General features: G+C 41.7%; 2 protein-coding genes across 2 annotated transcripts; both read right to left on the minus strand.

Annotated features, from left to right (window-relative positions):
• Positions 1 to 25581: 25581 nt before the first annotated feature.
• Positions 25582 to 101596, minus strand: SCFD1 (sec1 family domain containing 1). Its single transcript, XM_054972061.1, has 25 exons — positions 101369 to 101596; positions 97425 to 97495; positions 94435 to 94523; positions 93107 to 93197; positions 91694 to 91816; positions 90943 to 91030; positions 89263 to 89352; positions 86160 to 86215; positions 84939 to 85024; positions 82792 to 82891; positions 76902 to 77041; positions 76625 to 76715; positions 73405 to 73478; positions 69783 to 69864; positions 62912 to 63008; positions 59151 to 59221; positions 55908 to 55987; positions 54403 to 54465; positions 53675 to 53750; positions 52453 to 52506; positions 42736 to 42788; positions 38104 to 38137; positions 29397 to 29462; positions 27256 to 27324; positions 25582 to 25811 (listed from the first exon to the last, which is right to left on the minus strand). Exons 1-25 carry the CDS (start codon positions 101397 to 101399, stop codon positions 25788 to 25790), a joined length of 1899 nt encoding a protein of 632 aa, XP_054828036.1. The 5' UTR covers positions 101400 to 101596; the 3' UTR covers positions 25582 to 25787.
• An 11489-nt stretch (positions 101597 to 113085) lies between these two features.
• Positions 113086 to 138657, minus strand: G2E3 (G2/M-phase specific E3 ubiquitin protein ligase). Its single transcript, XM_054972222.1, has 15 exons — positions 138621 to 138657; positions 136326 to 136423; positions 134446 to 134547; positions 133158 to 133282; positions 132436 to 132598; positions 127466 to 127572; positions 126681 to 126797; positions 125358 to 125485; positions 125126 to 125258; positions 124704 to 124832; positions 123840 to 124147; positions 116412 to 116593; positions 115956 to 116128; positions 114912 to 115111; positions 113086 to 113999 (listed from the first exon to the last, which is right to left on the minus strand). The coding sequence occupies exons 1-15, from the start codon at positions 138655 to 138657 to the stop codon at positions 113749 to 113751; spliced, it is 2253 nt and encodes a 750-aa protein (XP_054828197.1). The 3' UTR covers positions 113086 to 113748.
• Positions 138658 to 144179: the final 5522 nt, after the last annotated feature.

Consider the following 144179-nt stretch of genomic DNA (forward strand, 5'->3'; position numbering starts at 1 on the left):
ATGGTGATTCCCTTCTTCCTGCCCTCCAGCAAGGGCCGCTTCTCTCCAGCCATTCTATTGTTATTACGCACTTCCTGTCTCCCGACTTCCCACAGCAGATCTCGCGATGGTGTCTTTTTCTCACAGCTCCATAACCGCAAGTATTCAAAACAATAGTCCAATTTCTTTAATAACTTCTTTAAACTTAGTCTCTTTTCAAATACAACTCTTGCCGAATCTTCCCCTCCTTTTCATTAGCCTGTTGCAGTTTAAAAATCTACTTTTATTCCTCTCTGCTTTTATCAATCTGTCCCGTATCGGAAGATAGTGATCTTTACCTTCTCATTCACTTTTCTCGGGTTGTAATCGCTGTTTCGATTTTAGCTTCTCCTCTCCACTTCTTCCCCCAATCGAAGCTTGGGTATGTAGGTCTTATGCCAGCCGAATTGGCCCCAGAACTGCCGCAGAGATTGTAGCCGACCTGTCGCAGGGTGGGACCTCAAGGATCGGGAGGGGACCCGTTGTGTAGAGCCCCCCCTCGTCCGAGATCTAACTCACCCTAGGGTCTTGAGCATTCTTTGCCTGCTCTCCGCCTGAGAGCAGTCGGCCGCGGGCTATTTTCACCCCGCCGGCCGCTTAAAACGGCAGTCCGGTCAGCTCCGCAAATGGAGCTGCTTCAGACCTCCATAAATCCCAAACCGGAAGTCAGGCTATCAGATTCTCAACAGTCAGGGGGGTGGGGCACTGAACTTATTCCCCTTACTGGTTTCCAATTCTCTACTATGTATTCTAAAGGAGTCTGGCTCCTCTCAACTCCTTTACCAATTTTTTTCCTCATTTTTTTTTGTTTCCAAACAATTCAAATCAAATGCAAACAATACAAACCAACCCAAATGCACTCAAATTCAATATCACAGAACCAAAGATAAAAGGTAGGAGTGCCTTCACAGCACGCAAGTACCGTGGAGAGAAATCTCTGAGTAGACACCCAACCATTTGCCAAACAGCTAACTTTTATGCAATTATCAATAAACTTTGGCACATTAACAAAGACAGTCCTTTAGGCTGCAAAAGCAGTTTTTGACACTTTCACAAATTAGCTTTCCCTTTCTCAGCATTATCAGTGGACAGAGACAGACAAACACACTCGCTTCTCACTCATTCACAAAAACGAGTAACAATAAACATTCAACACTTAACATGTAACAATTACCAAGAAAACCAAGCAACCCACAATTCTTGAGACCAACTCACCAATGTCTCTAAAGCCGCCAAAACCATTAACAGATCATAACAGACAGTGTTTTCCAAGCCCAAAACAACTTCAGGCTTCTCTCTCTCTCTCTCTCTCTCTTTTATTTTTTTTACTTTTAACCACACCTATCAGGGGCGTCCCCCTGAAAATCCGGAGTCTGTTACAAAGACCCAGGGGGGAACACCACAGCTCCACTCTAGGAGGCTAACCATTTGGATTTACATCCCCCACCTTTTCCCAAGCGCTTTCCCCCCCCTTTTTCCGTTTGCCCCGGGGCACTCACCGTTTTGCTTCACTCTAAGAGCAATGCGTTAGCCGTTGGCTGTCTCTAGAGGGCTCTCACAGCGCCCCAGCCTGCCGCTTTACAGGCTAGCTGAGAGCCTCGCTACAAGTGACATCTTCCACGCGAACGGCACTTGATCATTTTCGCAAGTCTTTCTGGGTACTGAAGTCCCTCTCCCACACCCCTTTTCCTTCTGTTCCTTCCCCTCTCCGTTAGCACGGCTGCCTGAAGAGACGGAGAAAGCCTACGACAGCAGCTTTTGCAAATTTCCCCCCCTCCCAGAGCAAGACGATTAGCAAAGTTGCAGCGGGCAGCTCGGGGAGGGGGGGAATACTCTAGAGAAAGCTAAGAAAGTTGCAGCTGCCCACCCCCAAAGATCATTGAGAGCAGGCTTGCGACTAGAGAAACGATTTGCAAACGCAGGCTTTCTCTGACTTTTAAGGCAGCAATCCTAACAGTTCTAACAGAGAGGGGAGGACTTCACCGACATGTCAGCTTTCTCTAGAGCATTCCCCACCCCCCAGCAAGACAATTTGCAAAAGCTGCTGTCGTAGGCTTTCTCCGTCTCTTCAGGCAGCCGTGCTAACGGAGAGGGGAAGGAACAGAAGGAAAAGGGGTGTGGGAGAGGGACTTCAGTACCCAGAAAGACTTGCGAAAATGATCAAGTGCCGTTCGTGTGGAAGATGTCACTTCTAGCGAGGCTCTGAAAAGACCAGAGAAATCCCCAAAATGGGAAGGTGCGCACGTATTCTCAGGTCTTCAGCTGAGTCCTTACTCTGCAGCCAAGGCTAGAATGCGCTGGAGAGTCCCATCTGGGGTGCCAGAAATCTGTTGCACAAAAGTGTCTTCCCCCTTGCTCGTTCCAATTCGCCAAGCAAAAGAGAGATGAGACAGACAAGGGCTGATGTAAAGAACAACGTATATTTGCAAATAGGGTACAGGCTAAAAGTGAGCTCAGAGTGTACCAGAGAACAAAGGAGCACATGCTACTTTTAAGGGCTCATGACATCACCCCGGAGATATTGAGCTAGCAGGCTAGCCGCCTGCTAGCTCAATATCACAGCTATATGATTAATATAAATTTGCTAATCCCACACAGGGGGCTTATATTTTCACCACTTCCTTATTCAAAGCCATGTCTAATACAGGGTGCTTGGAGGGAGGCCACATTCGAGGACTTAGGTCCAGAACCAGAGATTGGATCAGCACCAGCACATGTCCTCTTGTAGGGGACCGTCTCTGGAGTTCAGGAGAGTGTGATTTGGGGTGATCCAAAGATTGTTTGGGGTTTCAGAGGGCTTAAATTTTCACCACTTCCTTATTCAAAGCCATGTCTAATACAGGGTGCTTGGAGAGAGGCCACATTTGAGGACTTAGGTCCAGAACCAGAGACTGGATCAGCACCAGCACATGTCCTCTTGTAGGGGACAGTCTCTGGAGTTCAGGGGTGTGTGATTTGGAGTGATCCAAAGATTGTTTTGGGTTTCAGAGGGCTTATATTTTCACCACTTCCTTATTCAAAGCCATGTCTAATACAGGGTGCTTGGAGACAAGCCACATTCGAGGACGTAGGTCCAGAACCAGAGACTGGATCAGCACCAGCACATGTCCTCTTGTAGGGGACAGTGTCTGGAGTTCAGGGGTGTGTGATTTGGGGTGATCCAAAGATTGTTTGGGGTTTCAGAGGGCTTACAGTTTCACCAATTCCTTACTCAAAGCCATGTCTAATACAGGGTGCTTAGAGACAGGCCACATTCGAGGACTTAGGTCCAGAACCAGAGGCTGGATCAGCACCAGCACATGTCCTCTTGTAGGGGACAGTGTCTGGAGTTCAGGGGTGTGTGATTTAGAGTGATCCAAAGATTATTTCGGGTTGCAGGGGGCTTATATTTTCACCACTTCCTTATTCAAAGCCATGTCTAATACAGGGTGCTTAGAGACAGGCCACATTCGAGGACTTAGGTCCAGAACCAGAGGCTGGATCAGCACCAGCACATGTCCTCTTGTAGGGGACAGTGTCTGGAGTTCAGGGGTGTGTGATTTAGAGTGATCCAAAGATTATTTCGGGTTGCAGGGGGCTTATATTTTCACCACTTCCTTATTCAAAGCCATGTCTAATACAGGGTGCTTGGAGGGAGGCCACATTCGAGGACATAGGTCCAGAACCAGAGACTGGATCAGCACCAGCACATGTCCTCTTGTAGGGGACAGTCTCTGGAGTTCAGGGGTGTGTGATTTGGGGTGATCCAAAGATTGTTTGGGGTTTCAGAGGGCTTATAGTTTCACCACTTCCTTATTCAAAGCCATGTCTAATACAGGGTGCTTGGAGGGAGGCCACATTCGAGGACTTAGGTCCAGAACCACAGACTGGATCAGCACCAGCACATGTCCTCTTGTAGGGGACAGTCTCTGGAGTTCAGGGGTGTGTGATTTGGGGGGATCCAAAGATTATTTCGGGTTGCAGGGGGCTTATATTTTCACCACTTCCTTATTCAAAGCCATGTCTAATACAGGGTGCTTAGAGACAGTCCACATTCGAGGACTTAGGTCCATAACCAGAGACTGGATCAGCACCAGCACATGCCCTCTTGTAGGGGACAGTCTCTGGAGTTCAGGGGTGTGTGATTTGGGGTGATCCAAAGAATGTTTGGGGTTTCAGAGGGCTTATATTTTCACCAGTTCCTTATTCAAAGCCATGTCTAATACAGGGTGCTTGGAGACAAGCCACATTCGAGGACGTAGGTCCAGAACCAGAAACTGGATCAGCACCAGCACTTGTCCTCTTGTAGGGGACAGTGTCTGGAGTTCAGGGGTGTGTGATTTGGGGTGATCCAAAGATTGTTTGGGGTTTCAGAGGGCTTACAGTTTCACCAATTCCTTATTCAAAGCCATGTCTAATACAGGGTGCTTAGAGACAGGCCACATTCGAGGACTTAGGTCCAGAACCAGAGGCTGGATCAGCACCAGCACATGTCCTCTTGTAGGGGACAGTGTCTGGAGTTCAGGGGTGTGTGATTTGGAGTGATCCAAAGATTATTTCGGGTTGCAGAGGGCTTATATTTTCACCACTTCCTTATTCAAAGCCATGTCTAATACAGGGTGCTTAGAGACAGGCCACATTCGAGGCCTTAGGTCCAGAACCAGAGACTGGATCAGCATCAGCACATGCTCTCTTGTAGGGGACAGTCTCTGGAGTTCAGGGGTGTGTGATTTGGAGTGATCCAAAGATTATTTCGGGTTGCAGAGGGCTTATATTTTCACCACTTCCTTATTCAAAGCCATGTCTAATACAGGGTGCTTGGAGGGAGGCCACATTCGAGGCCTTAGGTCCAGAACCAGAGACTGGATCAGCACCAGCACGTCCTCTTCTAGGGGACAGTCTCTGAAGTTCAAGGGTGTGTGATTTGGGGTGATCCAAAGATTATTTGGGTTTCAGAGGGCTTATATTTTCACCACTTCCTTATTCAAAGCCATGTCTAATACAGGGAGCTTGGAGAGAGGCCACATTCGAGGACTTAGGTCCAGAACCAGAGACTGGATCAGCACCAGCACATGTCCTCTTGTAGGGGACAGTCTCTGGAGTTCAGGGGTGTGTGATTTGGGGGGATCCAAAGATTATTTCGGGTTGCAGGGGGCTTATATTTTCACCACTTCCTTATTCAAAGCCATGTCTAATACAGGGTGCTTGGAGGGAGGCCACATTCGAGGACTTAGGTCCAGAACCAGAGACTGGATCAGCACCAACACATGCCCTCTTGTAGGGGACAGTCTCTGGAGTTCAGGGGTGTGTGATTTGGGGTGATCCAAAGAATGTTTGGGGTTTCAGAGGGCTTATATTTTCACCACTTCCTTATTCAAAGCCATGTCTAATACAGCGTGCTTGGAGACAAGCCACATTCGAGGCCTTAGGTCCAGAACCAGAGACTGGATCAGCACCAGCACATGTCCTCTTGTAGGGGACAGTCTCTGGAGTTCAGGGGTGTGTGATTTGGGGTGATCCAAAGATTGTTTTGCCTTTCAGAGGGCTTATAGTTCCCCACTTCCTTATTCACAGCAATGCCTAAAACAATTTTTTTCCAGGCAGGCCACATAGGAGGCCTTAGGTCCACAACCAGAGACTGGATCAGCACCAGCACATGTCCCCTTGTAGGGGACAGTCTCTGGAGTTCAGGGGTGTGTGATTTGTGGTGTTCCAAAGATTATTTGGGGTATCAGAGGGCTTATATTTTCACCACTTCCTTATTCAAAGCCATGTCTAATACAGGGTGCTTAGAGACAGTCCACATTCGAGGACTTAGGTCCAGAACCAGAGATTGGATCAGCATCAGCTCATGCTCTCTTGTAGGGGACAGTCTCTGGAGTTCAGGGGTGTGTGATTTGGAGTGATCCAAAGATTATTTCGGGTTGCAGAGGGCTTATATTTTCACCACTTCCTTATTCAAAGCCATGTCTAATACAGGGTGCTTGGAGGGAGGCCACATTCGAGGCCTTAGGTCCAGAACCAGAGACTGGATCAGCACCAGCACGTCCTCTTCTAGGGGACAGTCTCTGAAGTTCAAGGGTGTGTGATTTGGGGTGATCCAAAGATTATTTGGGTTTCAGAGGGCTTATATTTTCACCACTTCCTTATTCAAAGCCATGTCTAATACAGGGAGCTTGGAGAGAGGCCACATTCGAGGCCTTAGGTCCAGAACCAGAGACTGGATCAGCACCAGCACATGTCCTCTTGTAGGGGACAGTCTCTGGAGTTCAGGGGTGTGTGATTTGGGGGGATCCAAAGATTATTTCGGGTTGCAGGGGGCTTATATTTTCACCACTTCCTTATTCAAAGCCATGTCTAATACAGGGTGCTTGGAGGGAGGCCACATTCGAGGACTTAGGTCCAGAACCAGAGACTGGATCAGCACCAACACATGTCCTCTTGTAGGGGACAGTCTCTGGAGTTCAGGGGTGTGTGATTTGGGGTGATCCAAAGAATGTTTGGGGTTTCAGAGGGCTTATATTTTCACCACTTCCTTATTCAAAGCCATGTCTAATACAGCATGCTTGGAGACAAGCCACATTCGAGGCCTTAGGTCCAGAACCAGAGACTGGATCAGCACCAGCACATGTCCTCTTGTAGGGGACAGTCTCTGGAGATCAGGGTTGTGTGATTTGGGGTGATCCAAAGATTGTTTTGCCTTTCAGAGGGCTTATAGTTCCCCACTTCCTTATTCACAGCAATGCCTAAAACAATTTTTTTCCAGGCAGGCCACATAGGAGGCCTTAGGTCCACAACCAGAGACTGGATCAGCACCAGCACATGTCCCCTTGTAGGGGACAGTCTCTGGAGTTCAGGGGTGTGTGATTTGGGGTGTTCCAAAGATTATTTGGGGTTTCAGAGGGCTTATATTTTCACCACTTGCTTATTCAAAGCCATGTCTTATACAGGGTGCTTGGAGGGAGGCCACATAGGAGGCCTTAGGTCCAGAACCAGAGACTGGATCAGCAACAGCACATGTCCTCTTGTAGGGGACAATCTCTCGAGTTCAGATCTATGTGAATTGGGGGTGATCCAAAGTATTTTTCTGCTGCAGCTGCCACCCCTTTCTTCTTATTTTAATGTTCTGGGGGAATCCTATTTTGAAGCTGTTTACTCAAGATCTGGGTTTTGTAGGATGACCCAGTATAGGTCCCCTTAGAGTGCTGAGTCTTATGAATATGGAGGTGTATAATATGTGCCACTGCAAACTTTATTTTGGAGTTATAGCTTTTCAGTTTTCCCACAATATTTTTCTTTGGCTTTGCGAATAACTAATAAGGAATAAGGAACTGCGAATAATTTGCAAGTAAGCTATATGCCACAAAGGAGGCCTCAGCTCCAAAACTAGAGACTGGATCAGAACCAGCACATGTCCTCTTGTAGGGGACAGTTTCTGGAGTTCAGGGGTGTGTATTTGGGGTGATCCAAAGATTATTTCGGATTGCAGGGGGCTTATATTTTCACCACTTCCTTATTCAAAGCCATGTCTAATACAGGGTGCTTGGAGGGAGGCCACATTCGAGGACATAGGTCCAGAACCAGAGACTGGATCAGCACCAGCACATGTCCTCTTGTAGGGGACAGTCTCTGGAGTTCAGGGGTGTGTGATTTGGGGTGATCCAAAGATTGTTTGGGGTTTCAGAGGGCTTATATTTTCACCACTTCCTTATTCAAAGCCATGTCTAATACAGGGTGCTTAGAGACAGTCCACATTCGAGGAGTTAGGTCCAGAACCAGAGACTGGATCAGCACCAGCACATGTCCTCTTGTAGGGGACAGTCTCTGGAGTTCAGGGGTGTGTGATTTGGGGGGATCCAAAGATTATTTCGGGTTGCAGGGGGCTTATATTTTCACCACTTCCTTATTCAAAGCCATGTCTAATACAGGGTGCTTAGAGACAGTCCACATTTGAGGACTTAGGTCCAGAACCAGAGACTGGATCAGCACCAGCACATGCCCTCTTGTAGGGGACAGTCTCCGGAGTTCAGGGGTGTGTGATTTGGGGTGATCCAAAGAATGTTTGGGGTTTCAGAGGGCTTATATTTTCACCACTTCCGTATTCAAAGTCATGTCTACTACAGGGTGCTTGGAGGGAGGCCACATTCGAGGACATAGGTCCGGAACCAGAGACTGGATCAGCACCAGCACATGTCCTCTTGTAGGGGACAGTCTCTGGAGTTCAGGGGTGTGTGATTTGGGGTGACCCAAAGATTGTTTGGGGTTTCAGAGGGCTTATATTTTCACCACTTCCTTATTCAAAGCCATGTCTAATACAGGGTGCTTAGAGACAGCACATTCGAGGACTTAGGTCCAGAACCACAGACTGGATTAGCAACAGCACATGTCCTCTTGTAGGGGACAGTCTCTGGAGTTCAAGGGTGTGTAATTTGGAGTGATCCAAAGATTATTTGGGGTTTCAGAGGGCTTATATTTTCACCACTTCCTTATTCAAATCCATGTCTACTACAGGGAGCTTGGAGGGAGGCCACATTCGAGGCCTTAGGTCCAGAACCAGAGACTGGATCAGCACCAGCACATGTCCTCTTGTAGGGGACAATCTCTCGAGTTCAGATCTATGTGATTTGGGGTGATCCAAAGTATTTTTCTGCTGCAGCTGCCGCCCCTTTCCTCTTATTGTAATGTTCTGGGGGAATCCTATTTTGAAGCTGTTTACTCAAGATTTGGGTTTTGTAGGATGACCCAGTATAGGTCCCCTTAGAGTGCTGAGTCTTATGAATATGGAAGTGTATAATATGTGCCCCTGCAAACTTTATTTTGGAGTTATAGCTTTTCAGTTTTCCCACAATATTTTTCTTTGGCTTTGCGAATAAAGAATAAGGAATAAGGAACTGCAAATAAGGAACTGGGAACTGGGAACCAACTTCAGGTTCGTGTCTCTTTCTCACTTTAAACAAGTAATATGGCAGCGCCTCATTGTTTCAGCTATAACTAACAGTGCAATCCTGTGCAGGTTTACTCAGAAGTCCCACTGTATCTAATGAGGTTGACTCTCAGGAAAGTGTGACTCGGATGGCACCTTTATCTTTCATCTGTTGTTTGGTTTTGTAAATGTCTCATCAATATCTTGTGCATCAGCTTAAATACAGCAAATGCTTCTGGACTCTTGTACTATCTTGTACTATCAACTCTGCTCTGTTATTTTAGGATGAAACAAAGCCTAAGAGCCAAGGCACCATAGAGGAACTTGGGTTGCCACTGAACAACTACTTATCTTTATTAAGACCCACACGACGTATAGAAAATCTGATTCTAAACCACCAGCTTAACTCAAGTGAGAGGGAAATAATAATAAACCTTCAGAATCCTGTGACTTTAAAGATGAAGTTAATGTTCATGCCCTATAACAGAATGAGTGAATCATGAAGAACTTGAAAGTCTATTAGTATGGAATGAGAGAGTTTGGTTTTAGCCCTTGATATCTGTGAAGTACTTGCACCTAACCATTCATTTCCAATGGTGGAAGGCCCAATTCCCCCTCCTCCTGCAGCCCCCTCCTTCTACCCATTTCCTGCTCTCCTGACTCCCACGAACCAATTTTTAGGGGGCTTAGTAGGTTGCAGTGAGATAGGGAAGTGGTAAAGTGCTCTGGATTGAATTGGACACAAGTCATTTTATTTTGAAACATCCAATAATCCTTACTGGAGCAGTATCAAAGCCAGATTTCACTCAGGAAGGAAATAGAAAATAATGAAGAGACCATAAACAAGAGTTTTGAATGAAAAATGCCACTAAGAAAGCATTTTGGGAGGAAACTGCTCCCCCAAAGATACTCATAGTTTTCACCAATGCAGTAAATGGAAGTAAACTTATGCAAGCTTTTGAAAAAAAGTGAAAACAAAATAGCAAAATAATGACAAGTGAGAAATCCTTTTCTGGAAAATTTAATAGAGAGAAAACGGCCATTATTTCTTCAAATCTAGTTGAAAGAATGACTTTTATTCCTTGGAATTGTTTTAACTCTCAAAGTAGTAAGTTTATTAGAAACAGGAGAACAAATTCAGGAACCAAAGGATGGTCTTTCCCTTGGTACTGGCTTAATTTCTATGCCTGGCATTTCGTCCTTAGAAACTATGGACAACAAACACTTCTGTCAGTTTTGAAAGGTTGCTGGCTCATTTCTTTGCTCCATCACCAATGTGTGGCTGATTCCTCCTCCCTTCTGAGGCAGTGAAACAAAGTTACAATGTCCTTGCAGAATTTAGAGTTCATGCCAATGTAGATGAATAGATTGTAAAAACTGGCAGATTTGGCAAACAGATTGACAAGAAAACTAGAGAATGCAGGCATCTGAAATGCACATGGTGATCACATGGAGATGACAGCACAAGGTGAATATGCCCAGATGAAGACTGAACAAATTACCAATGACACCTAAAGGAATATAAAAGAGCTCGAGGACACCAAATTTGTAAACACCACATTTCATATAATGCGGTAACTGTAGAATTACTGCAACTTTTAGAAAAACTTTTTAGTTTTATAACTAACAAACCAAATGAAAGGCAGATTTGTCTTCTCTCAAACCAAGTCATATGAAAAAGAAGCAACATTTCATTTTTCTTATTTCAGTGCATTTGAATGTTGGTATTAATAAGTTGTCTGCTATTGAATAGGATAACAAAGCAAAGTTTGCATTGGTTTCCCCTCCCATTAGATGAAAAAAAGTTCTTCATATTTGCAATCTTTGTAGTTTCCCTTATCTAAGTGCCTCCAAAAGTGACACTCCTGTGATTCCCAGAAAATCACCCCATCTAGATAAATCCAGGGCCCATAACTGGTTGATGTTATACATGTAACTACATCAGCAGTCTTCAGATCAACTTCTGATAAAGTGGTGCCCTTGGATTCAAAACCATGCTCAGCTGGGCTGTCCTCTTCTGTCAGCCTCTGACTTCTACTTGTTTTGAGAACTGGAGCACAACTGAAACTCGGGTTTCAACATATGTTCTGAATGTGTACATCAAGTTTCAACCCTAAAGGCAGACATAGCACTGCATTTCATTTTCCACATTCCTCCCCCTTTAGTTGTGCCACAGGACTGGACTTGGAGGCAAAAATCCATGGCCTTGGCCACTGCGGCTCAGGAACCGCACCCCCAAATGCAGGCGCGTGGAGTAATGAAGAGGCAAGAAGCTTGCCTCTTCATTACTCCACTCCCTCTCCTCCAGTGCATCTGGGAACTGTAGTTTCCTGAACACCTGATACTAACCACCAGGCAGTCTGGGAAGTACAGTTTCCAGAATTCAAGAGGAAGAAAACTAAAGACAGACAGGAAGACAGAACTATGAGAATATCCCTCTTCTTTGCTACTTCCCACTGCCATCATATTGCTTCTAATCCACAGGACAAACTGCTGGGGGAAGGGTTCTTTTCTGGGTGAGATTTACCAAACCAAGCCACAGAGGAATTCAACAACTGGAAAGTTCCTCTGATATTACAGGCCTATGAACTTTATCAGAATCTCTCAAATTAGTCAGAACTTATGATGAAAGAATGGACACACAAGATCTTTTTTCAGAATTTTATTTGTACCACCAACTTTCTGTCCAGCTAAAGGCTCCCAAAGTAGTCGCAAAAAGATAAAAATCACATCAAATATAATTTTAACACATTCAAATCCCACAAACACAATTAACGTGCCTGTAAAAGCAGCAGTGTGTATAGTGGCAGCATATCAAACAGGAAAAAGGGAAAACATGAAAAGCATTCAACAAATAAAAGCTGAAAAATTCTAACCCCCCTAGAGCATTTTGGAATTCAGAGAGGTTCATGACCCACCAGAGGCAGACCATTTTAACAGGTCCCTCCATTTGCAGGATGTTGGAGCCATATCTACTCTTGCTTTCATAAGGGTCAGACCATGGTTCAGGCCGCATCTCTAATTCTGAAAGCAGACCTTCCTTCCAATAGTCTGTGAGCCAGGCCAGATATCAGTATAAGGGAAGGTGGCAAAACTTCTTTATGTTTTTCTGAAAGATGTATGTCTGTGTATTATGTTTTGATGTGATAACCTGTTTTGATTGGTAGCTCAAGCTTTTTATGATGACATCAATATAGCTGAAGCACATTTTTTTCTACCTTTTATAATTTGAGTTATCACTCATGAATCAAGTGCTAATGCCTCTATCCATTACCATTTGTGTGATACAAGCCATAAATCAAAGGTGCCGTGCAAAAGATTAAGTCGAAGGTGTGGCCTCTTTCATATAGGTCCTGTCACAATTTGAGAGAGGGCCAGCTATCCTCCATATGGGAATTATCTTGCTGGGTTCTGCCGGGCACAGGCACAATCCTGCCTCTCATATTATTCAACCTCTATATAAAGCGTTTGGAAGAAATAATTTGTAACTATGGAATTGGATGTTATCAATATGCGGATGACACCCAGCTCTATTTCTCACTATCCAAATCACCTGGTGATGCAGTAGAGAGAGATCACTGCCTAGCAGCTGTGGTCAAGTGACTGAAAGCAAAAAACTGAAACAAACCCAGACAAGACGGAAGTGATGCTGGTTGGGGAGGCAGAGTTATTGAAGGACATTGTGCTTTCTACTTTTGATCACCACCACCACCACCACCACCACTTTATATAGCACCCTTCAGGACAACCCACTCAGAGTGGTTTACAAAGTATGTCATTATTATCCCCATAACAAATACCCTGTGAGGTGGGTGGGGCCGAGAGAGCTCCTAGAAGCTGTGACTGACCCAAGGTCTCCGAGTTGGTTTCAAGCAGAGAAGTAGGGCATCAAATCCGGTTCTCCAGATTAGACTCCCACGCTCTTAACCACTACACCACCACTCTCTTGTAGCCCACCCGCCTTGTGCTGGGAATAGACAGGCTATCCTATATTGTTTCATCTCTCGATTGGATCTCTGCTTGTTTTCAAATCTCTGCAAATTTGCATTTTATACCCTATTGTATTGTATACTGAATATCCCAGCTGTTGATTGTATTGACTTACACTGTGTGTTTCACCTTGAGTCTCAGTGAGAAAGGCAGATTATAAATAATGTAAATAAAAATTTAAAAAATTAAAATAAAACTGAGAAACAATAACTGTAAATTATCTAACTGCATTGCTGGCCTACTTTTGAAAAGAGCAATGGAGGGATGAGCTGGACTTCCACCTTGAGATGGAGAGTTTTGGCCTGAATGTATGTACTAAATATCATAGACCAAATATAAAAACTCCAGACCAATAGTAACAATATTGCAATAGTAACATAGCAATTACTATAGCAATATTGCTATAGTAACAATAGCCATAGTAACCTTATTGCTATGTTTTCATGCTTTCATCCATCATTCTGAATAGCCCTGAAATGTACATCAGAGATACGTTGCTGGCAGACAGAGGGTATCATTGGCTAGCTGATTCAACAAAATTCCAAAAAGTCAAGATACAACTTGTAACTGGATGGAAACTGGAATAAATAAGCCAAATATAAACACTCACACAGAAATAGTAGATAAAAAAGTGAAACTGACTCAATTCCACATATTCCATATATATGATCTGGAAAATTAAGGGACAGTTGAAGCTATTCATGTGAACACACTTTGCAAATACTTGTAGAGAAACATACTTTGTTCATTCTCATGCCTGTATTTAAAGGACTTTTAATAAAATAAATGATTGCCCTTTGAAATCCTAGTAGTTGCTCTTTATCCAAGACAATCTCCATTCTTATGCCATGGCTAAGCCAGCGTGTTAGACCAGAAAAACATCAGGACCATCACTCCTGTGCATTGTATTTATTATTTTATGAGAAATCTTAGTTTAGTGGGCTTTTAAACATTTTAAGATGTAAAAACATGAATAAAACATATGGAGAGAGAAATCTACAAGATTTTTTAAAAATCCAATTAATATTTTCTAATGCTTGTATTTTCTTATCATGTCTTCATTTATTCAGTTCTTTTTTTGAAGAGACTTTTGCACTTGAACCTCACTGAGTGTTCACATACCTCTTCAATCCTGTAGCAGGCAGTGAATGGGACTACCTCTCAGGTAGCTGAAATTGTACTAGGGATATGAGCTTGTGATTCTTGCTTTGTGTCTACCATTTTGGAAGCCCCATTCCCATTCAGTCAGAATTTTCTAGGCAGAGCATTCCTTAGGATCTTTCATAGTTTTGGGGTTGGTTACCACCAATAGTCTAATGACACCCAGCGCTATATATCTTTATCCAGTTCTCCTGGGGATGTGGTAGAGGTGCTGAATTGCTGTCTGGCTGCTGTGGTTAATTGGCTAAGCGTGGACAAATGGAAACTAAACCATGAAAGACAGAGGTAATGCTAGCTGGGAAAGTAGAGATCCCGAAGGACATTGTGTCCTCCACTTTTGATGGAGCTCAGCTGACCCAAATATGTATATACAGCTAAAAGCCATATGCAAATAAATTTTTAAGCAGTATGAAACATGCTGCTGGACGAGATGGACCACTGGTCTGATCTAGCAGATCTCTTGGTATGTTTGTATCTCTTAACTCAAACTTATGTTCCACACACAAGGCTAGAAACAAAACACGTTAGGTCACCCATTGAAGGGACAGAACACCCAGAGTCCATAAAGAGGTGCTCACAAGCATCTTTGGATACTGCCAGCAAGACACATCAGAGATATCTTGTAGTTTAACCATCAGTAGACTAAGGTCATGCAAAAGGGGAAGGAAACTGTTGGTACCCTAATACACTTGCCTCCAATGTATTCTTAACACTTTCCCGTATTTAGAGCTCAATTTAGAGAAGTAGGAGGTTAAGTAAAGGTTTTGGGATTTGTGAAGTTGCATGGCCTGAATTCCAATTTAACCTGCGGTGGCCATTAAGGACATGGTCTACTGTACTGGAGCTGCTATAGTGTAGCGTAGTTGTTAAGTGGTTGGGTTGCAAGTCAAGCACTCTGCCGGTTTGAATCCTTCACTGCCAGAAGCTCAGCAGGTGGCCTTGGATAAGCCATTCCTCTCACTTCCAGCTCCTCAGCTGCATTGTGGGGGGGGGGTTGTTAAAAATAACACTACGTTCACCTCCCTGAATGGGCAGTAATCTGTCTAGAAGAGTGGTATATAAGCATTATTATTATTATTATTATTATTATTATTATTATTATTAATATTATTATTATTATTTAAAGAATTGTTATTGGATGGGTTCACAAACATACACATAGAAATCATTATCATTATTCACCCCATTGCATTTTCCCCATCCTTCCCCCCCCCCTTTTCTGGTGACTCCCAGCAGTTTTCCATACCCAACTTAATCTAAAAAGTATATCATATAAATTCTTAAAGTCTATAATAATAATGTAATAATGTAATATATATCTATATTATACCTATCAAATCTCTTTAATTATCTTAACAATCTACACTAACTATATTGCTTATCTTAGTTAAAAATATAAAAACTATATAAGTAATAATAGGTACATATACTAACTAAAAGAAAAAAAAACTACATATATATATGTAACATACTATTCCTTACATACCAATTAACTATATTATCTATATTTCACATATACTCCCTATAACCTTATTATTCATAATTATACTCCCCTGTGAATATACTATACTAATCCAATAAAATACAGTAAAATTATACCCCTTTTTAACCTTAAGTAAGTTTCTATCTCCCCTACTTCTCCAAAGACCACAGTTTCCCCTTCATGTCTCACTTTTTCTCCACATATTTCTTAAATTTTTCCCAGCTTAATGTATAGTCCAATTCTTCTTGTTCTTTCAATTTCCTTGTTAATTTGTCCATTTCTGCCATATTCAAGACTTTCAGAATCCAATCTTCCATAGATGGTATCTCTTGAGTCTTCCACATCAGTGCATAACACATTCTGGCCGCCGTAATCATATAAAACACCATAACTCTGTCCATTTTATCAAAGTCTTCTAGGTTCATATATAATAACAGCAATTCCGGGGTTTTATTTATATTCCTTTGTAAAATATCTGACATAACTTTAACTATATCCCCCCAGAACTGCTTAGCCTTATCACAAGTCCACCACATATGATAGAATGAACCTTCATGCTGTTTACATTTCCAACATTTATCAGACATCTGGCTATTACCATTGGCCAACTTCTTCGGTGTTAAATACCATCTATACAGCATTTTATATACATTTTCACGCACAATGGTACATGCTGAAATCTTAATTACATTTTTCCATACCTTTTCCCAAGCTTCCATTGAAATTTCCTTATTACAGTTTATTGCCCATTTGACCATCTGACCTTTAACAACTTCCTCCTCTGTAAACCATTTCAGTAGTATCTTATATATTTTAGAAATTATTTTCTTCCCCCGCTGAAGCAAACAATTCTCAATCTCAGAGTTATGTAATCTAAAACCATTTTTCCTTTTGTCTTTCTCATATAGGTCTTTTATCTGCATGTATTGAAACCATCCATATTGGAATGGCAATTCTTCATTACCTTTAAGCATATAATTATTCTGTTGTATCTCAAGAATTTCTTTATATGTCAACCAGTCTTCCCCTGCATATTCTGTTCTTGGATTTACTACTTCCGCAGGGATAATCCACATTGGTATAGTCTCTTCTATATATTTCTTGTATGTAGTCCATACAGCAAACAAGCTTCTTCTTACATAATGATGTAAAAACATAGAGTCTGCTTTTACTTTATCATACCATAGATATGCATGCCATCCAAATAGTTTATTATATTCTTCCAGTGCTAACAACTTCAAATTCTTCAATGTCATCCATTCCTTTATCCAGTCCAGATATATCGCTTCATGGTATAATTTAAAATTTGGTAATTGTAGTCCTCCTCTATCTTTCGCATCATAAAGTACTTTCATTTTAACTCTGGGTTTCTTTCCAGCCCAAACAAAGTTTAACATCGTTCTCTGCCACTTCTCAAATTGTTTACTGTCTTTAACAATAGGTATCGTCTGTAGTAGAAACATCATTCTTGGAAGAACATTCATCTTAATTACTGCAATACGACCTAACCATGACAAGTTCATTTTATTCCATCTAATCATATCCTTATCTATTTGCTGCCATAACTTGTCATAGTTATTCTTATATAAGTCAATATTCTTCACTGTCACTTCCACTCCCAAATACTTAACCTTGTTCACTACTTCACATTCCACCTTGTCCATCAACTCCTTTTGTTGTTGTTTAGTCATATTTTTGCTCAATATTTTGGACTTCACTTTATTAATTACAAAACCCGCTACGTCTCCAAAATCCTTCATTTTCTTCATCAATTTTGGCATGCACCCTATTGGATCTTCCACTATCACCATTATGTCATCAGCAAAAGCTTTTACTTTGTATTCAAATCCTTTAGTCCTCAATCCTCTTATTGAATTGTCTTCTCTTATTTGCCTAAGTAAAATCTCCAGTACCATTACAAACAGAAGTGGGGAAAGTGGACACCCTTGTCTTGTTCCTTTTCTTATTTCCAACTTTTTGGTTACATCCGAGTTAACAATTATATTTGCAGATTGGTTTTTATATATTGCCTTTATTGCTTGTATAAATTTCTCTCCCAAGTGCATCTTCTCCATTGTTGCAAACATAAAATCCCAGTTCAAATTGTCAAACGCTTTCTCCACATCCACAAAGAAGAAACCAACCTGCTTCCCTGGATTTTTATCATAATACTCAATAGCATTCAACAACACTCGTAGGTTATCTTTTATTTGTCTTTCCAGTAGAAAGCTGGCTTGATCTTCATCGATAAATTCCACTAGCCAAGTCTTAAGTCTTTCCACTAGTATCTTTGCAAATATTTTATAGTCATTATTAGTTAGAGATATTGGTCTATAATTCTTAACATTACTTAAGTCTAATGTCTCCTTCGGTATCAATGTAATATTAGCCTCATTCCATGTATCTGGCATCTCGACCCCTTCCAATATTCCATTCATCATTTTTTGCATCAGTTGTTTCAAGTCCTCTGCCATCACTTTGTAAAATTTTGCAGTAATTCCATCTGGTCCCGGAGCTTTACCAACTGTAGTAGCTTGTATTGCTTGTAACACTTCCATTATTGATATCTCAGCACTAAGCTTCTCTTTCAACTTCTCCGGTACCTTTGGTAAGTCAATCCTGTCAAAGTAGTCTCTTATCTTTTCATGATCCACTGTTTTTTTCTGATATAACTTGGCATAATATTTGTAGAATGCTCTCTCAATCAATCCTTGATCATATAATTCCTTTCCCTCTTTTGTAATCTTACTTATTACTCTTTTCTCTCTCTTTTTCTTTAATTGCCACGCCAAATATCTCCCTGGTTTATTAGCTCCTTCAAATGTTCTTTGCTTCATTTTCTTCAACTCCCACTCCAATTCTTTATTTTCCATGGCTCTAATCTGTTCTTGCAGTAACTTTATTTCATACAGCAATTTCTTTTTACCTGGTCTCTTTTTCAATTGCTGTTCAACTTGAATAGTTTTTTACTGTATCTCTTTTAATTTCGCTTCTTTTTTCCTCCTCTCTCTGCCATTTAAGTCCATCAAAACACCTCTAATTACAGCTTTGTATGTGTCCCAGACCATGTGCGTTGGCACCTCTTTATCCATGTTAGACTGAATAAAAAACTTCGTTTCTTTTCTCAACACCTCAACACATTCTGGGTCACTCAAAAGATCCTCATTAATTCTCCATCTCCGTTTCTTGTGTTTCATTCCAAATCTCCACATCACTGGATTATGATCCGAGCTAACTTTTGGTAATATATCAGTCTCTTTTGTAAACACTACCAGTTCTTTAGACGCCCAGATCATATCTATTCTCGAAAAAGATTGGTGACTAGACGAAAAAAAAGTATACTGCTTCAATTTAGGATTATATTTTCTCCAAACATCTTCTAAATTTTCTTGTTCCCGAATTTCAAAAAAAGACTTCGGTAATTTCCCCATCCTTACTTTACTTGTTGATAGACTTTTATCCAATTGCAAATCTACCACTCCGTTAAAGTCTCCAGCTATAATTACCTGGTCATAAGTCCACTGCTCCATTTGTTCTCGTAAATCCTTGAAAAATATATCTTTGGAGCCATTTGGCGCATATAGTCCAAGTACCATAGTTTTCTTTGCATTACATAAACACTCCACAGCCAGGTATCTTCTGTTTTTATCAGACACAATTAATTTAGGTTGTAGTTCTTCTTTTATATATATAACAATTCCCCTCTTTTTTTGCTTTGTTGCCGAAACAAATTGTTTTCCTAACTTTTTGTTAATCAATTATTTAACATCTTGATCCCTAATATGAGTTTCTTGTAAACAAATCAAATTGCTTCTTTGTTTAGCTAACCAATGTAACACAGCTTTACGTTTAGAGGGTGAATTAAGTCCATTAACATTCCATGAAATTAATTTGTACTCCATAGTTATAATCTGGATGAGCTAGGGAAGTCTTTTCCATTTTCCATCAGAAAGACATCCATTGCATATTTCGATTTAATCACTTGTCTCCCTGATTGAAATGCAAAGGTCACTCCTTCCGGTAGCTCCCATCTATATCTAATTTCCGCTGCCCTTAGCTTTTGTGTTAAGTCTCTGTACTTTTTCCGATCCTGGAGTACTTTACGTGGTACTTCTTTCATAATTCGAATCCGTGTCCCGGCTACCTCCAGTGGAGTTTCAAAGTGTCTTCTAATAATTTCCTCCTTCATTCTCCTTGTGGTTAATTGGACAATAATATCTCTTGGTAAGTTCTTTTGTTCCGCATATTTTGAATTGACTATACGCGATATCCAAATGAGTCATCATTTCCTCCTCTGTTTGCCCCCAAAATTTTGCCAATATTTCAGCTACTTGTTTAAGGGTATTATTATTATTATTATTGAAAATCATACATTTCAATCCTTGCCCAGGTTGGTGCTGCTTTATGGCCTAAAGCTTCAGAATACTTAGGAGGTAGATAGCTATATTTGTAAGCAACATTTGGACCTGTTACTGTTCTAACATCACCCATTATTTGTAGTGTGTATTGTTGAGTCTTCTACTAGACCGTTATAATGACAAAGTCACACCTTATGATAATTCCTCCTGATATTCAACTTTCCATTCCAAAAAAAATAATCAGGTTTTGTTTTTACTTGGTGGGGGTGGAAAATGCCATAGAAGACTTATCGTGACCTTCAGGGTTGCCAAGGCAAGAGACAAACAGAGGTTTGCCATGGCCTGCCTCTGAATAACAATCCTATGGTGGTCTCCCATCCAAATGCTAACTCTCTTCTGAGAGCTGATGAGATTTGGCTAGCCTGGGCCATCCATGTCAAAGTTTTTATTTAGCAGGGATATCTTGTCTGCTGACTATTGGAATCTTCCTTCATCTGTTCAAATATATTCAACTGGGGACTTTCATTTTACCTTTCGTTATAGTTTTATAGTAAACAAATGTGATGACCTAGGACATAAACCTGATTCAAGATAGAAGGGTGCACATGCCACATTACTATCTATCTATCTATCTATCTATCTATCTATCTATCTATCTATCTATCTATCTATCTATCTATCTATCTATCTATCTATCTATCTATCTATCTATCTATCTATCTATCTATCTATCTATCTATCTATCTATCATCTATCTATCTATCTATCTATCTATCTATCTATCTATCTATCTATCTATCTATCTATCTATCTATCTATCTATCAAAACATTTACATCACAGCTTTCCACTTGGTTCAAGGCAGCTTACAATAATAGTTTCAGTTAACACCAAAACAAAACAACAGATCTCACATTTTCCCCTGTCCACTTAAGAGAGTCCAACCATTGACACCTCCTCAAAAGCCTGGGAAAACCAGCAAGTCTTGAAGTGCCTCCTAAAGATCTCCTGGAGGGAGGAGCTTTACCTGATCAGGGAGCTCATTCCACAGAGCGGGAGTTATGATAGAGAAGGCCCAGGCTTTGGCCAATGCCAGACAAGCCACCTTAAGTCACCTAAGAACTGTAGTTGGTACACAGGGACATATGGAAGGAGATGGTCCTTCAAATATGTGGGTCCCAAGTCGTAACACTTGGATTGAACTTGGGAACAGACTGGCAACCAATGTAGTTGTTTCAAAATGGGCAACATATGTTACTAGGGGTTAACTCCCGACAATAGTTGGACTGCAACATTCTGGGTCAGTTGTAGTTGCTGAGTTGTCTTGGGGTAGCCCCACATAGAACATGGACTCTAGATGTTTGTACCAAACATTATCATAATCTTATGAAAATCAGTCATGTCAGAAAACATTGAACAATGTATTGCTTTCCAGAACTGTGTGCATAACAATGTAGTACTTCTCAAACTCTTCTCCAAACACCCATTTCTTCAAACCGGCTTGAATAAATTATGTGCAATACCACTTGAAACAGTATATGAAGCAGCTGGAAATGTCATGAATACATTATTTCATCCTTCTGAAATATCTGCAGTGATCGTTCTATTCTTAATCCTAAGAAAACAAAGACTAAACTTTTCAAAAACTGGAAACAGATGACTTGCTTTTAAAGGTTTCTTCAGGTCAAGGCTATCTAGAATTTGCCTCACACAACAAAGTTCACACCCGTTTTGTCCTTTTTGGCATTTTCTCCTCATTGCTCAGTTGTATGTTGTTTGGAAATGAGAATATATTTATATCTTAAACCAGGCACACAAAGAAGCCCGAACCATCATTCATAAATGTGTGATTTATTTAAACAGCAACCTCTTTGAGTGCTTACTGCTATTAGAAAGAAGGCTTTGATAGGAAGATCAAACTAAACTGACGCAATCCTTTCTTTTCAGAAAATTTAGGAAATTTTCAGTATTATACGTGGTTCTTAAGGTCCTTTTCAAATACCAGTGCTGCGCAGAACCCATCAGAATTGCCTCCACATTGCAGTTGATCCATCTGTACATTATTCAAAATATAATTGAATTACCTTAGCCCAGTCACTCTTTCTCTGCCTGACCTGCTTCACAGGGTTATAGCAAGGTTATAGCAAGGAAATGGGGAAAGTAGAAGCCTGTATGTAGTCCTGAGTTACTGTGGAGGAAAAACAGGTTAAAAGATCAATAAAACACCCCCATCCCAGAGACTGGTACCTACTTGTTTGTCTGTATATAACCATAAACCAGAACAGAAATACTTGGTGATAGCACAGGCAGTGAAGCATGGAAGTAACATGGAGAGAGCCTTGAGCTAAAAGGAAAGGCAACATAAAAATATTTTAATATATAACTTAATAATTAAGGGCTCAGTATTTAGGTCTGCTCTCATGTAGAAGCAAGCAGTCCCTGTATGTGAACCGTATCTTGTAAGGGCCTTTAGCTTCAGCTCAAAGAAGTAAAATAAAATCTTTTTTTTTTTTTACTAGAGCTGAGACTTATTAACAGTTGCATAAATTGTGTTCTAGAATTTTGTAAGACATTTTTTTCGTCTTGACTGAACTACATGGCAAAATGATCTAATACAAATTTCTTCAAGGTAATTTTTTTCATGAAAGAAAAAAGTGTATCACTTTTAAAGTAGGGGAAAATGTTTACTTTGTATAAAAATTGGTGAACACATCATTTAAACAATGACTGTTTATACTATCCTGAAGAATGAAAGGTGAAAACAGGTCATGTGACTCTTGTATACAGGATGGGAAATCATGGTGTTTTCTAGACCAGCATAACTAGATTTTCCCTTATAAGTCCTAAAGGCTTACAATTAAATATAGCTAGAGGATATGGGAGAAAACTGTATTTTTGTAATTTCACCTGAGAAGTCCCCTTCTACATCTATAAACGCCCTCTCCACCAATAAATAAAATCCTTGCTGATCCTACATACATTCAATGTTTGTAAGAAATGAACGGGCACACTGTTTAATATGGATTTTGTCTAGAAAAATCAACCATTTTAGCCCCTTTTTACAGAGCCTTTGTAAACTGTTCCGGCTGCTGGTTGCTAGTGGTTTTTTTGTGCTATTTCAGAGACAACTGGTTTGGCTGCTGGTTGCTAATAGATTTTTAAAAATCCTTTCAGACAAAACCACTTGTGTCCCATTTGCAATGCAGGGCTGAGCCGGTTTTTTGTTCTTCCTTATTTTTCTTCTAATGCCACACGTAACAGTTTGAATTACTTTCTTAGTTAGAAATTGTAGCATGTGAATTTATGGCTTTAAAACTTTGGGTCAGGACCTAAAAGAGAGTGTGACTCTCTTGGCTGGGTCACAAACCCAGGAGGGAAGAGACGGAACAATATAACCAGGAACAGAAAGCTCTTGGAGGCCCGATGGCAAATTTGGGCTTGCCTTTCCACAATGTTCACAACAACCAAGAAATACAGCCTGTTGCTCTGTAATGCTGTATATTTACAAACTATATGAAAAATAATCTTGCTCAGTATTAACCAGTGAGACATTCTTGGAGGCACTTTGCTGGTTTGACCCAAAAAGTAGAGTAAATTTTGAAAATCACTGGTCTAAATATTGGTATATTTTCCTTTACCTATATAATGGCAGGTTACAAATAAATGGTAGCACCATTCAGATGTTCCACAAATTTATTTCAGCAAAATAGAACATGCTTTTTGTGACTATTTCAGGAAAATATAATACCACAAATCAGCTATTCACTTACCTAAAGTGAGCAATCAAAGTTTTCTAGGGGTTACAGGCTGGAGCTGTCCATCAGCACTACTCACCAGGTTGGATCCAGTGCAAGATTCCTGCTTGAGCTAGGGCTCTTGTGCAAGTGGAAATGCAAGACTGCAGTAGCCACTTGTGCTAGGTCAAATTTACTGTATCTCCATTTGCATTTCTGTGTGAGCAATATATTGTGCAATCAATCCAGGGTTTTAGGAAGCTCTTCAGTCTTACAATGGCTCCCTGGGGCACAATACGTGAAAGGAAAGAGACTTTTGCTCAAGATTTTGTATGTCATGTATCTGAGCAAACTAGGGTGGGAGATGTTGCACCAGATCTTGCACAATCCCTTCCACAAGGACATCTATGTGAAGTGGATTTCTTTTTCCATTTTGCACTGCTGGATCTAACCCACTCTCTCCAATGCAAATATGTAGTTGCACATGTACAAGTGCGTAGATGAAATCTCTATGACAGTCCAAATGGAGTATCAACTGCCTGTCTGAGGTGATGGATTATGCAATGGCTTCTAACTATAACATAACTACTACTCCACATGAATCAGATTAATCAGCAGCCTCTCAAGCACATTTTGCTCATCCTAGCCTTTGCTGAATGGAGAAAAATATAATTATTGTATCATTTAATGTCTAGGACAATTCACCTGCACTAAAGCAGGCTTCTCTTTCATACCAGAACAATAACTAATATCCTTCAAGACATCAATGAAATCTTCCATATTAGAGTAAGTCTAGACTATTGTAATGTACTCTACATGGATTTGCCTTTGAAGTCAACTCGGAAAGTCCAGCTGGTACAGAATGCCACAGGTTGGTTAGTATGGGGAGCTAGGTGCAGTATACATATTACACCCATTCTGCAGTCACTCCATTGATTACCTGTCAGCTATCAGGTTCAATTTAGGGTACTAGTTATTATCTACAAAGCCCTTCATAGCTTTGAACTTGCATGTCTGCAGGACCTTCTCTCCCCCATGCTCTACCATGACAGCTTCGTTCATCTGAGCAAAAGCCTTCTGAAGATACCATTATGTAAATGGATAAAGTCAATAGCTGCCCTTATATATGCATTCTGTTATGGCTCCTACCCTTGTGGGATGGCCTACCTGAACAGGATGGGAAGGCTCTCACATTTTTCTATCGACTTCATAAAACAAAATTGTTCAGGAGGGCATTTTTATGAATAGAATAGGGTTGTAGTATAAAGGTATGGATCAGGAGGACAATTTTTATTAAAGAAACAGGACTGTTGTCTATTTCAATGTTTACTGTATGTATTATTCTGCTCTTACTGCATTATCTACTTTTTGTAATTCCATGTTCTGTGTTATGTCTGATGCCTTTTTCTTTTTGCATTATTTTTCTACCTTTGCAATTCTAGTCCTATTATATTATTTACTGGATGTCTTATGCTGCCTAATTACATTATTTTATATTATATGACCTTCCTTAACTCTTAGTGAGAAAGTTGCGCTATAAATAAATATAAATAAATATAAATAAATAAATAAAACAGAAAATTAGAATGAACAAGATTCCCATTTTCAGAGGTGCCTGCACAATGCAAAAATATCTTTGTAAAGCCACCCAGATAGCTCTCAACAAAGCCACCGATCTCACACGAGTCTCATATGTGTGTATATGCACATGAATATAGCAGATCACAGTTGCCAACCTCTCCTTACCCAATGGAAGTTCTAATACGATGGCAGAATGGCAAAAAAGGAACCAACCTTGTATTCTAACATCAAATAAAAAACATTAGTATATATTACATATTCGATTGAATGAAAATGCCAGATGAAATATCCTACTAAAATTATCATTTAACATCTGTTAAACACACAAGTCAAAGAAATATTGCAGCAGGTAGTATCCAAGCATTGTGAGTTTTTTTATTTTATTTGGAGTATGTGGTATGCATTATACAAGTACAGAACATCCTTTCATAAAAATTACAAATTTAAGGAATCAGCTGAAGTTTAAATACAGGTTAAGATGTTAGCTGTTAGCTGTTGCCATGATACTTTCTTCACACCTTGCCAAAATGTCCAAAATATCCATTTCTGTCAGATTATGGCTTATTTTAGTCCAAGTTGTGAAAGCTAAATACAAAGAAATAAGAAAAATATTAGATTGCTTATCTTCTAGTTTAAAAAGGAAACTTGACTGTAGTCCTAAACTGAGTTGATTAGATGTGACTGGATGAAACCAAATACAGAAAAATAATTTCTATTAAACAAAGCAATTGTTTACTAAGAATACTTAGGAGATGACCCTTTATTGTATTCTTACAGAAGGATTCCCACAGGGGTTTTTAACAGAGTCCTGTTTCCCCCTCTCTTCTCTTGGCAAGCGCACTGACAGTGCAATGGGCCCTTCAAAGGATGAGTGTCTGTGCATAGGCTTCCCATATCCTGATCTAGGGTGCTTGCAAACAGAAGGATTCCAGCCCTAGTGCTCAATCAATGTACCGAGTCTTTTCAGAAGTACATTTAGTTCCCCACATGATGTACTTAAATCATTTTATTGTTTGCTACTCCTATAAAAAGTTCAACTGCATATACAACAATTATATGACACACAAAACGGACAGACAAAATATGCTGCACAATGCTAAGCAGACTGAGTACCTATACTTTTTGTAGAATACACAACTATGGCTGAAAAGTTATCATTTAGTGCCAGCTGAGTTAAAATTACCCCTCTGGACACAGAGCTTTGATTTGGCCAGGGTCTTTCCTCCTTATATTAGATAAGAAGTCTGCTACAGAAGCAGCAAATACCAGCAAAGTAAGTATGAACAGACCCCAGAAGTATGAACAGACCCCACTGTGACACTGAGAGATCTCTGTCTTTTGGTGCTACACCTCTGAAGATGCCAGCCACAGCTGCTGGCGAAACGTCAGGAACTACAATGCCAAGACCACGGCAATACAGCCCGGAAAACCCACAACAACCATAGACCCCAGAGGCCTTTGTGATATATTCTTAGTTTACTTGGAAAACAGTTTGCCAGGACAGCAGAGGAAAACATGATCACTGGGAAAGTAAAGATGACCAAACCATAAGTGGCACCTGAGAAATATACATACCACTCTTTCCTCACTTAGCACCCCTGCTCACATGGCATGGAGTTAGCATTCATTGCATGTATCCTATTCTCTCACCCTGCCAGGTCTTGTTTCCTCTGCGCCCCCCCATCAACCTTTCACATTGAACACCACATGATTCCATTAAAATGCACTTAGTAAACACTAAATATGAGTTGAGTAAAATCTATAGTGGGAGGGAAGGCAGCATGGTATAGCCTGATCTCATCAGATCTCGTAAGCTAAGCAGGATCAGTACTTAGATGGGATACTACCTAGGGAGACTCTGCAGAGGAATGCAATGGTAAACCACCTCTGCTTCCCGTTTGCCTTGAAAGTCCCAGCATGGGTCACCGTAACTCAATTGTGACTTGACACACACGCATGCACACGCACACACACTCTATACCAAGTTGTTAGATCAATTTAAAAAAATTTAAAATGATTATGCCATTACCTGTTTTAAAAACTGTGCAGCATTAAAGAGTTCACTGCAGCCGTATAAGACATGTTTACCTTGTTTGCCCTTTTATGAGACAAAGATTTCATCAATATAATATTCAATTTAAAAAGGCATTCTATATTTAGTAGGACAATGCTACTAAACAAAGCTCATTTTAAAAATTGCAGTGCAAAATCAACACAATTTAATTGTTTCTACATTTTAGTTCACAATATGAGATTGCAGTACAATACTCAAAGCATGCACTGAGGCACTGGGTAGGTGCAGGACTTCACTGGGGAACAAGAATCAATGGGTTGGATTTCTTTTGCTGATAGATGTAGATCCCACCACCTTTTCTTTCCCCAAGCAATCTTTGGTAATCCCCTAAAAGAGTAAGGCTGGAGGTTGGCAGAAACTTGTGAAATAATGCCTGTGCTGTAATGTCTCTTTAAGTGAAACAGTTGCCCCAGCACAGCTGAAAGGTATTTAGCATTTTAGTGTTATCCTGTGTCTCTCAGGGCCAAGCTACAAGTGACGAATGACACTTGAACAGCAAGTGGATTGAGTGGAGCACAAGTGAACTGGGAGAAATACACTTGCCGTTCAAGTGTCATTCGTTACTTGTAGCTTCGCCCTCAGTTGTTGGCGTTCTTGGAGTTTGGGCATGGTAGTTTGTTTGAAACCTTTTTGTATGATGCCAATAAACTGACTTATCTACTATGTGGGACTTCTGAGTGACTTCAGGAGTATCTTGTGTGATCTGAGCTGATACAATGACGTTACATGGTGTCAGAAGTGATGGACATGGGTTTTTTTTACCTCCACCTGCACTTGTGTTGCAAGGTAACCTGGCTGAAAAGTGGAAGTACTGGGACTAAGCTTTTGTCTGCATTTTACAACAGTTGGTGTTGATAACGTTTTTAAATAGCGACAAGTAGCTATTTTGCTGAATTGTGTGGGAGAAAAGGCCCTATCAGTGTATAATACATTTGTTTTTCTTGATGCGGAGCCAAAAGATATTGAAGAAGTTCTTGAACAGTTCAAGAAATATTGCACTCCTTGGAAGAATGTGATATTTGAATGTTACTCTTTTTGGAATCATTTATGGTGACATGGTGGTACCATTGAACAGTTTGTGACTGAGCTTAAACTCAAAGCTAACAGCTGTGAGTTTGGATCTATAACTAATGACATAGAGATAAAATTGCGTTTAGTGCAAAGGACAAGGTAAAGGAAAGACTTTTAAAGGAACCTGACCTTACTATTGAGAAAGAAGTTGAGATATGTGGTATGAGGTGCTGCAGGAAGGAGAGGAAAAATTGCTGCCACCTTTCCAATGGCAGAGGAATTGGTGAAAGTTCTTCACCAGAGAAAAGTAGGGTGTATTTTGCCCAGTTTCACCTCTTTACTGCAGCCTACCCACTTCCATATGGAATTTTGTTCATGAGGGTCCTCTAATACCACTTTTGAGGGGTCAGAGGGCTGCTGAGTGAAGATCTGAGTAATCTGTAGGATCCAACCAATAGTACATACATTGTTCATATATAAATGTAATTTGCCTTGACTTGGATGCCCCAGGCTAATCCAGTTCTTGAAAGCTAAGCGGGGCTGGCCCTGGTTAGTACTTGGATGGGAGACCAAGGAAGTCCACAGTCACTATGCAGGGACAGGCAATGTCAAACTACCTTTGACTGTCTCTTGCCTTGAAAACTGTATGAGATGCCATAAGCTGGCTATGTCTTGATGGCACTTTACACACAAAAATGCAATTTAGAAATAAAATTGTCTAATTTTATTAGTCTGCACTATCTGACCTATCCATTAGTAAAGACAAATGCAGTTAGATAATGGGTTCTACATTTAATTAATCGAATTTATCCATTGATCATTGCAATAATAAGATAAAGATGGAATATATCTGACATTATATAAATCAGCTTAGGCTGTGTTCAAATTAACAAATACCCCACTGCCCATAAATAGGCACACATTTTTCATTTACTTAAATGGCGTGAGACAGCTCTGTACACACTTTATATCTTTACTAAAATGAATAAGAAAGCCCAATGAACTTCTGGATGGAAGGCAATATCTCAGAAAGTGAAAAAAAGATTTTTTATTACACATAATTAAAAAAAAAGGCAGAAGCATACCTTTATGTAATCAATAAGGTTTTGATATTCAATGTAATTGCCTCCTCCAACTACAAATACAATTGCCTGTAACAGAATTTTTCAAAAAATTAATACACTGTAGCTATTACTGTAGGTTGACTTTACAATAGAAGCAAAACTCCAAGGAACTAAAGAGTAAAAATGAAGCAATCTTATTGATAATAGCAATGACAGATAACCCATTACCAATAATCGAAATCCTGAAATTCTAGCCCTTTCAGATATTCCAAATGGGTACAAATGAATATGGGGGTGGGAGAAACAGGGTGGGACTGTGGTAGCAGTCTCTGTTCCAAGCTTATACACATTTATTGGAGTTTCCTAGAAGTACAAAGGAAGTCAAATGTACCTGCATCTCTATGCACATGCATACTTTCTATATTCTATAAAGGTGTGCTGTACTCTTCAGTTCTCTCCCCCTCACCCTGGATGTATTCATTGAGTATGCCCTCCGAATGTTTGTAAAGGGCTTCTGACTCACAGGTTATGAGAATCTTACTGATGTACTACTGTCAATGAGTATACTCTTGATAAATTATAAAATACAGGCAATAAGAAAATTACTTTGATACATTTATAAGATAGGAAAGTTTTAACTTTCATTTTCCATATTTTATTTTTCTAATTGTTTTAAGAAATTTCAAAAAACATATATTAATTTTTATTAAACTATGACACAGCCATGCATTTTGTCAAAATATGGTTAACTATCACTGGTCTATGTTTGTCAATATGTTCACAATTAGATTATTTATAGTCCACCTTTCTCACTGAGATCCAAGGTGGATTACACAGCATGAGTGAAAATACAGTATAATCGACAGCTAGGACATTCACTGAGCAAATTACAATAATGAACAACAGTTAGGACATTCCAAGAAACAGATACAACAGGGCATGGTAGCAGAAAAAAATTAAACAAGCATAAAGCCGAGCACAGAGACGAAATCTATCTGAAACAAAGCATACTAATTTCTATGGCAGTTTAGCAGCATAGAAACTCCCTAGCAGGTGCTTATCTACATCAGTACAGTACCCAATACTGTACTATCAAGGCATCTCACTGAACTGTCTTATGACACAGCCCTATAATCTGGGTAGAAAGCCCTTCTTAATAATTGCATAATTTGTAGAAAGCCAGGAGAGAGGGAATTTTCCTAATCACCTCAGGCAGGCCATTCCATAAGGTGGGGGCTAAATTACATTAAAGTAGATATAATATAATGTAAGTTCAACAAGCATGGTCTGTATCCCTACATCCGAGAGACTCAACCCTTGGCTTCTAAATGCAGTTATTTGTGAGGGACTTTACCACAGCTAATTAGTGTCACTGTCAATGCCTGCTACAGTTATGATGGTGTTACAGTTCTTCTCTCAAACTACATGGGTTATGTTCTAGAAATGTCTTCTCTTCCCTAGAACTTTACATGAAGCATGAAGAAAACAGGATAAAACTTTTATTCACGTCCTGGTATAGGGGAGTAACTACAGAAGTGCTAAAGTTTAAAGAGCCAATTTTTACTTTATGACATTGTCATAAAATCAAAGTGTTGAATGGGATTAGAGTTTATGCTTATTCAGCTCTTTTAAAAAACAATATATAACAATTTTAACATATAAATTATATTTTTTTCAACAAGTCTAACGTTTACAGTAAAACTTTTTTGCTGCCTAGGCCGAGTGGAGGGAGCAGGGGGGACCCGCAACAAACCGAGACCACACACAGATTTGGATAAAACATGGCCACAACTTTATTGACAGCAACGGAACAAGGAGTATTGGCGCCGCATGTGGGTCAGATCCGCAAAAGCATCGGCTGACCCACCTGACAGCCGATGAGCCTCAACCCCCCCCAGACCCAGGCTGGGGGAGGGAACCCAAGGAGTGACATTTAAGGGGAGATCACCTGGGTGTACACCCCTGGGTGATTCCCCTGCCACCTGGGAGTGAGGATGCCGTGGCAGCCCCCGAGCCGGGCATGCATCCCCATGCCTCACTCCCAAGACTCCTTATGGGAATCTCCTTACCGAGGAGCCTGGGGCCCGGAGGCCCCCAGCTCCCCCCAAAAGGGATCTGACCCAATGCCCACCGCTAAAGTTGTGACAGAATGAAAAACCTGAAGAAGAGGGAGAGGTGGGTGAGAGACCGCCGTCCGAGCCGAAGTGAGGAGGGCGGGGACAGCAGCCAGGTAAATACCCAGCTGCCAGACCTGGGTGAAAACCACGGCCCTGAGGTCCGTGGCCAATCCCCGCCCCTCCCGGGGCCGGCCTGGGCAGCCGGGATTGGCCGGCCCCAGGTTTGAATCTGACTGGGTGCCGGCCCGCCCGGGCGTCCCAGGCGAGCCGGCACCCAGTCGTTGCAGCTCCCCGTCTCCCTCCCGGCCCGCCGGCAGCAACCGGGCGCCAGGTAAGTCTGGTCGCCCCTGTTTGCTGCCTAGGCCGAGTGGAGGGAGCAGGGGGGACCCGCAACAAACCGAGACCACACACAGATTTGGATAAAACATGGCCACAACTTTATTGACAGCAACGAAACAAGGAGTATTGGCGCCGCATGTGGGTCAGATCCGCAAAAGCATCGGCTGACCCGCCTGACAGCCGCCTCAACCCCCCCCAGGCCCAGGATGGGGGAGGGAACCCAAGGAATGACATTTAAGGGGAGATCACCTGGGTGTACACCCCTGGGTGATTCCCCTGCCACCTCGGAGTGAGGATGCCGTGGCAGCCCCCGAGCTGGGCATGCATCCCCATGCCTCACTCCCAAGACTCCTTATGGGAATCTCCTTACCGAGGAGCCTGGGGCCCAGAGGCCCCCAGCTCCCCCCAAAAGGGATCTGACCCAATGCCCACCGCCACCAGAGCCACCTGTGGCTCCCGCCAACACTCCTACTGCTGGCACCAACTCAACAGGCCATCCCGAAGGTCTTGGAGCCAAATGTCCTGCCCCCAACTAGATAGGTGGACGCCATCAGGGGAGAAAAGGGGGCCGACGCGGTAAGAAATGTCCCAGTGTGCGATGAAGCGGCCGCCGACTTCCTCAATGTAGCGGCGCATGGCCCGAGCAACCCTCTGCCTGATGCCATCGACTTTCTTAGGGCACCGCGCCCCACGCCAGACCCGTCGCTGTAGTAAGTCCGACCAGATCAAGGCCGTCTGGGGGAAGAGTCCTCGCAGATGGACCAGATTGGTGCACATGGCCCGTTGCAGATCCGGCCCCTCACGCTTGCCCAAGTCGTTCTCCCCGAGTTGGATGATCAACACATCAGGAGGGCCCAGCCGCCGGGCCTGACGAACCAGCATCGGGAGGAGGGAGTCCCAGAGCATGCCCCGCTCGCCCATCCAGTGGATCCTCAGGCGATCTTCCAAGCCCAGGTAGCCGCCCCAGCCTGATGATGCCGCATACTTCCCGGCCCAGTGGACTATGCTGTGCCCGCAAATCCAGACCGACTTCCTTGGCCCTGTGAAACGAACAAACAAACAACCACCGCGTCAATGCCCACCTTCCCAGTGCGGGCGGATGTAGGAATGAAAAGCCCGTGACTGCCAGCGTCCGATGGCCATGATTGCCCTGTCCGGCAGCCCGAGGTCGGCAGCCTCCGTGGTGGCTCCAATTCGGAAGGAAGGCATGCCGAACTGGGAGGGGGGGAGCCCGGCCGACTCCAGGCAGGCCCGCAGGAGGGAAGCAAACTGATAGCGGGTGAGGGGAGAGAGATCCCTGTGGATGAGGAAGGGGCCCTGCCGGGGGAGACGGACGTGCAAATAAGCCCCCACCGCCCGCACTGGGCATACCGGCCCCCGCCGGGTGGCCCGTAGGCAAATGGCAGCCCCCTTGCCGCGTTGGTCCGTCTTGGAACGACGGATAGTAATGAGCACCTGCCGGGGGGACCAGGACACGTCCGTGAAGGCCAGGGCCCTGCTGTTGGTGTCAGCCCGGGAACCTGCCACCAGCTCGCTCACTCGGAGGGCCCCGAAAAAGGCCAGGGAGAAGGCCGTGTGAAATAGCTGCACCTCGAAGGAGGACCAGCAAAGGTCAGGTAGCACCCTTAAAATGCAACGCAGGATGGATAGGGAAATGGGCCGCCTCTTGTCTGGAAGGGGAGGGGCCAGCCTAGCCCAGCCCTCTATGGCCCTGCGAGGGATAAAGCCGCAGCATGGGTCAGGGAAACCTAGCACTTTGCAAAAGAAGGAGACTGCTGCTAAGTCATGCTGCATGGTGCGGGGAGCCCGCCCCAGGGCCCGCAGATGAGCCAGGTACCGGAGCACCTCCTCCTGAGAGGGGGGCCGTAAAGCCCCACCCCCAGCCCCCCAAGTGAAAGCCCCGAAACGCTCAACCGCAGCCGAGTAGGACTTGAGCGTGGTCGGGGCCACCGAACCAAGTACTCCCTGCATCACGATGTCTCTCCAGCCAGCCATAGCTCCTCCGGGAATGGATCGGGGGTGCGTTGAGCCTCTGGAGCCAGTGCAAAGAACCTCTCCATCTGGAATCGAGACAATGTGTCTGCAAGGCCATTGTCCACACCTGCTACATGACGGGCCGAGAAGGTAACGTTAGCTGCCAGACAGACCAAAACGAAACGGCGAACCAGCCGCATGACCCGCTCAGAGCGAGAGGACTGCTTATTGATGACTCGGACAGTAGCCTGGTTGTCGCACCAGAACACCACCCGCCTGTCCCGCAGGACCTCCCCTCAAATGGAGACCGCCACCAGGATGGGGAAAAACTCGAGGAATGTGAGGTCCCGAAGGACCCCCGACCCATCCCAAGAGGGTGGCCAACGCTGGGCGCACCAACGCTCCTTGAAGTAAACCCCAAAACCCAGACTGCCGGCCGAGTCAGAATGGACCTGGAGCGCGGAGCCCAAGTCAAGGGGGTCCTGCCAGAGGGAAACCCCATTGAAGGTGGACAAGAATCGAAGCCAGACCTCAAGATCCGCTTTGATCCCCTTGGTGAGGCGAATGTGGTGGGGGGGGCGACTACCCCCCGGCAAGCCCAAGCGAGCCGCGCACAGAAGGCCCGCCCCGGGGAAACGACCCTGCAGGCAAAATTGAGGTGGCCAATAATGGACTGTAGCTCCCTAAGGATACATTTCTCCCGGGCCAATGTCCCCGCAATTAGCTCCTGAAGGCGCCTGAGCTTGTCCGATGGAAGCCGGGACAGCCCAGCCACTGAATCCAGCTCGATGCCCAGGTAGGTAAGGCGAGATGCCGGGCCCTCTGTCTTTTCCGGGGCCAGGGGGACCCCCAACTCTGCAGCCAGTGCCTGAAAGATACGCAGGCGATCGGCACATGCCGAGCTGTCAGGTGGCGCCATGATCATAAAGTCATCGAGATAATGAGTGATAAAGGGGGCCCCCATGCGCTCTTTGGCAGCCCATTCCAGGAACGTGCTGAAAGTCTCGAAGGCTGAGCAGGCCACGGAACAGCCCATCGGCATGGCCTTGTCCACGTACCACATGCCCCGGAATTTGAACCCCAACAGGCACTGGTCACCGGGGTGAACAGGCAGCAAATGGAAAGCCGACTGGACGTCACATTTTGCCATAAGGGCATCCTGCCTGCAGGCTCTGACTAACCTGACCGCGTGGTCGAACGACGCATACCTAACCGAGCACAGCTCTGGCGGGATGGCCTCATTGACCGAGGAGCCCCGCGGGTAGGAGAGGTGGTGTATGAGGCGGTACTCGCCCGGGGTTTTCTTGGGAACTACCCCCAGCGGGGAAACCCTGAGGTTGGGCAAAGGAGGGCTGGGGAAAGGACCTGCCACCCGGCCCGCGGCGACCTCCTTGGCAATTTTAGCTGCCACCACCTGGGGCAGCTCCCTGGCGGATTTTAGGTTGCCCGCCGAGGTGGCCAACTGGGGGCCCGTGAAGGGGATGCGGAACCCAAGCGAAAAACCCTCCCTCAAGAAACTAGCGGCCTGCCTATTGGGATACCGCACCAGGAGGGAGATAATGGCCCACAGCCTGATGGGTGTGCGGGCAAGGCCAAGAAGCCCGCAAGAAGGGCTAGTTTCTGCCGCCGGCGGATTGGGAGGCTGTGGTGCCGGACCCTCCATCCTTGCGAGCGTTGTTGCTGGAGGGCCGGCCGCCTCGAAAGGGCTGGGATGCCACGGACCCGCGGGGGCAGGCGGGGCATGAATGGGCGCCCCCGCAGGCATCACAGTTGTGCTCAAAACGGCACCTGGGCCGCTGGCATCTCCCTTGGTTATATTCCCAGCATAGGCCCCTGCCCCTGTCCCTCCGAGGGGGCCAACGGCTGGAGCGGGATCCCTCCCCTTTGCCCTTCATGTGGGGACCCACCAACCAGAGCCATAACTTCTGATTGATGAGGTCCCACCGCGTCCGGGGGTTATGGGAGGCCTGTTTCCTAAAGGTCTCGTCATAATCCAGAGCCGCCATGTCCCCCGCCAGAGCCCGGGCCCTGAGAACGTTCCCCAAATGATTGGTGAGGTGCCAGCCCCTGTCAGGGTAGGCAGCCTGGACCACCCCTAGATAAACTGTAAAACCCTCCAGCCAGTTGGAGAAGGTGCGCTCTGCCGCCTCCTTTTTTGCCCCTTTTTTCTCCCGCTTTGACGAGGGGGCAGACCTGCCGTCCTCCGCCTCCGGCCTTAGCAGGGAAAGGACGTCTATGTAAAAGCCGTCCAATATGCGCTCCTGGACCTTGCGGGGAAGATGAATACCGGGGGGGGGGTCCTCATTGTCTATAAAGGACGAGGTGGGCGGGGGGGAGTCGTTAGGGCCCCAAACCTCCCGGGGGTCTCTCTCTCCATGACGGCCCCTGGCCCGCCGGTGCTGGGCCCACTCAGGGAGACCAGGAACGCCCGAGGCCACCTCCCAATAGCTCCCATTCTGATCCCCCTCATCCGAGGACGAAGACTCACCTCTGGTCCAGTCGCTGTCTGACTCCTCCTGCCGCCGCCGCTGGCCTCCCCTCCTGCGGGCCGTCCGCCTCCTCTTGGCCGACTGCTTGCGTCGTCTGCTGGTTCAGCGCTCGGGGCTGGACGAAGGGGAGCGCGAGTCGTGCTGCCTGGTTTGCGTCACACCTCTCTTCGACTTGCTGCTCCCCTTCCGCTGGGGGACCTCAACAGGCTGCGTGGCAGAGGAAGCTGCCCCGAGCCCGGAGTTCCCCAGGTTTTCCACCCTGGCTGTCAGGGCCTCCAGTGCCCGGCTGATGCTTTGCAGTGCAGAGGGGTTGGAGTCCCACTCAGAGCCCCCTTGCAGGGCACCGCTCCCGCTCCCCCCTTTGCCCTGCCTGCGATGCCTGGTTGCAGAAGGGGCTGGCTCACTGGTTGCTCCGGCCCCTTGCATGTGCCTTGGATCATGGCTAGGGTGCGCCACAGGCTGCCCCCCTGCTCTCCTGGTGGCCCGAGGCAGTGCGGGACTGCTGCCAGGAGCCTTGCCCCGAGTGGGCCTTGCCTTGCCAGCCCTGCTGCCCTTGGGGGCTGCAGCGGGGGGCCTAGGCTGGAGTGCCCCCCCTTGCGTCCTTGTTGCCCCCCCGGGACCCCTTATTCCCCCCAGCCTTCTTCCCTGCTGGGGCCATGTGTGCCGGAGGCGCGGCTGTCGCCCTGTGCCTGAGCGGGGGAAGAGAAGAGGAAGAGAAGGGGCACTTCCCCTGAAAAGGAGTGAGAGGGGAAAGCAGAGACAGCGAAAAAAAACGCCCCCCCCCTGCGAAGGAATGAGGGGGAGTGGAGGAGAAGGCAAGAGCCGCCCCCGGTTCCTGCAGGGCTGCTTCGCCGCTTCACAAGGCACGGGGGAGCGAGGCTCAGCTCGACCTCCCCCCACGTGCTCACGGCCTTCACCCGGCTGCTTCCTCCGATGCCCGCTGCTCCTCTGCTCCGGCGAAGCACGGGGGCTGAGGCTCAGCTAAACCTCGCCCTCGCGTGCTCTTCCAGCCGCTCCTCTTTGCTCTGCCGTCGCCTTCTCCGCTGCCGCCCAGTCGCCGCAGTTCATCGCCTCCTCCTTTGCTCGCTGCTGCTCTGACCGCCGTCCGAGCCGAAGTGAGGAGGGCGGGGACGGCAGCTGGGTAAATACCCAGCTGCCGGACCTGGGTGAAAACCGCGGCCCTGAGGTCCGCGGCCAATCCCCGCCCCTCCTGGGGCCGGCCTGGGCAGCCAGGATTGGCTGGCCCCAGGTTTGAATCTGATTGGGCGCAGGCCCGCCTGGGCGTCCCAGGTGAGCCGGCACCCAGCCGTTGCAGCTCCCCGTCTCCCTCCCGGCCCGCCGGCAGCAACCGGGCGCCAGGTAAGTCTGGTCGCCCCCGTTTGTGATTGCTTATTCATCTTTTTGAAAATGAAAGGAGCTTACATTATGTTAGATATCATTTAACAAAGCTGTAATCAGACTAATAATTTCAGATAATAGGATCAAATTTTCCTTAGAAAATCAAGTATCACCAAATATATATTATTGTTATATATAAGCTAGGGAGTTTCTATGCTGCTAAACATGCCATAGAAATTAGTATGCTTTGTTTCAGATAGATTTCGTCTCTGTGCTCGGCTTTATGCTTGTTTACATTTTTTCTGCTACCGTGCCCTGTTGTATTTGTTTCTTGGAATGTCCTAACTGTTGTTCATTATTGTAATTTGCTCAGTGAATGTCCTAGCTGCTATATATATATTGTTTTATATATATTATTGTTATATATAAGATCATACTGATCTTAGAAAAGTATGCTGTTTGTTATCTTACCTCCTGAAATGGATTTTTATTTCTTGGAATTGAGCTGTAATTAAAAAAGCAAAATCCTTAGCACACTGCTTTCAGTAATTTATAAACATCAAAAATACAGTGTACATCAATTTTAGCAAGGATAGGATAATATTTGAACATGTATGAACAACTGCAAAACCTATACTGAGTCATTGATTTGCCCTAGCAAAATCTATTATATGGCTATTGAAGACATCGGCTGCTTCCACGCGTCCTTAATGGGATGGCTTGCCAACGGAACTCTGGTGGGTTATCTCACTCATTACACACATCGTTGTTTCCCCATGTGCAAGCTGGTCATCATGATGATCCTGGTTTTTAAGCATTTTTTCTGAGACCTGTTTTGGTCCATGTTTATTTTTGATGCAGGTTTTCCGCGTGATTATCCTACCATATCAATGCATGTGGAGGCTTTTTTGCACTTCAGAAGGGCCCTCCCACAAGTCTCCAACCCCTCCTCTCGCCATTACCCCTCCTTTAAACATCACACATGCATCTGGCTGGCATTCGTGATCATATAATACCCCCCCCCTTTATTTTACTTTGTTTAACAGTCCTTACGCTATTATGATATCTACGTATACAAAGGAAATCATACTGTACTGCTTGCTACATTGGACCACTCAGCAATTGGACTATCAGTCTAGGAACGACATTGAGAATGGAATGCCATTTCTGATTTTATTTTAAACTAGCAATAAGGCCCATTGTTTGAGAAAATACAACAGGCCCTAGCAGCACTTCCCCCGTGCCTCCCCCCCCCGCATCAGTTGAGGGAGGGATCACGGAAGAGACTGGGGGGGGTCCCTCCTCCTCTGGCTCCTTGGCCGCCACTCGGCTTGTGCACGGATCTCCCAAGGCCCTGTGGAGGCAGCATGGAGCCCTGCCCCCACCACTGCAGGATCTTGGGAGGGCCTCACTGCTGCACGGAACCTTTCTGGGCTTCTGGAAGCCCTGATGAAGCCATGGGGAGGCAAACAGTTTTGCCCCCGACTCACTTCTTATCCCTGCGTACTGTGCCTGCATGGAGATAAGGAAAGTGGTCAGGAATGTGGTTTGCCTTTTATATAGTAGAATATGGAATCGTGCAATCGCGCTATTCTACTATTTGTATATTTATGAAACACTTTTGCATTTAAAACTTTGGTAGAGAATGGAGTACTATGCATGCCCAGTTTCTACAGAAGCTGAAAGACAGGACAATGGTATAGCATAATCCTGCATGTGCGCAAAACAAAAAAAGTTGGGTGGGAATGCGCCAATGTCATTTGTGTTGCGTTTTCTGTTTTGGGACCTTTTTTCATAACTAACACTCACAAAACAAGCATGAGGATGATGTATGTGAAAGGTGAGTTCTTGAAGTGGATTGGGAAGATGCGGCTTTGGGACAGGAAAAACCTGCAAAAATTGGAACATATGGAAGCAGCCATCACGGTGTTCATAAAGCTGTTTCATAAGACACACAAAAAGGCAGAACTAAACAGTCAGATCAAGCTTTTGGAATCAGAACATTTTTAGCAGTCCAGTGGACAATGTTTATCCTGAGACTGATAGGAAGAGTGTGCCCTGTTGACTCTTCTAGATTTGCATTTAATACTATCAATAACTAGGCCTTTCAGATCTGTTTTTGATGGTTAAAAGCACAGAGCAGTTCGGTTTTTAACAAATGGAGCGGTCTAGAGAAGGTGGGAATAGTTAACTACTGCTCCATTTCATGGAGGGTTTTATCTTGTTCTCAATTTTTGTATGGTCCGTCTTGTTTAAAATAATAAAAAGAAAAATGATACTGGAATAAAAAGTACTCCAGTAATGGCTGTATCCTACCACTTTCAACATTCATAAAAACCAGGGCCTGTCTCCTACATTAGAGGCTATAGGGCAGACAGAGCACATCACACTGAAGCTAGTTTGGCATGATCACCTATGAGTGAAATTAAGATGCTGTTTGCGAGTTTTAAAACCCTGCTCAGCATCAGCAAAAACTTGAAAGGAGCAGCTCAGTCGGGTCACAGGCATATTTACTTAGAAGTCCCACTGAATTTAATGGGGTATACTCCCATATAACTGCGTGTAGGACTGCACTGATGAACATATTGAACTGCTCTTGGGAGGGAAGGCTCTTGGGAGGGAAGGATGTGATGTTAAGGAACTGTGAGCGTTTCTTGGGTCTGCCATTGGTAGGGCCTTTGACTGAGAGGGCACTGCGTGTGTGTGTTATGTGCCAGCAAGTCAGTTCTAACTTATGGAGACCTCCAAAACATCCTGTCATTGTCTTGTAAATAGAAGGCTTGGGTTCCTGTACTGAATCAAGCCATCTCATTTTGGGTCCTCCTCTTTTCCTACTGCCTTCAATGTTTCCTAGCATTATTTTCTTTTCCAGTGAGTCTTGTCTTCTCATAATGTGATCAAAGCACAATTGTCAGTTTAGCCGTTTTAGCTTTTATGGAGAATTCAGGTTTGATTTAATCTGGAATTCCAACACCACATTTTGAAAGAATCAATTTTCTTCCTGTCAGCTTTCTTCATTGTCCAACTTCCACATTATAGCATGAATTAGTCACTAGTGACATTTTCTTTTTTAGTTCCTTCATAGCTGCCCTTCCAAGTCTCAATATCCTTCTGATTTCTTGGTTGCATTCTCTCTTTTGATTGATGATTGAACCAAATAATAGAATATCTTTAACAATTTCAGTTTCTTATCAACCTTAAAATTGTGTAATTTTTCAGTAGACGTTACTTTTGTCTTCCTAATGTTCAGCTGTAATCTTATTTTGGCACTTTCTCTTTTAACCTTCATCTGGAGTCATTTCAAGTCTTCACTGTTTTCTGCTGGTAATGTGGTCTCATCTCCATATCTCAGATTGTTAATGTTTCTTCCACCAAATTTCACTCCAGCTTCATTTAAATCTAATCCCGCTTTCCTTATGGTATGTTTTGCATATAGATTGAACTGACAGGGAGATAAAATACATCTGGTCCGAAACCTTTCTCAACTGGAAACCATTCTGTTTCCCCATATTCTGCCCTAAAAATAGCCTCTTATCCATAGCATAGATTGTGCATCGAAACAATCAGAAGTTGCTGCACACCCATTTGTTTTAAAACAGTCCATAGCTTTTCACGATCCATACAGACAAAGGCTTTGCTGCCATTCATAAAACACAAGCCAATTTTCTTCTGTAATTCTTTGATGTGCAACATTAACCACCATAAATTGCAATATGATCACTAGTGTATCTTCCTTTTCTGAATTCTGCTTGAACATCTGGCAGTTCTTGTTCCATATATGGTACAAGTCTTTGTAAAATTTTGAGCATCATTTTGCTTGTGTGGAAAATTAATGGTCCAATTGTTGCTACAATCTTTGACGTCTCCTTTCTTTGGAACTGGAATGTAGATTGAATATTTCTAGTCTGTGTAGGCCTTTGGTTTCCCCCATTTGCCAACATATTCTTGTTATGATTTTAATAGACTCGGTTTCTGTAACTTCTCCCAATTGCTTTGAGCGCAGCTTTTACTTCACATTCTAAAATTGCAAGTTCTTCATCATAAAATTCTTCTTTGAAGGAATCTGTCATCCTTTCATCTCTTCTGTATAGTTCTTCCATCTTTATTTTATTTTGATCAGATAATGTATTTCCATGGTGACCTTTTAGCATTCCTATCTGAGGTTTGAATTTCCCTTTGATTTCCTGGATCATGTGAAATAGATCTTTTTCTTTTTTGCGGGGGAGGGGTATTCACTTCTATTTCTTTGCACTGGTTATTATAATAGTTCTCTTTGTCTTTGTGTGCAAGGCCCATTATCTTTAAGAAATACATAACACATATTTATTTAGAACATTCATATGGTGCTTCTCCAGAGACCTGCCTGAGGTGGCTCACTCAGTAAACATAATATAATCACATCATAAAAATAACGAGCACTTTGAAACAGATGGGCTGCCAGTGCAGATCTTTTAAACTGGGGTGATTGTCCTGGGCAGCCACATTTCTGGGCAACTACATTTTGGACCAAAGTTTCTGGACAATTTTCAAATGCAGCTCCATGTAAAACAGATTAGAATAGTCTAACTTGGACAGCATGGATCACTGTAACCAGATCACACTTTGGGGAATGGCCAAAGTTATAAAAGTTATTACAATGGAAATCTGAGCATCCAGCCATAGGACAGAATCCAGCAGGAATCCCAAGCAACAAACTTGCTCCTGTTCCTTCAGGGAGAGTGCAACCCTCTCTAGCACAGGCTGCCTCCTCAGTCCTCAAGAAGTTTGTTACTGACCAACAGCAGTCTTGTTTGGACAGTTTCAGTTTATTGGCCTTCATCCATCCCAGGGATTTGTCCAGGACTTCCACAGGCCCACTGACTCAGCTATTAAGGACCAACAGAGCTTAGTATCATTTGAATATTGGTGGTACCATGCTCCAAATCCCTTGATCTCTTCCAGAGATTCCACATAGATGTTAAAATATGAAGTACTACCGATCTAGTGAAAAGATATGATCTTGGAACACAACATCTGAGGTAATATGCGACTTGACTGGTGGAGCAGGTGTCACACAGATTTCAAGCCACGGGTTTCCCCCCAAAATATTTATAGTAAACTCACCTATCACTGCCTCGCAGCATCTTAGGGTCAAAATATCTGTATTCATCTGTCTCCTATTTAGAAAGATAGAAGTTTGTAACAATATTTACTATCTTAAGTCCAAACACTCTCACTAGTGGCTTCATTAATCCATTTTCCAAATTACATTTTAGGTTACCTTGAATTATGCAATTAGAACTCCCATCACAGTACTTCCATAAAGATTACATTTCACTGAAATAGCTCTTTATGAGTATTCACTTTTGTACAGCACTGAAATAGCTGTGATAGGTGCCAATGAGGAGTAAGTAGCTCATCTGAAATCCACTGCTACCAAACTTCCAAAATATGCTAGTTGCACAGTATGTTCTAGTTATGAAGCAATATGGAAAAATCCCAAGGTATTACTAGTTTTAGAGCCTCACACCAGCTTTTATTTCCCATCTCCCCCAAAGGTACATTCTTTCTAGGAGTCACTAGCCCTCTATTTTCATTTCAAACACGTAATGGCAATGAATGGTAAGAAGATATACCAGTCAAAATCGTTATTCATCATTAAACACACTCTTATTATTCAATGGCATGATTTATGAGTACTATTAAAGCAAAATTAAGTCTGTTTACAAAATGTGTGGAATTACAAACTCCAATTTTTTTAATGTTGACATTATTATGATATGAAAGATTTCCCCCCCTCCTCAAAGACATGGTCAATATTTGCACTGGCAAGTATCATCATTTTTTCCGTCTATTTTGCAGCTACTTTAATCATGTAAGGAAAGCAAGAAAGACAGAAAATAGAAGTAATTTCAGTTCTGTTTTTCATCATTTTCAACATTATAATGGTAGTTATTCTACTATATAAAACTTACATGATCCAGAAAGAGAGATCTGTGTGTAAAAACACATTTCTGTACACCCCTACTATGGATGCAAATTTTGATTCATACCTGCATCTACACCAGGATGATTATCCAGTCTACAATGAATAAACTATATACCACTTTTGACGAGGATGTGTACCAGGAGCCACTAGTGGCTACATGGAAGCCACCCAACCTGTACCCTAGCCAAAATATACAGAAGAGAAACCCTGGAGGGTTTTTTTGAATATTCTTATTTTTTTGAATATATTTTTTGAATATTCTTCTTAGTCATCAGCTTTTTTCCTTTGTGAGACAGGAAGGCTACCCCCCCACCTCCCATGAATAACAGCCCAAATATATCCCAAACTTCAGACTTCCATTATTTACCTTCTCGATCCAATTTCCTAGAGCTTTTGTTATAGCAAAATGAGGGAAGTCACAGCCCTCAAAGAACCACTTTTCAACAAACTGCTGGTGACTCTCTTGAATATACTGGAAGTGCCATTTGCAGTCTTGCCTAAACATTCCAACTGCTTTGTGTTCAGCATATTAGGTCTCCCATATGAAAACCCAATGTCAAAGTCCTCCAAATGCCTTGACAAGCCTTGCAATTTATTTATTTATTTGCATTATCTATAGTTGGCCTTTTTTCACAGAGACTCAAGGTGGATTACACAGTGCAAATCAATATGGTCAGTGACTGGGGCATTCAATAAACAATACAATAGAATAAAGATAACAGATATTTGTAAACAAGCAGAAATCTGATACAGAGCTGGGGGCGGGGGTGTTAAAACAAAGCCTAAGATGATGACACAGGCAATACAGAACTATCCAATAGGATTACACTTGCAACACCAGACAGTACACAGTAATATATTACAAATGTCAGGTCCAGTGTATATCTAAACTGTACTGACTCCATTTTCTAATGCTTCTAGTGTTTAAGTGTTTTCTTCCCAGGTGCACCAGTTCCCAGGCAGCATTCCCACCGGAGGAGACTGTTTTGTCTAACATCGTTCCACCAAGCATTGGCCTTGAAGGAGAGCAGCTTCCCAGGACTGAGAGATGTTGTTTTGAGAACTGTGGGGGGAGGCTAATCCAGATGGGTATTGTTACTCTGTACCTTATGCTTTGCCCTTCATTGGTAACAATGATCATGTACCATCCTGAGTCTCCTATTCAGGACAGTGGACTATAATGGACCTTTTCTGCAGTAAAGTTTCCTTTTTCAAACAATGGACTTGTGTTTGCTTCTAAAGGGAATCCTGTAGTGAGAGCCTTATTTAGCCACAGTCTGACATTTTGTTACCAATCATGTCTGAGTCGGGCCCAGCGGAATCCAAGGTTGTCCCGGACAGGGATCCTTTGTTTGATCCGTATGCGTCTCCCGACAATCAACCAGTGCAAGCCCAAGACTCCCAGGAGCTGGGAGCAGCCGGGAACGGGACCGGAGCCTCCACTTCCACCCCGCCTCTCATCGACCTCGGTGCTCGGGACAAGACCGAAGGCGACCTCGGGGCAAGGCCGAAGGCGACCGCTCTCCCCTTGATCTCGGTACCCACCCCGTCGGAGTGGGGAGCCAGACCCCGAGAAACGAGAGAGCGCCGGGCTGGTGGACTCCATCCACGAGTTTCGATGGACGGGCGCCGAAGCCTAGAAACCGTCCCTGAGCTAGATAGCAGCCAACCATGGCGATATTGGAACAGGACGCTCGAGCAGACGGAGGGGAACACGTCCCACCGCGGCGCCCTGAGTTGGGATTATTCCGAACTTGCTCCGTGGAAAGAGCCAACGGAAGTTCCTGAACAAAGTTGGGAGCAGATACAAGGTCGCACCCATGCTGTAGATACCAGCATCTCGGCAGTGACGGGCCTGGCCAAGGGAATCCTAGCAGCGAGATCGCGAGTCGTTCAAGGGGACCCTCCGCCTTGGGGCCCCTTTTCCCCGGTGAGTGCAACGAATGGAAGTTCCATGAGGGAGCAACCGGGGCCAAGTCGAATGCAACAGTTAGAAGCTAAACTGATGGATATGGAAGAAAGTTTGGCTCATGCCATTCATCTAATCTCTGCAATGGGAGCAGGAGAGAGACTGTCCCCTGAAGAGATGGCGGTGCAGATAGCTACCCTCCAAAGTGTCATCTCCTATCCGGTGGAGGGAGTCCAGCAACGGTCGTCACCTACGGGAGAGGGGGACACCTGCCCTGGCGAATCGGGAGAACAACCCAAGGAATTTCCCAAACAGCACGAAATTCCACCGAGGGGGGATAACCCGGTTGAGCCACCCGGAGAGACTCCCACCGAACCTCCTAACTCGGGAGGGGATGTGCCGCCAGACGAGACTCCCGTTGAGCGGCCTACGGAAGGGGAAGAAAAGCCAAGTGAGACACCGGTGATACCCCCTCATACTTCTCCAATAACGGTCCGGCCGGACCAATCGGGAGCACACCCGGCTCCATCCGAGGAGGAAGCCCCTCGTCAACCGCGGGAAACTGTTCCCGTCGGGCAACCTTCAGGGGACGATCTACCAGCGCCACGAGGCCAGCCTTTGCTTCCCAGAATAACGACGCCTGGAGGGGCAAGCCCGCGCGGCCTTCCACCCATCCGGCCTTCGCCGCTGCGGCCCCTCCCGCCTCGACCGCAGCTCATACCGTTGCAGCAGCCACAGGACCAGCCCGCCTTACCACCCCCGAATCAACCGGGAAGGCCCGCACCACTACGACATCACCAACCCCCTCCTCCGCGGCCGATCCCCACTCAACCACACCAGCCTCCTCCACCTCGACAGCTACCGCCAACGCCTCCCGTGTTACCAGCCAGACCAAGACTGCCGCCACCTGCTCGCCCGCCACTGCAGCCTCCGGCCCAACCGAGACCACCCCCGGCAGCCCAACCACGGCAACCTCTGCCAGCACCGCCGGTACAACCGCCGCCAGTACAACCGCCACCGTTGCCCCAACCGGGGCCACAGTTACCTCCTCCCACGCCCCAGGCGCAATTAAGACTGCCGATGGACTTCTACCCAGCGCCTGCTCCGAGACAAGAACTCCCGATGGGCTGGGTGAAACTGGAAGCCACTTTCGATGGGGATCCCTCCAAACTAGGATTTTTCCTGGTGCAAGTGGTACAATTTTTCAACCGGTGGGGACACCTCTTCGGCAATGAGGCCAGTCAAATTGAACATCTTGGATCTCGCTTACAAGGCAAGGCAGCGGACTGGTATGTAGGACTATACAATGTTGGGGCCCCAGAACTCGATACTCTCCAGGGGTTGGTGGATGCTATCCGAGCGCAATATGAAGACCCCTTAGAAGAAACCAGGGCCCGAACAGAATTGCAAGCCATTAAACAAGGCAGCATGTCAGCAAGAGACTATGTCACAAAATTCCGGCAATTGGCAGCCAAGTGCCCTAGGTGTGAGGAGTCCACCAAGATTATCCTGTTTAAGCAAGGACTAAACCCGAGACTTTTGGACAGAGCCCTCATGCAGGACAATCCCCCTACGTTGTTAGGTTGGATCCAACTTGCTTGCGAAGTGGAGAATCGCATTTTGGAAGTCCGTTTGGTTGAACAACAACAACAAACGGGACAAAGAAGACCATTGACTTTACAGAAGGGAGGACGGGGAGCTGGCTACGCCACCCGTGGAGCGAGAGATGCTAGATGGCAACAAGGGCTGTGTTTGCAATGCGGACAAGCCGGTCACTTTGCAGCACAATGCCCCTACCGGCCTGTGCAAAGACCTCCGCTTCAACTACGGCGTCCAACCCTTGCTCCGTTTCCTACTCTTCAACGCCCGATTCCCGCGCCACGAGCGAATAGAGGCCGCGGCGCTTCCCAAAGGCCAGCCTCAGAGAGAGGGCTGGAAGCGGAAGAAGTTATGGAATACGACCCCGCTTCCCCAACCGCAGAAGACAATCCAGAAAGTCCCCAGTCGGGAAACGAGATGGATCTGTCGTAAAAGGGCCCAAACGACAGATCCGCCCCAAGCCAGTCCCTGCACGGAACCGGCCGCCTGGGTCCATTTTATTCATGCCAGTGACTCTAATCAACCCAGAGAGAAAAATGCACATTCGGGTGCAAGCCCTTATCGACTCGGGCTGTTCGAGAGACATCATTGCCCCAGCTCTAGTCAATGGACTGGTCTTACCAACTCGGGATTTACAAAATCCAGTAATCTTTGAACAAATGGATGGCACCAATATGAACCCTGTCACAACTGAGACCATCCCAGTGATCACAGGCATGGGACAACATTGGGAAAGGAGGTCCTTTGTCATCAGCTCTACTGCCAAGTACCCATTAATTCTAGGCAGCAAATGGCTATGTGATCACAATCCCTACATAGACTGGGCACAAGGATGTATCACCTTCAGTCATGCCAACTGTAAAAATCACCGTTGGAACCAAAACTGGGGCGATGATCCAACCCATACTGAAAAGGCCCTTCTCACTCAAGAAGAAGTCAACCAAATACCAGAACCGTATTGGCCTTTTCTAAATGCTTTTTCTGAGGAGGAAGCTGATACTCTACCCCCGCACCGACGAACGGACTGTGCGGTGGAAATTTTACCCGGAGCCTCACTGCCCAAAGGACGACTCTATCCCATGAGTCTCCATGAACGAGAAGAGCTCCGGAAATTCATCGACACCAACCTTCAACGAGGGTTCATCCGCCCAGCCAATAGTCCCCACGCCGCTCCAGTCCTCTTCGTGAAAAAGAAGGATGGGGGACTCCGACTGTGCACGGATTTTCGAGGACTGAATGCAGTGTCCACCAACAACGCCTATCCTATACCACTCATCCGAGACCTTCTCAACGTCGTGGCTCAAGGTAAGATCTTTACGAAATTAGATCTAAAAGATGCTTACTTCCACGTTCGTATCAAGGCAGGGGATGAGTGGAAAACCGCGTTTAATACGCCCCTCGGACAATATGAATACCTAGTTATGCCTTTTGGATTGACGGGAGCCCCGTCTGTATTCATGTCCATGATAAACGAAGTTCTACACGAATTTTTGTACAAAGGGGTGGTGGTGTACCTTGATGATGTTTTAATTTATTCAGACACCGAGGAAGAACATATTCAAATGGTACAAAAGGTCCTGGCCACCTTTATGAATAATAAACTGCCCATCAAGTTGTCCAAATGTGAATTCCATAAAACCGAACTCACTTACCTCGGATATTGTATCTCCCAAGAGGGTTTAAAAATGGATCCGGCCAAAATACAAGCGATCCAAGACTGGCAAACACCCACCACCCGTAAAGAACTGCAATCCTTCCTGGGTTTTGCCAACTTCTATAGAGACTTTATAGCAAATTTCGCCCAAATCACGCTCCCCTTAACAGAATTGCTGAAAACAAAAGATAAAGGGGACCAAGCTAAAAAACCCTCCTCCAAACTACAATGGACCTCCGATTGCCAAACTGCCTTCGAATGCCTAAAAAAGCAATTTGTAACGGAACCCATCCTCTCCCACCCTAACGAACAATCCCCTTTCATAGTGCAAGTCGACGCCAGCGATACGGCCATAGGGGGAGTTTTACTGCAGAAGGGGGAGGATGGAAAGTTGCGGCCTTGTGCATTCTTGTCTAGAAAATTTTCGGAGGCGGAAAGGAATTGGAATGTGTGGGAGAAGGAGGCTTTTGCAGTAAAAGCAGCCCTTACTAACTGGAGACATTGGCTGGAGGGGGCGCGATACCCCTTCGAGGTCTGGACAGATCATAAAAATCTGGAGGTCCTCCGAAGCCCACGCAGACTGAATGCCAAGCAATTGCGATGGGCGGAGTTCTTTTCCAAATTCAACTTCACTCTGAATTATCTCCCGGGCAAAACTAACTTTTTGGCGGACGCCCTATCGCGCATGCCCCAACACAAAAGCAAACGGGAGGAGACTGTCGACACGGTCTTCTCGCCTACGCAACTGGGGGGCGTGGTGACTACTCGCAGTCGGGCCAAGCAGCCCCTCCCGGCCAACCAGGAGTGGAAATCGAAACTTAAAACTGAAGTGGAAAAGGAGGGGGATAAAGCTCCGCGAGACAAACTGATCCAATCCCCACAAGGGGATTGGCTAGCTGGGAGCAAGTTTTATGTCCCAGACAGCCTCAGGCTGGAGGTCTTGCAGCGCTGTCATGATGCTCCCACTGCTGGTCATTATGGGTATCTGAAAACATTGCATCTAATCCAAAGACAATTCTGGTGGCCAGGCATGCGCAAAGACATTTCCCAATATGTTAGTTCCTGCCCTGTTTGCCTCAGCGCCAAAACCAGAAAAGGAAAACCTCCGGGTCTCCTGCAACCATTAGAAACACCGAACAGACCTTGGGAAATAATTTCTATGGACTTTATTACTGATCTACCTATTTCAAAAGGACATAATTGTATTTTAGTCGTGGTAGATCTGTTCTCCAAACAAGCTCATTTTATTCCCTGTACTGCTATACCCACCGCTCGAAAACTAGCCGATTTATTCTTAAAACACATCGTAAAATTACATTCTTTTCCGTCCAAGGTGATTTTGGATCGCGGCGGACAGTTCGTTGCCAACTTCTGGCGGGAGCTTTTGAAAATGTTGAATATTGAGCAAGGCATCAGCTCAAGCCACCACCCACAAACCGACGGACAATCCGAAAAAACAAACCAGATATTAGAACAGTTTCTTCGTTGCTACATTAATTTCCAACAAGATAATTGGGTGGACCTCCTCCCTCTAGCCGAGTTCTCATATAACAACAGTGTACACGCTTCAACCGGAGAGGCCCCTTTCAAGATTGTTTATGGAACTCACTTCAATCCCTTCCCGTTGGACGCTCCCCCTCTCCATTCCTCTAAATTGCCAGATGTATCTTCGTGGTGGGGGGAGGCGGCGCAACAATGGACTCTTATTAAGAAACACCTTGAAAAAGCCAAACTGGATTACAAAAAATACGCAGACCGCCATCGTGTGGCCGAATGGGATTTACAACCTGGAGATCATGTGTATATTTCCACAAAGAACCTGAAACTAGCTCAGACAAGCCGCAAACTCGCTCTAAAATTCCTGGGACCTTTTCCTGTGCGCAAAATAATAAATAAAGTGACTGTTGCTGTAACTTTGCCCAAAAACTTACGCCATGTGCATGATACATTCCATGTCAGTCTTTTAAAGAGAGCTCCTACCGATGACAAGTGGCACCTCAAAGCTCCACCCATTCCAACTTTAATTGACGACCAAATACACTATGAAGTACAACAAATTTTGGACTCTAAACTCAAGCGAAATCAGCTTTTTTACCTCATTAGATGGAAGGACTTTGATTCTGGATACGATGAGTGGGTGAATTCTGTACATGTTCATGCTCCTAGACTAACCAAAGCTTTCCATGCTCGCTACCCATATAAACCCGGGGGGGATCTGTTTTAGGGGGGGCAGAATGTCAGGTCCAGTGTATATCTAAACTGTACTGACTCCATTTTCTAATGCTTCTAGTGTTTAAGTGTTTTCTTCCCAGGTGCACCAGTTCCCAGGCAGCATTCCCACCGGAGGAGACTGTTTTGTCTAACATCGTTCCACCAAGCATTGGCCTTGAAGGAGAGCAGCTTCCCAGGACTGAGAGATGTTGTTTTGAGAACTGTGGGGGGAGGCTAATCCAGATGGGTATTGTTACTCTGTACCTTATGCTTTGCCCTTCATTGGTAACAATGATCATGTACCATCCTGAGTCTCCTATTCAGGACAGTGAACTATAATGGACCTTTTCTGCAGTAAAGTTTCCTTTTTCAAACAATGGACTTGTGTTTGCTTCTAAAGGGAATCCTGTAGTGAGAGCCTTATTTAGCCACAGTCTGACACATGTGTGTTATGTGCTGTTATGACTTATGGAAACTCATGAACAGAGTACACAGTAGTGTACTTATCCCTATACCAACGCAGCTCTTTGAACAATTTCTTACAGAACTCTCTGAACTATTTCCTTACTAAATCGTTTTCTTATAGCACAGCCCTATTTAAATATGATCCACTAAAATGTCCCTTGCTTGTTTAAATAATGTAGGAAATTATGGCTGTAAACAAGACTACAGGGCAACATAAAAATAGTATCACAACATCTTATAAATATAAACAGGGAATCCTTGTAAACCCAGAAACATACCTTGGGTAAAAATATTCACAGGCAATTGTTTCTAATTTTAAAAGAAATTTTAAATTCATCTGAAGAAAAGAGAATTTATTGTTGTACCTTGCTAAAACCTCAGAGTTAACTAATGTTTTGGGGACTTTTTGGTTTCATATTTGATTTCCCCCAAACAAGTGTCCTTCGATGGAGTTCCCAGCTGCTCAGCAGCTTTTTTTATATGGATGAGTGCAAATGACTCAATCACATTACCGGGGCATATGATGTGGTCCTTTCTCATGGAACTTACACTCCTGCGGTATGAATGTGCATATCCACACACACACAGAAAGATAAATGAAATTTTATGGGAGTGGAAATGGGCTGTTGAAAATTGTACAACACCTTTCACGCTTGTTGAAAGCCAACCATTCATCTGATTGGCAGAAGGGTGTGCATTGTTTTCTCCAAGCCACCCACTGCCACCATAGGCCAGCTAATGGGTGGACTCAGAGCAGAAAGCAAGTAGGACACCCTTCCTGCTCCTAGCTCACTCATCAGCTCCTCAGTGGCTGCACAGAAGGGCAGAGGTAAGGAAGATAGGATTTCCTCTTTCCAGTGCGTACTCATAGATCCTCTGAATATTATTCCTAAGATAGAAAATGCCCATAGTTCATTCCTAATGTGTTAAATGGTTAATACTTATGACTGGAAGCAAAAGTTTGTATATTTCAATTTTATAAACAATTCAGATTTTTGAGTGAGTTGTACTTACAGGATTTGACTTCATCTCCATAAGGTTGTCTAAAATACGAGTAACTGGTAGATTCTATGAAAGACAGCACAATTCAAGTCAAGTACAGAAATTGTTTAAACGTATCATGAAACAGGTACAGTCACATGACTAGTTTATTTTTCACATTGTTGGTGGAACATTTTCACTAACAAGTCTGCCTCCTTTTATTATCATTATTGCCCTGCCACATTTTCCTTGACTACATTAAAGCTTCTACCATCAGACTGTGACTTCCTGAGAACAAGGGCAAAAGAGACACTAGACATTTTAGAATATAAAGAGGAATCCACTAACAGGATCACTAAAAAAGCAATACATATCCTTTATATAACGTTGAAATGAGCCCTTGCACATCCCTAAGTTGTACACAGAGTGAGTACTAATTTTTTCTTTTGGTTGCAGCTCCCTGTACTGTATTGAATGCTGCTTGAGAAGGTCTTTTGAGCTTCAGGAATGGCTTTTTGTCATCCTCGTGTAACACTGTATGTGTGGCCAAAGTCCAAGATGCTGAGAAAGCCAGCATTAACTATCTGTTGTCCTCTCACGCCTCAGAGAAGCAAGATGACAACACTCTGTCTCACTTTTTCTCTAGTTGTACCTGAATGAGGCAGAAATTATAAAGCAAGCGCAACTCTAGGATTAATGACATTCACACTTGCTTATAGACTGCTGTCAGATTTCCTACTTGGAAAGAAGATGACAATTGTGGATATAACATTTGCTGATCCTTAGTTTCTTCATATCTTAGCTAAACAATGTTTAAAAGGATAAAACTTAGATGAAGTTGCAGGACATTTAATCATCTCCCCAATTTTAACAATATTTTTACAGGCAGAGAAATTATTCTTGATGTTATGGATGGTAAATGTGCAAGGCTTCATTGAGCTTTTGATGTAGGTGCACAGCAAGGGTTTCTTTTTTAAATTCTATTTCTGTTCACGTTCTTAAAACATGCTCAGAGCATCATAAACACATAGTAGGAGGAACACAAAGCTCAGGAGCAACATGGAATTTATAGTATGGCAATCCTTTGCATACTAATAAAGTTTTTAACAATCTATCTCTATAAGCTGAGTAATAAAAATTTATTTGGCAGTACTATGAAATATCATTTAGTTCAAAGACATGCCTTGTATGGTTCTTATTTCATGTTTATGGTAAAAGTCTATAAACATGCTTAATGTTCCACTGTCAAACATACCTGTTGTTTTAGTACTAGATTCTTGACTCCCTCCATCACAAACTGTGATCCTGTATTCATGACACGTGAAAAAAGGCTGAAACATAAAGAACATATAATGCATGATTAATGATGATCTTTGGTTTCATGTATTTAAGAAGAATGTTTGTTATGATGAACCGGTCCTCACTGTACTTCATGAGTTAAAACACTGAAACTGTACAACACAAAATATGAAGAAATGCTACCAATATTTGTTTTCTATTCTATATTTATTAATTATTAGTACATGTGAAAGATTAAAAAAATTACTCTATCCAGAACTGCAGTTAGCATTATTTCATGGAAATGACTGTGGGCTCCCACTTTGACCAAAATAATGCTTTGAAGGCCCTGTGTTAAAATGATCCACCTACTCAAAGAGTGAGGGCTGCTGCTGAGCAGATCTGAACATTTCTTCTCTGATGGATGCCAGTTTATTCATCTCGGTACTGTGATTTAAAACAATTATTAACCTGTTTAATACAGTTATTGCCTAACATCTATAAAACAATAATCTGATTCCTATGTACTGGACATGCCTCAGCATGAACAGCAGAATATGGAGGAATACCTTTTAATAATGTTTTGTCGAAGTGAACTATGTTCCATCAGTCAGCACTTAAGAAGTTAACAATAAAACAACAATAACAATAAAAAATTACCTCAGACTTTTAAGAAAGGATAACAAAATGCAGTTTGTAACTCACCCCAACGATTTGGCTGCACTGTTTCCATAGGTAGCTGGAGTTGAAGCCATTTTGGCAAATGCTCTGTGAGATAAATAGATATCTATATGCTTAATTTACTTTCATCAGTATGCTAACATATTAGTTCTTATCTCTTTCCATGAACAAAACATTCAGTTTTAACATTCAGCCTGTCTAGCAAGCCAAGGGCTCTTACTTTACATCAAAAGGCCAGTGCTGCAAACATAAGCAGACACACTCTGAACAACATTTGTCTCCCTTTACTGACAAAATAATGCTTCCACATTTCATTCTACCAAAGTAAACGATACAGAAAAAAAAATCTAACCAAGTTTCAGAATATAGCATTTGAAACAGAATGATCCATTTCAACTGAGTATTCAAAACAAAGGGGCCAAAGGGGATGGGATGGGGTAAGAAAAGATTTGAAAACAACATTATATTTCTCACACAAAGTAATTGAGCTAATCTAATCTGTAATCTTGTGTCACTCTGGTACCATAAGATAAACAGTTAGTGAATTTCCACTTGTTTCTATTTTGGATATTTAAAAGCCACAGAATATAATCCGTTTGGATCAGAAAGTTATACTCAAATAGTTTAATATGGGAAGACTCCAAATCTGGATGTTTGTAGAGATATGATCAATGAAAAATTGAGTATACAGTCAAAAACAATTTAACATAAACCTATGACACTTTTAAATCTTTAATGTCATTCATTTACTATTGTTTTTGTGTTTGTGTGTCATATTTTCTTGGACTGCAAGCCAATGACAATAGCTTATTTATTTTATTTATTTTTGACATTTACATGCTCCTTTTTCTATTCCTTTTTCAAGGCAGATACTAAGCAAAACCACTATTTTAAATTTGCACAGGACCAATATTAGGAATATTAATTATATTAATGTAAGGAATAACAGGAACAGATCCTAACTACTATGAGTTGAGTTCTGTGCATGGAGTGGGGGCTGTATGTAGCCCAAAAGGTGCTCTTGAGGGTTTGGGGATCATCTTGAACATTACAGAAATAGGGTGTGTGTGTGCACAAGGAGGAATCCCTTTTACTCAAACATGAGCACCTTGGGAATCAAGTCAATAATAATTAAAATAATAAATAGCAATTTTGCTAGATGATCTGAGAATGCCAAAACTTCATCGTGTTTAACTTGCTATATTTGCCATCTATCAAAAGAGGCATATATCTTCTTTGTTAGTCTTTATATGTCATTGTAAGGCAGGCTTATTCCAAAGCATATTTGCTGACTGATGTCATAGGTTTTTTGTGAAGATTTCTCTCTGGCAAGTAAAGACTTTGATGCACCCCAACAACTAGCATTTGTACACTGCTCCATTCTAGCACATTTATTTGTGAAGGATAGTTTGACATAAATCCACCTCTTCTCTCTGTACATCAGCTGTGTGTACTCCATAAGGACAAGAACAATTAAAATCATCTTAAGTGCTTGCAAGCTATTATTTTGAAGTTTAATGAAAACTTACTTCCATTGCTTAATGTAGTTTAAGGGGTTAAGATTACACCCTGCATCTGTCAGTGCTTTTTTGTATTGTTCCAAATCTGCCTGGAATCAAACAGGAGAATGCAATTTGTTACATGTCTTCTAAATTAAATAGGGAAATCAATCTAATATTTTGACTCCAGGCACAGAAATAAAGCAAAGGCTCATTATCTTCTAAACAAGCATGAGCATGAAAAGAAGACTGTACATGTAAATAAAATATATTATTGCTATGAAATGGCAAATCACAAAAACAAGTGTGGAAATAAGGGGAAAAATACATTCACTTTTATATAACTGTACAAGGTTTGAATTTGTACTACTAACCTTTAGTAGATAAATGTCTACCAGATAATACTAAAGTATGAAACAGAAAACCAATATGTAATCCTCTAACACAGATACTGCTTTAAAAGTTCTTTTAAAAAAACCTAAATGATTTATTATGTGTGAAGGCATTTATTGTGTGTGGTACTTCATACTGCATAAATTCAATGCAAGTTAAAGGGAAAAAAGATCTATTTACTGATGGAGATAAATCATCTTGCACAGTATCTTAAAAAGTTTACATTATTTCTCTATTTAGAAGATACATTAAAATACAAAATAATAGCCCAGTTTAGACATAAAAATGAATGCCTAGAAGACATACTATTTTTCAGTGCAGAGGTCTGTTTTTCTACATTTAAGAACATTCAGACCTGGGGTTTCCCACTTGCAGGTGGGACAGCCTGAGAAACATACGACGTTCCAAGGAATACTGTATTATATAGTTTGTCTGTCTGTGTAGATCTGCCTCAAGCAACTATGATATGCTATGGAAAAAGCTGGCCTACACAGGTGAAGCAAACAAGAGTTTTCTGGTACCTTAAAACTCGACAAAACTGTATTCAAGCAGGAACAAAAATAAAATTTTCATTAAATCTGTCTTATGTTGGAATAAAATTGTTCAACTTTACTGTGATGCAAGACTATTTTTGCACTAACAGATTAACATAACTTGACTACCCTTCTGGAATTACATACACGGGACAGGTTCCCAAAAGACTTGCCTAGACCCTGTGTTATTTCTCTCCTCTCTCAAACCAATAAGAGGTATTCAAAAGTAGTTTGTTACAAGGCTTAGGGGTTATTAGACAAAATCAAATCCGAAGCTTTTTTGGTTAGCGGAACTAAACCAAAGGCCTTTGGATTTGGGCTACGGCATACAGATAAAGATGGACAGAAGATGTATATTTTATTTATTTAGTGCATTTTATCTCATCTTTCCTCCAAGGAGCTCAGAGTAGTATACATGGCCCTCCTCTCTTCCATTTTATCCTCACTACAATCTTGTGAGATAGTTTAGGCTGAGAGAAATGACTAACCCAAGGTCACCCAGTAAGATTCATGGCAAATAGGGATTTAAACCTGGTGTCCCTGATCCTAGGCCACCATACTACACTGGCCTTGTGACTCAGAGCTTTTTACTGAACCATCTCCTATTATACATATTTATGTACAGATAACATTGAATATGAATATTTGTAAGCCATCTTGAAATGCTATGGAATGTATATATGTATTTTAAAAATACATATATCTCCAACATCTAGCACAGTTTAACTTACACAACCATAGGCTTACCAGTTCCCCTTACTCTCCTGGAGGGGGGTGGAGGTGAGGAACCTGCTGCTCACTTTCTCTTTGCTTCTTGAGTGCTCCTTGGGAGTGGCAGGCAATTCTCAGTGGGCCGATTTGGACCCCAAATGTTTGGGGCCAAAATCAACCTGTTGAGAAGCGCAAGAGTGCTCTCAGGAGAGCACAATGACTTCAGTCCCAGGAGTGACATCATCACGCTGCCCCAGGAGTGTGCCTGGGAGGCCTGTTCCCCTGCCTCCACCCCCTGCCGGCCAAGTGAGTGGGAGCAGGGGATCTCCCCCACCCCCACTGGGGGACCTGGGATCCCCACACTATCATCAACATCTCAAAGCTGCCAAACATGGCTTCCTTTAGTGAGAGACAGTGGATTTGTAACCTATGCCTCTGTTCGGCTAAAGGCAGTGCATTCCATTTGGTGCAAGATGCATCACATTGACACAAGAGGCTCCTCTATGAACTGAACATGTGGTTTTAACAGAGCAGAGTGGAAGCATACAAACCTATATACCCATGACTCCCAAAGCCTGTTTGGCTTGAGGTCTACTGTCACAATACTGGAAAGTACTGTAAGCCCTTGATCAGGGAGCAGGATATAAATGGAAAAATAATTACCTTCCCATTTCAAGGCAGTGACAGCCCTTTTATATGCCTGTATCCCGAAACTGCCTTGTCACTGTATAACTCAAACTGAGAACTAGCCACACAGCTGGGCACCATTACAGCTTGAAGCAGATGCAACATTTCCAGTTTTCTAACCCTAGTTAAGAGAGATGAGGGAAGTGCTGTGGGCTCCTCTTTTCTCCAGTGAATCCCTGCTTCTGTCCCATTCTGAAACTAGCTAAAGTCAGAGCAAAATATTCATCAACATTAATATGAACCATTAGTTGTTGTTGTTATGTGCCATCAAGTCACCTCTGACCTATGCAACCCTAATATGAACCATGGTTAAGATGAAATCAAGTGTTTGTAAAATGGTTACCTACAAAGCATGGTGCCTGTCAAGGCAACAAGGGGAAGACTGGGAACATCTTTGACAGCTGTATAACACATCACCTCAGCTTTTATTGTCCTTTCCTGTGACAGGTATAAAACCTGGGCTTGGTCAGAGATGCAGGCCCTTGGCATGAGCTGAAGAACAATAACAAGACTCCACTAGGCTCATAGCTTAAAGCCTGTGGCCTTGGATGAGGTGGTTCAATGAATCCAGGACCAGACCGAGTTATTATTTGTTTTATTGTTTAAATTTTGTTTTTGTAGTGCCGTTTTGGTCCCTACTTGGCTGAATAGCAGGGCATAAATACCTAAATAAAATGGAAGTTTTTCTGCATAGAAAATGTACCTACCCTACTCTTAGTTCTCATCACCTTCAAAATTTTGTATAGCTCCTCTCTAACAAAACATGCCAAACCACGAGGGAAAGAATTATAGAAAAAAATGACAACAATGTTTCATATGTTACCAGAAAAAGAATATTCAGCTTAAGAAATATTTGTTACAGACATGTAATTGTTTTGGGAAAACCCAATATGTCATGAAATAGAGCAAATACTTGTTTCACAAAAGGAAGAAAGAGAAGAAACCATACCTCAGAAGGCAACTGTACAGAACTTATGTAATAGATCAAAAACAGCCGCATCTTGTCTTCTGCGGTTCCCGCTGTGAGAAGAAAAGGTTTGCTTTTTATTTTCTCAAATTAAATTGTTAATTCAGGGGGTTTTAACATTGTCACAAAAAACAACATAGTTTAAGAGAAGAAAACAAATACAAAAAGGTGGGATATACATTTAAAAATAAATGACAGTATTAAGATACAAAAAGTGTACTGTATTACAGACCTTATACAATACAATCTCATACACTATTGATTTTTTAGTTTCAGAAAAATTGATATGTCAACATGAGCAGAAGAGCCATGACTGAAAGTACAAATGTCCAAATTGAAGTCGGTGGGAGCATGATTTGTCAAGAGTAGTTCTAAGATATCTGGAAGATGAAGGTAACAACTCAACTAATAGCATGAACAAACTCTATCTTTCTAAGTATAGCTTGCTCTCCACTAAAACATAGGCCAAGAACAAAAGAACAGTACAACTAGTTCTATGAACCTAACAAGGTTTGAAATTTGTTTGGGGAAAAAATCAGCACCCCTCATCCTACTCAGATAAACTGCTTCTGAGAGCAGTTTTTGATAAGATGTTTGATAGTGTAGATGAAGATGAGAAAATATTAACACAATAAATAATAGTAAACCACAATGTATAGTAATTCCCATCCAAATAACGGAATCATGTTATTATCTGACAGTAACAGTTAAACATTATGACAGTTGTGTTGAAAAACAGTTTTTAAAAACAAAGCATTTAGGAAAAAATCTTCAGATAAGTGTTACTGCTCAGAAAACTGATTGTTTTTTTGCCGTTCAGATCCATTTCCTTCCAACTTGTCTCAGCAAAGCAGAACTAGAACAATCTAAATTGTGGCAACACCATGATCTTGAATAGTTCAGTGGTGGTACAACTCAACCCTTTATCTTCTCACTTCATTTACCAAACAGTCTGAATGAAGGATGCCTTGATACTTTTTAATCTTTACAAGAAATAACAAAATTGTCCAGTTCTTGGGACCACACCGGTAAGGGAAAAACAATTTTGAATGCCAGAAGCAAAATGGATTAACTCTGAGCTCAAATAAAAAGGGAACTGGCACAGCTAAAATGTACGGCAATGGAGCCAGTTGAATTTCTCTCTCTCTTTTGAAGTTCCTGGGCTAGGGGAGCTGAATTTGTTTCCGGTCTTATTAAACCAGCATCTTAAATAACTGCATGAGAACGCTGATATTTAGTGTTTATTTTCAGTTAAAAAATGGGTTTAACAATATTCATCCTCCATAAAATTCAAAAAAGCAGAAATGAGTAAATACTAGAAACAAACAAAACAAACATTTTGTATACTGTATACTATTTCATAGCTTGAAAGCAAAGGAAGATACTGTCTCCGCTCAGAGACTAGTTCAGATGATTACTTTTTCAGAGGCACAGGAACAACGTTTGCTCTGCTCTTGCAATAGCACTGTAATAACATGATGATGATGTGGGAGAACTGCTGCCATGAATACAGCATTTTTATGAGGTAGGGGAAGCCTGTTCACTTTCTTCAAAATAAAATGAGAGCTGCAGGCTCCACTACTGAATTGGAAGCAACACCTAAGGTTGTTAAAAAATGAAATAACGGAAGGACCTTGAAATGGAAACCACTACTGCACAGGAAGGCAGATAGGTACCTTAGAGGGGTTTTTTCCCACAGTGGCATCTGGACATAATGTGCTGTACTAGATACACTGAGAGTTTTTAAGTGGAAACACAAAGTTATACTGCCTTTGTCACAGACTGTTGTCTGAAACAGGTATTGGTTGAACCAAAGAAGATGGTCTAACAATTGCTTTAGTTTTATATTTGCAAAACATGTTTTTCGGAGATATGTTCTCACTGTATATCCCTGAAAAATGTATGTTTCATGGTTGGATGGATGCCTAGAATAAATATCTCAGACTTGGGCTGAGCACGATTATCTAATCTTTCTGAAAGTGCTTGGTGAGATTCTTAAAATTGTGTTTTATCTTTTACATTTATGTTCAAAAGGATAAGGGATGATGACATGTATGCTTCTGATATCTTTGAATTACGGAACTGTCTTTTGTATCTTTGGGATCCTTGAGTATTTGATCCTTGAGTATTTGATTATTTCAAAACTGATTAGACGAATTTCTAATAAAAGTCTTAAAAGACAACATTAGGTGATTTTTGGCTAGGACCCATGGTTTTCACTTGATATCTGGGAAATAAATTTCCGACTTCTCTTCAATTAGAGAGCTGTTAGCCTGTAAGAAAGAGGCTGAGGAAAAGAACAGCCATTTCAATACAGCCCTATGTTTTAGTGGTCAGAATGTTGCTTTGAAATAGATAAAGAGACTCTTAGTTTCCACGTGTCTTATTTTAAAAGGAATGCATTCCCTGCAAGAGATAAAATGCTTAAACACCTTATTGCAATTTGTGCGTCCACTTAAAAACTGCGATTTCAGAGTCTACTAGGCTATAACAACTGTCAAGACATTTTTTAAAAGTTTAACTAGCCAATCGTCTTCAGAAACTGATACACAGCATACATTTCAGCAGTGCCACAGAAAGAGAGGTAGGTACACATGGTGTACATCAGGTGGTTGTGAACAAATAAAAAAATTGCAGTTAAGAAAAGCAGACACTGAAGCAGTACACGTTCAACTGACATTAGAAAAGCACAAGGCAGGCAACTGGAAGTGTTTCTTCCCAGCATGTATTCCAGGTCCAATCCTTGGTAAGCTGGGTCAACTTCCTTTCTGAGATTTCTATGGGATCTATTTTATTTTAAGGATAGTAAAGAGTCCAGTAGCACCTTTAAGACTAACCAGCTTTATTGTAGCATAAGCTTTTGAGAACTACAGCTCTCTTTGTCAGATGCGCGGAGGATATGAAGAAACTATATAGGTGGTGAGGGGAGTGGGGAGAGGGTGCAGGGAGTGAGGGTCATGTAAATGTAAATCAGTTACAAAAAGTCATGAAGTTCTTGAAAGCCTATGCTACAATAAAGTTGGTTAGTCTTAAAGGTGCTACTGGACTCTTTACTATTTTGCAACTGCAGACTAACACGGCTAACTCCTCTGATTTTATTTTAAGGAGTTTGTTATTCTAGCCTCATTGCGGTTTGAACTTGAAGATAGAGTAAAAAAAATCACTAGATGGTATCCTTCCATGTTGAATGGCAGGTTGTATTGCTAACGTGGTTGTTTGATCAATGCAGTGGAAGGGGTAACCTTGCAATGCTTCGTATCTTACCACAGTTTGCAGCAAAGCCTGAAGCCTTATTTCAGCATCAGGTGCCATCCTTTGACTCTTGCACCAGAAGAACATCTACTTCAGTCAGACAGCAGCTACTTAAAGCTGGAGGAAGGTTTGAAACCACCTTATATTTCTTATATAAGTAAATATATTTCTTATATAAGTTTCAGAGGGCTGCTGGGGGCAACAGGAATTGGGAAAGATGCGTGTCCACAAGTGCTGTGTGTAGTAACACCCAATCCATTGTTTATAAGAATAATAGTTTATGAACATTAAAACTATGCTACCCCAGCAAAATGTAAAGGTACATACAATTAAATAACATATGAAATTGAACCAGACCTTTGGCTCATCTACATGAAGTGGCAGCAGTTTGGCAAAAACTCAAGCAGAATTCTTTGAATAACTGAGCTTGCTTGTATAACAACATTCTTCAGACTGTTAGGTTTACAGTAAATCCAATTTACTACACTTACCATCAGGGTCAGAAATCATGTCCAAAAGTGATTTATCCAATGTGGACTTGCTCATGATTTTTTCTTCACATTCAAAATACACATCTAGTTTACGTGTCTGTTGGTGAAATCATAAAAACTATTTTAGCAACAAAATAGGGGGAATGAGAGGATAGAGGCATCTGAAGTAACTGTACTCTGGGCTTATAGCTGTCTACCCCCACACTCTCTGGTCCCTCCTTTTGTTTATTTAAGCCCCAGACAAATACAATCAGTAAAAAAAAGGGGTGGGTGGGTGGGAAGAGAAGCTTTGATTAACAGGCTGGTAGAGTATAAGCTTTGTGCTCCCTAATGTGATCTCATTTGGTATCCTACTATAATTATGTACTTAAGTGTGAGGAAAGCATAAACCCCTTTTCACAGCTATTTTGACTGGATAGACAGATGCTAATGAACAACAAAGATTTATTTACAGAAAATAAGGTGTATAACTTAAATGTTTTGTGTGGAATACTTCAGTATAGAATATACAACTGGCCCTCAACTTCACTTCCCAGAAATGATAAAATTTCCTAAGTTAACACGTTAACATGAGCGGCCTCAGTTAACATATGCAAACACTGAGAGATTTGATCTTCCTTTCTCCATGCAGGTTATCTTGAATAACAACAACAATATTCGATTTATATACTGCCCTTCAGGATGACTTAACACTCAGAAGGGTTTACAAAGCATGTCATTATTATCCCCACAACAAAATACCCTGTGAGGTGGGCGGGGCCGAGACAGCTCCTAGAAGCTGTGACTGACCCCAGGTCACCCAGCTGGCTTCAAGTGGAGGAGTGGGGAATCAAACCTGGTTCTCCAGATTAGAGTCCCGCACTCTTAACCACTACACCAAACTGGCTCTGGTTTTCTGAAATTGCCCATGTAGATCTAGTACTTCTGGCTTTAAGCAGGGTACTTATCACCTAATATAACCTTTCCTCCCTAAGCCTACCCCAAATCCTACCTAACCCCCCCCCCAAACCCCTGGCTAAATCCTGGCTTTTATCCAGAGCCACAATATCACCTGCCTGAGGGGAAAAGTTTCTCCTCCCCCTTCTTAAACTGAGGCTGGCTCACCCCCTCCCATTAAGTGGAATTCCATGGGCTAAGACTGGCTGACGATCACTAGGATTTGCATGAGTCCAAAATCACAAGGATTGGTTCGTAATTCTGTATGATACGCAGGGCTTTGGGATGATTTCCACATATAGTTAATTGTTTCACCTCATGAGCCCTGCTCTCTATGCCCGCCTTCAGGCAGGTGGCAAACAGAGACAAGGCATTTTCAGTACTGGCATGCACCTCTTATGGAATGCCCTTCCTCTGGAGGCTTGCCCAGTACCTATGTTGCTTTCTTTTAAGTTCCAGGTCAAAATGTTTCCATTTACCCTGTCTTTTAATTGAGGGGTTGGGTTTTTAGGACTATTTTGATCTGAAAACATTTTAAGCTGTCTATGGTCAGTTTTTATAGTCTACATTTTTATGCTGGGCTGGGTTTTCCCCCCCTAATGCTGGATTTTAATTAATATAATTTAATTTCTTAAAAAAATATTTTTACTTTGTAAAATGCCTTGGGCCGGTTCCTGGAGAGGGGGCATACATTTCCCCCTAAATAGATAAATATTGCTTTTTTTAATACATTAAAATAGGTAAAACAAATTGTAATGATAAATATGAGATTAAGAGCCTATTCAGATGTTACTTCTCCTTGACAATTCTTCTGGGAAAAGATTGAGAATAAATCTTGGGATCATGTTTATATGCTCTTTTCCTTGTTTCTCCCTGCACGGAGATTTTTCAAATGACTACAAGATCTCCCAGTTCAGCCAATTACTGGTATGTAGGGCAAGATTTAAAAGTAGTGTTCAACAGATCCTGAGGTCTTTCATATGAAAGCATTTTAATACTGTTATACTTATACATTTTAATACTATTATACTCACACACAAAGTAAATACAACAACAGTAAAATACATAAGCCTTTGCTAATGCCTTATTCTTCAGCGATGCTTGGTTATGAGGTACACTGAGAGGCTAGCACTGACCTAAGTGGCAACAGCAACCAGTCCAAGCTTTTAGTTTCTCAATGATGCCCACCTCAAATTTTCTTTCTAGTTCCCATGCAAGAAATGTTTTAGATTTTCTTTAAAAAGCTGTCAGTGAAATGAAAAGATCACTCTCTAGATTAAAATCAGACTAGATACCAAACATACAAAAGGGGAATTCTTCAAACTATACTATAAATATTTAAGTGCTCTACACTATTTTTAAAAATGCAGCAGTTTGAAGATTTAAAAAAGGGGAGAGCTTAAAAGAGGAAAAAATGCGCTATAACTGCGTAAAAGAGTAATTTATGTCGATTATCTCAAATAATAGTCGAAACAAGTTCCCAATGTAACAGAATAAATATAGTAAAATATAAACAATCCGTTTATACTCTGGGAATATTCCTAGCACTGACATCCTTACTTGCAGTAAAGCAACATTATAGAACTTTTAAGATTAGAATGAAATAAATAAGATCAGAATGGTGCTAAGGTGGACTCTGCCTTTCTTGAAATAAACTTGTAAAAAATAAGGACATGAATCAGCATTATTTGAGTCGAGTGGCAAGATTTTCAGGGTATAAGCTTTTGAGAATCAAAGCTCCCCTCTTCAGAATGTTATTTTTGAGTGTTTAATTATGGCTACTTTTTTTTTTTACTCTTAACAGCTTAAACAATTAACACAAGATTTCATTTTGGATAAACTTTATCAATAAACATTTGGTAATATATCTTGGGAAATATTAATGTGTTCTTTCCAGTATCAACGCAACACTCAAATATGCCAAAAAACTGCCAGGACCCGTGAGTTGGTGATTAATGTCAGATTTCCTCTTGCTGTGGCTTCAAAAATGATCCAAGACAATGTGGAAAGCAGCTGTAAATGGACACTATAAATATGGTATAAGGGAATGAAACAATATTATATACAAAGGAGGCATTGTTGTATTAGATATTGTCACAAAACAGGAAAAGAAAAGCCTGAAGCATTTTTAGTTATTCTTAAGGATGCAATTCTATACACATTTATTCTTGCCTAAATAATAACTGAAGTGGAATCAAACCATTAGTTCAGATTTAAGATAACCCATGTTCTAACAAAATAAACCATTTTTACTAAAGAAAGGTGGGACATAAAATGTAATACAATTATTTTTTGTTTTGATTTAATACAAAATTAACATCTATGAGCAGAGATACCAAAGATCCAGAAGCTGGGCTTGAAGATGGTGATGAAGACATCCTGCTAGCTACAATGTCACTGAATACAGAAAAATTGTTTTGTACACCCCAAACAATGAATTATCAACAGCCAAATCCTTGCTACATTTACCTTTGATTTACTTAAAGATGAACAACATTCTAATTTTCCTTTTCCTGCTCCAATATTTGAAAGCATAAGATAAATTTGAAAAATATGTTTACTCCCAGACATGCCTGGCCATCTGTTAAAATAATCTGAGGATGTCCTTCTACAAGCCCCCAGTCACAGAAACGACACAGATGGACATTAGGGAAAGGACTTCCCAGCAGTTGCACCCCACCTAATTAGCTTCAGGAACCAGGTGAAAATCTCTTTTCACTCATATATTTGGTAGGACTAGTTGACAAGAATTGTTTTGTCCCCAACAAAGGAATTAGGGGTATCTTCTGTCGGATTTTATTGTCAGCAATGAATAGTTTTACTTATATTGTGATTATAACTGGATGTATTGATTTAGTGACCTGCTGACCTTGAAAGATTCTGCTAAGTGTCCAGTATACCAAGTTTAAATGCACTCAAAATAAATAAAAGCAGATGACCCTAACGATTTATTCTGCCTCTGGAGTGTAAAAACCATCTAATTCAGCAATGACATCTGGCATCTGTGTCTTGAAAAGGGAAGGCAGTTAACCATACAAATATTTCACAACCACATCCTGCATTGGAATTTAATTGGTGACCAACTTTGGTCTGCCATCACTTTCCAAGAAAAGGGAAATGTCAAAGCATCAGGTAATGACTCAACATTACCAACTGGTATTAGTTTATATGGAAATACTGCACAATTATTCAGTTATCTAATAAAGTTGTCACAAACTGTTCCAAATCCAAACACTGCAGGAAAAATATGATATGGTTGTGAAGTGCAGGGAAAATTAGTGTCAATAGCCTGACAATTGCAACAAATGCTTTCAATTAAAGTTGAAAAGTGCCAAACAAATAACAACTTTAGTTGATTTAAGAATAGCAAACTTAATCCATGGTGGTGTTTCTGCTAACCTAGGTGGGGCTATTGGAGACAGAAGAAATCATTCATCACATTGTACTTACAAACAGATACACAATTATTCTAAGTGAAGTAAATCCTTTCAGCAAAAGTGGAAGAAAGATTACCCGTTTAGTTATTTCTGCTTTCATATTTGTTCTGCCCATACCAGTAGGAGATACTGGTCTCTTGCTTGAAAATTTTTTGCTGTTGTTCAAAATATCAGATTGATTTAACAGAGTATCAGCAGAAGAACAGTAAAATTTTTGGATTAGATAAAAATCACAATGAAGCTGCCTTCATTTTGAAGAAAATACAAGTTGCAACAGTTGCTTCTGCTACACTGTACACCCCAGAAGCATAGCACATAGTATGTATATTCCCACAGTAGTTGATGAGCAAGGAAGCTGATGTTTGTTCATTGTGTGGAATCTGAATTCTAAGATGAGATTCCTGCATCCCTCAAAGTCCTGAGAATGTCATCTTCATTAAAAAAAAAAATTCAGATTTTTAGCTGTAGTGCTTGAGAGCTAAATCAACAGCAGCTGGCAGGGGGCAGTGCAGACAATGCAAGAGCCCCTCTCCTTGCCAGTACATGGTGTCAAGCCCTGTAAGTATCCACCTGCTGTCCAGCTGATCAATGACAGATGGCCCTTTAATAACCAGCCATCTGACAATCAGCGGTTTGGCCGCTTCACCCTCGGGGTGGGAAAGGAGAACATCATGGGAGAGACTGCTCCAGGACTCAAGACTGGACCCTCACAGGTCTCTCTACCCAGACTCATGGGGAGAGAGAGGCCACTGAGTATGAAACAGACATGGCTAAGCCTTTTAAAAGGCTTAAAGAAACAAGACATAGAATATGAGAAGGTAGTAGGGGAGGGTAGCTGGAATAGGGTGGTTCTCAACTCCTGCCCTCTACTTTGTTACCCAACTAGGTGGTCTCCTTGTGAGTTGGGGGTATTAGCATACAATGAGAAGCAACGAGAGGGGGGTAACTGAGATTTCTCCACCAGTGTATATGAGAATCATTCCTCTAGAGAACTCTTTAATAAACAGGCAGATGTTCAACAGGAAGGGTTTTTATTTATAAAGAGCAATTGTATAAAATACACATAACACACACACAGAGCTAACTAGAAAATAGGGAGGTAAAAGGAGAGCAGTTTGGGAAATGGGTGATAGTTATCAGTCTAGAAGATAGGGAATAACCTTAGGATAGCAGCTTTGAGCGACCAGCACTTTGCGGCAGGAAGAAAGCGGCTCAGGCACACATCCGAGGGTGGGTGTTGGATCCAAGAACATGCATATACAACTATTGTGGAGAGTAGCCCAATTATACTGTGGAACATACCCTGGGGCAGGATGGTGTCTTCTGCCCAAAACATTAGCTTAATGGCTGTCTTCAGAGGTGAGACAATAAAATGGGAAAGGTTTGATTAAACCTTCCTGGGTGTTACTAAAGGTAAAAATGTGCTTGATGACCTGTGACGGCTGGATAGGTGGAGCTTATCAGATCCCTGAATTGGGAGAGTAGATAAGGGAGGATCGGCAGGGTGTGGAAGTAATTAATTCAGGAACTCCTGGAAGACCCCTTGTCTTAAGATCTTTGTAGATCACTGGGAGAGTGGGGCTGGTTGTCAGTCTTGCTTATGACTCACATGCCAGTAATTTTCCAGCTCTTGGCCAGGGGTTGGCAACTGTTTCCTGCCTCACCAGGCAGCATTTCTGTGTTTAAAACACATGAGGAGAGGGGCTCATGATATAGCCATATTCATAACTTTCCGTATTAGCATGAGGGTCAGAGTCGACCACTAACAAACTGAGTCCAAGGGAAGATGCTTCAGCCAGTTTAGATCCCGGTGCACAATGGCCATTGTATGGGACCCAACAATAACAGTGTTAATACTAACACAACAGCATATATCTAGTGCATTCTACACACTTTACATAATTTATCCTAATAAATCTTTCATAACCATTCTTCAAGTTTTGCAGTCAGGGAACTGAGGGTCCATAAGGAAAACCTACTGAGCTCACACCAGAAGAGAGAGCTGAACTACAGATTTCCCAGCTTACCGCTTACTGTACAATCCCATGCAGAATTACTCCACGGAAAGAAATGTGCTTAAGACTGCGCCAATGCTACACTGGAGTGGATTGTACTGTTAGCCATCTAGCTACACCAGCTCTCGAAAACCTTCTACATATAGCCAATATCTGCTAACTTTTCATAACTGCATAGTGAGTTGGCTAAATTTTGAGCAGAAAAATAATGAGACTACATTAATTAATTAATTAATTCAATACATTCAACCTCTCTCCTCATTGACAGCAATCTCCATCCCTGTTGAAGTTCTACAGCACAATTCTTTCATTTCCAAATGTTTACTTTGTCTGACATTTTAATAGAAGCCTGATGCGTATGGTATTTTCACTGCTGAACCTCACTGTTCATTTTTAATGAGCTCACTTGAAATATTTTATCTGTGAACATGATGAATATTTCAATATAAAGATTAATAAACTTTAAAAGAAACATTTCTATACCTTTATATGTTCTAAAACAGCAGTTGCCACATTTGTATGAAGATCTATAAGCCTCTTCTTTTCTAGAAGCTCTGGAAGAGAGCTGAAAAACATTACATACAAACTAACTGGCCACACTGGATATTCCAGTTCAATTTCATATATAATACTACACATTCAAATCCTGAAAGTAACCAGTAGGAAGTAGTCAACCAGGGCTTTTTTTCAGCGGGAACGGAGTGGAACGGAGTTCTGGCACCTCTTAAAAATGGTCACATGGCCGGTGGCCCCACCCCCTGATCTCCAGTGCCACCGAGCGGTGTGGAGGGCAATCTAAACTCCCCTCTGTCTGGAGATCAGGGGGCGGGACCACCAGCCATGTGACCATTTTTGCCGAGGGTCATTTAAACTTTAAAAAACTCCCCCCTTGTTCCAGCTGACCCAAAGTGATGTCATTGTGTGGTCCTGAGTTCCACCACCTCTTTTCCCAGAAAAAAGCCCTGTCAACAATATTATACAAATATCTGCAAGTAGAGGAAGCCAGATATAAACTTGAACGAACAGAAGCATCTGGGAATTATATCTTGTAAAGTATTGGGATATATGTGGCAGGGGAAAACTTAAGCCCTGTCTGGTACTTGTCTACTGGCTCAGAGTTACAGCCCTCAAATATGGTAGCTGGGACAGACTCTGCCATGGAAAAAGAATTGCAAAAGTTCTCTAATGGAGATTTTCCTCCTCCTCCATCATGGCATCAAAACTTTGGAACACCCTCCCCAGGGAGATAAGTTGGTGTCCCTCTGCTATTTTTTTCCACCAGCCTGTGATGACTTTTCTGTTTTGTTTGCTGCACCCGCAGAAAACTCATTGGCGCCCTCCTTCCTGTGTGGCTGTATGTTTTTATTTTATTGGTAAATATTTATATATGTTTTAAATACTATTTTAATTTTGTTAATGTTTTAATGTCTGTTTGCTACCTTGGGGACCCTATTTAGGTGGAGAGGTGGCATATAAATGTTATAAATAAATAAACAAATAAATAAATACATTCACCCAAGCCTTTGGCAGCTTAGGAGGGTTTATCTATTCATTTACAACATTTATACCCTGCCTTTCTGCCACCAAGATGCCTAACAAATTAAAAAAATACATAATAAAAATATCTTAAAAGTCATTAAAACCAAACAAAAACACATCATTAAAACCAAACTAAAATACACATACAAAACCATAAAATCAACAATTATTTTATTTAAAACAATTTATATGCTGCCTTTTCACCCAAAATACAGCCCCTGGAGCAGTGAACAACAGATATTTAAACATTAAAACAGCATTTTAAATGCATATATAAATACAATAAAAACACAGAGACATATAAACAAACACACTCACAACTAGTGAGTAAGGCCAATAAAAGCTTACTGGGGGTATACCAAATGAAACAAAAAAGCCTTCACCTGCTTGCAGAAGACAATGACAGGGGGAGACAGGTGAATTTTCCTGGGGAAGGAGTTCCAAAGTTTCAGTGCCAAGACCCCCTTTTATGGGGGGTGCTAAGAAGGCTGTTTCTTGAGTTGCCACCCACTGGCCTCAGATGGCAGGGACATCTGAAGCAAGGCCTCTAAAGATGACTATAGTGGTCAAGTAGGTTCACATAGGCAGGAATGCAAAATTATAACATAGGCTAGGAAAGAGGGATCACTGTGGGAACACCAGAAAAGAAGTGTTTACCCACTGGCGGAAGACAGCAACTTTCTCTGGGGAAAGAGTTCCAGAGTTCTGGTGCCATGATCAAGTAGGCCCTCTCCGGGATTTTCACCCAGTCTAATCTCAGAAGGCAGGGCACTAAAAGCAGGGCCTCAAAAGATGACCTTAGTAGTCTGATTGGTTCACAAGAGTAGCTGGTCCTTCAGATATGCTGGTCCCAAGCCATACAGGGCTTTAAATGTCAACCCTAGCACCTGGAACAAACTGGTAGCCAGTATAGGTGGGCCAAGGCTGGAGTGATATGGTCCCTATGACCCACTAACAGGAAAGCTAACAGGAGTCACTAATACCACAAGCAAAAGTATATGGAGATTGTCCAAAGGTGTTATTCTGTTAAAGAAAACTCAGACTGACATCTCATTAGTGAACCAGCCATCAGATTCATCACGACTTCTATATATAAAAAAGTTTGTCTGAAGCATACACTTGCTAGTGGAATAATTTGTACCAAATCATCCTTCTGGTAAACCTTCCCTGAGTCTGCTGTTTTGCCATAATCTTGTCCCAGAGGTTAGCTCTTGATTCTACTTGTGTGTGTTGCTGCTATCCAACTGCAGTGAAGGGTCCCACCACTAGATACTGCAGACTGAATTTCTCTGTCACTTCACCAAATTTTGCATACCAAAAGCAAACTCTTATAATAATCAGATCCTAATCCAGAATCAGTTGTCTATTGCTGTACATCAGTTAAACTGCACTAACATATGTAGAATTTAAATACTAATAATCGTATATACTAATAGCCAAGTAGCCCTGATCTGAAGATATTTAAATTTGGAGATTGGAGACAAGGCAGATCTTCCTACACATCGCCAAAATCTACAGGTTTGCATAAAAATCTGAAATCTAAAAAAAAAACCCCACCACTTTTTTAAAAAAAATCAACAACCCCAAATCATAAAAGGAATACTGTATCTTTAACCAGATTCCCTCAGTGGTTGTTGCTGGCCAACCATAACAGTTTAGCCAGTATTCTAGTCTTGTCTTCCTGTCGGTAAAAGGCAAAGGGGAGGAGAGAGGACTCTTTCCAGGGCTGTTTTGGCCTTTGAGGGAGGAATCATTGGGACCAGGCCCAGAAACAACCACCAGGCAAACTGATACAACATGAGTTACATGGCTCATGAAGCTATGGATGTTTGCTACTGTTCAACAGCAAACCCCAAAGCCAGTGCAGAGTTTCAGTCTAGGATCTGGGAGACGTAGGTTTGAATCACTACTCTGCGTGATTTTGATCCGGTCACACACTCTCAGACTAACCTACCTCTCAAGGTTGCTGTGAGAATAATATGGCAACAAGGAGAATGATGTAAGCTGCTTTGGGTCCCCATTATGGAAAAAAGCAGCATATAAATATAGTAAATTAATAAATTGAGATGAAGATGGGGGTGGGCAGATAAAAGCTAAGTTGTTTAGTGGGTTTAAAGGAGAGAAGATGTAGGGAAAAGTGAGCACATGGAGGCTGCCAGGAAGAAGTAAAGAGGAAAGAGTTTGGGGAAGGGGCTACAGGGACAAGTGAAATACCCCTTTCAATTCCTTGCAGGTTCCCCACCATGCAGCTGAGCTTGGCTCAACCACCACACATCTGGGACATAGGGGAGAGGCTGCTGAGGTGGGCAGGAGAAAAGTAAAGACGAGCAGACAAAGGTGAGTGGGAAGGAGAGAAGGAAGCAGGAAATGGGAGAGGCTATGGGGGGCAGAGAAGGGAAAGAGCACAGGGGGGCAGGGGAAAATGATGCCCTTGAGGGTCTTCCACTTACACGCTTCTAATCTGAACATATTCTAAGAATTCAAGGAAGTGTTTTTGCAACAGAATAATGAAAAATAAATTATGCTTTTTCCTCACACTTAAAAAATACACCATTAACATGCTTACCTAACAGCTGAAGTTAGTTTAGCTGTGTTATCAGAAAGCATGCTTATTGCTCCTTCATCTTCTCCTTCTAATCCCTGGGAGAAACAACAGTGTTAAACAGCAATAACCATATATACTGGAGAAAGAATATAAACTGGAATAAAAAATGGTTACAGTCTGAATAGAAAATCCAGTTAACCTGACCAGGAGGGGAACTCTGGATCAACCATGCATGGGCTTTGAATAAAGAAATACATTTTTATTTAATTTATTTCTATACCTCCTCACAGTCATATGGCTTTTGAGGTGGTGCACAAAAATAAAATGGTACAATATCATTGACATGTGTAAAACCTCAGGGGTAGCCGCGTTAGTCTAATGTAGCAAATAAAACAGAAGTCCAATGGCAACTTAAACAAAAAACAAAGGATATTCCAACTTGAGCTTCTGAGAGTCAGTTATGGGATTTCATTCCGATTAGTCTGAAGAAGTGAACTGTGACTCATGAAAGCTCATGCTGGAATAAATTTTGATAGTTTTTAATGTGCCACTGGACTTCTATTTTATTTTACTGTAAAACCAACCAACTCAAAGAAGAGAAGATGAAAGAACTTTCTGGGTCTACAGGTGTAGATGAATTATACCATTAGAAGTTTAATGCAACTAGTGATGTGCGAATCGGGTTTCCAATTTGGGTAAAACACCCGAATTGGACCTGATTTGCAAAGATTTGGGATCTCCAGATCGGGTCCAGCATCCTGGGCCCGATTTGGAAACCCCAAATCTAAGCTTCCTGAAGCGATTCGTATCGCTTTGGGACACGGGATTTTAAATGCCCGTTTCTGTGCCGCTGTGCAGTGGCAGAGAAAGGGGCATTTAAACCGCGGATCAGCTGCTTTTCTGACCCCTTTTTCTGCTTCAGGTTTCCTGAAGTGGGAAACCCAATTTTTTTGTTTGCATGCCCCTAATTGCAAAATATTGGTTGCTAGCCAGAGCAGCTAATGTCCAAACAAGGGATCTTTCTTTGAACATTTGATAAATTAATGCTGAGTAATATTTTGTATTATTTATTTTTACTTATTTACAGGATTTTTACCCTGCCTTTCTGCCTTCATAAGGCTACTATGGCAGCTAACAAATTATCAGAAAAATATGAGACATCCACCATGACCTTCTGTGACCTCTGAAAATATTATCATAATAGCAAGAACTGCGCAAGCCTATGTCCCCCAAACCCTCCCCCATCACGACATGTTTCATGAAGGACTGGAAAGACATCTCCATCGTAAGTCTTAAAAGTACTGCAAACTTGTTAATTTCAGGTGGGTAGCCATGTTGGTCTGTAGTAGAAAAGCAAGGTTCAGGTCTAGTAGCACCTTAGAGACCAACTAGATTTCCGGGGCGTGGGTTTTTGAGAGTCAGAACTCCCTTTGTCAGTTATGAGAAGTGGAAAAAGGAAGGAGACCTTATAACCCAGGTAGAGAGTGGGAGGGGTATTGCAAATCAGGGTGTCAGGATATGTTGTAGTTAGCTTGATAGAGCCTGGGTGCAAAATATAAGTTTGATATCAAAAACCACAACATTCAAAAACCAGTGAGAGAACATTTCAATCTGCCAGGGCATTCCATCACTAACCTAAGAGTAGCAGTTACCAAGCAGAGAAAGTTCAAAGGAAAAGTACAAGGGCTGAATCAGGACATAGGATTTTTCTTGCTTTAGAGATGATGATTTTCTGCACTGTACTCAGGTCCTATCAAGCTACTGTATTACAACATGCATTATAGTTAGCTTCTTGACACTGTAATTTACAATATTCCTCTCACCCTCTGCCTGAATTATAAGTACTCCTTTCTTTTTCTGCTCCTTGTATCTGACAAAGGGAATTCTAACTATTGATAGCTCATACCCTGGAAATCTAGTTGGTCTTTAAGCTGCAACTGGACCTGAATCTTTCTCTGCAAACTTGTTAGTATCTGGATTATTAAAATTAATCCTGTACTGCCTTAGTACTTCATCTCGCCAAATAACCTTTGCTTGTCCTTTTCCTTTCCTAAAAATATTTTTAAAAATATGTAAATGTGACACACACCCCTTTTAAATAAAATTCCCAAAGCAGCTGACGATAAAGTTAACAGTGCTACCTGGTGCATTTTTATCTTGCCCTATTTCCAAAAAGTATACATGTTATTTTCACAATAACCACGTGAGACAGGCAAGACAGTCTAACAGGATGAAATTCACTCACTGAGCATCCTATCAAATTGGAGATTTTAACTTGTGTTTCCTGGCTATATCATGCAACAAAATACAAAAATGATACAACCCAGATGGTTCAGACCAGAAGATTACCCTTAAAACTACCATAAAGACAAAACCCAAGGATAAAACAGTGGTAAGAGCACTACTGCCTCTACCAAAGGCCTGATAAAAGAAAGTAGAGCAAGACCCCTTAACCTTATGTGTCACAGCCCTACCATTATCTTCCTTCAACATGTGTTCAACAGTTGGTGTTTCCTGTTTTTCAGAATGTTACTTAGACCCACTTCATTCATGTACTCCACCTCTTAACGATTCTCCCTAGCATTTTGTTGCATACCATGTGTCCTCTTTCAGCCACCTTGCCTCTGAGTCCTTGGCCTTTCGATTTCCTACTTCCTGGGATTTTTTAATAGCCTGTGCCACAAATCTATGGGGCTTGTGGAAGGTATTTATCCAGCAAAACTGAGAGTCCCCTCTCTCACAGAATCTAGACTGCAAGCATTTAGACAGCTTTGTTCACTGAGAACTTGCACGCTCATGAACATTCCATGCTTATCTCAATCAATCAGTGTCACAGGCTTTTTCACCATAAGCAGAATGCAATATGTATTACTAATCAAGACCCCTAGTGTTAGGGACCTTCACAACAGTCGCTCTCTCTTTAAGAAGCCTCTTTGTTTTGTTACTAATCAAGATGCCTGCATAGCTGCCAAGTGTTGCATTTATATACTCCAATAGATTTGCAACATCTCATGCAGACACACATTTAGTAGAAGTTTGAAACATATTTTCACACCTCATTAAACTAAGATGCAATTCATCTGGCTCAAAATCTGTCCCATGGGCAAAAAATTGAAGTGTTATCCAGCTTAATCTGGCATTACCATGATTTTACATCTAATAACTTTCTTAAGTGTTAGTATTTTCAAAGCATAATATGACCTCCAAGAACATTTTCAGATTAGGCAGAAGCAAACCTTACCATTATACTTTTGAGCCTCTTCACTTCATCTTCCTGAGCTCTGTAAGATTCCAGCTCTTGTTGAACTGACTCTGCTACCTCTGGGAAAGGACTAAAGAAATATTAACACAGTTTATAGCTAAAGCTTACAATATGAAAAACAATGTTTGAGAACAGCTTTTGCAATCACTTCTTTCTATAGTATATTCTGCTTTGTCACATTTATTTTCCTATTATCTTACATGATTTGTTTTAGAAACAAACTGAAGCAGAAATTAATTTACATTATACTGCTTACCTGCCTTTGTGTTTCTGCCAGAATTTATCAGCTGCAGTTAAATCATATGACTTTTTATTTTTCTTCTTTGGTCTAGCACCTGCTGGAGAACTTTCAAGTCCTGAAGATTCTTCCAGAATAACTCTGTTTAAATGAAAATCCTATAAAAGAATTATCTGATTATAATCTGTGCCTGCTGTCCAATATAAGGAAGCAAAATATTCCTAATACAAAACAGACTTTAAAAAATGTCTTAAATTACTGTCGCTGGTTTGTATGATCAATTTCTCCTGTAAATGTTTAAGGACAATTTGTTATAGACCTTTTCTACATGGCAACTGCTGCATCTTAATACTAGAATTATTTGTGATTACGGTTCTGCAAACCATTCAGAAGCCACCATAATTTTGCCACTCTGACAATATTTATACTGCTTGGAACAACTTGGAAGGTGGAAGGAAAATAAAGAATTGAAGCAAGTGAGAGTAAAATGCCCCCTAGCATGTGCATGCCTCTGGGTTTTCCAGCCCAGTGTTGTTCCAGAGATTAGTCTCCAGACTGTGTGAAATAGCTTGGGAATGGTACAGAAAGGTACACAGAAGAAACGTCCTTTTCTTGATTGTGTGCTTATCCCCTAATCACTGTTATTTCTGAAACCACTGAAGTCTCTTCCTCCTTTAAGTTGTAGATCCAGTGCTACTGGACTCTTTTCTATTTTCCTTTAAGTTGGTGAATAAGAAACTCAAGTGAACCTTTCTGGAGGACACAGTATGTCTGTGACTGCAGCTCTGATGTACTTTGTATTTTGTTATCTTTAAAAAACTGGTTATAATTTTAGCAACAATTCTTATTCCATCTGCATATATAATTCCCTCAGACAGGACAGAAAAAGGGAAAATACAGGTAGCCCATCTAAAAATAATCCTCTTCGCTGACACACACAGTTTACAAATACAGTTGTTCGTATAATACAAACATGAGGAGGAGCATGTGTACAATGGTTTCAATCCAGAGAAAACTGGCAATGTTCAAGTTCAGTGGAATCAATGGGATATAAATTAGTCATGAGTAATGGTTGCAGTGAATTCAATTGGATCTGTATGTTACCAACTCTTCCTGAATTGTGGCATATGTGTTTCCTCACCTCTTTTATACAGTAAATGTTTGTTTTGAACAATTATTTTCTCATGGAAAAAAGCATTAATACTTTCAACAACTTTAGAATACACCATTCCATTAATTTTAGAACTCTTATTAAAGAATAATTTCTTTGCACACTGTCCTTCCCAATAAAAATAAAGCTAAAGAAATTGAAATTGTACTTTCTCATATTAATCTATCATTGCCTGCATTCCAATTCCTCTTTGCTATCACTCTTCCTGCACGTTATATAGAGTAATTAATCTCCTTTCTCCCCCATTATTCTGTGAAGTGCACACTGACAATACTTAGTCTTATGAAATAATGATTACTGATTTGTGTAGATGTTAATATTTTTACATGTGGTCCTCTAATGTATTTAATCTAATAAACAGGAGAACACTTTTTCAAGCCAAGCATCTTCCCTAGTTATAGAGTCAACACTACTGCACCGTAGCTCTTTATCTGTTCAGATGAAATTTGCCATGAACTATCTATGTACAATGTAACAGACTCCAGAACTGCACATCATAAAGTATGAAACATAAGCCAGTAAGGAGTTCCATAAATGTTCCATGGATACACAACTTTCTAATGACATGGTCAAACAGGCAGAAACCACTGTGGGAGAAACAAAATACAAAGAACTTGTGTAAGAGAAAGCTAGGCACCCATCCTTTCCCCGGACTCCTTCAGGAAACTACTCAGCTGGAAGTTGTTGTGCATGAATGATATGGGAATGTATATCTCCCCAAGGTGAATAAAATATATTCTGTGCTTTCACAGAACATAACCCTCCGCGAGATTGGCTTGTACCTCTATGATCAGAAAAATGCAGCTCTCCACAGATAAATCTGTTTATCAGAAGTAACGGTACAGTTATTACCTAAACAGATGAAGCTCTATAAATCTGTGGTTGGAATGGCATTCAGCTCAGCATGCCACAATCTCCCTGGAGCCCAGCAGTGAACAGGAAAACTAACACTGATTTACGTGAAAGTAAAATTTATGTAACCATCACTGTGGTAACTATTTTCCATGTACAATTTAGAAATGTTACAGAAGAGATGAAATAGCTGAAAATAAATTGCACTAATTTCAGCCACAGTTTTACTGAATATCATTAACTATGATGTATGACTTGCTTTTATTTTTAAATAAATAAACATTTAAAACTATATTTAAAAATTTGCCTGGCAAACAGTTTTAATCATTTAAAAAATGTGTGTTGAGAAAGTTGGAAAGCTAAACAATATGTGCTTTTCCTCGAGAGAAAAATAAACTATTTACAACATTTTATGCCATCTTCTTCACCTGCAGAAGGAAGACAACAATAGAGGGGTGCAGACAATTCTCCCTGGTGAAGGATTTGTTAGATGTCACTACTATTTAGGGCTAGGGTAGATGTAATGCTAGCTAGAATTGAATGCTCTTTCCTTTCTTGTTAAACACAAACCAGTAGTTTCCTGAAGGAGTCCGGGGAAAGGATAGCTGCTTCTCAGTTTCTTAAATAGTAACTTAGTATCAACAATCTTTAGTTATTCCTCCCTCGCAGGAATAGTATTTCTTTTCAGTAAGAGAATACAATGTTTTGAAAAACTTTCACATTCTTAATATACTTAAAACATTTTTTGTGTTATCAATTCTGTCAAATCTTAAGTTTTAAAAGAAGAAAAACACCAAGCACAACAATGGAGTTAAGCATTTGAGTAAGACACAAAATTAAATGTTTTTATGTAACGTACATGGCACAAACAGAACAACCAACCAGGAATTCCCTTCCCAGCTCTAACACCACAGGATTGCTGAGCTGCTTGCCGCTCATTGGCCCTGAATCTTAGCAGCCAAGAACGCTAGCCCTACACAACTGACTGCAGTTTCAAACCAGTGAAAATCTCAGAAGCCAGGCAGACAAGGAACACGCCTGCATGAATTAGCCAATCACTCCCCCATACCTGCATCATCCTCTCTCCTGCTTCTGCCTTACTCCCCTCCCTCCTTTTTTGGGAAAAAAGTGAGAAACATCCAGGAAGAAGCCAGCCAGAGGCTGAAGGCATGTTTCCCGGATTTACTCAGATTTATTTGGATTGAATTGGGTGTCTGGATCTGGGATCCTGGATTCTCTGATAAGATTTGGGAAAAATAGATTTAGCCAGATTGGCAAAAACCCAGTTTTTCTTACCTATCTCTCCATGGCCCCAGTCCATGTACTTAAGTGTCCTCAGATGGGGCCATGTTGAGAATCAAATATATTTATTAGGTTAGGGTATTTTTCTACTGGAAGAGAGCCAGTTTGGTGTAGTGGTTAAGAGTGCGGGATTCTAATCTGGAGAGCCGGGTTTGATTCCCCACTCCTCTACTTGAAGCCAGCTGGGTGATCTTGGGCTACTCACAGTTCTCTGGAGCTCTCTCAGCTCCACCCACCTCACGGGGTGTTTTGTTGTAGGGATAATAATGACATATGACATTAAGTTGTCCTGAAGGGCAGTATATAAATCGAATGTTGCTGCTGCTGCTGTTGTTAACAACAACAACAACAACAAAAATAATTCTTCAATTTAATCTAGATGCCCAGCTTGGAGATTTCACCAACACGGAAAAAACAGTATTTCTAAAGGTATCCTCACTTCCTCATAGGCTTTATTCTCAAGATTAAAGGTCACACAAAGTACAGTAGCTCATCACCAAATCAGTTCATACAGACGGAACCGACTTGATGATGAGCCTATGAGGAAGTGAGGATACGAAACAGGAATTGAAAAATGCTGGCAAAAACCCGTTGGCCATTTGTTTGATGTAATGTTCAGCGGCTCTTTGTTTGATGTAACGTTCAGCTTCGGTGCTCTTCTGCTAAACAGCGGATACCTAGAGGTCACTTTCATGAGTCTTCTACAATGAAAATTATAATCAATTTAAGAAAAATGGAAATTTATTAATTCATGAACTTTTCACCAGTTGGACTGTGATTGGATTTTTGAGCATTATTTATTACTATTTATTCTGCTTAAATTTTTGTACTATTTATTCTGGTTATAGAGTGGCTTGTTTATTAGGTTTGTGAATGTATTATATTATTATTGCACATAATTAGCTTCTAGCTAGTGGCTGTTGATCTGGAATAACAACTGATCTCCAGGCCATAGAGATCAGTTCCTCTGGAGAAAACAGATGCTTTGGAGGGCAGACTCTGTGGCATTATACCTTACTGAGGCTCTTTCCCTCCCAAACCCCACCCTTTCCAGGCTCCACCCCACCCCCCAAGTCTCCAGGATTTTCCCAACCTGGAGCTGGTAACCCTAAGGGAGAAGACATCACATAGATAGATAATTTGTGGTTCAAAGTCATTAATAAGAGCGTTAAAGATCAAAATCAGCAGTTTTAATTGATTCTGGAAGCTGAAAGATTTTTTAAAATCACGTTATTAAATCAAAATACATACATGTCCTGTTTCCATTAAAATAGTAAAGAGTCTAGTAGCACCTTTAAGACTAACCAACTTTATTGTAGCATAAGCTTTCGAGAACTACAGCTCGAACTGATGAAGAGAGCTGTAGTTCTCAAAAGCTTATGCTACAATAAAGTTGGTTAGTCTTAAAGGTGCTACTGCACTCTTTACTATTTTGCAACTATAGACTAACACTGCTAACTCCGCTGGATCTTTTTCCATTAACAAATCACTGTCAACAATATTTTTCAAATACTATTCATATGTATATGTCATACAGCACACAAAAGAGATACAGCTCTTTCATAAAGGCTACTGAAAACAGAGAGTAATCAACATAAACATACTACATCATCAAAAGAAGATTTTATTATTTTATAACTCTTTAATATAGTAAATTCCTAGTGTTAACCTGGAGAAAAACATCGAATAATAATAATATAGTCTAAAGTTATAAAAGCCATTTTACTTATTACTGTCCAGAATATCTACACATTTTTTGCTAGATAAAAAACAACCTTCTTAACTTCAAGATTATTTTATTAAGAAACCGCAAATAATATGTACCATCTACACCATCTTGTGGCAATGAATGATATTTTACTTCTTAAATGTTAGTGGATGTTTTATTAACCAAACTGGATCATAAAAAGTTATGATACTATTATTATTATTATTATTATTATTATTATTATTATTGACAACATTGTGAATTCAATTTATGAAACATCTGTAGAATGAACAAAATCTCACAACAAAAAAGCTAAAATGATAGCTGATGTTGTAGATGATGTGATGTAAAGATAAGGGAATGCATTCTCATATAAAACAGCTTGCCTATATTCATGCATTTATCCCATCATAGTTAAGTTCCAGCTTACTGGAAGGTACAGAGCAAGAAGAAGAGTTACCCAGCTAGTGCTAAAGAAAAATCAAGAAACTGCAAGAAGTGTTTATAATCAAGGGAGATGGAGGCATACAATCAATCAAAGGTCTTCCTAGACAAGTTTGCTAAATAGCTCCGTAATGAAGGGTTGAGAGTAGAATGTACCAGAGACCAACTCAGCTGTGCTTATAATACACACGGAAAGATCCACAAATATGATCCTCAGTAATTTTAATAACCAGCAGGTCAAAACTGTAGCATACTTCACCAGGATTTCCATTCTCTCCTATTCAGGAAAAAAATTTTTTAGCTACTCATTTAGCTAGTCATTTTGTCTGCTTAAATCAAGGCGTTTAGCAGAATGCACTGTACTAAAATGATGCATTATGAAGCTCATTGTAAAGGGAAATAAAGAAATTGTAGTCATAAAGAATTCTTACCAGGACATCATGTACTAAGGCCTGGTAGGTCCACGTATGGTGCAGGGGAGTTGCCAAATCTATATTTCTGTCAACAAGTACTAAGAGTGGTCTCTGGAAACTGCAAAAAAAATTCTGATTAGTACTAGTATGTGTTTCTGCATACCTGGAGGATTCTAATAGCCCAGTGATAGAAGAAATGTGCAGAATAGGAGTGTGCACTGGGGAAAAATTTGGGTTTCCCACTTCAGGTTTAACCAAAGCAGGAAACTGTTCTGAAATAACCCGAACCACGAAGTGGCAAGCTGTGTCGGGATTCAGGTCTTTAAATCGCTTCGGTATGCTCTGTAAAGATTCAGAGCATACTGAAGTGAGGGGGGAAGCATTGTCCCAGCCCCTCACCCCCACCCCAGGGAAGCCCAGCTGGGCGGTAGGAGGGTGTGCTGCCACCGCCTCTGCTGCCACGCCAGCCAGCTGGGAGGCGAGGCCTGGAGCCGGCTCCTCCACCGCCTGTGCCGCCCCTGTGCCAGCTGGCAGGGAGGCAGGAAGGCCAGGAGCCACTGCCTGGTTGCTGCACCACTGCCTGTGGGGCCAGCTGGGTGGTAGGGAGGGCCCGGAAGTGCGGCCTCTGCCAGCACGGCCGCTGGCAAGGCAGTGGGAAGGCCGGGAGCTGCTGCCTGGCCTACTGCGCTGCTGTCTCCGGGGCCAGCTGGGTGTTTGGGAGGGCCCGGAAGTGCGGACTCTGCTGGTGTGGATCAGCTGCTGGGCAGGGATTTCCCCGCCCAGCAGCTGACCGGGGGGTTTAAATGCCCCTTTCCATGCTGCTGTGAAGCAGCATGGAAAGGGACATTTAACACCCCCCCCCGTTGGCTTGGATCAGCTGTTTGGTGGGGATTTCTCCACCAAGCAGCTGATCTGGTTGTGGTTTAAAGTGGCACGGAAAGGGGCATTTAAACCCCTTGACCTGAAGCTTCCTGAAGCGATACAAATTGCTTTGGGAAGCTTAGATTCGAGGTTTCTGAATCTTGTGAAGCAGGTCTGACTTGGGTATTTTACCCGAATCAGAAACCCGAATTGCACACCCCTATTGCAAAATGTTTACTATGAAATACGTTTTCATTTAATGCCTCATTTCAAAATCATGTGAAATGTATGGGTTGAATCCTATGGAGCCTGTGTGTATAAGGAACACGATTCTTTCCTTTTCTCTGCCCAGTAGTCTTTTCCAGATCTCCAAAATGCTGATGATTGCAGGACTTGTTTTGAGAATACCAGTAGGCACTGCTCCTGCATTAGAATTTCATGCAATGGAATTTCCACAGACAGAAGAATGTGTGTCAGAGTGTCAGTTTGCTAGTCAGTTCTCAAGCCATAGCTACGCCATGTTCTCATGTTATAAACTGCAGCTGTTTAGTTCTCTCCCTCCAGGCCCAGGTGCTGTCCAGGCCGCATATATCCACGGGAACGAAGAATTCTTATCAACCCGTTCTTGCCAACCTTGACGTCCTCGCCTTCCCAGGCCTTCTAGACAGGACTAAGTGGGGAGGCTGGGAATGGGTGTTTGAAGTGTTGTTACTTTCATTTTGTGTGTCATTCTCAACAAAGCTTTCGTTCAGCCAAGGCTTTCCTAGTCCTTGGAATATGGCTACTTGTATCCTGAGCATTGTCTTTCAATAAGCCTTTTGGAATCAAGAAACTTTGTGCTTCTTGCAGAAGGGGGGAGACGAACTCTAGATAACTGGGATTCCATAGTCTGACAATGTGTGTGATAGTGCAGGATTCCCCCTCCTCACGGCAGCCTACTGGGCCATGTAGCTTTTTGTATGTGTGAGTTCTGCAACCTACAGCATCAGCATTTGGAAGTCTTGGGAGTAAAGGCAGGAAAGAACTGCATCCTTATGCATACCCCACAATATTTAAGCCCATCTCTTTCATGTTGACCCAACACCTCTTATAATGAAGAACAAGGGTGACAAGATGCTGCTTTATACAAATATTGTTAGTGCTTAAAATCCCTGTATAAATAATTCAAATCAATTTAAAATACAGCTAAATCTTTAACAAAATCAAATTAAGCCTGTACAGAATGTAAAATGTAAAATTCAATGTAAAATTTTTATATGCACAGGGCATCAAAAATGTTTCTGAAAAATATAATGAAATGTTACCTGAACTGTCCAGCCCCAAGTGTATCACCTGTGAAAAGACTGTTCCTGGCATCTCTGAGGTTCTCTCGGAGTTTTTTGTCTAGTTTCTGAGGGGGAAATCATACTATTAACATATATCAGCTAACCTTGCTCAAATGACATCAGACTTTTAGATTCCCATCCCATCCATTCCTACACAGGGAAAAAGTTAAAAATAATTACAAGTAAAACAGGAAGGAAGAATAGCAGGGAGAAAGACACCCACATCCACAATTGTGTTTTCCTTGCTGGGAAATCTCATTTTCCCAATAATTGAAGCACAATCTGGTGTGAGACTGGTTAAATTAACTTTCATTGCCATGGAGATGATTATATTGTATACACCTGGTAGATAATTCCTATGATACTGCCTTTCTCTCACACACACTCCACTCACAGCAAGACTATCTCCTTCCCGTACAGCAATGTCCCACCACTTCAGAACCTTTTCTCCATTGCATTTTTCTCCCTAAATTTAATAATCTAAAATAAGCTAATTTCTCTTACTCATTTTTCACACATATATAGAACACTTCCATCAACCTGACAGGAATTCTGAATATAAACATCAAGTATGTGAAGCACCACTGTAACCTGCTACTCCCCATCATGGGGGGTGAGGGTTTTCTCTGGTGGCTGCTCCTGTCAGTAAGTCCATTGTGAGTCAGAGTGGGCTCAGAATGGAGAGGTGAGGTGGTCATAATCCCTTTGTTCCTTCTTATCTCACAGGACATCTCCCTCTCAGCCTGGGGAGTACCTGCTTCCTTCCTCCCAGGGCTGCTGAACCAACTCCTTTTTATTTCTCCACAAAAGGTCAAGCTAGCCCAAATGAGCATCTGCCTCCTCTCAAGGAGACCTAGTTCCACAAGAGGGTGAAGAAATCCTGGCTGCTCCCATGTTCTTACTCAGCCCTGCCTCCTCCCTGCCATGACCAAGCAGGTGTTCTTATTGAGACTGCTCTTGCTGTGACTAGTTTTTTCAAACTGGCCACAACATTAAACATTTGTGTAAACAACATGTATGTAAAATTTCCTGGAATATGCCTTCTCAGTTTGTGGTACAAAGGCAGAATTACCAAGGTGTCTTAGATAGCTGGTCTTGTCACTTCTACAGTGTGGCTTGGTAAAAAAACAAACAGATGCTTTCTCTTAAACAGCAATATTTTCTTTAATTTCAAAGCTTCATTTGTTCTTCACAACTCACCACTGCCACCATTTCTGCTGCTGTTCCTCTTGAACATCTGATTATTGGAATAGCTCCTATTAAAAATTAAAATTGAAATTGGTTAAATCTTTTATTACAATATGTAGCATATATATCTAAGATACATGTGTTTTGTATTGCCTGCTAAAGAATATCCCTTATAAATGTTATTAACAACACTGGTTAAGTTAAACACATTTTATTAAGCTTAAAAAAACACCCTTCTCAGAAATTCCTTGAGGCCAAATGTAAGCTGAGCAATATGACATTTTGAAGACGTAAAACATCTCTTAAACTGGCCTGCATATTTTCGATTTTTCTCAAAGGAATAGTTTCCTAATCTAAGTGGTTATTTTTACTACTTCTTTGGCAGAAGGATTGCAAGTCGATGGCATGGATCCAAACAATGGAAAACTGAAGGTCTGTGGAAGGGAATCTTGGCCAATCCTCCTTCCCATTGCAGTTTCCTGAGAATCCCCAAAAGCTGATCCGAAGGGACTTTGGGAATGTTGTGGGATACAGTATGAGAGGATGGAAGCAGAATTAGCAGTGGGAATGAACAATCAACAGAAAACACCTTGCTACATAGTCGTTGGCAGTTGCACAGCAATTAGATATATGTTTGCAGAGTTGCAGAGTTTGATAATAGCACAATGGAAATAAGTAGACAAACTTCTGTGATTCTAGCTCTATAAAAATACTTTACTACATAATAGGGTAAAAAGGGTACATTTGGTAGGAAAAACAACAAACAGTTTCTGACTACATCTTGATAGTCTCAGCTAGGTACTAGACAGAGAAAAGCTTAGACTGCATGGTCTAGTGAAGTAGTAGAAGTGTAGTGGCAGCAGACGACTGAACAAAGAGCAATCAAACCTTAGTATATGTTGCTAGCTAATTGCCTCCCAATAAACTGGCTCATCCAATAGACAATCCTGGATTCTCTCATTAAAACTAAAGACACCCACTTTCTCTGGCAGGAACTTCTCTCGAAGCCTAAGTGGTCCTAGGCTAACTAGCTATCTGACTAAACAAACAGAACAATTTAACTCTTTCATGACTGAGCATAGGACACTTGCAAAAATTCCAACAATGGTCCCTTAGATCACTCATACAAGAGCAGGTGATGATTTGGGGTAATTTTCCTCTTTCACTGTAGCACCCCCCCATGACATTCTCTTTTTTTAAAAAAAAATATTTTTATTAATTTTCCATTTTTTAAATATAACATCCAATGACACTGGATGTTGTATTTAAAAAGATCTCCTGATCTTTGAGATTTCTGGCAATTCTCTACTCCAATTACAGCTCCTCCATACATAAAAATGCATTTCCAAGGGTTCATCAGTTCCTAGGAGTGGCTTGAGTGGGATTGGCAAAGATCCACAACTCCCTTCCCATTATGGTTTCTTGGATACAAGTATCAATGTCTTTGGTAATCTCCTGGATTCAAGTGTATATACCTTGTATTTAGGCACATGAGATAAACTAGAGGTTCAACTGTTTCAGCAACTAAGATATTCCCAGACTTTGGTGACAAGGACTTCAGCCAGCCATGGTGAGGACTTTTGATGGGGACAGCTCAGAATTTCATGGTTGCAATAGCAACCATAGGGCTATCTTAACTGTCATCTGATGTTACACTGATTATATCCGCAACGTGGCTATTGGTTCAGGAAGGGAAGAAAGGGACCTGGTGGTGGAGGGATCCTTTATCATAGACAGATCAACTACTTGCATATGCTTATGGGAAGTGGTTCACCCATGGAGACTGATGGATCCAACTAGTTTTCTGATGGCTCTGGGGGAGTTTCTAACTGATATGGCTGGCAGGCTGAAGCTCAGTTGACTTCTGGAACGAAGAAAAGAACTGAGAGGCTGAAACAATTGCTTCTAAGGGCTCTTTCCCACAGGCAAGACTCCATATATCTACATTGTTTTTCAAGCAACTTGGGGCTATAAAATGGCAGTGACTATGGAAGAAGACTTACATAACCTATGTAAGCAGCTGCCGGGGAGGTATGTATGAGGGATGGAGCTGATCTGAGATTTGGTACTCTCTTCTCAGTAAGCTCACCTGGCTTCTTCACTTCTGGCATTCTACTGAGCTGGAAAAAATTATTTGGGGTAGTGGTAGTTCTGAAGTAAGACAAAAGATTTTTATTCCTCCCTGTGAACAATTATTGTTTTATCCAAATAGTTAAACCTTACTCTCTTGTAATTTTAGTGTTGCTTTTTATCTGCCGCTGCTTTAAATTTATTTTGTAAATTATTTTAATGGTTTCAGCTTAGCTTTTTATATTCTTATTATACAATATTTTTTAAAAAGGCATACATAATATTTTCCAGGCTCTGTAACATAGAGTTGTATGCGTCCTTTTCTTTTCCACTGAGCGCGTTCTCTCCTCTCTCAAATATAGCATATCATTATGTTTGCACCAACGCTAAATATGGTTAGCTCTAAACCAGAGTTTGAAAGCAGGATTTTGGTTTGCAAACTCTGGGAAAAGGTAACAATGGGTAGGATTAACTTCAGTGTTACTATAGCACGACATGGTTAATATTGAAAAGGGAAGGCAGAGGTGAATTCATCCAGAAAGGGAGGGAATTTATGAAGAATCACTGGCCAAGCTACTCATCAAATGGTTATTTCCAGCACTCCAAAACACTGATGCTGGAAACAGTGGGACCTATGTGAACAAAAACCAGCATGGCATAACAGCTTGCAGTGTGGAGTACATACTGAGTGAAATCATCCTCCTTCTTCTGCTGGACTTTTGCTGGACCAAGATATTCAGCTGGTGTAATAGTGGTGCCAGTCAAGTTCCCCATCCTAACTGCAGTGTGGTGTAGTATGAAGCTTGTTTTCTTCACAGGTCCTACAACTCCCGCAACAGCATTTAGGAAGCTGCTGAGAGAAGGGGACTTGCAGGAAACTATATCAGTAAATACAAATGTTCTTATGTTTTACGGGATCAGAGCCATGCCTGCAATGGGCCTTTGCAATGAAGAAGAATCCTGTATAGCCCTACTTCCTCCCACAGACTGTACACAAGATCTAACTACTCAGCTTTAACACAAACAATAAAAACCTCATACTTACCAAGTGTAACAAAAAAACAGAAAAGGCTGTCAACAATTGTATCCATAATGGTCTCCATTTCAGTGTCTGTTATATCTGGTCTATTAATGGCTAGAATTTAAAGAAAAGTCATTTAAATTTCCATCATTAATTAATCTTCAACATAGCCAACATAGCCATAGCCAGATCTGTGGATACTTAAATTTGGAGCCATGAACAGACAAGACAGATCTCTCTACAAACCTGAAAAACACCTCAGATTTTCAGAAAAATATGAAGTATAGGGGGATTTAAAAAAAGAAACCAAAATAATAGCAGCAGGTATAATTGTAAGAAACAGGTGCCCTCACTAGCTGTTGCGAGGCAACCACACAGTATTGCTTGCAGGTTCCAGCCTTGGTTTCTGTAAAAGGCAGGAGTAAGGGGCAGGGCCCATTTTAGGGCTATTTATGGTCTTGGAGGGAGGACTCATCAGGGCCAGACCCAGCAGCAACTACTGGGAGACTTGATAGCATATAGTCTGCATAACTCACCCAGGCCTGGCTGCTTGCTACCATTCAAGACTGGTGGTGGTGGAGAGTGCCCTCAAGTCATAGCTGACTTATGGTGACCCCTGGCAGGCTTTTCATGGCAAGAGACTAATAGAGGTGGTTTGCCATTGCCTGCCTCTGAAACCCTGGTCTGTTGGAGGTCTCCCATTCAATTACTAACCAAGGCCTACCTTGCTTAGCTTCTGAGATCTGTAGCCTCTCCTAAAAGCCATTAAAATTTCAGATTAGGATCTGGTGACCAGATTCGAGTCACTACTCTGCCATGGAAGCTCACTGGGTAACCTTGGGTTCATTATACATTCTCAGTCTAACCTACCTCATAGTGTTCTTGTGAGGGTAAAATGGAGGAGAATGATGTAAGCTGCTTTGGGTCCCCATCGCGGAGAAAGATGGGGTATAAATGAAATAATAAATATAGTTAAAATGGGGCGGCTAATAAAAGGTAGATATGTTGGTGGGTGGGAAGGAAAGAAGGAAACAGGGACAGGTGAGGATATAGGGGTTGCTACGAGGAGGGAAAGAGGAAATAGTGTAGGGAAGGAGATACAAGAGAAAATGAGGTGCACCTGCAAGTCCTCGCAGGTTCCCAACTACACAAGTGCCAAGCCCAGAGGGCACCACCTCACTGAGCCACAGTTTTCCTTAAAGCTACCTAATGAAACGGAAAGAAAACAGAAGCTGCCTAGAAGGAGGGAAGGAGGGAAAGCTGAAGTCAGAGGGAAGATAAAGGAAAAGCAGGAAAAGGGGAGAGGCTATGGGGGCTTTCAGGGAAGGGAAAGAGGTGAGGTAAAAATGAAATGCCACTGCAACTTCTTGTGAGTCCCCTTCTTATAGAATACAATCTACATCTACATCTAAGCAAAGATCTACTATATGTGAATAGTGGCCTATACTAAAACACAAAATAGTAAGTTGAAAAGCTCCATCCAAGATTTTATAAGGAATCAAGATGGCATTTTGCATTTCAATTATGAGCACAAGCAACCAATCAAGATATGCAGTTGAAATTTTGGACAAATTCCTTAACAGTTATGTAGTAAGAATTCCAAATCAACAAAAAATGTGCATGCACACAGAATTACAATGGACACTATTACATTGATTTCAATGTCAGACATTTATATTAATGTTTTTAAAATTATCCACTTACCACGATATGAAACAAGCTCCTTATTTTGATTGCAGAGTACAAACATATCATCTTCCAAAGTAATGAAATTAAGATATTGGTCAAAAACCTATAAGTCAAAACAAATCAATCGACAGGAATAAAATGCAATTAATGCTTTGTTGAGATTCAGCACTTATTTGTGCTTTAATATTTACTTGATTGAATATATACAGTAGAAAATGCCAATAATTATGAAATAGTACAATGATCTCAACTAACCCTTTCTTTGACGGTAAGAATATTTTAATGTATGAAATCATTCAGAACAAAATAAGATATCAAATATACAATTGTGCAAATAAATGCAGAAGGGTAAAAGTTTTCCTCGCCTTCATTTTACAGTGAATAAAATCACTGAAGTTATTTTGTATAATCTCTTTACCTTAAATAAAATACATACATGCATAAAAAGGGAACTCAATTTAAAAAGCAAAATTTTGAGAGAGATTAAATTAATTCAGAATTGTTGCAATTACTTGTTCAAATCATGGGTATAGACATTCGTAAGAAATGATGGAGGCAACAGAACACAAATGTAATATGCTATTAGAGACTGGTTCCTAGAGTTTTGGCAAATTTTTCTATTCTCCAGAGACAGATGTGACATTCTCTCTGAATGATATTATAGCTTAAATAATAACAATAACAATAACAATAATATGCTCTATAATGATGTCATATGGAAACAGCACAGAATCCTATATTAACGTAGCTGGCATAAACACTGTACCTTAGCCACCTGTGTTACCGCGCTGGCACCGAGAGCAGCATTTGCAATATCTTCCAGTTTACTTCTTGAAATAGCAGAAATAAAATTTAAATAATAAGACTCATAAAGTTGGTTCCTAAGATCCTGAAAGAAAAAAGGGATAATATTAGTCGTGCTATATTTTATCTAACAATAATATTTCAACAATGATAGCCTTTACTACCTAGTGATGTATTTGAAGTTTAATACAGATTTTATATATGAAAAATTACCAAAACAAGACTTTGTAATATATTGTTGAATGTATGTAACGTGGGTTGTATGTAACAGATAACCACTTGCTCCAAAGCAGGTTTTTCTCTGTAATACTGAACTTGAAAAAGAGAAAATGGTACTGCCTGCCCCCCAAAGGCACAATACTGCCCTTTTAAAACTGTGAAATATGCAGAGATATTGTTAGTGCCCTGACTGATGCATGGCTTAAGAAGTTTGAGAAGCAGACACTAAAGAGATCCATTTGGTTAGAGCTTTCATGGGGCTCTGATGCTTGATAAATGCCTTTCAACCTACAATCTTCCTTAGTGCCCAAACAATTTCTCATGAATGGACACCTGTGAGTTTAGATGTGAAAAGGTTTCATTCGTGTATTTTGGCAGTGTATGATTCTGCAAACACCATCTTCTGACACAGCACACATGACCAGCTAAAAGAAAGCTACCTAATGAAACATGTAACGCGAACAGTTGTCAGAAATCATTGCAGGAGACATGCTATATAAAAACTAATCCAAAACAGATTTTTTTTTTACAGTTGTTAGAAATCAAAGTACTGAGCTTTCTCTGGCAGCTCATTTCACCAAAGGAAAAAATGTAAGTTGTTGTAACGGTTTCTGGAGGGGGGGGGGGAGGTTCCACACATGTAAAGAAGTGTATAAGCATACTTGGACACAGATTTGCTGCTGTGTCAGTTTAGCTTTTACAGATAATGCTAAGGTAGCCACAGTGCTTGGAACCTGATCTGTCTGTCAAATTCAGATAATATCTCAGCCAGAACACAGACTGAGAAACTGCAGGCACAGATGCAAATAACCACAATAAACTACACATTTGCACTATTAGCAGCAAGATCAAGGAATTTTGCCTTGCAGCCAATGACATTTAATGCCCCCCTCCCCCGCCCCAAGCAGTGTGGAATGTGCTTTCCAAGCAGTAGGCGGACATATTGCTAAAGCTGCACTGCAACTGGAAAGCAGATATATTACTGCCACTGAACACACATTACAACCAGGAAAGCAGCAACTCTAACACACACACAGTGCCATCTAGCCCAAGCACTCTCTGTATCTGGCAGTAAACCAAGCTCACTTCTTCTGTGAACTTTGTGTTACAATACACAATGTGAACTCTTTAGGTTCTTGGTCCAGATGTATACTACCTGGCACAGCCTGTCAACATTTTCCTCTGTTGGCATTACAAAATATATTGCTGGGACATCTGGAATAGGATCTCGATCAGAGTGCAGAAGACTGAGGAAATAAAATAACAAACCCAATTTATAAACATGGTCTTAACAACAACAAAAAACTACCAGAAAGAACACACACTTCGGATGCTACAGTATGCATATGTACCTGGAAGTAAACCCTGACCTGGATGGCCCAGGCTAGCCAGATCTTGTCATATCCTGGAAGCTAAGTAGGGTCAGCCCTGGTTAGTACGTGGATGGGAGATCATCAAGGAAATCCAGGGTAGCCATGGAGAGGCAGGCAATGACAAAGTCACCTCTGTTTGTCGTTCACCTTGAAACCCCCAGGGGTTGCCATAAGTTGGCCTAGCTTGATGGCACTTTCCACCACCAAGCTCCACTAAACAAAAACAAGTTGACTTCCAAGTAAATAGGCATAAGATCAGGTTGCACAACCATTTATACATAATCTGAAAAGGTAATGTTCATTCTCTGTCAACTGCAGTTTGATTGGAAGCCAGTGTACTTTGCTTTCCCTCCCATTTAATTAGAGGTCAAGCAAGATGTTGGTACCAATGAAACGGCCTTATATTGAACAAGATAACTGATCCAAGTAAGCTTAAACTGTTGTCTTGGGGGGGCAGGGGGAGAAAAGCCTTTCCCAACACCTGCTACCTAAGATCCTTTTACCTGGAGATTTTTTTTATTCGTTTAAAATTTTTGTTCACTTAAAATATTTCTAAATGCTCCTTTCTCCAGACTTCTAGGATTCAGAGCCTGCTGGGGAACCTGGGAGTTTCTGCATGCCGTGTAGATACTCTGCTACTAAAGTCATGGTCCTTCTCCAAGGATAATGAAGGAATACACCTATACAGGATTAGTATGAAGCAAGAAAAAATGGTACCTGGCACTACATTTTTAATTACTTGAAAAAATATATGAATATTGCTAAAACATTTAAAACACACGTTGTAGATTTTCTTATGTTCAGTAACTTGCAAAATTACAAACTATTTTTATAGTTTTCTCTTAAACTTGTAATTAATACAAAGAATGTAAACTCATGCTACTTTATACATAGACCGGTGAACATGCCTGTTCTTCAGCCTGCTCTTTACAAGAGAAAGGATGAAGTCCTCCGCACAATCAATATCCTTTGGATTCTCCATCATACTAATCAATCAAACGTAGAACTCATGACTTGTGGGACTATATCACAATAATCATTAACTCACAGAAGTTGTTTCAAATAAGATATGAAGTAACCAGACTGTAACACCTAAGCATAAAATACTCACAGATGCAAAGTAATGCCCATATCTCTTAGTTCTTTCACAGAAAGCAACGGAGATATTATATCTTGGCCAAATCTGTCATAAATGAGAACCTGTAGCATAAAATAGCATAACAAATATACATTAGCTTCCAGTCCTAGGAAGTTTCATACAGCCATGAGGAGAACCACATATGCAGCCAGAGCTGTCACTGAATTTTATACTACAGTAACTGGGAAGGGCTGGATAGCAAAGCTCTTTTTCCAAGTACTATTGCTATGCTATTGCTATCATAATTCACATAACTGGACTTTAACAGAAGCTGTGCACCAACTCTGTGCCCTTGGACGCTACTGTTATTAAGCACATTAAAAGACCCTGACAACACAAGGGAACACAAGCAATGTGAAGGGAACACAAGTAAATTCTCATGTATCAAAATACTTTTTAAATTAAAAAACGAAGATGGCAGATATTTTACAAATATTATGAAGACAGGTAAGCAAAAAAGGCTAATCTATCATACAAAATTGTGAGGTGAGGGGAGAAGCAGAGAAAGAAAAATATGTTATGGTTATTAAACGTTGTTCTACAACTTTAAAAGTACAATCCTAAGCAGAGTCTCATTCTTCTAAGTTCACTGAAGACAAACGGCTTAGAACTGTAACTTTGCTTAGGATTGTACTGTAAGAACAGTTTATTACAAAGTAATGTTTCCCAGGGTTAAACTAAAGAAGACACTCAGTGGTGAGAAATGCCTTCAAGTTGTAGCCAACTCATCGCAGCCCCACAGGGTTTTCAAGGCAAGAGATGTTCAGAGATGGCTTGCCATTGCCTGCCTCTGCACGGCGACAATGGAGTTTCTTGGTGGTCTGCCATCTAAGTACTAACTAGGGCCAACCCTGCTTAACTTCCAAGAACTGGGCTAGCCTGGGGCATCCAAGTCAAGGCAAATTACATTTATATATGAACAATTTATGTACTGTTGGTTGGATCCTACAGACTACTCAGATCTTCACTCAGTGATATCAGAGGACCCTCATGAACAAAATTCCATGTGGAGGTGGGTAGGCTGCAGTAAAGATGGGAAGCTGGGCAAAATACACCCTACTTTTCTCTGGTAAAGAACTTTCACCAATTCCTCTGCCATTGGAATTCCCTGGACTTCCTTGAAAGTCTCCCGTCCAAGTGCTAACCAAGGCCTACCCTCCTTAGCTTCTGAGACCTGATGAGATCAGGCTAGCCTGGGCCAGCCAGATCAGGAAAACAGATAACATCTAGAGCTCCATACCTGGATATTCACAGCATTTTTAAAAATAATTTGCACCCATGATTCTCTTCCCTCCCTCCCCTGAATAGTTTTGCCTATCAAAACTATCCTCACAGTCATGTTACTGGAATGTTGGAAGGAAAAAAGATGTGCTAAAGACCAATGCTCACCTTTTTCTGGGGCTAGCAACAGTGTGAGGAGGGAAGTTTGGGAAGGAGGGACTGTACAAGGGGAGTTAATCCCTTAGCCTTTTGTGGTTCTGACATGAACAACAGTTGTGGGTGAGTGCTATTTAGCTTTACAAAATGTTGGGAAGATCCAATCATGAATCTTCCAGCATGATGTCTGTTTTGACCCTTACTGTTAAAAGAATGCAGCTTTTCTTTATTAAACTTCCACTACAGTTTCAAGCAGCAGGCAATACTTGGTTAAAAAAACCAGCAACCTCCAGACCCACTGGAGGGATTGGGTTGCAGCCCATGGCAAGAGGGGAGTGTGGCATGATGGCCACCATCTTCTCTTGGGGCCAGGTGGTTCCCAGAAGCCTCCTGCTGGGCAGTGCATGCTGTCCAATTCAAATTCCATTCAGCCAATCAGGGCTGGCTGGCTGGCGTCGCGGGGGGTGACAACAGACCCGAGAGACACAGTTTCCTCTCAGGTTTGCTGTCAGGATACTTAAGAGGGAGCAGGCCAGGCCCTCTTGTCAGTTGACTCTTGCTGGCATTCCATCCAGCCCTCCTTTGAAATACCAGCTGACAGGACATAGGACACTTTCTCGCTGTTAAGGATGTTGGGTGGATGGCTGCACGCTGGGGGGTCTTACTTGGGACTTTGTAAATGCTTTTTCTTCATCATAATTTGGGTAGGGTGGTTTTGTCATTGGGCACGGATCCTTTTGGGGGAGAAAAGGTCCTGTAAGCTGTTTCCCCATTTTAGGGGTCCCCTTGGGAGTGAGGCATGGCAGGTGCATGCTCACCTCAGGGGTTGCCAGGGCACCCTCACTCCCAGGTGGTAGGGGATCCACACAGAGATGTATGCCCATGAGGTATCCCACCAACTGCCACCCCGTGTTTTCTCCACCATAGATGGGTTGAAGGGTGTGGGGAATCATCAGTTGGCAGGCAGGGCAGCTAATGCTTGGATCCATGCCCTATCTATGCCAATATTGCATAAGATGTGTACCAATAAAGTTGTGGCCTCTTCTAACTCCCAAGAAGTTGTCTGGTGTGTTCTGTTGCCTTGCCCTCACCCATCAGTGCTGGCCCTGTAATCATCTAAACAGACAATTTTTCTAGTTACCCTGGTATAGTTACATCCCCAAATGGATGCATTTAGTACCACTGATGTCTACTTTAAATCATTCTATAAGCTTTAATCATCCGCAACTGCTTCAATATAATATAAATTAGCTCTATAAAATCTGCTGTAGCATAGTGGTTAAGTGGTTGAACTACAAATCAGCACTCTGCTGGTTTGAATCCCACAACTGCCATGAAATCAGCAGGGGGCCTTGGATAAGCCACTCCTCTCAGCCCTAGTTCCCCAGCTGTATTGTGGGGATAATAATAATACTGTCTTTATTTCCCACTTTGAGTCAGATATTAGTCTGTTCATAAGAGCAGTATATAAGCACAGTTATTACTATTATTAGTCATAAAAATATTACTTTGACAATCACAACAAGCAAGTTCATTTGAAACTACAAATTACCAAGGATATAAGGTAGATATATTATTTGACTTACTTTCCATACAGGTTCACCTGTGCTATTTTTAACAGGCGGTACATTAAAATTCAACATACGCTTCAGAGCCACTGAAAAAGAGAGAACAGATTTCTGTCATTCAAGTTTTCCCTTTTCTCCTTCTGAGCGATCAATATCTTAACTTCGAATATGTGTAACTTTTGAAAAGTATCCTAATACATGTTTTTTTTTCCTTTTGTCATACTCTATCTTTCATGCATCATGTTCAAAGACCTGCTAACTCTTCTCTAACCCCTTATTTAATTTGTGCTGCTTACAGCCTGAACCTCTTCGTCATGCTCACCGTTCAGCTATTGGGATCCTATTTCTGCCTCTGTTTCTTCTTCCCTACCCAGAACCTGAAAGTGCCAAGAATATGACCAAGCTTCATCCCTTCCTTCCAGTCCTTTCAGCAGTAGCCAGGGAGCCACCTCTGCCAGCTACCAACATATTCTAGTCAGCCCAGGCAGATCATTCATATTAACTAGGTAAATCCACATTATGGCAATTCAGATTGTTATAAAGATAAGACAGAGACACAGTAAGTGATTGTGACTTGGTGCAGTCAGGGAACCCCCAAGAAAGGAGATGACTGTCAATAAATTTTAAATGGTGCTCAGAATGAAAATATCATCAAATCACTCAGAAGCAGCAACCACAAAGCTTTCACATTTGAAAGTTGCCTAGAAAACTTAATGTAGGCACAATTGAGTTCAGATAAAACTTGTACCACAGCATAACAAGAGAAACAAAAAAATCCAAGAGGTTGCAAGCACAGTCAATAAACAGAGACAAGAAAGCTATAAAATTAGGACTGCCACTCAGTTAAAGAATGCCTTCCATATATATTTTACTTGATAAATGTATCAGGTAGACCACAATAGAAAGCTAAGAGACTATTTTCTTTGTAAATGTCTCTGAGGTGATCACTGGCTTGCAAATCAATTAGTTCCACTGAAAAAAGTTACTTGAATCTTCTGGTGCTACTTCAAATGGATTCTGAAACATTCTTATTTCCTTTCTGTGACAATCAGTGAATCTATTCTGGAATTCCACCTGCAATAGGTTCAGTGCTTTGACATGTCTTTCAACATTGAATTGTAAATTCCCGTTCTCAATTTTTAGTTCCTTACTGCATGAGAAGTTTTAAGAGTTACTTTTACTAACTTGCTTCACAAAAATGTTCAGATTTGCTTCAAAAGCTTTCCATTCAGAACACATGTCATACACAAGCTTTCCTTTTCTCTGCAACCTGAGATTCAATATATTCAGATTCTCTGTAGTATCAGTTAAGAAAGCCAAATCAAAAATCCATCCAGGATCAGAAAGTACTTCTCGACTTTTTCCTTTCTCCTTGAGAAAGGCATCAACTTCATGGCGAATCTGCATCTCCATATTCCGCATCTATCTCTGCATCTACCTACCCTTTTTTAGAGGGCTTCCAAAGTATTAGCATGTGCAGGTAGAGAGAAAGAGCAAATGAAAGGGTAGCCTCTCACCTGGAGCAGAGGCTATGCCGTTAAATTGGCTTCAAATTATATGCAGGCCACATACGTATCACGGCCTGCCAGCCAAGCCTCAATCATGAGAAGCAAAATGGCAGCTGCGGGGAGGGGAACTTGGCTAGAGGAAGATATGGGAATCCCATAAGCTTCCATGCTAAGAAAGTACTCCCTACCTCTCAACCCAAGGAGCTACTCACCAGCTCCTGCAATCACAGATACAAGAAAAGACTCCTAACTGGAGTGGGTGAGGGAGGAGAGGTAGATGCAAGCAAGGCAAAAGGCCAGAGCAACCAGCTCTTGTTGAGGAAGGAAGAATGCTTTTTCCGGCAGCAACAACCTCACCACTAACCTTGGAAGCCACTTGGAGAAACCTTGATGAGTGGAGCCTCTAGAAATGTTCAGTATGCAAAACACTTCATATCCTTTTTTTTTTTTTTGGAAAATCCCCAGCCCTTTGACTGACCTTTCCCTACCTTTTTTGCAGAAGACATCTCCTGTACCCATTCACATAGATGCTTTATCTCCCTTACACACACACACAGCCTTCAACATGGGAATGCATGGAGAGAGGGAGTAAAAAAGTTGAGTGGTATGGGTACCTGAGCTTTGCCAGCTAGCAAAGCACCCAGAATGACTAAAATGCTAGTATGGAGGATAAGACCAGGAGGGGGTTGACAGAAAGAACCATGGAGACCAGAAGAATCAACGTTGCTATTGTGTTTTTTTGCAAGAAAGAGAAAGGAAGAATAGCAGTAGATGGTGCCTCTTGAGACAGGAAGAATAGTGTGGGTCTGAGGGGAAAATGCCTTGAGGGTGATAGCAGCAAACAGATTGGAGGGCTGCACAGAAAGAGCTCGGGGGCTGCATGAGGCCTGTGGGCTGCAGGTTGAGAAACCCTGGATTAGAAAATTGCATGAAAACTAACAGTGTAATTCTTAGAACACTTTCCTGTGAGTAAGCCCCCAGTGACTAGACTTGAATAGCATTCTGAGTAAATCTGCTTAGGATGGCATTGTAAATCTATCGATGCTGATCCGTTACAACTGGTTACTGTTCAGAGAAGCCTTTGGGTACCACATGATGAGGACAAACAAGACGGGCAGGGATAATGCTTTCATACCATGCTAGAGCTCCCTCTCCTGTGTAGTATCTATCTAGCAATGATTAAAAACAACCTACTGAACTAGTTCAGCTATCTTTGAACGTAACGTGAGACAAACAGTGATATAAGTTCATGGTTACAAACACATTTGCTACATGTTAGGAGCTCACAAGTTAAAACTAACCAAAAAGGAACTGAGGTTCTTGATTATGATAGCTTTAAGTTGGCATTGTTTTGCTCACAAAAAGGACACCAGTATTTCTCCATGTTAGTTTGACTGAATGAAGATTTTGTATGGCTCTGTAGCATATGTTGCAGATAGCTTTATCAAAGAATCCCACTTGTTCTGCTAAACTATTCTTTTCTGCACAGACACCTTTGGGAATGAACCTTCTGGTCCTTTTGTTTTTTTTCATACTGTACCACAGTGTGGATAAAATGGGCAAATCTGTTCGCCCCACCTTGGCTGCTTCAGCTGGGAGAGCAGGGTTAGAAGTTTAGAATCATTAACATTTTCATCAGAAAGTATCCAAAATGTTTAACATCAGTGAAAGGTATTAAAGTTCCTAAATAACTATAAAAGCAAGCAAGCAAGCAAGCAAAATAGACTAGTGAGTTGCATAGTCTTCTCATTTATGAATCCTCCTTATTTCTGGCCAAGCATTTATTCACAAATCTTCAAATGGCATGTTATAATTTCTCAACACAAGCAGGCCTTCAGATTTAACAATTAACACACTGTTGGTCTCTAAGGCGCTACTGGACCCGAATCTTGCTCTTTTATTACAGACCAACAGGGCTACCCGCCTGAAACACAGTATGACACTTAGCGTTCATTTCTCTCTTGCACTAAAACCCTCCAGGTCAGTCACTTGTGACATTTTGACCATCTTATCTTCCCAGTGTTTTGTTTTTTGTACTAATTTATTTATCAGTTCTACTAAGTGATTATAACAGGATTCCAAATCACTGGTATAAGAACGAGTTTATGAGGAGGAATCCAAGTAGGAGGCGTCAGTGGAGAAAGTCCAGCAGCGACTGCAGCACCTTAGTCACTGTGGGGGCGACGTATTCAAAAAGAGAGCTTAAAGCTCCCCAGTAAAACAGATCAGCGAGACAGAGAAGAAAACCCTCCTCTCTGAGACGCGAAGCCCCAGATATCGGTTGGGACCAGGGGAGAGGGAAGTCTCTGCAACCCACCCCCGTGCGGGTCAGTAATACAATCTTTGCTCCGCGTGGCATAATCCACCCCCCCCCACCCCCAGCCCAGCGCGTCTTGTGGACCACGGTCGAAACTCGCGACAGGCTGCGGGCGAGCGAGGAAGCCAGCCACTCACCCGTCTGTTTCTCCCGGATACTGGCCGCCATCTTTCCCTTCGCGCTGCCCGACTCCGCCCCTTCACCTCTGCGCTGACACCCGCCGGCAGACGTGGCGGCTCGGGCCGGTTTCTGTCTCCGCCGGGATGCGGCGCAACGGGCGGAGCTTCTTCGAGAGACTCCGCTTCCTCCTGTGGAGACTGCTGCTTTGTGGAGAAGGAAAAACAAGAGCTAGAGAAGCGCTGTCGCTCCCCCGTTAGGATGAGCCGGACGTTTGTCTTGCCTTCGTTTGTCCTGCCCCGCCTGAATCCAAACCTTTTGTGGGCGGGGGGGGGGGGGAGGGATATGACCAGCAATTCGTTTTGTCGGACAAGAACACTTTGTAGAGTCCCGCCCTCGTTCTGGTGACCCCTTGAGAGAGGGACGAAGTGGGAACCACCAGCCTGGCGCCACGTTCCTATTTTTATTCATTCCAGTCTGTTTGGGACGGCTACCGCCTTCTCCCCTCCGCTGTTTGGTTGCTAACGAAGACGAACGAACTTTTAAAACTGAATTTTGATTTAAACCGGCCTCACTTTGTACCAACTCCCTCTACCCCCCCCCCCCCCGCTTTTTGTTGTGAACATCAAAAGTATCAGTCGGCACATCGATGCATCTGATAAAAGCGAGCTGTGACTGATAAAAATGTATGTGGAAATAAAGATTAGTCTTTAAGGTGCCACTGGAATCCTGATTTAAAAATCAACAAAAAATTGGTTTTCAAAATTCAGGGGTGGGTGGAGAGTCCCATCTTTTTTTTGGCTAGTTGGACAGAGGTGACAAAGGTCTACAAACTTTTCACGGGATGTACTAAAACGAATGACAGGATTGCCCATTGAAAATAATGGGAGAGGCTTGAAGGCCCATTGGAAATAATGGGAACCAGGAATGCTCATGTACTTACATGGGCTCCATTGAAACACATTACAGCAAAGAGAAAGTTGCACAAAAAATGTGGAATGGATTTTGAAGGTCTCCGACCCATATAGACTAGTGTTCAGGAACTGTAATGACAAGCCCCTGAGTGGAATGATGGCCCCCGGGTGTGACAGAAGAGCCCTAAGACTGGAATAACAGGCCCATAACTGAAATGACAGCCCCTCAATGTGACAGAAGGGATCTGGGACTGGAATGACATCCCCCTAACTGGGATGACGGCCCCTGGGTGTGACAGAAGGGATATGGGACTGGGATGATGGCCCCTGGGTGTGACAGAAGGGATCTAGGACTGGAATGACAGGCCCCTAACTGGAATGATGGCCCCTGGGTGTATCAGAAGGGTTCTGAGAGTGGAATGACAGGCCCCAGAGTGGAATGACGGACCCTGGGTGTGATAGAAAGGCTCTGGGATTGGAATGACATGCCACTGACTGGAATGATGTCCCCTGGGTGTGACAGAAGGGCTTTGGTACTGGAATGACAAGTACATAACTGGAATGACGGCCCCTGGGTGTGACAGAATTGCTCTGGGACTGGAATGACGGGCCTCAGAGTGGAATGACAGCCCCTGGGTGTATCAGAAAGGCTCTGGGACTGGAATGATATGCCCCTGAGTGGAATGACAGCCCATAGGTGTAGTAGGAGTGTTCTGGAACTTGAATGACAGGTCCCACAGTGGAATGACAGCCCCTGGGTGTAGCAGAAGCCTTCTGGCACAGAAATGACATCCCCTGGGCGAAGAAGGGCTCTTTTACCTGATGACAGCCTCCTAAATGGAATGACAGCCCCTAGGATTAGAAATAGTCGTTTGCAACCAGAGTCTCAAATGATAGACAAAAAATACTTTACATTTTAGTTGATATTTCTGGATGATGTGTAGGTTATCAAATCAGTTCCATCTGTGTGAGCTCCTCAGTTTACTCTCACTTTATGTCCAGGAACCCCTGCCCCCCCCCCAAAACCAGGAAGAAACATGACTCTGCACCAGATGCAGACTTCAGCCTTGCAGAACTCAACCATTTGAACACTGAACTGTGCAGACTACTCTTCTTTATGTTTGTGCAGACACCCAAAAGGAGTGTATTTGTGAGCTGGAAGTGGCTGAAGGGAGAGGGAGTCATTGTCACCCGAGCTGGGAGGTGGACAGAGGAAGAGAATGGAGCAGCCAGAGCCACCAGCATATGCACAGAGGGAGAAGAAAGCAAGAGCTATTGCTGCATGAGCCAGGCAGGTGGAGAGAGGGGATGAGAAAAAGCCACCACTGCATGAGTCAGGTGGACAGGCAGGTAGGTGTGTGTGGGGCGGGGGGGAGCAGACCCACTGCCACTGCTGCATAAACCATAGAGGCAGGCAGGTGAGGGAGAGAAGGGGAGAGCTGGAGCCACAGGCGTCACTACCTCCAGGCCATAAAAGCTAGGCAGCACTGGTGGCTGTTCAGCAGGCAGTCAGGCTGGCTGGTGTGTGGGTAGCCTGGTGTGTGTGCTCATGTGGGAGATGGGACCTTCCATATTCACAGGGCCCTCACTTGTTACTGAGAATCGGCATGTTGATTAAGAATTCATAAAATTTCCACAACCCAAACATTGATAGTTGCAAGTCCGTTATTAGGAAGTGGCATACATAAGAGCACATAGTAACAAATATATACAGAAGCAATGTGTGCAATTGTTTTATGCCCCATAAATCTGTACATCGTTCCTATTTGGATTGCTGCCAGCTGTTCAACTCTATCATTTCCTTTTCAGCAAAGCATTTCTGAAGCCCTTTATTCCCACAATTTTGCCTCCCTTCCAGTATCCCCACCTACATGTCCACTATTCCTTAACTTCAAAAGATTTATTTTCTTCTTTTTGGCTTCATACTAGTTGAAGAAGAGAATTTTCCCTGAGCAGTTATATTAAATGTGACTCTGACATCAGAAATCAGTGTTCCGAATTAATTAGTACAAAACATACAGGAATAGAGTTGTGTTTACATCAAAAGGGGAATTGAGTGATTTTGATAAATTCCTGTATCTTTAGATATCCTTATTGGAGTGGGTCAACTTGTTCCCATCATAGCTACTTCCTATGGCCTGATATGCTCTTTCCCCCCCAAAAAATATTAATAAAAATTGTACATGGTGTCAACATTAATATCTGCTCAATACAAAGACTGACAATGACAAAATAGGCAACCTGTACAACCTAGTGAATCCATTCAGACTCTCACCGTTGCTAAATAAATATTGGACAGGTATTTAGGGAATTCCCAGGCAAAAAAAAAATCAGATCTCGAAAGTATGGATTTGCTGGAACCACTTCTTGTTCAGAAAGATAATACACTACTGGGAGCCAAAATTCTTGGAAAGACCTTTGGTATGTTTCCAAATTTGGCCTATTTGAAGTACTCATAATTCTGCTTTGAATGAAATGCTTCCACAAGCTATTATGCCACATTTGAATTGTTAGGCCCTGTTTCTCCTTCCATTTTTTTTCACAATTGTGATTCTAGCAATGGCTAGGAGAGTAATTAATGCTGCTTTTTTGGGGGAGCAATTAGGTAGCAAAACTGTTTTAGGTAGGGCCAGCAAGTTATGTCCTATAATTTTCCTTATCTTTATTTTCTTTAACAGCCCAGTTATCCAACTATTTGGGGGACAAATTTTATTAGTCTCGATATGCTCTCTGGTTGTGAGAAACTACTTAGTTTCCTGATTGTATCGTTTTTTCTAATTAACCATGCTTGAATTTATCTTATTCTAATCAGCTTTCAACACTAGCTTGCACCCAGTGTAATAGAATGTATGTGCTTCTTATTAACTGAAGTCTGTTTCAATGACTGATAGGCTGAAGGCATAAATGCATGAGTGTAATTTTGTCCATTTTAAGGCCGTACAGACAAGGTGCAACAAACAGAAGAATCTTCCACTATTTGTAGCTAACACAAACGACAAAAGCAGAAAATAAGTTTTCCTGTCTGCAGGGAATTCAGATGGGTATGTACTTGATTGCATCTCCCACTGCAGCCTTCTACAGTGGTATCTTGGCAGTTGTGTTGATAATCTCTGGCTTAAGATACTGTTCCTTGGTAAGGCCAAGTCTCTCAAATCAGCCCATCACAATCATCTGACAAAGAGGGAAAAGGAAAGTTTTCACCAAGCTGTCCCAAACAGATGGCTGTTCTCCCAAAAAAGGTACTCACCTTGATGTGGCCAATTTCCACCTTGTTCCTAGATAGGATGGTGCAAACCACGCCTGAGGCACAAAGGAAGAACAGAAACTCCTTCACTGCCTGTCAGGACCTTCCAATTTGAATTGTAACTTCTGGATCAGAGTGGATTTGGGTGGAAATGTGATCACCCTTTCAGTTCATTCGCAGTAGGCTTAGGCTCATTTTGACCCCGACCCTGACATCTTGGTGAATGTGGCCCCAGGCGGGGGGGGGGGGGGGATGTTTTTGAGATCTCATTGATTTCTTTTGCAGTGTCTCCTAGACATGGAATATAAGACTGGGGCGGGGGGGGGGGGCAGCATTTTCAAGGCACAATCCACACTGGTTTTTGGGCTCTTGAGTTTTGGGGTTCCACAAGGCAATTCCTTCTTTGGGGGAGCTGTCTCCATAAATACCTTTGTGAGGTGCATCCCAGATGTGGTATCTTGGTACCACTGTGGTTCCCAGACATAAGAGCTTGAGCTTTTGCATTCTGGGGTTTCACAAAGTGACTCACTTTTTAGGGAGGCCCATTACCTTAATACCTTCCTAAGGTGACTCCTAAAGCATGGGATTTCAATGGCATTGTGTTCAGGATTTTACAGGTAACTCTTGGGGATGGGATGTTATGCCTGTGGCTGTTCTCAAAGAAGCATCCAGGTTAGATTACAACTGAGATTGCTGAACTTGAGTTAATTTAAAATTCAGAACATTGCCCACCCAGCCTGAATATATGGATTATATAGGATCTGATGCTAACTTCTGCTCTAATCAAGCTGTGCAGGGATTTCTACCTCCTTGTCCCTGAAGGAGGAAGCTGTAGCCTTCAAAAGTTTATACCTCAAAAATCTTGTTGGTCTCTAAGGTATCATTGAACTCAAATCCCGTTATTCTACTGCAAAACAAAATGACTGACCTCAAACTGTTATGCCAGTGATTTGTGATTGGCATATGTAAAATTAGGTTTCAATGGTGATTGGCGCATGTGGAACCGAGTTTCAGAGCCGAATTAGACAAGACTAATTACATAAGTGGCCAGATTTGGTTTTTTCCCTCACCTTCCTGTTTTTTACCTCCCAATGAACTCATGTCCATGGCTCTGTGCACGTGTCAGCAAAAAAGCTGTTTATATTGGTGAGGGTCTGTGGACCATAAAGTTGCCATTGCAGATTGGCGATTCTCTTGCTTCCGCTTCCCTCTTCCCGCACAGAAAGGCAATGGTTACAGGGGAAGGCTTAAGCATGCACAAACTGGCAGTGCATGATGGGATACCATTTCTGCATCTTGGAGGAGCACAGAAGAAACCAGTGCCAGCATGGACGGATCAAGCACAGTCTGGCCGTGCTGGTGAGTGTACCGGAAAGCAACAGGGAGACACATACAAGTCTGTTCATGTGTCATTCGTATCATGTAGTTTGGCTCTCAGTGACAGTATTTCAAAAGTTATTTGCAGCACCTTTCCCTGAGGATTTTGCAGAGCATTCCATGCCATTGGTCAAGGGCACTAAGATCCCCCAACAATGGCAGAAAGACCTTGCTCTGTTGGGCTCATCTTCTGCTGAGGACCACACCCTGGATGGCTCAATAAATTTGGAACGAGGTCCCAAGTTTCCTCTGTGTGGTGCTAAGATTGTAAGAGTAGGTGCTTCCAGCCTGGACATGATCACACAAGAACTTACTATCTCCTTTAAAGAATCAAATCTGACTGCCCTTGAATGCACGTATGTTTAATACTGTTAAAACTAATAAAGCCTTGATTTATTGCACTTCATATATACACACATATACATGACAATTCTCCCATTACATATTACTACAAATAATATTAAAGCAACAGGTTTCAGGAAGTAAATACAAAGAAAAATTTACAAACTTGTAATTATACATACGTACTGTTTCACACCTCTAACAGGTGATTTTCATTTTCAGTTAGCTTATATTTTTGCTTTTCTTCTATCCAATTAATAATTACATAACAGAATGAATCATTTAAACATTTGTATGCTTTCATCAAACCATTCTTCCTCAAGCATCTGCTTTCCATAAGGATGGAAAATAGTTACCATAAGAGCACTCAATTTTTCAAAAATTTACCACATAGTTCTACAAGGATCCTACCTTCTTATACAGGAAGGGTACGGCCAGTTCACATAAACTGGAGTACAAAACTGTATAAACTAATTCTACATGTTTAAAGGGAGCTCTGGAGTAGTGTTTTTCAGACAATAGCACACCATGCCTCATGGCAAGCTATTTTTGAACCTAAGGGGACTTTTGATAATATTTGCAAAATGGCATGGAGTGAAGGCACTTGGCTACTTGAAGAAGAAGAACAAATAATCTAGAGAGCACACCTAAGGCATTGAGCAGGCATGAAGAACGGATCCTGGCTACACACTTAAGATTATAGCATCAAGGATTTCACCTTTTAAGTCATGACTAGTTTTCAAATCTGATATCAGTAACCAGCACTTTATCACATCACTGATTAACAATGGTAATAATAATCCAATATGAAAACTTTTTGTATATAACCCTTACCTTAAAATAGTAAAGATCTGAGCAAATAACTCATTATGGATGTTTTTTTTTTTAAAAAAAAATAATTTTTGGAATAAATTGGTAAAATACTTTTTGAAGTTTTATTTTATAGGAAATTATGTATACTATATATAATCTAGAGATAAGAATTTCTTTGTAATATATAAGGGGCAAATTTTTCATCACACTTCCTGGTTTACTTCAGATTTCATAGAATTCTCTTACAATGAAATGAAAGTTTATTGTTGAGGTACTGTTTGTTGCAAGTCAGTGTGATTAATTCTGGAGAAAATAATAAATTAAGTGGTGTTTGATACCCATTTCTAAAAATTACCATGAATCATAATGCTTTCCAAGCTTAAAGCCTCTAGAGTCAACAATGAGTAATGAAAATATGTATCCAATCACCATCACATTAGCAAGTAATTTTGTATGGGTTTGATATACAATAATCCATTTACCAGTGGAGCACAGACAGATCTTCGAGAGACTCTTCTGTAATCACAGACCATCAGAGTAAATTTCTTACGATAAGTAAAATAATCTCACATGGAATTGAATAAGCAACAAATCAGAACAAAATTAAAAAGGCTTACATAGAGCTCAGCATTATAAATTAATTACTTTTATAACTATTTGAAAATGTTTTCACCAAAAGCTTTTGTATCTGCAAGAATTCTGCTCATCTTCAGAGTGTCTCCAATAGTACTCTGAGCTTCAGCAGCATCAGGTGGGGGAAGAGAACGAACAATACCCTGTCTCACCAGCTTCAAACTTCCAAGAACACAGAGGTTTCCCCATGACACTGTAAAATGGATTAATCCCCAGACCTCCTCCAAAGTTCCTAACTGGTACAGGGAATTATCCTCAAGTCAAATACAAGTGTCTGAATATATCCCAGCCTCTTTCCCAACACCAGTGCAGGAGAAGGGCAGGAGCTTGCCATGCTTGCCAACGATAAGCAGACTCAACAACACATCAAGAGCATTTGTGGATTCTTACTCTCCAATTTAAATGGTGACAAAGCAATGAGGGCTTAATAAAACAAAATGAAAAGTTTCAAGATAACCTAATTTTAAAGAAATGTTCTGGTAACCTAAAATCTTTAAGGAACACAATGCAAGTTTTTATAAGATTAAATATTTGTGTAGTAGACTTAAGCCATAATGCTGCCACACCAGCCCCTCTGTCCAGTGGCTGTCTGCCTCCTGGAGTGTCCACCTTACTCAGAAACATGCTGGGTTAAGGATAGCTTGGCCTTTTCCCCATGGGACCTGGGAGCAGCCTGCAAAGGCACAGGTGCCATACTGGACAGAGGAAGTTAGCAGTCCAGTTCATCAGACCTCTTCATGATTTGCAGTTCAATAAAGTGTGGGATGTTCTACAACTCAAGCTGCTGTAGCATAGTGGTTAAATGGCTGGGATGTGAATCAAGACTTTTCTGGTTTGAATCCCATTACTGCCATGAGCTCAGCAGGTGGCTTTGGGTAAGCCACTCCTCAGCCCCAGCTCCCCAGCTGTATTGTGAGGATAAGTTATTATTAACTCTGATCCTATTTGTGACTGGGCAATACCAGCTCCACCACCCCTCTGTCTCCCCATCTGTGACTTCCCTATAGGACAGCTCTATCACATGTCCAAGATGGTGGCCTCTGACTCAGAGATATCTATGCTTGGATGGCCGTGGCCAGTCTTTCTGGTGCCACTGGACTTGTTTGTTCAGCTGCCACACATAGCAGGGGTCTAGTGGTACTTTGAATGCTGACTCCACACTTGAGTCCCCCCTTCCCCAACACACTACTTAGCTGCTGTATGTCGTGTGCATGGGGAATGGGCTGGTGGGTGGCCTGAGATATGTGCAGCTGCTACTTGCAAGGGGTGTGTGCGTTTCTCGGTCCCACACACAATGCATTCCCCAGGGAGACCCACTGACTGGGCCACCCTGTTGCTCTTTTTGCAGTTTGTTGGGGCAAAATGTGAGCTCTAGGGCTTTTTTCCCGTCTCTCACTTTTCCCCATGTGGGGACTGAAACAGGAATCCTGGTTGTGCTGTTTCAGTGGCTTCCCACTAAGCTGTGCTTGTCTGTACTATATTCTCTGCCTGGCCCCATATGGCTGCTGGTGTTGTCAGGGCTGCAATGGGGTGCCTACTACCTGCTGACATGCCTCCTTTGAATCTATCCCTGGCTCAGTGGTTAGGATGCTGGTTTTCGGTGTTGGGGGCTGTGGGTTTGAGGCTGGCTTCTGTATTTGTTTTTCAGATGTAGCTTGGAGCAGAGTTGGTTGCACATGGGCAATACTTTTTCTGCCTGTCTGGCCCTTGCTAGGGAGGGGTTTTTTGGGCCCTGTCCGTCTTTTGCGGTTTAACTGTTGCTGGTCTTCTAGTCTCTGTCTGCTGGTGCTCCGTGGGGGGCAGGGGGAGCATCAAGGGACAGTGACTAGTGACTGACTGCCCTGTGTATGCCACTTTCCAGCTGCTGTTGCCTGATCAGTGAATCTTAGTTCGGCTGCTATGGACTCAGGCACATTTGTGCCTTCCAGAGGGAGGGTCATGTGTTGCTGTTTCTCCCTGTGGGAGTAGCCATAGGGCATCACTGCAGTTGCACTGGGGACTAGTCATCTCTGCTTCAGTAGCCCTCAGGATTGTGCTGTCCATCTGTGATCACTTCAGTAGCAAAACCTATGTAATATAATATGGGCACAAGCTATTCTCTAGCTGGCACTTTCCCCAGAGGGCATAACAGCCTGGTTTCTACTCTCCCCACATTTGCACATCCACAGGAGTACTTAATGCAACAGACCGCTACAGAAGAGCAAGAGTCCAGTAGCTTCTTTATAAATGGCCTTTGGGACATTACCTCCCAATAACTTCAGAGTAATGGTGTTAGTTATTTTAAAGACTATTCTGTAATCAAGTTGAAATATCTATGATTGAATTGTGAATTTTTATGCTGCAATCCACCTTGAGTGGATTCAGCAACAAAAAATATATTTTGGTAATACCCGCATTTCTTTTGTAAAGGTCTTAAGATTAGATTCATGAAATGTCTTAAATACTCCAAACCTTCCAGGAACACCACATTTAGTGATGCATCTCATGCAGGAATCAGGCACTATGGCCACAATCCAGCATAGTCAAGGACACCTAAAGCAACAGAAATTGATTGACAATTTCCTTTTTTAGACAAGCTAATTTAAAAGTAATGGGGAAAATGTACCCCCTCTGCACAGCAAAGTGTGAGGCCATCCTCCAGCCCAAGGAACCTTCATCCAACTTAAGTGGCTCTTTCGTTAGTGTCCCTACATAACTTCAATGCAATTTAGCATATTCTGCTTGTAAACTGGAAAGGGTGAAGGATCGAATCAAATCCACAGTGATTCTTTTAAGTGCAAGCATATTCTGTTGAATAGTCCTTGTTCCCATGTCCTCCCCCATCCCAGTTGCCCTGAATGGTTCCACGTTTTGAAAGAATGGGGGGGGGGGAGGAAAGAGGAGCAGAAAAGCCCCTTTGTGTTAGAAGATGCAGCCTCACATTTTTATTATTTATTTTGGATCCAACCCACTGACTTAGATATTTTATATTATAAGATACATCTTGCAACTCCACCAGTGCGTGCAGCACAGTTCTTTGCCATATTTCTTTTCTCCTAGCAATCCTTTTTGACTCTAGAATAGTTGATTCCTAGGCATATGGGACTTGTGTGGACTAATATTTATTTTATACTCTTCCTTTCTTCCCCCATATGAGCCCCTAAGGCAACTAACGTTAGAAAAATACAATAAAATTACATCTTAAAAACCATTAAGACCATCAGAAACAAATTAAGACAATTAAAATCAGAGCTATAATTCACTTACAAAAACATAAAAAAACCTTTTTGAGTTGTGCCTGGAAACAGATGGGCCAATACTTGAAGTGTTGAAGTTTGACTCCAGTCAAAATGGTGACTGCAACATTCTGCACCTACTGAAGATACTGAATATTTTTCAAGAGCAGCCCCACATAGGGCAAACTGCAGTAATATAATCTAAATGTAACCAGGCATGCACCACAGTGGCCAGATCTTTTCTGCTCAGGAAAGGCCAGAGCTGGCTAGTAAAAATCACTCCTGGCCACAGCTATGACCTGCTTATCCAGCAGTAGGCCTAGGTCCAAGAGCACCCCACGCCATCTAGAATAGGTGACACCTTAAATCCTGGATGAGACCATCTGCTCACCATTAGCACTTCCATCTTGTTAGGGTTAATAACAGCCATGTATGTAGATGGGGGCTGCAGTGAAGAAGGGGGCAATTTTGCCCTCTTTCCTTATCTCAGTGCAGCCTCCTGACCAATGTGGTTATTAATTCATTTGGGTTCTGCAGTGCCAGGCATCACCTTTCGTAGGGCTGGAAGGTACTGCTGGGAAGAGAGAACACAGCAAAGAACTCCATCTACTAGCACATTATGCTGATGGATTACTGAATCCAACACATTATCGAATACCTGAGACAAAGCAAACAAAGTAATAGATTATTGCAGGCTAAGGATTAATACTGCATATGACATATCTACAAATGTAGATAAGAAATTATTCTCCTAGATAAAAATAATTTTAATGAACTCTGAAGTGCACACATTTTCAAGTAAGTTTGATATACTGAATCTTTAAACAGGATGTTTCTCATATACAGACAAGGGCAAGCGTAACGCTAACTGTTCTGGGCACTCTTTCAAGGAATAGGATTTTTTTTCATTATGGATAAAACAAAATATGTTTAGTATATTTTATGTACAATTTGGAATGGAACCTGGAAACTTGATTTAGTACCTTTTCTGATCTTAAATTCTTTAAACAATAATACATTTTCTTAACTTATTTTAACGCATTACCATTAGTATATCAAAAAGAAAAGCTTTGAAATGACTGCAGAACGGAAACAGTAGCTCGTATATCATGTCATAGCTATGTAAGATGTTGTAAAATTCTATTGCTCTTTTAAAAAAACTCTTCACTAAAGATAAAATGAAGTAATGCATTTAAGCTTCCAGATAATAAAATATAAGAAATACTCACGTGACCTTTCATTTGGATATCAGCAATTCAACAACAAAAATCATGTCTATCTAGATATTAAAGTTTACTTTACTAATAAACTAGAGAGATACCCAAATATATTTGACAGCAATTTTGGTTTCCAGTTGTTTGCAATATAAATGAAAAATATTTATCCCAGCGGATGATCAGGCCATGGTAGAAAATCTACTTTCTTTGCAGAAGGTCCCAGTTTCACTCCCTGTTATCCTCAGGATCAGATAAAAGGTGATGTGAAAAATCTCTGCTTCAGGTCCCGTGGAGCGGCTGCTGGTTCGAGTAGACAATACTGACCTTAGTAGACTAATGGTCTGACTTGGTATAAGGTAGCTTCATGTATTTAGGTAATTTTTATGAAAGTCATCATTGGTTGGTTTACGTTAAAAAGTAGGAGTAGGCTAAGAACGAGATTTCCAAGTTTTTTTCAAAAACACAAATGATGCAAAGCAAAGCAACGTTTTAAAATTTTTGTTTGCTCAACATTTTGAAACCAAGGTCAAAATGCAAAGAATGAAATTAACCCATTTCTATGGTCAAGTTGTAAACCTGTATGAATTAATGCAAGTTATCCAGAAGTAGCCTGCAATTGTCTTTCATCCTTCTGTCATTCAAATTTCAGCATCCACTGCAGAGACTTACTGTTTCTAATCTTACAATACTTCTGATGGTGAAATCCAGAATTCTTTTGAACTTCTCATATGACTTTGTTATTGGAAGCTCTAAACAGTTAAGATGTTTGTTTCCAACAGGGTATCTTACATTCATGAATTTAACTGTGGGCTCAGGTTCAAAGCCAATGGCCGGAATACTGCTGGTGCCAGTTGCAAAAACCAGTATGTCTTCCAGAGTTATTCCCGATTCACCATCTAGACCAAAAATGTCAGAAAGTGTTTAACAGCTACACGTTGTTTACAAAAAGAATTACTTGAATTTTATTTAAAACATACATCCATATCCCATGACCCCCCGAACTAGGGAATTAACAACAACAACATTTGATTTATACTCCGCCCTTCAGGACAACTTAATGCCCACTCAGAGCGGTTTACAAAGTATGTTGTTATCCCCACAACAATCACCCTGTGAGGTGTGTGGGGCTGAGAGAGCTCTGGAAGAGCTGTGACTGACACAAGATCACTCAGCTGGCTTCAAGTGGAAGAATGAGGAAACAAACCTGGTTCTCCAGATTAGAGTCCCTGCTGCTCCTAACCACTACACCAAACTGGCTCTCTCTTAGAGTGTGACTACAAGTGACTTTCTTCACGTGGAGAACGCTAGATTTTTCTCGCAAGATTACGTGGGAAGTGAAGTCCGAGTGGTCCTTCCCCTCTCTGTTAGAATTGCTGCCTGAAGAGCCACAAGAGGGCTTCGTTTGGGGGCAGGCAGCTGCTACGTTCTCCTCGGGTGTCCTGTGGGCTGCCTGCTCTCAGGGAGCTGCTCTGGAGAAAGCCACCGCGTTGGTGAAGCTCCAGCCAGAGACAGTGGAAGGATCTGCTGCAGATTCTTCTGCTATCGCTGCGGCTGAAGCTTCACCGACGCTGCCGCTTCCAGAGCAGTTCCCTGGGAGCAGGCAGCCCGCAGGATTCCCTGGGAGAAAGCAGCAGCTGCCCGCCCCCAAATGAAGCCCTCTTGTGGCTCTTCAGGCAGTGATTCTAACATAGAGGGGAAGGACCACTTGGACTTCACTTCCCAGGTAACCTTGCGAGAAAAATCTAGTGCACTCCACGTGAAGAAAGTCACTTGTAGCTTTGCTCTTATTCTCCCTTAAAGTACCTTACCTTCAGCCTCTTGTAAATAACCCATCCAGAATTCAAGACTTCTGGCTTTGTAAGTGCATGGTGAACAGTGGATTGTAAAGAGGTCGCCAAGAAGTTTTGCTGACAGTTTCTCCGGTTTGTGACAAAATATGCTACAGAATGCATCAGGATTGATCTGCATTTTCCCCCAAACACCAAGAGTTTCCAAACCTTGTCTAAAACTGAGGTGGGGGGGGGGGGGGAGAAGGGGAGGGAGGAGATGAATAAAAATCATGAACAAGTAGTACTATGACTTGTTTTTTAAAAAAAGTAAACACTTCTCACTTTCAGATTTATCTTTTCTACATATTATAAATACTACTTTTAAATGTTCTACTGTTATCTTTTCAGGTGGCCGTGTTAGTCTGCAGTAGAACAGCAGGATTCTCTTAGAGGGAGATCTGACTCTCAAAACATCTTTTTGGTCTTTAAGGTGCCCCTGGACTAAAATCTTACTATTTTTTCAGACAAATTCCCACATTTTCACTCGTTAAAGACTAAAGAATGAACATTCCCTCTAGGGCAGATACAAATTTGTCTCTGGAGTCAATTTCACAAAGTATCAGAATCTACAAGGACTCTTAGATCAGAGTTGCAGAATACTTCCTTCTTCTGAACTGTTGATACGCAGCCAAGGTTATATTTAGCGGCTTATTCAGCATCATATTTGTTTCAAAACATTTTCAGCTATCCCGCAAACCTTTTGGGATAACTTAAGACCTATAAGTGGAATAATATGTCACAACAAAATGTTGAGATTTTCCCTTTATAAAAAAATTAAAAAGGGGAAACCAAGCAATAGAACAATAAATACATAACATGGGATAGACTATGTAGCCCTTGAAATTAAACATGCAAAAAATTAGTTACATGCATGTCAATGAGAAGTGGTGGAATTGTTCTAGAGTCTGTGTGTGTGTGTGTGAAGTGCTGTCAAGGCATAGCTGCTTTATGGTGACCTCTGTTAGGGTTTTCAAGGCAAGAATTATTCAGATATATCAATTTGGGTTCTCCATGTAAACAAACCTTTCAAAAGGAGAAAGAGTTCTCTTGATGACATGGTAATCCAGTATCTCATTCACCAATATATATTTATCACACAGAGCTGTTATAGATTTCAGACATCCAATTGTGCTGAGATATTCATTACAATCACTTATTGCCGACGCTAAATCATTCATAGTCATTGCAGATTTTATCTATAATAGGAAATAAAACATAAACTAGTTAATTGATTGAATGAACCAGTACCCATTTCAAATTGGTGAATCTGTAAGTTCTTCTAGTTCTTAACTTACTCATGTTATGCCTGGCCATCTCTGGCTGATCAACATGTCTATACCCAATGTCATACTGTCACTATATTCTTGAGTGGTGAAACAACAACTTCAACATTCAGCTTTTCTTTGAAACAAAGATGCTAATCAAAAGGCTACTACTTAACTCACCTCTACAGAGCCATACAAGAGACCAACAGCTTACCTTCATTATTGTTTCCAAAACACCAACATCAGCAACATCTTCCATTGTTGGTTTCACATTCTCTGTGCCATAAACCAGGCAATTAAACAAGGTTTTGGAGAAGAAACTAGGAGACGGGCCTCCATGAACCAGAGAAACAGCGATCATTTTTCCAGCTTCATAATATAAATTATCTTTAAGAGCTGCAAGTACAAATGATGCAGAAAGAACTATTGTACTGGCCACTACAATAGTGATTCAAATGTACAAGTGGCCTTGCTGAACCAGACCACGCCTAGCCTACTTCTAGTCATCTGTTTTTGGAAAGTCCACAAGACCGACAGACATGAAGACAACAGCTTTTCTGTTACCCTCACCCCAGCACAGAGGTTATTCAGAGGAACATTACCTCTCAACAGTGAAGTTTCATTTTCTTATCATACACAATGGTACATTAATTGAATAGGGGTGTGCACAAACAACAACGACAACAACAAAAAACAGTAAATCTGAATTGCGAATACTAAACCAGAGGCTAAAAAAATTCAGTATCCCCTGAATACTGAACCGATTCTCTAGTTCAGTTTGGTAATACAGCAGAAATTTGGCCATTGTTTCCTATAAGAAAATCAATCCAGGGGCTATCTGGTGGGCTGGAGAAATCATTTTTCAACTAAACTTCACCAAATTTTCAGGGAGCCTACTCCTGGCTGTCCTCTAAAAACATCCCCAATTTTCATAAAGATTGGACCGCAGGGGCCATTTTACTGGCCCCCAAAGAAGGTGTGCCCCCAGCCACTCTCCATTTACAGGGAAAAATATCTGGGGGGCGGTATCCAGAGAGCTGGGGGTGGCACTTTTCAAGCAAACTTCCCCAAATTTGCAAGGGACCTACTCCCAACATTCCTCTAGAGAACCCCCAAGATTTGTGAAGATTGGACCATAAGATCCAATTCTATAGGCCTCTGAATAAGTGGCTTCTGCCACTGTATTGTTTCCTATAGGGAAAAAGTCAAAGCTGACTCCCACTGCAGAAACATACTAGGGCAAGGCTGGCATGGCCAAGGCACATTCACAAATGCAAGCTGACCTCATCCTAGCAAAAATCCAACAGAAGCAAGTGAACTAACATCAAACTAGAGAATCACATCCATTCCACCCAAACCAAAGTGAAGCAACCAACACTGTTGCAACTTAGCCCAACAGAACCAAGCTGAAGCAAAGGAATGCCTTGTGCTTGTTGCTGGATACTGCTTGGTTCTGTTCTGAGGAGTTCCCACATTGGCTGAACCCAGTGCCTGGCTGCTATGAATGACAATGGTTCTTTCACAGTCACCCTGCCATTCATCCTTCTGCTCAGACATAGTTATAAAGGTTAAACGTTTAGGCCATAATTCATTTATAGTGTTATTTTGGTTATCTGTTGATCACAACAGGCCCCAGTACAGATCCCTGGAGAAATCTACTGCTTACTTTTCTCTGCTGTCCATTTATTCTCACCTTCTTCCTCTTCTTTACCAATTATCGGACTATGAAAGGACAAAACCTCTCATCTTATGGCTAAAGATTACTCAGAAGATTTTAGTGAGGAACACTTTTTTTGTATGTCCAAGTATACCATGTCTGCTGAGTCATACCATCTACAAGCATGGAATTTCCAATTCCAATAAAAGTTGTATTAAGTAATGGGAGAACATATGTCACACTTCTCATTGTTCATTCTCACATCCTAAAACGTCCCATGATGAAAAGATGACAGATTCCTTCAAAGAAGAATCTTATGATAACCTGCAATTTTAGAAAGTGAAGTGAAAGCTGCACTCAAACCAATTGGGAGAAACAGATCACCTAAAGTAGATGAGATATCACTAGAGCTATTTCCATCTACAGATACTGAATCCATCAAAATCTTAACAAGAGTATATCAACAAATACAGAAAACAATGGTCTATAGACTGGAAATACTCAATGTACATCACAATTCCAAAAAAGAAGATGCCAAAGATTGCAGCAACAATTGGACCGTTGCATTAGTTTCCCATACAAGCAAAGTGATGGTCAAAATTCTACAAAGACTCTTACCATATATAGAGTGAGAAATGACATATTCAAACTGGATTTAGAAAAGGAAGAGGCACTAGAGATTGTAATTCAAATTTATGATGGCTAAAGGAGCATACCAGACAATTTCAGAAGAAAATCAGCCTGTAGTTTATAGATTTCAGCAAAGCTTTTGACTGTGTGAATCATGAAAAACTATTGATGGTTTAAAAAGAAACGGGTGTGCCAGAACATCTGATTGTGTTGATTCTTAATCTGTACTCTGGACAAGAGGCTACTGTTAGGAAGGAATATGGGGAAACAGAATGGTTTCCAATTAGCAAAGGTATCAGCCAAGAATGTATTTTATCTTCACATCTGTTCAATCTATATACAAAACATACCATAAGGAAAGATGGATTGGATTTAGAAGCTGGAGTGAAAATTAGTGGAACATTAACAATCTGAGATATGGAGATGACACCACATTACTGGTAGAAAACAGTGAAGACTTGAAATGACTACTGATGAAAGTTAAAGGAGAAAGTGCCAAAGCAAGATTACAGCTGAAGACAAAAGTAATGTCTACTAAGGAATTACACAATTTTAAGGCTGACAGAAAAGAAACTGAAATTGTTAAATATTTTCTATCAATCAAAAGGGAGACTGCAACCAAAAAAATCAAAGGGGGATTGAGACTTGGAAAGGCATCCAAGAAGGTACTAGAAATAGAAGTGTCACTGGTGACCAAGATTAAACTAATTCATACTATGGCATTCCCATAACTATATATGGATGTGAAAGTTGGATAATGAAGAAAGCTGACACAAAGAAAATTGATTCATTCAAAATGTGGCATTGGGGGAAGTTTTATGGATACCATGGAAAGCCAAAAAGAAAAATAAGTGGGTTCTAGATCAGAACAAGCCTGAATTCCCCTTAGAAGCTAAAATGGCTAAACTGAGGCTATTGTACTTTGGTCACACTATGAAAAATCAAGACTCACTGGAAAGACAATAATGCTAGGAAAGGTAGAAGGTAGTTGGAAATGAGGAAGACCCAAAACCAGAGGGCCTAGCTCATTAAAGGACACCACATCCTTCAGTTTGTAAGATCTCAGCAAGGCATTTAATGATAGGACATTTTTAGGTCATTAATTCAGACAATTGCTGATAAGTCTGAAGTGACTTGATTGGCACACAGAACATACAACAAAAGACCAAATTTTTATGAAGTGTTATTTAATTTATTTGAGAATGATCTGGAAAAGGGGGGTAAACAGTAACAAGTTCATTAATGATACCAAGTTGTTCAAGATGTGAAAATATAAGGAGATTGTGAGGCACTCCAAATGACTGAACTAGGTGAAAACCCAGATACCTCCATCTTCCCCAAAGATGCCTGCAATTTAGAGCTCATTAAAAACTATGACAAATAAAGTTGCCCAGCCAAGACTTCCTCTCTAACAATGGCGGTCTCCTCAGGAAGTCCATTCTGCAGAGAGAGCTATAATAGAAAAGGAACTGGCTCAGGTTGATTCCAGACGGGCCATCTTGAATGACAGAACAGCTAGTAGATGCCAGCCTGAAGACCATAATTTCAGACATCAACATATGGGAGACACAATCCTTTAGATATGTGGGCCCTAGGCACTGGATAGCTTTAAAAGTTATAATTAGGGGTGTGCACCCGAAAAAAATTCGGGTTTCCTGCTTCAGGTTTACCCCAAAGCTGGAAAATGATTTGTAATAACCTGAAAGCTGAAGCAGCAAGCCGCTTTGGATTCAGGTATTTAAATCACTTTGGAATGCTCTGTAAAGATTCAGAGCATACTGAAGTGAGGGGGAAAAGCTGTCTCCCAGCCCCCCCCCCCCTTACCTGTCCGTGGAAGGCCACAATTGGCACCTCCGCAGCAGCCAGCTGGGCGGCAGAGAAGGTCACAGCTGCTGCCTCCGCCATAGCAGCTGCTACTGCCGGGAAGTCCCAGGTAAGTGGGCCTTCCTTTAAAAAGGCTCTGAAGCTTCCCAAAGTGACCCAAATTGCTTCGGGAAGCTTTGATTTGGGGTTTCCGATTCGGGAAACCCTAATCTTTACAGATTGGGTCCGATTTGGGCATTTTTCTCCGGTTGGAAACCCAAAGCGCGCACCCCTAATTATAATCAGAACCCTGAACTGGACCTGGATGCAAACTGTCAGCTAATGTCATTATTTTAAGATGAGCAAGATACATTTTCATTGGCTAACCTACTAAGCTATGTTGGTTAACTTACCATTTCTCAGCCTAACTGAACTCTTAAGGATCCTGTGCAGATAACAAAGTAACTTCATGTGCACAGTCCTGAAGTTTTTGAAAGAAGTGGAATATAAATGCTTTCCCCCCACATGTACAATGAAAGCTTTTTTATCTGGCGGTTGATTATCTGGAATGCTCAGTTAACTGGCACTGCCCAGAAAGCAAGCACCTTCCCCTCAGCCATCATAGCCAAGGTGTGCACATGTCCTACTCCACCATCCCGCTTGATTTCTCTTATCATTTTTAGGCTTCCGTCAGCTGGCACAATCAGCTAACATCATTGGATGCTTCCTACCTTTGAGCCTGCCTTGAGGTATTTGGAACCAGCTGGGCTAGAGGGCTCCTGGGAAGCTGGTCTGTTTACTCCATGGCTGTGGGTGGGGGGTTGGGGGAGAGCTCTGCAAGGCATGGAGGCTGTTACCATGTTATTTCCAATGGGACAGAGTTTAGTTGCTGCAGATTCCTCTGGACAGGGCACAGGGCAGATCAATAAGCTTGAGTATGCAGTACATTTGATTAACTGCCACCCCCCCATTCCATATGAATATCACGTAACAAAGCTATTATTTTTTATGAAAGTATCGGTACCCTGCTTTTCCTCTCAGTTCAAGGTGGCTTATAAGTTGTGGAGAAATGCATTTATTTCAAGAGTTGGGCTCTATACAATCACCACACTTGCTTTTAAAAATTTTCTATATGAGCAGAAGACAAGTAGAAAGGGGGAAATCAATTGCTCCCAAGTGTAGCCTACGTTACCAATGCCTCTAGCAAGTATAAAGCCATTAGAGCTTTGCAAATGGCCATCCTGGCCAGAATTCACACCCAGATGGTGACAGAGACTTAGAATATAAAAATCTAGATAAGAACTTCCTAGTAACCCCAGAAGAGATCTGACCAACAGAAGGGACAGGCAGACAGAAGAAATAAAATACCTCGTCAAAGGAGAGAGAAGTGTCTATTTTGGATGATAATAACTGGGGATAACTTGCGGGAGAAACATCTCATATCGAGCTCCATCTTGTATGGCACCCATTGCCACATGGAGCAGACAAAGGGCTGCCTGCATGGACAAAGATCCCAAGGTAATGGGAAGCTTTAAAAATGTAACTTCTAAGGATAAAAAGCTAGTCATGTCTTATTCTAAGGCCTGTATAGAGCTGATGGACAGGATTGTGTGCTTGAACCATTTCTTTGTATTCCTTGCTCAATCTGTTGCTGTGCAGAGTATATGTATGGAGTTTTTCCTTTTAATTAATTCTTTCCTTTTGTAAATGCTGGTAGTCATTCTCCACAACACTTAGGTCTCCAGCATTGAAAAGCACTATTAAAAACGGGCACCAGGGTAAAGGACATGGTTGGTTGCTAGGTTCCTAATTCCCTGTGAGTGTGTTCCTCAGGGTGCAATACTCGCCCCGATGTTATTTAACATCTATATGCATCCCCTCGCCCAGCTGGTGTGGAGCTTTGGGCTGGGTTGTCATTAATATGCTGATGACACCCAGCTCTATCTGTTGATGGATGGCCAGTTGGACTCCGCCCTGGATATTTTAGCCAGGGCTTTAGAGGCTGTGACAGGTTGGTAAAAACAGAGCTGACTGAAGCTGAATCCCACGAAGACAGAGGTCCTGCACCTGGGGTTGACAGGTTCTGGGATCCACCTCCCGACCCTGCATGGGGCACCATTGCTGCCTGTACCAGTGGTAAGGAGTTTGAGTGTGGTCCTGGATGCCTCCTTGACAATGGAGGCCCAGGTCACCGCACTTGCCAGGTCTACATTTTTCATCTTCATCAGGCCAGGCAACTTGTTCCCTACCTCTTGACCAGTGACCTAGGTGCGGTGATCCATGCAATGGTCACCTCCAGGTTGGATTACTGTAACTCGCTTTACTCTGGGCTGCCCTTGAGACTGCTCCAGAGACTTCAACTGGTCCAGAATGTAGCGACACACATCCTAACCGGAACTCTGTTCCAGTCATATATAACACTGGTTTTGCACCAACTGCACTGGCTCCCAGTTGAATTCTGGATCAGGTTCAAGGTGCTGGTTTTAATCTTTAAAACCATTTGCAGACCGGGACCAGCATACCTGTGAGACTGCCTCTCACCATATGAGAGGCTGCTTCGTTCAGCACCACGGAGGCTGCTTCGTTCAGCAGATAAACACTTACTGGTGGTCCTTGGCTCCAAAGAGGTTCCTGGCCCTGGCCTCAACCAAGGCCAGGGCTTTTCGGTCCTGGCCCCAACCTGGTGGAACTCTGTCTGTGTCAACGCAGGCCCATTCGGATTTGTTATCCTTCTGTCGGGCCTGCAAGACAGAGATGTTCTGCCAGGCATTTGGTGGTCGAGGCAGGCAGGCCATCTAAGGTACTGCAACGGCCTCCAGACATGGTGTGTGTGTGTGTGGGGGGGGGGGGGTAAATCCCCCGGGGTTCTGTAACCATCTATGACTGGCCACCCACCTGCAGGTCATTTTGTCTGAGAGGATGGGGCAAAATGTGTATAGCTGTTTTATAATCTAGGGCGTTATTAATGTTATATTGCTGCAATTTTACTCTATTGTATATTTTAAAATGTTGTGATCCGCTCTGTGCCCGCTTGTGGGGAGAGCGGAATAAAAATCAAATTAAGTAAATAAATAAATGTGAAAATACTGTAAGCTGTCCTCCTGATAACCAGTTGTTCGGTAGGATGCTGAGAGTATTTGGCTCTCTTGGTAGGTAATTCCAAAATTGACCAACTGGAGGCAGAGTAATGAAGAAGTGCGAGGTAACCCCAAGAGCTGGGTGACCTGAGAGTGGTGTGTGGCTAAGCTTGAAGTAACTGCTGTTGCCTAGATACCTCAGAGGACCAAAGTGGGAAAAGTGACCTACAGGCCAGCAGGGCCATTCCACACTTAGATAATAATTAATACTTTATAGATTAGAAACAAAATAAACCCCCCAAATACCTCCCCATCCCAATCTAAAAAACTTTTCATACACCATTAAATGTCCAAGCAAACAAATAAAGCCTTGCAGTGCTTCCTGAAGATTTACAAGAAGATCTCTATTATAATGCTATTATTTTTGTCTTAAAAGTATTTTAACATATTGAAAATGTTAAAAGATTAGTCTTACCTTGAGAATCAAAAGATAAGTTCTTTGAAGAACCGCCTTCAAAGAGTGATGAGTTCTGAAGGAGAAGCATCAATGACTGAAAAAAATCTTCCTTTGATGAACAGGCATTCATCTGTGTTCTACGGTTGCAGTTTATGTAATTTACTTCAATAGTGTTGGCAGGATTGAAGCTTCGCTTTTGAAAACTCTTCAAGGCACTATCCCAGATATTTTGCTTATTGATGTTTAACATGATTGGTTTGGGATTGATCTGTGATCTTAATTCCCTTAGAAGGCTGGAGGCTTCTCTTTTTTGCATTCCAAGTTGCCTAAAACAATGTACTTTTTATTAGTGCAGCAACTATTTAAACACTATTCAGAACACATTCTAAATCTGAATATCCATTTCTGTGTACCTTTTGAATGTTTGAATAAATCTGTGTCGAGGATTTAGTCATCAACTCACTGACATTTTACATTACTTGATAAACCAAAGAAACTTGCAGTTCAAGTATTAAGTATCTCATCATGTATAGCAACCTGACAATAGTATAATTACCTCCACTGACACCACCACCAAAATGCTGATGGAACCTTCATTTCTATGGTCTATCAAAAGTATTTAGTGCCATATTACAATAAAATCAGGAAACTATGTACAATCATAAAAACAACGGCTAGGGATCCAAATAATAAAGGAATCAGCTGTGAACCCAGTGTTGCTCCCATCCCCTCTTGCAGCATTAAAAATTGCTTTAGAAACTAAGGTAAGTTCAAAAGCAGCACATAGCAAGCATTTTTGGGGATCCCAGCCATTCCCCTCTGTTTAACATAAGCATTCATCAAAAAATATAATATTTCACCAATTGCTTGACATTTACTTACATTTTTCTTTGTGACAGATTCCTCACTGAAGAACTGATCAAGGAAGTTGGGGACATCAATCTGTTAGAAGAGGGAAGCTCCAATGGAGAGCAGTGAGTAAAACCACTGTGGCACATTCTCTTTGGAGACCTGAACAGAAAAAAAAATACTGACGGTTCTACATATGAACTGCACAACGTTAAACCTGCAGACAACAATTGGTTTCTGAATCTCTCCAGCTAAGTCCATTCCAAAGAACCAGAACTACAGCTGAAAAAGACCCAAGATCTAGCTGAGGAGGTTCAAATTTATTAAGCAGGTGTAACTGGATATAGTCACTGGATGATCCAAGAAGAAGTTTGATACTATTTTATTTCTGGGAACCCAACTATTATTTGCCTATATATTTCCCCAACACTTGCAAGAAAAAGAAAATTACATGCCTCACTACAAAGCCAAGATGGGACCCAGGAGACTGTCTTGGGTATTTGAGTGATGGTTCTTCAAGCAAACCATCTCCAATATCTGTTATTTCTGACATAGTTTGGGAACGTTTTCGCCACTTCTGGCAATTACCTATACAATAAAATGAAAGCTTCATGTTGTTCTTCCAGCAATATTTAAAAATATTTCAATTAATCCAAGTATAGGGGATAATAAAGTCATATTTCATACCGTTTGATGCAGCAAGGATGCTTCTACACTCCATGCATTCCCAATTTTGCTCACATGTTGTTAATGAAGAACATGCCAAATGGGTTCCACTGGAACCACAACACTGACAGCGTTTTATTTCCCATTTACTGAAAGAAAAAATTCTGAAATTACAATAGTTAATCATAAAAAACCGGAACTCAATACATCTCATTTTCTTATGTGCCCCGAGTACTGCTGATCACCACTTTGTGGAAAGCTTTTTGTTTTCCTCTGGGCATACAGCAGTGGTCACAGGGTATGTGTGTGTGTGGGGGGGGGGAGGAGCTGTGAGTTTCTACATTGTGCGTTTATGTTTTTACATTGCAGTTCACACTATGTTTTGGTATGTGTGAGGGCTTTTTTCACCCAGCGTGCTTGCAAGGAAATCTGACAAGAAGCAAATTTAAATTGAAGTCAACTAAGGGGAGTTTGCTAAACTTCTAGTTACAACATATGTTTTTGTGTGGTAAAAAGGATAGTAGGGATCAGGGCTTTTTTTCTGGGAAAAGAGGTGGTGGAACTTAGTGGGTTGCCAGCACAGGGAGCAACTCTTGGTGGGAGGTGGTGCCTGTGGTACCACATGTGCATGAGCAAAGTACATGCATGCTCCCAGGGCCAATGACGTCACTTTGGGTCCGCTGGAAAAAGGGGGGAGTTTTTAAAAGCTTAAATCACCCTTGGCAAAAATGGGTCACATGGCTGGTGGCCCCGCCCCCGATCTCCAGACAGAGGGGAGTTTAGATTGCCCTCAACAGAGAGGGCAATCCAAACTCCCCTCTGCCTGGAGATCAGGGGGCGGGGCCACCAGCCATGTGACCATTTTCAAGAGGTTCCAGAACTCCATTCCACCGCGTTCCAGCTGAAAAAAAGCCCTGGTAGGGATGGAAGATTAGTAATATGGTTGCTCCCCCTCACCCAAGACATGTTCATGATCAGTATCTTAAAAATAGAATTTATGCTGGAAAATTCAAATTACTGCCCCCAATTTATATCCTCATCTCCTAATGGCAGACCAATGATATTTAGCAGCTGAATGGAGGAGTAGTATCTGCTGGAACTGGATCTGGGCATGATGAAAAGGTGCATAGAAGCTGACTTCTTCCTCATTTTGTAAGAAGCAGAAAACAGGACTGAACAATGCTCTGTGATGCTACTGAAGTTCTTTCTATACAACTGAGATGTGTATACAACATACAACATGTTAAGCTACTGATGAACTGTAAACTACATACAGTATTAAGCTACATTCCAAAAACTACACGTATATTAAAAATTCTTATGTTCAAAAACTGCATATATTACCTATCAGGCTCACTGTAGTCTCTTCCATCCTTACACAAGCATCTTCTAATATCACAGTGTTGGTAACATTGAAGAAGGTCCTGATATGCATTCTCTTCCAGTTCCCAGGAGGCATCTCTAGAAACAGTCAGACTTTATTTAAAAAGAACATATATGCCCATTCCAGTTTAAATAATCTGTGCAAACAGTTCCACAAGAATAGGAAGATCAGCTCTGATAGCAGTTGGCAATTCAGCCCCCCCCCACTAGCTACCTGAATGAGGCAGGTGCATTAATAACTGGCTAAAGCAAATCATAATTTGTAAATCAAGTGTCCACCTTATGGAAGTCTACATGCTTCATTCCACAGAAGGATTCCTTCTTTTCCTACTGACCATGGATTCACATTATATCCGTGAAACCATACATGGTTACTGCTCTTTGCTTGTCCTTACAGTTTAATTAAATTTTCTTTTAAAAGAACTACCTTAAGCCTGAGAAGATTTAATCAGATCTTCTTTGTTCCTTTAATTTTAGAATGCATTTAAATCTTGTTTTTATTTTGATGGGTGGGATCAATCCTGATTAATTACATTGGGCTCTTCATCATCCCTCATCAGCTGAGTTTTCATAAAATTTATACAGCAGTTAGGTGGTTTTATCACCTTTGCATTTTATTTTCTTATTATCTTAATATTATAAACATTTTTTTTAAAAGCCAGACAGAAAAAACTTAGCTATGTATTAGTCTCAAATAATATTTTAGGCATTTCAGAATGTTACTTACTATTTTGAGAAGTACTTACTTTTCGGGAATATGGACACCCATTCTCAACATTTCATTCTGAAAATTTTCTTTATTGTTGCATATCGGGCACCTAAAGAAAAACACCCCTGCACTCAGAGCTTGACGCTGGGTTAAAACAGAGGGACAATGATGATTAATACAGCAGTTGTTTACTAAAGAGAAAGAAGACTTACTGCACACCTTTGAAGATGCCTGCCAAGAAACTGGCTTCTCTTAATTCATTGCTTGGCTTAACAAAACTTTGGTTCAGGCTTTTGGGCCTGATTAGGCCATAAGAGAAATCTCTGAAAATTAACTGAGCTATGAGCTAGCAGTTCTCAGAGAGATAAGAGAACACAGGTGTGGAAGAGATCATGGGGTCAGAGTACACAGACCAGGATGGGAGGCTCTCTATTGCATTCCATCTAATTAGTGCAAGGAACATTGGTTGGGGTAGGTTGCTCTGATTACAAATATGTCCCAGCTGCAGGTCACGTGTCCTGTTAACACCCCTGATTGGTCAAGCCAAGCAGGCCATGCTGCAAGCAGCCTGATATAAAGCAAGGGTCTTCATTCTATTCTGTGTGCTGTTTGCTGCATAAGGATATTAGCCGCCTACACACTATCTTGAGCTATGGACCCGACAACCAGTTTTGTTCCTGGACTTTTAGACCTTTGGTGGTTTGGTAGACTTTGGGGGCTAACCTTACAAGGTAACATCTGTGTTAAGGAACCAAAGCCTGTACAATATTTAGGATATTTAGTTTTATTTTCTTTCCTGTCATTCATAATTTCTACATTTGTAATAGTTGCACATTTAAACTTTATTAATTATACTTCTGTAGTGTTATTTGGGTTTTGGGGCTTCAGTCTATATCCAGTACCTTGGCTACAAAGTAACTGTTTTTGTGCCTGTAGGCATCCAACCTTGCAGAGCTGACATCTTGTTTAACAAACAGCCCGGCTGGAGACTTTGTTCCTTTGTCTCTAAGCTTAGGGTTAGCCAAGAGGCAGTGGTGGTGGCTCCAGTTATCTTTTGCCTCCCATTATGGTGTTTTCCCTCTTGACTCCCTCTCCAGCCTCCTTGTGGATTTGAGGAGCCATAACAATATCTATAGCAGCTATATGTAGTAACTTGTTCACTTACCAAGTTGTCAAAACTAGACAAAGATTACTATATTCTTTCACTTATACACACACAAATACTACATCTGAATTTGTAAGGCTTTCTAGGCAAGCAACTTCTCAATCAGCATCAGGCCATACTGCCAGTAGTCATGGCCAACAATCAAACAATTGCTGTATTGAAAATGAAATTGGTACTAATAAAAATCAGATTGAAAATGGCCTACAATTAGAACTACATTTTTTAAATGTTTTATAAAAAAACATGCTTAGAGATTAGGACAGAGGTCACTAATGTGATGCCTGTCAACACTTTTCCTTGTGCCCAAGTGTTTTTAGAAAGTGGGTGGGGCCAGGGCTTCTGACTGGACATGGGAGATTTGATTGGCTGTGCAGATTTTTTAAAACATTGCTTTGGTAGAAGCCGCTTCCACAGTATAAGAATCTTCACTGTGTGTCTGAAGGTACGCTGTAGCAGCCATCACACCATCAAAATTCCAAATATGCCCACAGGCTCAAAAAGGTTAGGGAACCCTGGGTTAGGAGCACAGAAATGTGCAGAAACTGTTTTGTGCCCCCCACCCCACCCCGCCACTTTCAAGTGTAAGATTCACTGTATTTCTACCTTGATGTTCTAACATACAGAATTTCTTCTAAGAGCATACGTAACTGAATTTGTTCAAACCTATGCCACTCCATTTCTTTATATCTGGCTGGTGAAATATAATTTGTGTGTGTCTCAGAACTGCAACGTTTTTACTTATTTTTATGTTTGTAGAATATTTAGGTCACTGCTCTAGGGATCTGGTTAAGACAGCTAACAGTGCAAGATAAAAATCCAAATTAAAACAGAACTCAAAATACTTTACTAACCCTACAATCACCCCATCCCAATCTACAGTAAAGCCAAAAAAACCTTCAAAAACTGATCATCATAAAACAGCATAAGAAGCACACATCAGTCAATGCTTGTAGAAAAGCTAAAGCTCAGTATGAGCTTAGGCCAAGAAGAGATGCTAAAAAAACAAAAAAAACACGGTTCTTTGCTTATGTTCAAGTAAGAAAAAGAACAAGGACAAGGTAGGCCCATTGCAAGGACAGGAAAGTGAAATTGTAACAGGCAATGAAGAGAGGGTAGAACTGCTCAACTCCTACTTTTCCTTAGTGTTCGCGTGCAAGGGAAATTGTGCTCAACATGGCAATAACAGAACACATGATGGGGAAGGGAGTTACAGCCTAGGATTGACACAGGTACATAGACACTTAGTTTCTTTAAATGAAACTAAGTCCTCGGGGCCAGATGAATTGCATCCAAGGGTACTAAAAGAACTTGCAGATGTAATTTCTGAGCCTCTGTCCATTATTTTTGATAATACTTGGAGAACAGGCGAGGTGCCAGAAGACTGGAGGTAGGCAAATGTTGTCCCCATCTCCAAGAAGGGGAAAAAAGAATATCCAGTCAGCTTGACGTCTATACCTGGAAAAGTTTTAGAACAAATCATCAAACAGTTAGTCCTTGAGCATTTAGAAAGGATGGCTGTGATTACTAAGAGCCAGCATGGGGTTCACAAGAACAAGTCATGTCGGACTCACCTTATCTCTTTTTTTGAGGAACTACCTTGCTGGATCAGAGGAATGCTGTAGACATAAGTCTATCTCAATTTCAGTAAGGTTTTTGATAAGGTTCCACATATCCTTGTTGACAAGTTGGTAAGATGCGGTTTGGATCCTATTACTGTTTGGTGGATCTATAATTGGTTGACAGATCACACCCAAAGAGTGCTTGTTAATGGTTTCTCATCCTCTTGGAGAAGAGTGACAAGCGGAGTGCCTCAGGGATCAGTCCTGGGAACTGTTCTGTTCAACATTTTTATAAATGATTTGGATGAAGCAATAGAGGGAATGCTTATTAAATTTTCAGATGATACTAAATTGGGAAGGGTAACACAGTAGAAAACAGTCAGGATACAGGATGATCTTGACAGGCTGGAAAATTGAGCTAAAACAAATAAAATTTTATTTATTTTCGACTTTTATTCTGCCCTCCCCACATTTCCAGGAGGCTCAGGGCAGATTTCAACAGAGAATTTCAACAGAGATAAATGCAAAGTTCTGCATATAGGTAAGAAAAAGCAAAGGCATAATTATAGGTTGGGGGAGACTTGTCTTGGCAGTGTTATGTGCGAAAAGGATTTGGGGATCTTAGTAGACCATACACTGAACATGAGTCAGTAGTGTGATGTGGTAGCTAAAAAGGCAAATGTGATTTTGGGCTGTATCAACAGAAGTATACTGTCCATAACATGCGAAGTGATGGTATCGCTCTGCTCTGGTTAGACCTCACCTAGACTGTGTGTTCAGTTTTGGGCACTACAATTTCAGAAGGATATAGACAAGCTGGAACGTCCAAAGGAGAGTAACAAAGATGGTGAGGGGTCTGGAGACCAAGTCCTATGAGAAAAGGTTGAAGGAGCTTGCTATGTTTAGCCTGGAAAGGAAATGACTGAGAGGTGATATGATAACCATCTTCAAATACTTGAAGGGCTGTCATATAGGGGATGGCATAGAGTTGTTTTCTGCTGCCCCAGAAGGTCGGATCAGAACCAACAGGTTGAAATTAAATCAAAAGAGTTTTCAGCTAAACATCAGAAAGAACTTCCTGACAGTTAGAGCGGTCCTGCAGTGGAACAGGCTTCCTCAGGAAGAGGTGGGCTCTCCTTCTTTGGAGGTTTTTAAGCAGAGATCTAACAGCAATGCTTATTCTGTGAACATAGGCAGATCAGGAGAGGGAGGGGAGGAAGGATTACATCAGTGCTTAGTTCTCCTGGCCCCTCCTTACATGCCCAGGTACGACCAATCGCCACCTTGGGGTCAGGTAGCAATTTTCCCCAGGCCAATTTGGCTAGGGATCCTGACGATGTTTTGCCATCTTCTGAGAATGGAGCAGGGGTCACTGGGGTGTGGGGAGGGAGTTGCCAATTTCCTGAATTTGCAGGAGGTTGGACTAGATGACCCTAGAGATAGCTTCCAACTCTATGATTCTAAGAACAGGTAGAATAAAGAGAAAGATCATTTAAGCAACCAACCAAGAGGAAGCTAAAATTTCAGCTAAAAACCTGGGTAAATAGCAAACCTGGTGAGACTCAAAAGAGTGGGCACTATCAAGAATAGAAGACACCACCAAGAAAGCCTTGTCTCTAGTTGTCATGTGCCTCACCTAAATGGATGAGATGTTCAGGAGTCAGGACTTTACAGGCAAGCACCAGCACTCTGAATTGTTCTTGGAAACAGAATCCAATGCACAAGTTCCAGCAGAAGGTTAATGCAATCCCTATATTTAGCTCTTAATAAAACCCAGCCACTGCATTTTGGATTAACTGAAGCTTCCAAACAGTCTCAAAGACAGTCACATAAAGCATATTACAGTGATCTAACTTGAATATGCATAGATCACTGGTGAAATCACGGAGCATTATTGATGGCACCTTATGAAATTTAGGTTGCTTCAATGGCAAATATTACAGAATCTGCTGCCAAGTTTTTATTCTATTCTATAATTTTACACTGTTTCTAGTTAGTATAAAATAGGAATATTGATTTTACTGCGCTCCAAACCATCAAATAAAAAAATCTGCAAAACAAAGTGATGGTGGAAAGTGCCGTCAAGTCATAACTGATTTATGGCAATCCTAATGGAGTTTTTCAAGGCAAGGTGGTTTGCCACTGTCTGCCTCTGCAAACCTTGTCCTCTTTGGAGGACTTCTATACAATTACTTACCAAGGCCGACCTTGCTTAGCTTCCAAGATCTAACAAGATTAGGCTTGCCTGGGCTATCCAGGTCAGGGCAAACCAAAATGACTTACCTGCAAACAGTCTCTATGAAACCAGACATTTTTACAGCATGGAGTTGTCAAAATGGTGTATGATGGTGAGTGTTCAACCAATTCCAAACATATTGTACATTGCGAAGATCCTTTAGAGTTTGTGGTAGGTTTTTGAGTCGGTCGATGTTTCCAACAATATGAGCTTAAATACAGAACCAGAGTTCCATTTAGTCACATTATCTTCACAATTATCACAACGCTAGAGTGTGTAATTCACATTAAAAATAAATATGCAATAAAAATCTCAGAATCACTTGGAATTAAATAATACAAGTGGGGGACTCGCAAGGACTTGTGGGGGCATGTCATTTTCCCCTACCCCACTATTTGCTGTTTCCCTTCCCAGGTGGTCTCTGTAGCATCTCTCCTTTTCATTCTTCCTTTTCTTTCCCACCCACAAGCCAAACAAACAAGCCCTTTAACCGCTCAGTTTTCCCTCTTTCCAAGAAATACAACATATAATGATTAGTGTGTCATGTTACCATGCAGAACACAAATATCCAATCACATCTTGCTGTAACAGACTAATAGTTTAATGTCTGAAATGTATAGCTCTCCTAATATTCAATAACTAAATATGGATAGACTGTACACTTAGAAGATAGTACTTTATGGTCAGAAAAACTCAACATGTCCAGTCATATCCATAGCTTGTTAATGAATTTGCAATCTAATACAGCTAATATAGGTAAAAAACTTACGGAAAATTTTCCCTGAACTGGAAAATGCATTTTCTCTCTATTCCACAAGGGAAATGATAGCTTCGTTTGCATTTGGATGCCACACAACCAATTGAAGCACCTTTTTTCTTGCAGATATTACACTTCTAAAAAGACATATGTTAAATCATTACACTGAATTTAATGTAAATAAAGAAACATCCTGGCCTGTTTATTTGTTTTAAAAGAATATATATTTACAAAACCAAATTTTTTAGCCTTGCACTCTTTTCAAAATTTTGGAAACAAAATATAGGTACAAGAACAAAGTATTCATATTGAAGATTATGTAAGGCATTTACATTGGGCTGTATTGCTAATTAATTCATCATAATCCAATACCGTTGTTTTTTTTTAAAAAATCAGAAAAATTTACTAAAACATTCACATTTCTACAGTTTTCTGCAGTCCCATTGCCTACATCTTTTTACAGAAATAAATGAGGACAGTACAAATTGCTAGTACTTGTATTGTTTTGAGTAGAAACGTTCCCTTGTCAAAGGAATTACAAGAAACTGTTTTCAAAATGACCATCTAAAATGCAGACAGTTTCTTCTGAAAGCAGTAACGCTTTATTTACAGAAGCTCTATTACATTTCTCTCTTGCCTTGCTTCTAACACAGTACTCCACAGGACACAGAATTCCTGGGATGTTTACCAGTCAAGCAGTGACCAGACTTAGACCTATTTAGCCCTAGCTAGGCTGTCTTATAGGCATACACTGGACATGTTTTTGATTGTCTACAATTCTCCTTCAGGGGACAATGACTTTCAGAAAAAAGGATGATTCCTCCCACTGGCTGTAAGGAGCAGGGTGGGTTTCTAGCTTCCTGTGTCTGCTTTGATGGAGGAAACCTCTCCCAATTCTCATCCTGCCTCTCACAAGAGAGCTGGGAGGGGAGGGGCTTCTGCTTTCTGCAGGGCTGGTTGCGAATTGCTTCCTTTTCAAATCCTCCCATCCCTCTGATCAGAGAGTTTGAAAGCAGGAAGAATGAGGGAAAGAACATTCACTCTAAGTTCGTTTTCCTCACTACAGAATCTTTTTTATACAAAGTGTTAAATGGAAATTACCGCTGAATTGCATAGAGAGTTAAACAAACATTCTTATTCTAAAGAACTTTGTCTATGGTGCTGCGGAAGCATCACAGCCTTATTGAGTAGATGTGTGACGACGTTTATCTTTTCTCATAGTATGCTGGCATGCCTCTTGCTATGCCTCTCTGGCAGTATGTTTCAGTCTGATCCAAAGACTTGCAATTTATGTCCTTACCAGTCTCGCAGCTCGGTTTATTTCTTTTTGGATGTCTTCAATCAAAAACCCATAGAAACCTTCTTCTTCTTCGCCCTTCTGCCAAATCCCACTTGACATTAACTGTGACAAAAAGGAAAAACGTACTAACGTTGACCCTGAACATATATTTCAAACATTGCTATACAGATACATGTTATTCAATCAATTCAATTCAATTGCAAAGATTGGTCTGCACTGTAACACGACTGCTTCTTGCTGGTGGGCTCTTGGTTCATATCACATATGATGCTGTACCTAGTACAATGTGTGTATACTTTTAAAGTATATGAGATCAGAAAACCATCAAAGGGAGCTGTTATGACCCTTACTTTCTCTTGGGTAGATTTTTCTTTTAATCTTTCCCTTAACACCCTCTGGGTAGTTTGCTGCCACCAGGAATATTATATTCCAAGATATTTTATTTAAGTTTTCCTTTTGGTAACGTTCCTAAGCGTCAGGCTCCGTGGTTCTATATGGCCCTGAGGATAGGAATGGGATATAGCAATGACAGCTACTCTGGGATATAACAAAAACAAAATAAACTTTTATTTTTTCAAGAAGCATATCGGTTTCATACAAGTAGTTCTCAGTTCTTAAAGTTACTTCCTATAAACTCATTCACACAGATCTCTTCTAAGGCTTCACACACAGCCTCTTTCTCTAACTCAATATTTCTCTCACAGAAATGCTTAAAACTCCGCAGGCAGCACACAGCTAGCCTCTCTTTCTCTGACTCTCATTCACAGAAATATTAAACCTGCTCAGGCAGCACACAGCTGGCCTCTCTTTCCCTGACTGAGTGTCCTTTCAGAAACATGCTCAGTTCAGGTTCCACACAGGTTATATTTCTCTCATAAACACTTCAGTATACTCAGGCAGCACACAGCTTGCCTGCTTTCTTCTGACTGAAACTTTTCTCTCTGCCCTGTCAGTCTCAAGCTGCATTCACTCCGCCCAAACTCTCAGTCATCAACCAATCATATCACTCACTCATCCCCCTCCTTCCCCCCACTCTTCACCTAGCTCAAACCAAGCATTTAAAGATACATGCACACATTTACTTGAAACCATTACAGGAGCCAATGAAAGAAGCACACTCAACTGCTGGAACAATTGAAGATTAAACTTCAGCTGAAACCAGAGACTTTTCTGTTGGCAATAATGGACAGTCAGTTGGAAAAAAGTTTTAGAACACTGTTCTTATACTTTATTACAGCAGCAAGAGTGCTTTATGCACAAAAGTGGAAAACTACAACATTGCCTACAGTGGAGGAATGGTTGACAAAAGTTTTGGAGTTTGCGTTAATGGCAAAACTTACTGCATTAGAGAAAGGACATTAGTTAACTTCTTGTCTGAATGGAAACCGCTAATACTTTTTGCATGACATGGATAACAAGGATTTGATGACATCTGGATTTATGGATTAAGAAACAGGAACAATAGAAAAAAGAGGGGGTTTGTGACTAACTTAGAATAAGTGGGACTCTAGAAATGATATATACTTGTGGCGAAGAAAATCGGAACTCAACTTGTAGTGTAATCTAGGTTTTTTAAAATTTTCTTTTCCTCTTAATTTTATAGATCTATGTATTGTTTGTGTATTATGTTTAGAAATGTGTTTTTTTCTTGTTTTCTAGGTTTGTTGTTTACTGTCTTGTAGTGTGTAGTTTATAGTTTAAATAAAGAAAATTTTTAGTTACCAACTGCTGGAACATTCCTATGGACAAATACTATTCTACTGGCATGTAATTAGAGATATCTAAAGGTTTTTATTGTCAGGAGACATTTTTGTCTCTTATCAATAGAAACATTTTTGAAAAGCACCTAGAATTTTGCAGGTTCAACAGGAACTACTTACAAGACAGTAGTAATGAACAGACAGATTGAATTCTTCATAAGTTCTTTTTTCCCCATATTTTTCAGGACAGTCATCAGTCCGTTGACAGAAGTCACAGGCTAAAATAAGGGGAAAAAAATTAACATATTGACAATGTTTGTGCTCAGCCAAGGGTCAGCCAAAGGAAAGGAAGAAGGAAGTCATGATATACAAGCATGGGTCATACCTTTAAATATTTCTACAACTGTTTCTAAAATACGTTACTTAAACAATCCCAAGTTAGGAAAAAAACAATATTAAGCTGAAGTGGTACCACAGCCCCAGGTGGCCACCAAACAATGATTTTAACACCTCAGAAAGATCAATTATCAATGGATAAGTAAAGCATTCATAAATTCAGGCATCTTTTAAGGGAGGGAGTTGGGGTTTTATTTTAGTTTTAGCTAGAAATGTTTAAATATTATTGTCAGCTGCCTTGAACCACATGGAAAGGTAGGCTATTAAATATTTTAATAAAGACTTCTAGAATATGGAAGTTATTTATTTTGACCATTTTAAGCTATTGTACATTTTCCATTTGTGTTGTTCACAATCATATTGCTAGCACTTCAAAATGTTATCGTCTTCACCAGGAACACAGAATATATATCTTCACCTGAGCCTACATCATCACTTAATAGTGCAGTCATGTTGTGTGATTATATATCACCAGGTGTTTTTTGAGGGGGAACACGCTGGAATGCCGTTCTAGAACCTCTGAAAAGAGATCATGTGGGTGGTGGCCCCACTCACGTGATTCCTTTTCCTTCCGCACTGCCCAATGCCTGTGTCTTTAGCAGCAGCAGCAGCGCCACAGACGTTGTAAAAAAAAGAAAAAACACCCTGCACCCCTGCTCACCATCTCTGCCTTGATTGCCTGGTGAGTCACAAAGCGGGGGGGGGGGGGGAGATGTGGCATTAAGAGGCAGAGGTGAGCGGGGCATGTGCAGCCTCTCCTCCGCGCTCCCCGCCTGGCCACCAGAAGCTGGTAGCTTCAGGCAAGCACCTTGGGCTGCCTGCGCCAGCTTTCCTCCCAGCCTGCAAGCCGCAGAGGCAACATGCAGGCCGCAGCAGCCTTGGAACCAGCCATGTGGCCAACCAATGCCGCTGTGGCCTATGTGGGCGTTCCTCAAGGCCTGCAAGCCAGAGAGGCAATGCACAGGCTGCAGCAGCCTCGGAACTGGGCCTGCGCCTCTTTCCTCCGGGCCTGCAAGCTTTGATCTCCGTGGTGGTGAGTGTTGCTATTATCTCCCCCCCTCCCCAGATGTACAGTACCTGTGTTTTGCTGGCTTTCTTCTCTGTGGTGAGAGGGCATTAATCTGACTAGAAAAGCACTATAGAAACACACTGTTCTTGTTAATGCTATCTCCTCCCTCCCCAGATGTACAGTGTGCACTCTTAACATTAATTTTTAAAAACCTATTTTGCTGTTCTCTGAGAAGGCACTAATCTGTCTAGAAAAGCAGTATAGAAACACACTGTTCTTGTATGTTCTTGCATGTAGAAAGCTAGCATGAAAGGACAAATGGTTTTATGTCTAGCCATGTGCTAGATAAGATGCAAGCAAACAGTCTCCCACTTGTAATCTGAAGTAAGTCATAGAATGGATCAGGCAGGTTGCTGCACTTTGGATAGCCTCCTGCATCAGAGAGGTCATGCAGGATGTACCTTTCAATGTCTGAAGTACAGCTGTTGTAATTCTGGGGGGACTTTCCCTCCAAAGACAGACTGCTCCCCCTGCTGCTCAATTTAGTCCCTCTTTGTCTCCCATGAAGGTTTTTTTCCAGAGAGTGATTTGGCAGATTATTTTGTGTTCTTGCCGAGTTTGGCTATGATATGTGCTGTTGCTGAGCATGATGTGGTTGCTGGAGTGTAAGATGAGGATCTGGGTTTCAACTCCCTGCTCTGCCATGGAAGCTTGCTGGGTGGGCTTGGGCCAGTCACACACTCTCAGCCTAGCCACAGGGTGGTGGTTTTGAGAAAATGCAGAACAATTCTGGTGATGTCAAGGTGGCATATGCTAATGAGTTATGCTAATGAGTTCCTGCAGCTCTTTTTCTACGAAATGACCCCAATTCCTTCAATGTATCATGCTATTAAAGTGATTGGCCCAGGATGACCTTCAATGAGTGAGGAATGTATTGAGGTATTAAAACAACTGTCAGAGATTTATCCCTCCAACTTTGTCATGAACCTTACGTTGTTTAAAATGGTTTAAATGTTGCATTTTGAACAGAAACATCTATAGCATCCAAGACATTTTAAAATCCTACTTACGCAGGTTCTGAAGGCAGCCAATAATTTTCTCACTCATCCTAGTTTTTTCTTCAAACTGTACAATATGGGGGGAGAAATCACATTAATCATGTTAGCAAACATACTGCTAAATACTTTTACATACTAAAAACCCATGTAAGGAAGACAAAATTGCTATATTAACAGTTCACATGCACATCCTTCATATGTCAAAACAGGCTTTAAAAAAACTTGAAGTCTACTGAAATATCCCATTATCATTATAATTAATAACAATGAGAGATCCCCCCCCTGCAGTTTTCATGAAGTTCAGAAAAAACAAATACATTATATCTTTGATGGTATAAAATTATCCAGAAGAAAAGAAGCTCTTAATGTCTTTGTTGTTAGCTATTTTGGTCTCTGTGATTTGAAGGAGACTCTAGACTTCTTTCTTCATCCAGATAAATGAGGAGAACAAAAAGAGGGGGAAAAAGAGAAAAGAAGGAAAGAGGGGAAGGGGAAGGGAATGAGAGCAGAGCTGTTGCTGCTGTGGTGTGTCAGCTAAGCAAGCGGCTAGATGAAATATGACACACTTTGTGGCAATGAGTTCACAAACACTTGCTCTGAGGAAAACAGGTCATAAAGGCTGTTGCTTGGACAGTAAAGTTGTCATCAGAACAATCCAGAAAGACATCACATACACCACAGTTTATGCAAGGAATTCCTTCACGTTTCCAGGATGCCAGATCTAGGGAAGGTTTGAGATGTTTAACCTGATTAGATGATTATTAGGCAATTTGTACTTAGTTTGAAAATCCTTGAAAGATATCAACAGGTATTGGTAATTTAACTGTGAGACAATGGCAATGCCAGTGTCAAAGCTTGTCATAGAAAGAGGTGACCTATTCTCAGAGCAAAATTAAACTGGATTAATAATTAGAGTACGAAGGGATGTTTATTGAACAGAGATTTACATTAACCTTTTATGCAAAAATAGTCAGGTGTGCACCACTTTTTTCAAAATACTCACAGAACTTAAAGTAGTCTTGCTTACTCATGCAAGTAAGAACGCCAATGCGATCCTTGTTTGAGGGCAGTCACCAGTGTTTCTCCATCTAATTATTTTGGAATTAGAAAAGCAGAATGACAGGTAGGTCTGGGAACCAAACTCCATCATGCTTTGCAGGTGGTTGCATCTTAAACTAAATTCTCTTAGACCATCTCAAATAATTAGTTGAAATAGTGATAACCCCCACAGAATATAAACCAAACATAGCAAACTATTCATTTAAATTTTAATTTAATCATAGCATATTAGGCTACTCTGCTGCATTTGGTCTTCAACTTTCCTCCACTTATTTAAAAAAATCTCTTCCTCCTCACTTCCATCCTATCTATGAGCACTTCCAAAAATGTATTACTCTTCTCCCAAACAATCAAGTCTCTCATGCCTTGATATTTCACGGCTGGAATAAACTTAAAGAACATCCACTCCTCACACATTTTTAAAATTCTTGCTGACCAACATCTTTATCAAACTTTTCTTTAAATTTAGGAATAGCAAATGTTCTTTGGATAATGTGGTAGGTAATTTCCTTGTATTTTTGTCACTTAGAAACTCAGATCACATTAATTATTTCTGGAAAAGCACCATGGCAGACGATAGCCTAGTATTCAGCCATGTCATTTGTCAGAATGATTCAATGAGCTCCAGAACTATGCTGTTTCAGAAATGCATTAAGCTTTTGTTTCATAGGGTTTGCACCTGGTATTTGTTAGGTCTTTACCATATTGGAGAAGTAACTATACTCCATTATAGTATTTTAAATAGTCTTACTACTAGGCATTCCAGCTTTTCTTTTTAAAACATTGTGCTCACATACATTTTTTCCAGCTGTAACAGTTAATGCTACTTAGTGGTAACAACATCACATGAAGGATTATTGGAGGATAACTCAAACTCTAGTGAAAGACACTGAGAACCTATGGCTTATATTTTCATGTCTGTTTTCACACCATTACATTATGCAACTGCATGTACCATGATCTCATACCAACCTATATTCCATACAGCCTCAATGTACCAGCACACTATCTTTTATCAAATATGATTCTTGCCTGAAGCTACTTACTGACAGAGGCAATATTTAAACCAGAGACTTCTCAGTTCACTCCAACCCTCTTAGCCACTACATAAGTTCTCAGAAGAAAAACATGCAGTTACTAACAATGCCTGTTACATTATTTCACTTCAGTATCTTGAGGACTTTAGAACTATGACAATTTAAGAAATACAGTAACATTAATTTCTCTTTGCCCACCTATTTAAAAATATAGCTTATATAGCCTTTACCTTTCTTCCTTTCTTTGTGTTCTGCTGACGAGATTATTAGTGTTATTTAAGATCCACAAATTGCAAGTATTTCAACAATATCATTTGCATGGGTAGTTTTTCCTGTTCAAGTGCCCAAGTGTTATGGTATATGTCCGGAAACTGCACCTACAGAAAAAATACATGGTTACAGCTGTCATTTGTTCCCATCTTAATCCTGTCTCCTATAGGAAAAAAACTTGCATTTTTTCTTGTCTTTTGTTTAATGATGTATTTTAATTTGTAAATTATGCTTCCTAAATTCAGCAACCAGATAAATTAGATCATACACAGATATAGTGCTCAAATTACTTCAGCAGGATTTCACTTTGTAGCAAAGAACTACGTGCATCATTCTCAAATTAATAAGCAAGTGTCATAATTAATCTCCATTAGGTACAAATATAAAGCCAGTATTGTACAGTGGTTAATGCTGAACTAGGGAGGTTTAGGTTTGAATCCCTGATCAAGCCAGGTCACTTAATGAAGAACCTAAGACCAAGCTCTCTCTTAGCTTAATTTACCTCACAGATTTGTTGTGAGGGGAAAATATACATAATCATTAATATAACTAGGTTTTTCAGAGGAACTTAGCCCCCCTGGTCTTGATAAAACAATCAAGATGAGAATTTTAAATAAATAGAATCAAAACAAGTTTTTTAAAAAACTATGTTTACTTAGTATTCTTTTACCAAGTTAAAATTCAAAAGTGTTAAAATACAACTATTTTGCACTTTTAATATAAGCTCTGGAATTAAATTATTTTACAATTAAGATAAACTATATCTTTCTTAAGTTGGCACCTCGTTGTGAAGCCAGTTGCTTTTCTGTTTTTATTATAATGGCTTTCTTATAGGCTTGGAAATCTTGTTGGAGTGGAAGATGAGACACAAATCTTTTAATCCAAACAAGCCAAATAAACCCTAAAGTTCACAGAAGCTACTGAAAACAGTAATGGAAACAAAAGTGCACATTTGGATAGTTAGCAAAGTCTTCCAGGTCACTCCTACACTGCTATACATGAAAAAGTCATATTTGAAATGCACCAAACACACAAAACAAAGGAAAGTGGGAGTATTTAAGATGCATGTTTTCCATTCTAGTAATAGGCAACAAAGACAATCTACACATCAGGAGCTTTCACAGATGCTGTTTCAGCTCACGGTATGTGCCCTGAATTTAAATATGAAAGGGTCTTAGGTTCACATTGTAGTTTGTGACAGCCTAATGCTACCACTTGAAAGGAAACCACTGGGCTATTTGTTTAGCAAATCATATTCAGTTTTCAGCGGAAATGCTCACTGAGGTGAATGGCAGCTCCTAGTGACAACAATCAGTGCAAGCACACTATGTCTTGCAAGTCTAAAAAGAACTCAAATTCCTGAACGTAGGAAGCATCTTAAAGTCTTGCAGCCGAGTCCTAAACATATTGAGATCCCACTGAGTTCAATGGGACATTTCCTGGTACGCATGTTTAAGATTTGCAGCCTTGGCATAAACACATAAATACATTCTTTTCCAGCTTGGGAATTTGGGATCCAAAGCAATAATTTCATACCTTGCTAGAAAGAGGAACATAGCTTAACACAAAAATTATGAGGTTTATACTAACCTGGGAACCTCACTCAGGGAATAGCAGAACCTATAAAATATATACTTTCTCCACCTCTTCTCCTTAAGAGAACGCTCAAGCAAGAAAACATTTGCCATTGAGCTTCACACGGAACGGCCATTTGCCTGGGAGCAAAGAAAAGGCGCACAAACCAGCCCCGAAGACAGCGACGTTCTGTCTGAATGGGCTACCCCGCGCACAAAACAACAAAAGACCCAGGACAACTGGAAAGTTCTTTTACGTTCCGTGCCCAAGGAAAAAACCTTCTTCTTCTCTAGCTGGGGTTCTGTTTTCTCCGTCAGGGCTCTTGGGACGCTTAATGGTTGTAACGTAGCAATTCAACAGAAGAAGGGTTTCCAATCCAGGCACAGCAATGGGGGAAACCCTCCACGGTAACTTGATTTGGTTGTAGGTCACGCATCTGCCCAAAGCGGAGGCGAAAAATCAAACAAAAGCGGGAATCTCCTTTTCCGGGACTTTTCAAACAAGAACACGGAAAGGAACCACCACATTAGGGTGGGGTGGGGGGCTGGCGGCAGCTGAGAACAAAAGGACTCTTTCAAAGCAAGGGCCGTAGCAGCGCTTCTCCTTCGGCCGGCGCTTGCTTACTCGGAGTCAACAGGACCAATTCACCCCAAAGGAGGCTCATTCTTAAGTATACGAAAGTGAAGGGAGCATCAGTAGAGCTCGCAGCGGAGCCCCAGTGGAGAGGGATTCTCAAGGCAGCGCTCCAAGCCGAGCGCTCTGCACGTCCTCGGTTTAGAGACACTGTGGTAAGGAGGAAAGCTGTCGAGGGGCGTCGAAAGGGAATGACGGCGTCTCTTTCCGCCGGTCCCCTTCCCTTCAGCAGTAGCAGCTCGAGCAACACTCTCAATTACCTGCTCACTCACCTGCTGAAGCGCCAGCCCATTCACGCCCCGTCCAATCCAACCCAAAATAACCGCCGAAGCATTCAAACTCCAACATCCGCTCGCGTCACAAAAGATGCGGCCAACTAAGCCCCGCCTCCTCCGGTCCTATCGACTAATGAGGCCTTCAGCTACAGCTGCCTGGATGGAAGGCTGCTGTGAGTTGGATCCCTTGCTCAAATGCTCGGCTGTGGTTGTCTGTGGGTGATGGCCACTCTTGGCTAGTTCTTGGCGCGACAGCTCGGTTTTCTACCCTGTAGAAGTTGCCGCCTGCGAATTAAAAAGCGCAGGACTGCAGTGCAGATGCGCAGGCTCAAATCCGCGCTTCTGATCATTCTAGCTGGCCTTTGAAAATCTTGCGGGGAAAGCGGAACGGTGAAAGTAGTGCTCCCCCCCCCCCCGTCACTTTTAGTATACAGAAAATCCTGCCTCCTGAAGTCGCTTTTGTTTGTAAAAATGGCCCTCGGAATATGTGATTTGTCTTCACAGATAACAACGGGAATTAAATCTTCCCAGGTGACATTTTTTAAAACAAGAAAGCATTAAAGAAAAAAAGCTTGCGGAGGCATTTCCATTTTATGTATAAAAATGTCATCGAAACATGGACTGCAACGCCTTCACCACAATGCATTTTTTATAAATCTGACTCCTCGTACTAGAGTTGCTCCTGGGAGATGATTATTTTCCAGACTAGAATATTGCTAATG

Source organism: Eublepharis macularius, chromosome 2, assembly GCF_028583425.1.
Source record: "Eublepharis macularius isolate TG4126 chromosome 2, MPM_Emac_v1.0, whole genome shotgun sequence".
Taxonomy (NCBI): Eukaryota; Metazoa; Chordata; class Lepidosauria; order Squamata; family Eublepharidae; genus Eublepharis; species Eublepharis macularius.

What these genes read in the sequence shown, in the direction of transcription:
- SCFD1 (XM_054972061.1), bottom strand. Translation starts at nt 101,399, where the DNA reads ATGGCGGCCAGTATCCGGGAGAAACAGACGG. An exon ending in CGGTAACACAGGTGGCTAAG is followed by an intron (nt 91,031 to 91,693) that starts GTACAGTGTTTA and finishes TTTGACTTATAG; the next exon opens with GTTTTTGACCAATATCTTAA. An exon ending in CATGATTTCTGACCCTGATG is followed by an intron (nt 59,222 to 62,911) that starts GTAAGTGTAGTA and finishes TTCTTCTCACAG; the next exon opens with CGGGAACCGCAGAAGACAAG.
- G2E3 (XM_054972222.1), bottom strand. Translation starts at nt 138,657, where the DNA reads ATGAGTGAGAAAATTATTGGCTGCCTTCAGAACCTGC. An exon ending in CTTATCTTTTGATTCTCAAG is followed by an intron (nt 116,594 to 123,839) that starts GTAAGACTAATC and finishes TTGTACTTGCAG; the next exon opens with CTCTTAAAGATAATTTATAT. An exon ending in TTTTGGAAACAATAATGAAG is followed by an intron (nt 116,129 to 116,411) that starts GTAAGCTGTTGG and finishes TTCCTATTATAG; the next exon opens with ATAAAATCTGCAATGACTAT.